Source organism: Eptatretus burgeri, chromosome 12 (assembly GCF_056783735.1).
Source record: "Eptatretus burgeri isolate ZD-2024b chromosome 12, Ebu_testis_v1, whole genome shotgun sequence".
Classification (NCBI taxonomy): domain Eukaryota; kingdom Metazoa; phylum Chordata; class Myxini; order Myxiniformes; family Myxinidae; genus Eptatretus; species Eptatretus burgeri.
Genome location: NC_140972.1, coordinates 67,198,377 through 67,342,555, shown reverse-complemented (window position 1 = coordinate 67,342,555; position 144,179 = coordinate 67,198,377). Strand labels below are relative to the sequence as shown.

General features: G+C 44.2%; 3 protein-coding genes and 1 pseudogene across 38 annotated transcripts in view; 2 read left to right on the top strand and 2 right to left on the bottom strand.

Annotated features, from left to right (window-relative positions):
* The window catches only part of ATP13A3 (ATPase 13A3), a 245,618-nt gene extending 189,309 nt beyond the window's left edge, over window positions 1-56,309 (bottom strand). For 6 of the 13 annotated variants that reach the window (XR_015049868.1, XM_085848386.1, XM_085848380.1 and 3 more), the window contains exons 1-6: window positions 55,923-56,307; window positions 33,968-34,053; window positions 31,082-31,255; window positions 25,413-25,574; window positions 25,231-25,301; window positions 20,167-20,247 (exon numbers count right to left, since the gene is read on the bottom strand). Coding sequence is in view for 10 of the 13 variants with exons in the window: in XM_085848386.1 (XP_085704512.1) it covers window positions 20,167-20,247; window positions 25,231-25,301; window positions 25,413-25,574; window positions 31,082-31,255; window positions 33,968-34,027 (548 nt within the window). In the remaining 3 variants the exon portion in view is untranslated. Of the gene's footprint in view, window positions 1-20,166; window positions 20,248-25,230; window positions 25,302-25,412; window positions 25,575-31,081; window positions 31,256-33,967; window positions 34,054-41,767; window positions 41,976-55,922 lie in introns of all 13 variants that reach the window. The other 7 variants (XR_015049870.1, XM_085848389.1, XM_085848390.1 and 4 more) reach the window with 4 other exon arrangements.
* Window positions 54,963-56,219, top strand: LOC147015828 (uncharacterized; annotated as a pseudogene).
* Window positions 56,310-82,112: 25,803 nt separating the features above from the next.
* CDK8 (cyclin dependent kinase 8) lies at window positions 82,113-132,828 on the top strand. Of its 3 annotated transcripts, XM_085848376.1 has the most exons (14): window positions 82,113-82,193; window positions 82,327-82,481; window positions 88,598-88,673; window positions 95,493-95,603; window positions 96,933-97,073; window positions 97,559-97,616; window positions 100,113-100,244; window positions 104,371-104,514; window positions 104,609-104,678; window positions 104,944-105,016; window positions 121,558-121,655; window positions 124,191-124,269; window positions 131,454-131,573; window positions 131,781-132,828. In XM_085848376.1, exons 2-14 carry the CDS (start codon window positions 82,354-82,356, stop codon window positions 131,895-131,897), a joined length of 1,347 nt encoding a protein of 448 aa, XP_085704502.1. In that variant the 5' UTR covers window positions 82,113-82,193; window positions 82,327-82,353; the 3' UTR covers window positions 131,898-132,828. The 3 variants fall into 3 exon arrangements, with proteins under 3 accessions (XP_085704502.1, XP_085704501.1, XP_085704503.1); XM_085848375.1 differs by lacking the exon at window positions 82,113-82,193 and having other exon boundaries at window positions 82,231-82,481; XM_085848377.1 differs by lacking the exons at window positions 82,113-82,193; window positions 100,113-100,244.
* A 3,656-nt stretch (window positions 132,829-136,484) lies between these two features.
* LOC147015825 (zinc finger MYM-type protein 2-like) overlaps window positions 136,485-144,179 on the bottom strand; it is an 88,968-nt gene continuing 81,273 nt past the window's right edge. For 19 of the 22 annotated variants that reach the window (XM_085848358.1, XM_085848373.1, XM_085848362.1 and 16 more), the window contains one exon: window positions 136,485-138,780. In XM_085848358.1, coding sequence (XP_085704484.1) covers window positions 138,615-138,780 — 166 coding nt within the window. In that variant the 3' untranslated portion in view covers window positions 136,485-138,614. Of the gene's footprint in view, window positions 138,781-143,912 lie in introns of all 22 variants that reach the window. The other 3 variants (XR_015049866.1, XR_015049865.1, XR_015049867.1) reach the window with 3 other exon arrangements.

The following is a 144,179-nucleotide window of genomic DNA, read 5'->3' as shown; positions in this document are numbered from 1 at the left end:
GTGTCCTTGACATGAAACAGGCCGCAACAGTTTCTTAACGATAAAGTGCTCAAAAATGTTTTTCAACTCTCATTACTCGTATCATCGAATTCCTCATCTTCATACCCACATACGCTTATAAACACCAGGAGACATGGGTGTTTGTGGAATTATTTAATTTCCACACATGTGATAAGCTCTAGATAGAATCTCTCAACATGAAATGAATTTCAAAATTTCAACGGTGGAATCAACCTCAGCAGCAGTTCCAACTGCCAAAAAAAGTGTGTGTTCATTTGTCCAATTCGGACATTGATGGACATTCCAAGCGTCTCAGAGTGGTGTGTTATACCCTATCGCTAATCGCTTGCCAAGCCAGCCATTCCTTAGCAACAGTTTTGGTGGCATGCTTGCTTGAGTATTTAAGCCACTTGGCGAGTGCTCGACAAGCTGCTTGGTTGCTCATTTCAAAGCCATGGCGATACACGGAAAAAGTACCCGAACTGTCAATCTGAATATGTCGACCGATGGTGTTGGGCCCCGTGGAACCATGCAGTGCCTTCGGTGGTACCTTATCCACTGAAAATGTGCAATTATATTTTTAGATGACATCGCTTTGTTTAACCTTTTTGTGCGATCTGCTTTCATCATCTACCCATCACTGACATGGATACAAAAAAAAAACATTAAAAAATGGTCCATCGACCTTGTGTTCAGACTTCCACCATGTAATGTTGGTTGAACCTGTGAAAAGTAAAGACTGATGTTTGGTATTCTCTGTGGCTTTGTATATTTTTGAATTGACCATCACAAATTTCCCACTTGCAGAGTCCTCTTTCAAAGAACTCTGTTAAAAAGTGTATGCGTGTGTGTACGCGTCATACTTTTAGCCGATTAATTACGTACATCTTTAACTACGCACCATTGGGATGTACCTTTTGACCCTTTAAGAAGGACCCAAAAAGTCCCAAAAAGTCCTCAAGGACATAAAAGTCCAGAAAAGTTCACAAGGACCCAAAAGTTCCAAAACGTCCCAAAGGACCCAAAGCGTCCCCAAGGACCCAAAAGCCCAAAAGTCTGTAGATCCTGTAGACCCTTTTAAAACTCAACGATACGACAAAAAAAATACATTAGAATTCCCATGTTAAGGTACATAAAGCAGCTTCATATATCGTTACCCTCATAACAAAAGTGCCTAAATTTCATCAACGAATAAAATGCCTTAGGCACTTTAGTTATGAGGGTGACTATATGCCTTTCCACCACGGCATGACATTCAAATTACAAAATGGGGCATTCCATGTCAAGTGTACACACCCTCCCGACACTAATACCTCATTTTCTCCCCATATGTTGGTCATTTATTCACTTGGGTGACATAACTCAAAATACCAACTTTTAGACCTGTGGGCCCATCGGGGTCCATTTTAGGGGCCCCCCAAATTTGGGCGCCCCTGGCTGGCGCACAATCTTCCAGAGGTCATATCACAGGTTGTAGTGGTCCGATTTGGCTGATCTTGGTATCAAAATGCTTGTAAAGGCGAGATCTTTCGAATTGCGTAAAGTAAAATCACTCTGAAACAGTAATTCAAAAAGTTATAGTTTGGGGTGCCTTTTGACCTTGGGCCCCAGCGCCCCAGCCAAACCGATGGTCCCGATTTTTTAGTGTGAGAATACCCCTTCATGTACTCCAACACCTCAGCATAAATGAAAATGGGATCTCAATGGGTTCAAGTGTGACGATGGTTTTATTGTTCAGGGACTCGGGTGCTGGACACACAATACGCCACAATACATAGCACAATATTTGAACACAAGATTTCCAATACACTATATCAGTATATTGTGCATAAATTTTCCACATGCACATGCAGGAACTGGAAGCGATACTAGTGTGAGTAACAGTTTTTCGTAGCATATCATAGTCAAGATTTTTTGCCAACCAATGTTTTATTTGACAGCTGTGTTTCCTTTTTACTGATTGTGTAGGTTCTACCTGTCGCAGTTTTTGCTTCTACAGAAAGAAGTATATCAGAAATGTCTAAAATGCAGTGATCTTCAATGTCAGGAAAAAAGAAACTATTTGTGGGACCTTTTGGATGAAGAAAATTCACTTTCACTTCATGAGTGTCCTGAAAGGCTTCCATGATGCAGGCAAGCCACCATTTTCCATCATAGTGCACTGTGACATAACCTGAGAGTTTCCCGTTAAAAGTTGGTGTAGATTTTGAAATAGCTGACTCGATACGGTGTTCCTCGCTCAGGCTGAATTCGTGTACTTGAAGAGCAGTTTCAGAAATAGGAATGAAAGCATGAAGTTTTTGAGTTCCAGATATGGTTTTGGCCGTTTTTAACCTTTCTTCCAGATTTCATTCTTCCTCATCATATGCCTCTTGGATCCTGTAACCGAACTTTATTTCATTCAAACCATTTTCAGCAAAGGCGAAAAGATCTTTTGGAGAAATAATTTGACTGTCGTATGGTCTACACAGGCTCTCACGTGTTGCTTCTCATTTGACTGTACCTCCCACGCCATCTGAAGGGCCCTTGCCATGATTTGTGGCAAAAAAATTCCATTCTGCGTCAATACCATACTTTGATTTTTGACGACATAGGTTTATGAAGGCTTTGCAATTCATATATTGGCCAGCGCAACCGTCTGAGAAATAGTAAAGTTTCTTTACATTTCCAAAGCAAGATTTCAAGTGTTCAATGAGCATTCTTTGGAAGAGTTAGACTGAGACGACGTCGTGAGTATTGCATTCTGATATAATTATGAACGAATCGTGGTTTAATTTGCCATCGTCCGATTTGAAATAGTAAACCCAGGGGTGAATTGTCGCTTGAGAGCAGTTCCAATGGAATCCTTAGGCCTCATCCTGTACGCCAAACGAATAGTTCTCTGAGACGTCTCCAATAATGACAAATTCTCCTTCACCGATTTAGTCTTTCTTATTTTTCAAAAACCGAGATTGGGCCTTGGCAATGAAGTCGTGTCTCACCAATTTCACTGCGCATTCACAGAATTGATTAATGAATTCTTCTAAAGGCAGGACCATGGAGCTCAGTTCAGATCTGTCGGTGGATGTCCACCGTTTAAACTGAATTTCATCAATATCCTCCAGTTCATAAGCACTCAGCAGCTCGGTTTTGAAGTCTTCAATTGATGAGCAACTTTCACAAGTTCTGAAATCACATGCCGGTTGTGCTGGGTTAAAACTATTTGTGCTATCACATGATAACAGCGAGGAAGTTCGGCTATCTGTGGAATTTTGGAACCAAACATCACGAGTTTCACATTTTGATGTATCGTACATACACATACACTGTGTGTACCGCCTGAACCGGCCAGGACACACTCCGAGGGATGGAGCATGGCGAACTTCGTGAATCCAACTTTCAAGCCAGGGCTCTTCTCTTTCAATTTCTGAAACAGTTCCTTGAGATTGTTTAGTACCAGGCGCTTTTGAATTTGTCTTTTCCATGTTCATTCCTGACCACCACACAGTCCTTTTTCCCCGGCATTATCCGGCTGACTTCATCACTTCGGTAAAATTCGGTCACGACAGATTTCACTTCGTCAGGCAATATTTTACCCTGTTTGGGATTTGGAGGCGATAGCATACCATTTTCTTTCTCTAAATTTTTGGATTGCACAGCCATTCTTTGGGACAAACTGAAATCACTCATCATCCCTCTGATGCTCATATTCCCAGCAAATATTGTCAGCATACGTATTTGCTCTGAACGGCTCGAAACAACGTATTTTTCTTTCAGGCTTTTGATCACCTCTGGCATGCAGTTTTCATCACATTTTGACGCTGTATTTTGTGTTTTCTCCGCAGTGCTTGGTCCAGCAACTAGTTCTAATTTCTTTCGCACAGAATCTTCCACTTTACTTCGCTTTTCAGGAACGTACCCTGGGTTTCTCTCCACTTTTCGTTTGTCGAATGGGCTTTCGCCTATCATCGATAACGACTGGTTTAATAGATCAACTTCTGCTTCTCGCTCATAAACCTCCTCATCCTCATCTGTCGAAATAGATTCTTCAATGCCTTCGATAGCAGCTTCTGATGATAATTTCAAACTGGTCGAAGATGATTCTTCAATACGCTCTGGTGACAACTGAGAAAGTTTTTTTTCTGCACGAAGTACAAAGTCTGTCATCTTTTTTTCACCTTTGAAGAAAATTTCATCAACATATCATTTGACACATTGCGAAGATCTTTTCGTTGTTTCGTTTTATAGCAGCTGAACGGATCGCAACAGTATTTTCGGAACTCCTTTCGATCTTCAGTCGCCACGCTTACTGCAAAATATGCAAAAACTGAGTTTAGCCCATTTATAATTAAATTCGATGATGGTTATATAAAAAATGTACACTTAAAAAAATCAATAGACACAAAATGCAGAAATTTTTTTTGCAAATGATGCAATACATACATACATACATACATATATATATATATATATATATATATATATATATATATATATATATATATATATATATATATATAGAAATATATATATATATATACATATATATATACATATATATATACATATATATATACATATATATACATATACACATACACGAGCCTGGTGTTGGCGCAGTGGTTAGGGCAGCGGCTTGGGATCCAAAAGGTCCTGAGTTCAAGCCCCGTTGGGCCACTGAATTAATACACCAGGGGGTTGACTCAGCCTGTCATCCTTCCGAGGTCGGCGAAATGAGTACCAGTGTCCTGGGCCGGTGTATACCCCGGTTAAAATAGGTGTACCATATCCCTGTGTCGTAAAGAGGCGAACAGGGTTGCGTCAGGAAGGGCATCCGGCATAAAACATGTGCCAAATCACGATGCGGATGATACGGATGATCCGCTGTGGCGACCCCGAAAGGGATCAGCCGAAAGAAGAAGAAGACATACACATATAAATATCTATATATATATATATATATACATATATATATATACATATATACATATATATGTACATATATATATATATATATATATATATAAATAAATATTTCGGCACGCCCCTTTCTTTGTTCCACCATCAGATTTTTGTTACTGCATGAAATGAAACAAGATTTGGCACATATACTAATGATATTGTTGCGAATTCGTGCCCGCCGGCATGCGAGCGGCCACGTAACTCGAATCGCGGCACGTCGCCCACCGGACGGACAATTCCGTCGTGACCCTCTCGGACTAATGCCGGGAACTAGTCACAGGTGGGCCTTTCGGCCTCACCACGATCGTACCAATCGGCCCCCTGCGTGGGATAGGGTTGTTCGCCAAATTCGACCTACCTAAGTACCCACACGGAGGGTAGACCGGGCGATCGCACCTCGCCGCAGGTCGACTTCGGACACGGGCCACTTTAAGCGACCCGTTCCGTACTATCGGGATAACCGAGCGGTGTTATCGTCAACCTCGACGGTTCCGATTAATTGTCGGGCGTTTTTTAGCCCACAACCAACCCTTTACGTGAAGTAAGATGGAGATTCAATTAAAGAAAAGACGAAGCGAAACGGGAAAAACAGTTCAACATGAGGCACATTTATTCTGCGGCACACGGAAAGCACACATATACAATTACAACAATTATGCACCAAAAGCAAATGTAACAAAAACACAACAATTATGCACCAAAAGAAATTGCAACAAAAGAAACACAATGCAGATCTACTACCGACTACGCGAGCACACGGCAACACTTACACAGTTTTACTTTATAGACGGCGCCGACAACACATATACTCCAAAACAAAAGAAAAAGGGCCACCCTCTACGACCAGGGGGCAGACGGGCCTGGGGCCGAGACCGCGTGGAGCCTACCCGTCTTGTGATGAGCCGCAAAATGGCGGCGGTGCCCCGACTCCGCGCTCCTCCGCGGGCCTCGCTGGCACTGCCTGGAATGGGGTGGGAACGGGGCCCCCCTTTTCGCACTATCTCAGCGCAGGGGGGAAAAAGGGGGGGTTGTTGATGCTCTGGGGAAAGAGGATAGCTGGCATGCTTGGGTCCCGCGACGAGCGACTCCACTGCGCCCTTGAACGCGTTCCCGGTTTCTCCTCTCTGCAGCTCCCCGACAGACTCCGAACCCCGACAGACCGACTCTCCTCCAGACCCGTCTTGACTGCTGCTGCCACACTTCGCCGCCGCCACAACTCGCCCGAGCCCGAAACAGAAACTCTCTCCAACTCGAGCCCGAAACAGAAACTCTTTCCAACTCGAGCCCGAAACAGAAACTCTTACTAACCCTGAATTCGCCCCGCGCTCGGCGCTTTATAGTGCAGCAGGAGAAACCATATGCAAATTTCCGGATCAGGATCGGCTCGGGGGCGGAGCCACGCTCACCCATTGGACGGAGGAAAAGTGGGCGTGAATCATTCCTGATCCTCGAATTTGCATATACCGATTCTACTCCGACGAGCCTGGAGGCGGGGCCAAATCGCCCCGCGCTTAATGATTGGACGGATCAGAAGTGGGTGTGAATCATTCCTGATCCAACTTCCCCTCGGAAAGGCCGCTCTTTGTACCCGCGGCTCAGCGCGCGCCCTGTACGAGGCCAGGACAGCCCGACACTCGGCGTTCACAAGCGGCGCGGGAATGGCCGCAGAAGGAGAGGTGAAGGCGGTGGAGGGTCTAAAGTGGCGGTCCCTGGCCACGGTGATGCTTGGAATGGTGGTGATGCGATGATTGCGAGAGTGAGTTGTGAAGGTAAAGGTCGTGGCTGTTGGCGTTGTTGTTGTTGTTGTGAAGCGGCGTTGCGGTTGGTGGTTGTTGTGCGATGGCGGTTGAGACGTGGTTGGTTCAAAATAAAGATAGAACAGAAAAACAGCTATCTTAAAGGGTCGCAGCCCGAATGAATCACATTTATTCCCTCTAAACAACGGGTTTGGGCTAACTACACATGTACTTACAGAGATACCTCACCTACGGGACCTGAATGGTGGTTTGCGAATTTCCTCAACCACAACAATATTATTGTCTTCCTTAAGAGGCCCCTCAAAATTCGTTTTGATGCATTTTCACAAACACAGATTCCATTCAAATTCGGTACGATTATGGCTTTTGGTCCAACTTAGGTCATTGGCTATAAATTTTTTCCATAACACTTCTGATATTCGAAAAAAAAAAAAAATCGATAAATCGATATCCCTTATGCGATTTTCCATTCAAATCCACTCAAGTTTAAGGCCTACGGGGGACGCAAATTTCCACTTTGCCCTGGGCGCTGTTTACCTCCGCTACGCCAAGCTGTTAGGGTTAGGGTTTGGGTTAGTGTTAGGGTTAGGGTTAGCTACCCTAACACTAACCCTAACCCTAACAGCTAACCCTAACGTTAACAGCTAACCCTAACCCTAACCGCAAACCCCTAACCGCTATTCAGGAAATTTGCAAGAAAGCCCGGGCAACACCGGGCTTTATTGCTCGCCCGAGCAATGCCGGGCATTACTACTAGTATATAATAGTCCAGAGATGATGATCGTCAATTTCAGGCATAAATTCGCTTGCCAGCAGGTGACGTCGTTGGAACGATGACGGGAAACGTTGCCCAATGTCGAATCAAGAATTTGTGAAATGTGGACCCCGAACAATAAAACCATCATCACACTTGAACCCATTGAGATCCCATTTTCATTTATGCTGATGCGTTCGAGTATATTGTTACGAATTTTGGCCAGCCCGGCGTGCAATCGGCCACGTAACTTGAATCGCGACGCGTCGCCCACCGGAATGGACAATTCGGTCGTGACCCTCCTGGAACTACCGCCAAGGAGCTAGCCACGGGTGGGGGTTTAACCTCACCACAACCCAGTCCGCATTCTACCCACACGAAATAGGGTGAATCGCCGAATGTCGTTACACCTAAGTACCCGCGCGGGTAGCGTACCGAGGAGTTGTACCACGCCGCAGGTCGACTCCGGACACGAACCGCTTAAGCGGCTCGTTCCGTGCCTCAGGGATAACCGAGCGGAGTTATCGTCGACCTCGACGTTTCGTGATTATTTATTGGGTGTCGACACTCACTATCAATCCCTTACATGATGCAAGATGGAACTTTCAAACAAAGGAAAGGACGCAACGAAACGGGAAAAAGTTCAACAAGCAAGCACTTTTAATTCACACACACACAAGGCAAGCACGTATTTACAGCCATACAAAAATGCACGTACACAGTCAAATGAAGAACAATACGCAGAGGTAAAACCGAATAACGCAATGTACAAGCACTTATACGGGTTTACTTAATAGACTGGCGCCACACACACACATTTACACCAAAAGCAAAGAAAATACAAGCCACCCTCACAGGCAAGGAGGCAGACAGGTCCGTGGACCAAATGAACGTGGGACCTGGGTGATCGGCCGGGTCCACGAGACCGAAGGGGTCTTACCAGCACCCTCGTGGCGCGATGGCGGGCGAGCCGCAATGTCCACGTAACGCGCCTGACTCCGTGCCCCTGGTATGGTCGGTGAGCTCCTCCAGGCGTGCGTTGCGCAGGCACGTGTTGGTCGGTCGACACCACGGTTGGGGTGGGGAGCGGACAGGGTTACCGGCGCTAACTCAGCGCGGATGGGGGAAATTGTTGATGCTCGGGGTGGGAAGAGGGGAATGGCGGACACTCTGTCCCGCTAGCCGGGTCTCGGGACCGCACCGACTCCGGCAAACTCTCGCAGAGTTCTCTTCTGCGTCCCTGATCCACTCTGTGACTCGTCCCTCGACCTCCACTCCGAGCTCCGGCCCCTTCGCCGTCCGATCTCCACAAACACACGACACAGACTCCACCACTTCCGACTAGCGCCACTTTCTGCACCCCTTTCTGCACACACGAGAGGCATTGTGCTCACGTCTTTATAGACCGGGGTAGGAGTTTGTATGCAGATTCGCGGTTCAAAACGCGCTTGGAGGCAGGGCCATGCCGCCCGACGCTCACCCATTGGATGGAGAAAAAGGGCCGTGAGCCTCCCCTGATCCGATTTCCCCTCCTAAAAGGAACGCATTCACAGCGGGTTCAGAGGCGGGGCCATGCCACCCGATGCTCAGTCATTGGATGGAAGAAAAGGGGCGTGAAGCCTTCCTGATCCGCTTCTCCTCTTGCAAAGGCATCCATTTGCACTCGTGGCTTGACGCGTTCGGCAAGAATCACCGAACGGGCCCTGGACAGCACGACATTCGGTGTTGACAGGTGGTGTGGTTGTTGGTTGTGGAAGGAGAAAGGCGCAGGTGGTGGGGTTTTGCTGTGGTGGTTTGGTTGTTGGCGGGCGTCGTTTGGGAATGGCGGTGAAGCGACGTTTTAGGGATGGAGTTGTGGAGGCAGAGGCGAAGGTGGTGGTGTTTGAGTTGTTGGCAGCTCAATGGTCCAAAATAACGATAGAGAAAGAAAAATGGCTAACTCAAAGCGTCGCAACCCGGATGAATCACACACATTCCCTCTAAACAACAGGTGTGGACTAACTACACATGAACTTATCGATATATCGAACCTGAGGACCTTTCCGGTGTATTGCAAATTTCCACAGCCGTAACAATATGAAGGGGTATTCTCACACGAAAAAAATCGGGATCATCGGTTTGGCTGGGGGAGGGGGCCCAAGGTCAAAGGGTGCCTCAAACAATACCTTTTTGAATTTCTTTTTCGGAGTGATTTTACTTTTCGCGATTCGAAGGCTCTCGCTTTTACGAGCATTTTGATACCAAGATCATCCAAATCAGACCACTACAACCTGTGATATGGCCACTGGAACATTGTGGGTCAACCGGGGGTGCCAAAATTTGGGGGGGCCCTAAAATGGGCCCCAAGGTCTGAAAATTGACACAATGTTTTACCGTGGATACAAACACTTGCACAAAAAAAAAAAGAGTGAAATCTGAGACGATGTGTCAAAATTTCGCTGAAAAATGTGTACACTTGACATGGAACGCCCCAAATATAGAACAAAAAACAATGATAACATTGCAACAAAGCATATATTAATTATCACTGACAATATTTTCAACAAGAATAGCCGCATCATATGGAAATAATAATAACAAACATATAATCCCCACGTTAGCCCCAAGCACATCTGGGCGAGGTGAAAGGCAAGATAATGCTCAAGCAGTACAGCAGGTGGGTATACAACAAGGCTGTGAAGAGCAATGAAAAGAAAGAAAGAAAAAAAAAGTTAATGTAATTTAATTCCAGGCCGGCAATAAGGATGATGCCTTGCTCAAGGGTAATTACATCAGGTCATTAATAATCTTCAAAAGGGGTGTTTTAATTAACCCAAAACCAATTTTCACTCTTGCACTACCTTGGAGTTCCCTCAGTATGCATGCAGCGTTTTAGACGACTAGGTTTCATGGTTTTGGAGTTATGGAGAGGAGGAGGAGATTGGGACCATGCTCTGTGCAATGTTGATGCTGCTTAAGCAGTCTCCTTGGCTATTGGACACAATCCTGGACGGGTCGCCACTCCGACACAGGATACCAGAATGCTGGCACTCATTTTGCCAACCTCAGAAGGATGACAGGCCGAGTTAACCCCACCTGGTATTAATTCAACAGCTGAGCAGGATTTGAACTCAGGACTCTCGGATCCAAAGCCTGCCACCCTCATCATTAAGCCAACACCAGGCATAGTTATGGAGGAGACACACAAGTATATATATATATATATATATATATATATATATATATATATATATATATATATATATATATATATGTTATATACACAGTAGACTAGGCGCAAGTCGGCAGCGTGTAACTCGTCGCTTCGCCTAAGTCGGCAGCGTCAAAAAGTCCCAAATTTATCTAATGTTAAATCGCTTTGAATAAAGTCTGTAAGTCGTCATCTCTCAGTCGTGATTTCGTCTAAGTCGTCAGATGTTGTCTGTTCCCGCGTAATGGAAACTCAAGTATATTACCACGCCTAACTCGTCACACGGAACTTCTACCTCGTGAGAAGCCCGATTTCATGGAATGGTGATGCGCGCTCATTGGTTTACACCGCCAGTGATAGGCTATTTATAACTGCGCTGCATTCAGCTCAGTGAGCACGCCGTCCCACATGCATCTGAAGAGGTATACAGGCTGCGCAATGCAGTCTCTGGCGAAGGAGTAAAGGATTGATCGAGCTTAGTGTTGTAGTCCGATCATGGTTTTATATTGGCTTGTTTGGTACATCACCACACTCACTTTCACGTAGCTATTGAGTGGTAGTCATCACGATGACTGTGTGTCATGTAATTTGTCGATGGTATACGAGTTTTCATTCCATATGAAAACTCATTCTACATTCATTCCAATGAATGAATTCTAACAGCCATTCATTCCACATTTGTCGATGGTCGTATACCATCACCGATGGTATACGAGTTGTCTTACAGTTGTTCATTATCTTTACTTTTGATAAAGTGATTCATGAATTCCATCTTTGCTTGATCACTTTCCCACTCACCAACTCACCCCTACCTATGTCCCGAGGATTGTATTTCCCTTTTGGTACAATAGCCAGCTTCGAGATTGTTGCGCCCTCTCACACGTCCGTGTCCAGACCACGCGCGACTTCATCCTTCACCCCACAGTCATCAAGAATGTTCGCATACGCGCAAGTCGTCACATGTCAAAGTCGTCACTTTTTCCTCGGTCCCGACTTATGCCTAGTCTAATATATATATATATATATATATATATATATATATATATATATATATATATATATATATATATATATATATATATATATATATATATATATATATATAAATATAATCGGGTGGTCGCTAGACTACCCTTAGTCTCAGGTTTTCCATCTGTCTGTTTGTTTGTATGTAATGGACAGCTCTGGAGGGCAGAAGAGTCAACCGATTATGATGAAACTTGACTGGTAGGTTCATACCAGGATATAGTTGTATGCTTTTGAGCACCGTTGCTATGGGCGCTACCGTTGCCTAGCAATGGGACTTTGAAAAAAAATCCGAAAAATATTTTTATATATTTTTTGTTTCTGAAAATGAAAAATCGACTTCCGTGCATTTATGCGCACTATAATCAACCACTGTCAAAAATTATCAGCCCGATCCATCAAAAACTGTATGACGAGTATGCAATTATATTATTACCTTCGGATTCTGCGAAAGGTTACGTTTTGGTCGCTGTGTATTTATTTATTTGTGAATATGTGTGTTTGTTTGTTATTCGCATAACTCAGGAAGTATTAAACCGAATTGCATGAAGTTTGGTGGGATGATTCGTGAGTATCCAAGGACGATTTGATTAGATTTTGGGAGCGATCGGATCAAAGCTCAAGGTCAAGGTCATGAAAAGGTCAAAAACACTCTTTTGAGCATAACTTCCTTCATAATACAGGTATCGACATGCAACCACCGCTATATTGTTCCATGACGAGATACCTTTCGGATATGTAGTGTCGGATTTGACGTAACGTCATCAGAAGTGCGTCTAAATGATGCCACAAGATGACGTAAATTTTCAATTTTCGATCTCATCAGTTTTGATCATACCATTTTGTAGGACTTACCTTAAGGACGTCACACACCAAATTTGACTTCGATCGGACTGACCGTTATGACGTCATTGACGTTTGAACATGATGTTTTTCAATTGTGGCTAAAATGTCCTGATATTTTACATTCAAATATCTCTATAATTTATAAAGCAAAGTCTCCCAAATCCAGGCATTAGGATCGGTACCAAAATATCTGTTTATTGATGTACAGGTTTTGCCAATTAACTCTGTAGTCAAGGACAAGGTCACACTCAAGGTCAAATATATACTTGTAGGCATAGCTTCAGATCTAATAGAGCTATTGACATGAAACCAACGTTAAAAAGTTCAGTGAACTATGAGCTTTCAGAATGGTAGTCCCCGATTGGACGTGACGTCCCCGGAAGTGCATCAAAATGACGTCAAAAGATGATGTCATTTTTCAACTTTTTAATTTTTCAGTGTTTATCATTCCATTTTGTTGGACTGCCTTCAAGGAGGTTACACACGAAATTTGACGTCAATCGGACTGACGGTTGTGACGTCATGGACGTTTTTCAAATGTGCCCGGAAAAAAGTTGCGGCGGCGAAGGTATGCGCTCTACCGAGCGCCCGTTCTAGTTACTATATGCTTTCACCCCAACGTTCGCGTTGGGATTCCCGAGCGTAGGATTAGGGAATCGAACACAAATGATGAATGGACAGTTGCTAGTCATGTTCCTATATGGCACAACGAATGGCAAAAATGCCATCTGATGTGTTCTCTTAAGCCCAAAATTATTCATACCTTTACCAAATTTGGAGTATTTTGAATCGTGATATTTGAGGAATGAGTGTCTTTTGGCTTAAGTTACATAAGAATGTGACAAACAGCTGAAAGAATCACTGCAAGAGACATTTCAAGAAATACATTGTTTCGGGGGTATTTTATTGACAGATTTACAAAAAAAAGTCATGTCAAGAATTATTCATACCCTTGCTTTGATCAGTTCAGTCACATTCAGTAATCAATGGAAAAGCCTCCGTTTGTGATTACAGCCTCCAAACGGTTTTTATACTTGCTCACAAGGTTTTTGCACGTCTCTGCAGGGATTTTGGCCCACTCCTCCTTCACGAAGGTCTCCAGGTCTTTGAGGTTGGAAGGCTTCCTTGCCATCACTCCAGTCTTGAGCTCCCTCCACAGATTCTCGATTGGGTTGAGGTCCGGACTGTGGCTTGGCCACTCTAGAACGTCTACATCATTATCCCGGAACCATTTCTTGACTGACTTGGCGGTGTGTTTTGGATCGTTGTCCTGCTGATATGTCCAATGCTCCCCGAGGTGAAGTTTCTCTGTGGACCGTTTGATGTTTTCCTCAAGGATCTTTATGTACTGCTCCTTTTTCATGCCACCATCCACTTTGACGAGATTGCCGGGCCCACTGGCTGAGAAACATCCCCAAAGCATTATGCTCCTGCCTTCATGTTTGACGGTCGGGACTGTGTTCTTTGGGTTGTATGCTTCACCTTTCTTTCACCAAACGAAAGCAACATCTCTGTGCCCGAAAAGCTCCATTTTCATCTGATCCGACCACAGAACTGAGGACCAAAAGCTTGTATCTTTGTCCAGGTGAGCTTTTGCAAAGGCAAGACGAGCCTTTCTGTGCCTGGGATGGAGGAGTGGAGTCTTTCTTGGTCGGCGTCCATGGAGACCCGCCTTGTGCAACGTCCGCTGGAGTGTCTGCCTTGATATCTTGTTCCCAGACTCGCCAAGGTTGTTCAGGAGAGCCTTCATAGTGATCCGTGGATTGTTGTTGGACTCTTGCCATACTTTTCTTGCCAGACGAGGCGACACCTTTGGCTTCCGACCACGTCCTTCAATGTTTTACACAGTGTAGAACTCCTTGTACTTCCCAATTATGCTTTGTATGGTGGCGACTGGCACTCGGAACTGCTTTGAAATAGCTTTGTAGCCTTTCCCCTCCTTGTGAACATTCACAATGCACAACCAAAGGTCCTCACTGACTTCTTTCTTCTTTGCCATGCTGACAATGATGTGAGAATGATTGCATCAGCTCCCCTTAATTTATAGTCGAAAAGCAGTGTTATTCTATAACATTCCTCCCTGTACATTCAATGGACCACATTTGTAATGTATTCAGATTGTATGCACACATCTTGGAATAATTGCATAACATTATAAAGAATCTTAGGAATATCAAAAGCATATAAATTATCACAAACATTGGCCTCAATTCTGAGACTGAGAATAATTCTGAATTATTCATGGGGTATGAATAATTTTTTTGACAGGCATTAAAAACAGAAATCTTAACATTTCTATTGTTATGCTAATAATGTTGAGCCAAAATATATGTGGATTTGTACATGCCAACTAAATGTCCTTGGGTGAAGTGAAAGTTCCACCACTCCAGCTTGTAGGTTTGAGATAAATGCAAAACTCAGATTTTGCATTGCAAATTAATGATTTTGGGCTTAACTGTACATATATATTGTTGTGGTTGACGAAATTCACAAACCACCATTCAGGTCCCTTAGGTGAGATATCTCTGTAAGTATATGTGTAGTTAGGCCCAAACCCGTTGTTTCGAGGGAATAAATGTCATTCAGTCGGGCTGCGACTCTTCAGGATAGCCGTTTTTCTTTTACTATCTTTATTTTGGACCAGCCGCCATTACTACCACCACCAACCACGTCTCAACAGCCATCACACAACAGCCACAACCACAACGCCGCTTCACAACAGCCACCAACCACAACGCCGCTTCACAACAACAGCCACGACCTTTACCGTCACAACTCGCCACCGTCGCACCCCCACCATTCTCGCGCCACTCGTGGGCACCGATACTGGACTCGTGCAGGGCGCGCACCGAGCAGCGTATTCAAAAACATCACGGACTTTCCGCAGAAAACGGATCAAAAACGACTCACGCCCACTTTTGTTCCGTCCAATCAGAGAGCGTGGGCGATTTGGCCCCGCCTCCAGGGCGTTGAAGTGAGGTCGCTATATGCAAATTCATGGATCAAAAAGCATTCACGCCCACTTTTCCTCGGTCCAATGGGGAGCCAGTTAGAGGTGAAGGGTCGGAGGCAAAGGGTCAAGGGTGAAAGAGCGAAGCCACGGGGCTTATATAAACGGCTGCGTTCGTCAGTAAAGGCAGTTGTGCGGAGTTCAAGAGAGTCGTCGGTGGAGCTGGAAAGAAGTGGGAGAAGTCAAGAGTGAAGAGTTGGGACGAGCCAAGAGAGGAGACGGAGAGGGCGAGTAGACGGAGCTGTGGAGAGGTGACGGCGGCGAAGGCGGACGAGGGGGTGCTCGCGTCGGTGCCGGGAGCTGCACAGGGAGAGGCCAGCAACGCGACCGAGGTCGAGGAGGAGACGCTCGCCGCGGGACCCGAGACAGGGTGATATCCTCCTTCCCCCGAGCATCAGCAACCCCCTCCTGTTTCCCCCCGCGCTGAGATAGTGCGACAAAGGGGGCCCCTTTTCCACCCCCTACCAGACACTGTCCGTGAGGCCCGCGGAGTGAGGCACCACCGCCACTTCGCGTCTCATCATCAGACGGGTAGGCCCGACCCGTTCTCGGCCCCAGGCCCGCCTACCCCCCTCATCCTGGAGGGTGGTTCTCTTTTCTTTTGCTTTGGGAATATGTGTTGTCGGCGCCGTCTGTGAAGTAAAATTGTATAAGTGTTGCCGTGTGCCCGGTAGTCGGTTAGATCTGCATTGTTGCATTTGCTTTTTGTGTAATATTGCATTGTCTTCTTCTTTTACATGTGCTTTTGGTGGAATTGTATATGTGTGCTTTCCGTTCATCGCGAAATAAATGTGCTTCATGTTGAACTGTTTTCCCGCTTCGCTTCGTCTTTTCTTTCATTGAATCTCCATCTTGCTTCACGTAAAGGGTTGGTCGTGGGCTAAAACGCCCGATAATTAATCGAACCGTCGAGGCCGACGAATAACACCGCTCGGTTATCCCGATAGTATGGAACGGGTCGCTTAAAGTGGCCCGTGTCCGAAGTCGACCTGCGGCGAGGTGCGATCGCCCGGTCTACCCTCCGCGTGGGTACTTAGGTAGGTCGAATTTGGCGAGCAACCCTATCCCACGCGGGGGCCGATTGGCACGATCGTGGTGAGACCGAAAGGTCCATCCGTGACTAGTTCCCGGCGTTAGTCCGAGAGGGTCACGACTGGATTGTCCGTCCGGTGGGCGACGTGCCGCGATTCGAGTTACGTGGCCGTTCGCACACCGGCGGGCGCGAATCCGCAACAATATATATATATATATATATATATATATATATATATATATATATATATATATATATATATATATATTTCAGTGGACAAAGTATATGTCCACTGGAAAATCCTCCTCATCTCTTTGCTGATGACTCCACCCTCTGTCGTACCATCTGTCATCCCTCAGATCGGAAAGCAGCAGCTTCTTCGCTCTCTGCGGATCTGGATAAATCACAAACTGGTCCAACACCTGGAGCATGTCTTTGGACTGTTTAGAACCCCCCCCCCCATCTACTTTCTCAACAATTCTCTTGAAGTCCTTTCTTTCAAGCTTCTGGGTCTCACTATCTGCCATGATCTTTCCTGGGAAAGCCACATTTCCAACCTGGCCTCCAAAGCCAGTCGGACTGGTAATCCTCAGTCGTGCAAAGTAAGTATGTATGTATGTATGTATGTATGTATGTATGCATGTATATATATATATACACACATATAAAAAAATCACAAGAAGAATTTTATTGAGCAATTGTGAAGCAAAAAATTTTTTTTTTAATTATTTATTTGCCCAAGTTTGGGACATTTGCAACTGAATATTTATTGCTTCTTTAATAAAACAATTGGCTGCCAGGATGGCCAAGAATGTATGCACACTCTCCTCTGAGCTGTCAAACATGGGTCTGAATCTTGGCCAAGTTACAAACTGTCATCCTGGTGTTTCACAGGCAGGGCGATTGGTCATCGCGTGTGCCGCCCCTCCGATGGATGCAAATCTGGGCATCCTGTCTGCTGACATCAGTTGGTGGACGTTTAAGATCCCAGTGTCCTTCAGAAGAGTTGGCGAGCAATCGTCGGCACTATAGAAAACAATTTGCAAATTCCTACCTGAACCTTGCATTTCCCACACCAAGGGAATGAAGTGCAAAAGGGTCAACCCTCAAAGGAAGTTGCTATGCCCTTCAGCTTTGCATGCGGATTAGTTGTATTTTGTACTAATAAAACAATACTTTCCACAAGGCTTCAAACATTTTTTTTCTTTTCAAAACCGAGTCAATATTAACAATATGACATGGAAATGGTTTGTTTCTTCACGAAAGCCTAAATTGCCAGAGTAGACTATGACCTAAGAAAAAAATTTTAAAAAGAATATCATTTAAAGGTGGAGTCCCTTTTGTTCTATGTCTGCAATGGCAGCCATTTTCCAAGATGGACTCCATGAGATGAGGCTTGTCTGGTGTGTTTCAGTTATCAGTTTCCTTTGTAGAAAGCTCCAAAGTAATCGTTTCTCAAAATGAGTTAATAATGTTTGAAAAGTATAAAATAGATTCAAAAGGATACTTGCACTGTACTAAAATATAAAAACCTACCATGTTAAATGGCGATACAACTGCATGCATAATCTGTGGTATATTATAAATATTATCATCAAAATTGAAGCATACACTTGTATTGATAATGCAATTGCTTTTAAGCTTGGAGCAAAAGCTCCGAGAGTAAAATGTTAAAATGATTTGTCCACTGGAAAATCCTCGTTATCTCTTTGCTGATGACTCCACCCTCTGTCGTACCATCTGTCATCCCTCAGATCGGAAAGCAGCAGCTTCTTCGCTCTCTGCGGATCTGGATAAATCACAAACTGGTCCAACACGTGGAGCATGTCTTTGGACTGTTTAGAACCCCCCCCCCCCATCTACTTTCTCAACAATTCCCTTGAAGTCCTTTCTTTCAAGCTTCTGGGTCTCACTATCTGCCATGATCTTTCCTGGGAAAGCCACATTTCCAACCTGGCCTCCAAAGCCAGTCGGACTGGGAATGCTCCGTCGTGCAAAGTCCTTCCTCGGCCGCCCTGAGCTCCTGACCACATACAAAGCTTTTGTCCACAGCCTGATGGAGTACTGCTCTCCCCTCTGGGTTGGTGCTCCTGCCTCTCACCTTTCTCGGCTTCACGCTGTGGAAACCAAGGCATCTCCCGCGATGAGGCTGAGTCTTTGGGCCTCTCACCGCAGGCAGGTTGGTGGTCTTTCTGTATTCTACCATCTCCTCCCAAGCCTGCCCCCCCACTCTGTCTGCAATATGTCCCCCCCCCACCACTCTGTCTGCGATATGCCTCCCCCCCACTCTGCCTGCGATATGTCCCCCCCCACTCTGTCTGCGATATGCCTCCCCCCACTCTGTCTGCGATATGCCTCCCCCCCACTCTGTCTGCGATATGCCTCCCCCCCACTCTGTCTGCGATATGCCTCCCCCCCACTCTGTCTGCGATATGCCTCCCCCCCACTCTGTCTGCGATATGCCTCCCCCCCCACTCTGTCTGCGATATGCCTCCCCCCCCACTCTGTCTGCGATATGCCTCCCCCCCACTCTGTCTGCGATATGCCTCCCCCCCACTCTGTCTGCGATATGCCTCCCCCCACTCTGTCTGCGATATGCCTCCCCCCCACTCTGTCTGCGATATGCCTCCCCCCCACTCTGTCTGCGATATGCCTCCCCCCCACTCTGTCTGCGATATGCCTTACCCCTCCACTCTGTCTGCGATATGCCTCCGCCCCCCACTCTGTCTGCGATATGCCTCCCCCCCGACTCTGTCTGCGATATGCCTCCCCCCCTACTCTGTCTGCGATATGCCTCCCCCCACTCTCTCTGCGATATGTGCCCCCCCCCGCCCATATTTTGGTGGGGTGTTAAAGGTCCGGCAGCAACCGCCTTCTGGGAAAACTGCCAAAATGAAGAATCACTGCTCACCTTCACTCTTTCATTCCTCCATTTCCCCCACCTTTGGAACAAACTCCCACACTCTCTTCAATCCCACTCTTCCCTCCAGGTCTTCAAAACAGTTGTTCACCACCATCTCTTATCTTCCTCCATTCAAAACCACGATCTTTTCTACTCCCGTTAATCCACCCCAAACCCACCTTCAAATTTCCTGCTTTCCTTCCTGAAAGTGCCTGTAGTGCCCATCTTGGTTACCCCATGTACCCCACCCCATCCCTCACCCTAACACAGATCTCCTAATATCTCTGATCCCCACTGTTTTGTGCTTTCCTCTCCCACACCTCTTGTTGTACATTTGGATAAAAGTGGCGATTCGCTCTTCAACATTGGATACAAAAAAAAAAAAAAATGTTTGAGGCAAATACTTTTCCATTGGTCTTTACCTGTCAGGCCAATACATCCAAATGTTTCCAAACATTCCTCAAAGGATTGACAGTTTTATGATAAATTACAAATTAAAAAGATTCTTTCTGAAAATTTTATGCTTTTATGATTATTATCTCTTTTCTTTTCTTTTCAAATTGTTTTGCCTAATCTCATGCATGGTTGAACACTTAATACGACTGTGAAAATGCCGGGTTTGAGAGAAACGGTTGGGATATTAGGCATTGTTAAATACTTACTCCCCACTGAGGGCATGAGGATTTGACAGTTGCAACCACACTTACCGGTACTGCTGGGTCTGAGCTGTGATTCCAGTGCCAAAATGCTGGTGAAACACCCAGCAAGGCACTCCTTCCTCCAAGCCCCTATGATGAATGGAAAAACATCATTTTCATGAGGTCAGCACTAACCTGCTCACGATAGTCATCTATTCTACGACACCTTTTGACATTTAAAGAGTAACAGAACAAATTTTTAAAAAGCACAATATTTGAGTAACACAAGAAGTTGATAAAATAGGTCCCCCTGCCTTTGGGGTGATATAAGGAATACATGTGCAACACAAGAAGGACACTCGGTGGAGCGCATACCTCCACCACCCAATGCCTGATCCACAAGAACATATCTGGCCCATAGTCAGGTGGCATTTGTTCATACAATGGCACTACTTCGTTTTTTTTGGCAACTCCAGTTTCTTTACATATTGATAAGGTTTAGGTGTAAATAAATGGAATTCAACTTGTTGTCAAGTTTCTATGTAATTTTTTCTCGAAATGCCAATGCTTTAAACTTTCGCATAATATCGGGTGCAATAATATGGGAAACTACATGTGTTAAATACATTGCAAACTATATTTCTGCCAGAATATTTTTTTTTTTTTTTTTACACGAAAATTTTATTTAATAAACCAACTTTAATGCCACTGTGTCCATTTCATTATTTTAAAAGCTAAAAAAAAATGCATAACTATTTAAATTGTATGCATCATAATACTACCAAAATCTTATCTCTCTTTCCAGATTCAAGACAACTGGTGAGCTGTAGGTACCATCTGTTGACAGCTTGATCATATCAACTTTGAAAAAAATGGATGAATGCATCATTTTCAAACAGTCAGGTGGTGGTCCCTATTCAGTTGCAAGTCAAAAGTCCTTAGAGACCATACAATCCTTTTGTGAAGACTGGACTAAAATCGGACACAATTTTGATATTCTAAACCGAGTGAGAGATCTGATATTTTCTGATGACACCAAACACATCTACCATAGAAAGTGTTACCAGTCTCTGTGCCATAAAGGTAATCTGGTACGAGCTCAAAAGAAATACGAGGATGACATAGCATCAGCTGCGGAAAGTAAGAAACGCGGGAGAACAAGCATTGAGCCTTCTTCATCTAAAACGAGAAAAACATTTGATCAGGAGCTTTGCATATTTTGCCAAAGCAATGAAAATAGTGCAGTGCATCGTGTTTCCTCCAGTTACATGGGGAAATTTTTTTGGGCAATCAAGGAGTCCACTAAAGGTGAGGAAGTTGCTGCTAGACTTGCTTATCTTTACAATGAAAAAGATGCTTTTGCTCAAAATATGAAATATCATTAATTGCTTGAGAAATGAAACAAGAGCTATGGGATCATCCACATCTACTACTGACAGCTGCCAATATTTATCAAGGCAGTGGGTGATATAGAAATAACACAAATTGTAGAGTTTATGATTAAAGATGATAGTGAATCAGAATTTCCTAGCTTTGACATGAATTCTGTAGAGGACACATATAAACTCCTTGAAGAACAAGGTGTGACAACACACCCTAAAACATCTTACAAGAAACATATCAAAAATATCTTGCTGAAAAAAGTACCAGGAATAGACTTTCCAAAGCGTGGACCGAAGCCAGAAAATTTTTTCTCAACACTGACCAAGGAAAAGTTAATGATGCAAATGCATGAAAACGTCAGAGGAGATGAGATGGAAACAAGCCGGTAGGCAACGAGGGATTCGCTTGGATCGAAGCGCTGGATACTATGCTTTTCATTCTGACCGATCCACCGACGAAGATTCATTGCCAAGACGTATTGGTTCCAATACAATTGTTCCTCTGCCTGGCAAGATTTTATCCTATTGCATATTTTGCCAACTGGCACTCCTCATAAAAAATGACTGTAAATAGACAACCTATTTTTGAAGGACTACCATTTTAAATATAATCGGTTTGCTGGTTTGTGCTGTGGAGCCTCGCGTTGCGCGCGCACGCACGCAAAACCCGATAAACTTCTCTCAATGATCTTGTTTGACCACACCTCCTGAGCCACACAATATTTTTCATAAGCCACGCCCAATTTCCTACGCCACTCCCACTTTAAATAATAAATAATTGGAGGTGGTGTGTGGGTCGTGGAATCGTTTTCGGTAAATAAATAAATAATTGGAGGTGGTGTGTGGGTCGTGGAATCGTTTTCGGTAAATAAATAAATAATTGGAGGTGGTGTGTGGGTCGTGGAATCGTTTTCAGTAAATAAAAAATAATTGAAGGTGGTGTGTGGATCGTGGAATCATTTTCGGTAAATAAATAAACATATTATTAGAAATCCACAAAGACAGAAATACTGGTGATTCCATTTATTTTGGATCCTTTTCACTTTGGTCAATAACGTTTGGATCGAGGAGAGATCGAAGGTGGAACGACGGTGTCGTTCCTTACAAACACTGTATACACACCTTAAATGACGGTAAATAGACACCCGATTTTTGAAGGACTACCATTTGAAAAATAAAACCTCAATCAAAAATCGGTTCGAATAAAATTTTCTAAATATCTCGAAGCGTTTAATTCCGAAGTCTCGTTTCTCTACATTCAAAACTGAAGGACAAGTATTGAAAATACTGTACGTGGTTTTTCGGCCACTGCACAGCAACGGGTGTTTGCTAGGCAACGGAATTCAAACGCGCACATTCCCAGTATATATTCCACCTGTTGGCAGTTTCATCGAAATCGGTTCGCTGGTTCGTGCTGTGGAGCCTCGTGTTGCAGACACACATACACGCACGCACAGACGGAAAACCCGACAATAAGGGATATCGAGCATATATAGCGAATCCAATAGTGTTCAAGGCATCTCAGATTATTCGCAGGGAAATCACAGAAATGGATGACTGGCATTTTACTGGATCATTTCTTGACTTCAATATGCCGATAAAGCTACAACAATTTCTGAAATGGGTGATCAGTGGGCCTCAAACGAATCTCAATGTAACTCGAGAGATTGAAATAGAAAAATCCTCGAGAAATCTTGCTCAACGTATCATATCGTCATTTAGGTCGAAGCGACAAGTGAAATATAAAGCAAAAGCCGATGGCAAATTTCAAAAAGCGAAGACAACCCCACTTTCAGTTGGTCTTGCTCTGACTTCATATCAGGCTAATAGGTCCACATCTGATGTAGAGACACTGAGTTACCTGCAAGTTGCTGTTACCTACGATGAGGTTGAGCGGACAACGAGAATGGCAGCAGCCATCGTGGATGACATTAACACCAACACTCAAGGTGTACATATTCCTCCATTTGTAAAGGCCCTGTCACACCTTGACGATTTAGCCAGCGTATGCCTGACGTATGCAAAATTTGGCTAAAACGCTAGCACACGTCGAATACGTTATGGGTAAGTTTGTATACGTTAAGAGCACGCTGGCATACGTCGTAGTACGCTGGCTTTTTTCGTAGTAAGCTGGCATACGTCATAGTATGCCGAGGTGTTAGACAAATTTTCCATGCTTGAAATTTTGACGTATGCCATCGTATGACTCACATGTTCCGCATAATGCTGGCCATAAGTTGTACGCACGTTATGCGATCGTTGACACACGTTACTTGTAAGTGACTCATAAGTCGAAACACGTCGAGGTAATGTTTAGCATACCCGAAACTTATTTCTAACCTATGAGTAACGTGTTGTATGCACGTTACGCGATCGTTGACACACGTCGACAAACGTTACTCATAAGTCGAAACACATCAATGTCATGGTTTGCGTCAGTGTTCCAGACTACCTGGTTTTTTGGGTTTTTTTGTTCAGTATGAAGGTGATGTTAACACTTCGATTTCTGGTGCGGCTATAATATAATATAATTAATAGGCTGCCGCTCAACGATTTAAATCATAACCGCACTAGAAATCGAAGTGCCAACATCGCCGTCATACCGAAGGAAAAAAAACAAAAACCAGGGAGTCTGGAACACTGACGCTAACCATTACCTTGACGTGTTTCGACTTATGAGTAACGTACAAGTAACGTGTGTCGACGTGTGTCAACGATCGCGTAACGTGCCTACAACTTATGGCCAGCGTATGCAGAACCTGTGTCATACGCCGAGTACGTCGAGAAATTTTCAACATGCTGAAAATTTTGACGTATGACGACGTATGCCAGTGTACGACGTATGCCAGTGTGCTCTTCACGTATACAAAACTTACCCATAACGTATTCGACGTGTGCCAGCTTGGGTCAGCAAATTTTTCATACATCGGCAAACGCTGGCTAAAACGTCAAGGTGTGACAGCGGCTTCACACTTTGATGTCGAGTCGCAGCCTATTAATAGCCTACGCCACGTGATTGTCGGCGATACGCTGCCGCGCTATGCATAAGTTAGACTATCGTTGGGCATAGGTTGTGAACGCCAGCAACACGCTCAGCATTTGTTGGTACAAGTTATCTATATGTGATTGAAACGTTCTGTGTACGTTACTAATACGTTATGCATACGTTACTAATAGGTTATGTGGTTGGAGTGTCAATGGAAGATATGGAGGATAGAGCGAAATGGAGATGGTTTATCCGCTGTGTCGACCCCTAACGGGAGCAGCCGAAAGAAGAATAAGAAGAAGATTTAACGGTTTTTGAAACATCATGTGGACAAGCTAAGTTACCAAGATGGTTGCCATGGCAACATAATTCAGTCAATCACAGCCACGATATAATCAAGCTGATATAATGTCATGAGGAACAGATATCTGCAAGATGAAAGCTAAATTTTCAACAGTTTTTGACACATTCCATCCAAAAAAGTACAAAGACTGATGATCGTTCGGTCGGACAGAGCTCATTTTAATGTCCCCCGTCTCGACCTTGTTGGAGGGGCAGGACACAAAAAGCAGACAAAAGGTCAGTCCAGGTATTCCTGGCTGCCTCAGCTAATTCCAACGAGCATTATTATTTGATGAATCCTGATACACAGAAGAATGAAGTCCTTTCTTGCAGAAGCTGATATGAGGCAATACTGTCAAGAAAAAGGAAAGTATTACTTTGCTCTCAAAAGAGTCTACAAGCCTCAACACACAGGTTACTCACCGAAGCTGAACAAAATTGTGTGTAGCTGGATCCCAAAGATACTTCACATACTGGTGCTCAAAATACTTTCCCTGAAAATATATAATAAAATCGAGCTATAACTACCTTGGTTAAGCAAAGATGCTTCAAAACGTCATGAGATCATGCTCCATTTACAAAACAACAAAATACCATTAAAGCACCTGTTCTTGCTGATTGTGAGAACGTTGCAGCAATTTAATTTCCTCATTCCTAACATCAGACACCTGCTCATCAGGCTTCACACCCGACACATTTTCATCAGCAAGAGACAGCGCGTGCCCCAGCATCTTGACTTGGACACGAAACCAGTTTCCAAATTCATCCTGAAATAAAGAGGGGCCAACATCAAAACAAATTAAACACCGGTGACGGAATGTATATTACACAGAAAATTAATGGAAAACTATTCAATGCAAAGTGTGGAAAATGTGGCTGCAGATGCGAGAACGGTACTTTGGTTTTAGAGATGGGAAATGCAAAATATTTTGCATCGCAGTAAACTGGACTGCGATATAGAAGCCTTTGTGACAATATGTTTTACAATACATTTCAAACATCAATTCTGACTAAAGGTGTTGTTCGAACTCGTTTGCAAATAGGTTAAAGGGGTTAATTAACCGATTTGTTTTTTTATTTTTTTATTTTTTGCATCCCATGTCGAGGCTCGTGTAAGAGCCAACAACAACCAAATTGGTTGTTTCCTAAATCGGATGCTTGGAGTCGATGGAATGTAAACCCCAATTTAGGTTTAGCAAGACCTTGTCTCCTCTCCATCCCTTTGCATTTCCACTGCATTAAAAGGTTTCATTTCCCTCATTTTTTTTCTGATGAATCCTGTTTTTTGTTGTTGTTTTTTTTCCCCACCTCACCGGCCTCACGACGACCTACTATTGAGCTATAAGCAACTCATTCTCTTTTGTTGTACTATACTTGAGCCAGGCAATCAATGAGCATACCTGATGACATCACACGAGGGATGGTTTTGGAGAAAAGTCAGTTGAGAGCTGGAAACCTCTCGGTTGATATCCGTGTCAGGAGTTACTGCAGAAAATTTGGAGAGTGAGTAGTGCATGATGCTTTCTCTCAGCCTCGCCATAGAAGTCCTCAGTACGACACCCTATCCGTCACATGGGCAGGGTTATTTAGACCCCCCTCCTAACCCCACAGGAGGAACCGGTCCAGTCGTCCTGAGTACGCAAACTTAAAATTCATCTAGAATGGCTGAACACCCACCTCACAGCACGTCATGTGTGGGGAAAGTGTTGCCCATTTGCTCCATCAAATCTAGGTGAGGACGCCGCACTGAGCTCAACCAGACTTCAACCAATTGATTATTCATTTTCGTCTCCCTGCATCTTCTCACCATTTTTTCCTTCTGTGTCTCTGACTTTATTGATAGATTGTGTCAATCAAGATGGGTCAAGTGAGATTAAAAAGATATTTAAAAGAATTCACTGGCTGAAGTACCCAGCGTTGCCCGGGGGGAACTTGTGTTGCGACAAGTCACGACAACCTCAATATATGATCTTCACAAAACTTATTACTTGATTGCTCCCAGGAAAAACCCAGGCAGTGTAGAAGCACAAGACCCAATTGAGGCCCGAGGCCAATTATCTGGAGTCAATTTTTTTTATCCAAACATAGCACTCGACCTTCCTCTCGTCAAAAGAGGAGATCATGCAAAGTTTGTTTGCACTGATTCCTGCAGGGACTACATGGACAAATGGACAAACTAGTTGGGGATCCAGAGCCAGGTTTAGGGAATGGACTGGACATAGTGTGGAAAGCAGACCTCATTTTTTAATTTTTGTTTGATTAGTGCATCAAGATGAACAATCACAGGGCCTGCTCTGCCATATTTCTTGTGAAGTCTCTCAAAATTACATTTTAAGAATGGCAATCTAAATTGCCGATTTTCACGACTTGCATTAGGGAATGTATCGTCTATTGCACAAATTACTCCATGGAAATCTCTGTATATAATATATTTTGACAAATGGACAACCAAATGAAAGCGAAACATCCACTGCAACTGTTGGCGTGTGGTTTGCAACTATATCTTGAGTACTTCTGAAATAAGAGCTCTTTCATGACAATGACCCTGTTGTTATACTGAGACTCCAAAAAATGAGTGACAAATCATAACGGAATTTTACACAAGCTGCTGGAAAATATTTTGGTGGGAGTATTACAATTATATAGTATTCATAGAACACACACCTCACAGTCTTGAGGACTTGGTGCAAGCCAACGCTTTTGTCACGAACCAACTCAAATCCTCCTCACTTTGTCATAACTCGTCCACAACTTTTTGAGACATCATGATAGATATATATATATATATAAATATTTTTTTTTTTTTTTGAAACCCAATTTCAAAATTTTAGAAATTAGGTATATGTTGCCATTTTGAACTCAAAAATAGTTTGTGAAATTCAATGACTTGATTTGCAAATCCTCTTCAAATTTCTTGTCAATCAGATGATAATTGAGGATTTTAAAAAATTGGCCTATGTTGACCTCAAAAGAATGACCGCTGTATCACATGGTCATGTAACATGTGATAAAGTTTCAATTTCCTCTGCTGAACGGTTTTTGATGAACGCTCTTAAAATGCAGACACTACGATGCACGTACAACATACATGCGCTACCGATCACTTAACACCACTTTTTGCTTCTTGAACGCAGGGTAATTATTACGTGTTATGATGTGAAACAGATGTTTATTAGCTTTCGCTACAGTTTGATACCAAATAAGTATGGTTGGTCATTTGCATGATTAAATAGACATGTGAAAACACCTTCTCTAAAATACAATTTGATCCTATATTTTGGACCCAAATAAGCAGCTATATATTTTTAAACTTACTCGACTCGTCATCATCACTTTCGGAATCAAGGACATGAACACATTTTTCTGGTTTAGCTGAAAACTTGCAGGCAAGCGCACAGTTCAGCAGCAGCACGTGAACATCCCTTTGTGCATTTGGTATTGACACGTACAGTATTGCTTCTCAGTTGTTGCTGGAGGTCTGGATGGCTCGACCTGCCATGAATGAGATATCTCTCTGTCCTGAAAACTGATACAGTTGCCAAATCTATTGAATGTTGTTTCTACTTCCTTGCTTTGTGTATATTTAAGTACATGTATCGCTGTAACAATGTGTTTTGGCAGAGGAATATCTGCAATCACAGCACATATCTTGGACAACATTCAGTACTTTCTTATCATCACTGTCATGCAATTCCACTTCGCCCGATTCATTCAAATCCGGAGTAGCTTCCGTTATCATCCAAGTGACATAATTGCAGAGGGAAACTGGAATGCAATCATAAGCAGCTTCATATCCATCCATCCATTGGGAACAGACTCTATGCAGAGCGTTGGTGCTGCCTAAGCAGTCTCCTTGGCTATTGGACACAATCCTGGATGGGTCACCACTCTGACACAGAATACCAGCATGCTGGCACTCATTTTGCTGACCTCAGAAGGACGACAGGTCGAGTCAACCCCACCTGGTATAAATTCAACAGCAGAGTGGAATTTGAACTCAGGATCCCAGGATCACAAGCCCACCACCCAAACCATTAATCCAACACCAGGCATTCAGCTTCATATGATGTGGCAATTGTATGATCTTCTGCCTTTCTCAGCTGCTTCATCTCCAGGGCCTTGTCTTTGACATCTCTCTATCATGTTCTTTTCACTGCCTATGTTTGCAGCATCAGAGCAAGGAGTTTCATTGTCACCATTTGCTGCACTGCATTCATCTTCATCACTCCTTTTCATCTGTGTAACCTTTGACATGAGATAACCAACGAACATGCTAAATGAACATAAGATTGACTGTCCTTTTTGTGGAACTATCATGACCTATTTTTTTTTTCCACCATGGCTGATGAAGTGTTCATTCAGTCATTTCTGCAGGAGAGAAGATCTACAGCTGGTGTTCAGCATATCATTTTCCAACAACCAATCTCTGTATTTAGAATGGAGCACATTTAGGAAAATAATAGTGTCTGTCACGAGACAGTTTGTCATCGATGTAGGTTATCAGCCATTTCAAGCCATCAATCAGAATACTTGTCACTTTGTTGCTGTGTACCCGACTGTTTCAAGTACGTTTTCATGCATAACTCATGGTACCTGAAGTCGTGTGCTACCACGTCAATACATTGTTCACCATGGCCCTGAATGTGATGTCGCATCACACTGTCCTTCAGTTGTCACGCTTTCTCCCAAATTCGACATTGTCTGTCAGAAGTTTCAATGAAACTGAACTTATGACTTCCTTTTCTTTCTCTTTGTTTTTCACAAATAAGGCGTGTGCTCTTAAAATCAACGGAATCTGTTGATCAGCACAAAATTCTCAATGGTGGAACACCGTCACTACGAGAACTGGCTTCATCAACATTAAGTTCAGTTTATGACTTTGCCTTCTGTGCGAAAGTTTTTTTGTTTTTTTATTGATGAAAGTTGGTGAAAATTGGTGGTGAAATGCCCTGATTGTTGGTGAAAATTTTATTGGTATTTATTTAATATACACACATATATATATATTGACAAACAAAAGTACCTGGCATTGCCCCTGTGCCCACCCATTCCCCTGCCACCTCCCACCCTGCCCCTTCCACTGCTTTTAATCATGACTTTTTGTTGTAATGAAAACCTGCCGTGTTCAGTTTTCAACACGTTTTAGTTTTGAAAACGTACAGAAACTCAAAAGTGATGAGTGTCCGAAAGTCGACGTGGACATATCATACAATGTTAAAGTGTACTTGTGCACAACTTCATTAAATTGTAAGTGTACATAATAACTTCTAAAAGAAGTAAAAATATATCTCGGTAATTTCCCTGGTCTCCAGACTAATTAATTACGCATGCAGGCATTTCACGACCAAATCGATTTTCATCGCCTCTCATGTCTATTTACTTCACATAATATGTGAATTACACGTCCATCAGTTTGTAAATAAACCGAGAAAAACGAAGAAAACACAGATGAAGACCGCTGTGAGGTGAACGTGGGCTGACCAAGGGTAATTCTGTTTTTGGTCTTAAATAATCTTCAAAAGGGATGTTTTAATGAGCCCAAACACCCATGCACTCCCGTGGAGTTCCCTTCGATTGCATGCAGAGTTTCGGATCACTAGGTTTCGGAATTATGGAGGAGATACACACACTGACACATCGACATTTATTATTAGAAATAATCAGGGCATCCTCTACTTCTTCGCATTTACCACTAACTGTTGTTGTTTTATGTGCTTCCTGCACTCCCAGGCAAAAATAGCATTCCTTTCCTGTGGTAATTCTCTGCAGACTACTGTAGTAAGTCCTGTTACCAACTACAGTATATGAGAGTAGTACTCTCATATACTATAGTTGTAACTGCAGCATTTTTGCCTGGGCTGGTTTCTTTTGCACATTATATTTAACTAAATATATTATTGCTGTGGTTTCTGTAATCGATCACTCATCTATAAGCGAGTAAATTGTCGCTGGGCACACACAAGTGACATTAACAGCGTGTGTAACTAAATTGAGATTCTTAAAGTTTCCCCAAGCTGCCATTTGGCATATGAAGGATTAAATTTAAGCCTTCAGCTCCAGCTCAGGCCATCTTGCGAGTGGTAACTGGCATCACCAGGTTAGTCTAGTAGGGCTGAAACGGGTGACTGTTGCAATACATAAAGAATTTGGGAGCGGTTAAAATAACCCACTGTTAACGAATGACCAAAGAAAAGGACTTCGTTCAGGTTGTCTCCATGGATAGGTGAACAAGCAAAGTGGTTAAACATCACAGGAAAGGAAATGGCTAACAAACCTTGGTGTGAAGCAGCAGCAGTTGGGCCTGTCGCAGAGGACATCGACTGGCTGTGACACGGACGTTTGCTGCTGGCAGCCAATAGAGGACAAGAGGGAACAGACCACCGGTACACACGGTAGCTACTGCAACCAACAACAGCTTCCATAGGGACCAGCGGTAACCATACACCTCCTTAAAAAAGCATCCATCAAGCAAGATTTTCAAATTACAGGTATCAATGGGATCTATCCAATGTGACAGTAGAGCAATTTTACAAACAAAATTAACCCAAATTGTTCATTCACAAACACAAGGTATTTTTAATCTCCATGCTTTTTGAAAGAAAAAAAATTGGGGGATATTGTAATCAGCTCCGTCTGTTACGCCATCTCCTAAAAAGTTGAGCAGAAATTCACCAAACTTGATAGTTATGATCAACACATGGCAAGAATATGCAAGAACAGTATCATTTTTGCCCCGCTCCCCATGGTGGGCTTCTCCCACAAAAATGCCATTACATTGATATTTTAGCAATACTATCTGCAATCAACATTGTGGGATGCATGAAATATGTAACAATCTTTTTTGACCCCCGGTTCATGCCCCAGTGGGTGGAGACTCAGGGGCTAAGGATAAAAATGGGGGGGAATTTTTTTTTATTTTTACTCAACTTCTTATTAGGTAATTCCTGGTGGAACCTTTTGCCATCTTTCAACGTTGCTTTACGTGGGAAACAGGGATTTGTGAAGGCATGCCATAGACTTCACTCCAGTTTGTTTTTGTTTTCATTTGAATATGGCAAAGAAGCCTAACCTTTTTCAAGAATTCAGTCTCAGCCCTAAAATTCTGCTTATTGTATGTAGAATGACACCAACTTTGGTTGCAATAAAACAGGGTGACATTCCATATTCACAGTCAGCAGAGAATATGGGGAAGCAAACTATAATGCACAACACGTTTATTGTGTGGATAATGGCACATGGGAGCTTACAGTGCTTCAACCACAACTCCAGATAAGGGCAGAAAAGTGATGAAAATGAACTGTCGTTTGCTTTACTTAAGAATGCAGTGAACGAACAGCCCCGATACAGTGTGGCATCAGCATTACTCTGCTATTTATCAGTTATACAATAGTGTGTGTTCTTCCTAAATAGAACACCTGAAGCCTTCCTCATGTCTCAATTCACAAAAATAACATTTCAAACCTCTGTCTCCAGTAATGCAGTCCTGAAGAATGCTATACTCGTCCTGGAAATTTGGAGTATGTACACAAGTTTTTCCAACATCGTGCCATGCCAAAGCATGCTTTCATGTCTTGCAGTAAACATTTTTATCAGGTCAGGCCAGATCAGATCTGTAGCTTGCTCGAGGTACCATGTAAACCTGTACTAATGTTTTATGGTCAGGTTGTAGGTGACTAAACAGTCTCCCCCACCAGGTTTCCTGGTGAGGAGGGTATGTGGATATGGACAACCAGCAGTATTAAAAACAAAACCTGTCAAAGGGTGGAGGAGCTCCTGGTGAGCCAACAGCCATCCATATCTAGTACCCAACTGTGACTGCGGATGTCCTCCTGCAGTTGAGTTACTTTTTATATTATTTTTATGAGGTTGGTGGCAGGATTTGCACTCCAGTCACCATAAAACCTTTCACTCTGCAAAATACAAAAACGCAAAGAAAACTGAAAACCCACTCCATGGGAGTACCTCCTGTGCAGCTTCCCTTCGCAGGGCAGCTCACCGGATGATGAGATTGGGGCAAAGCCTTCGAGACCCCCAATCTTTGATGATAGGAGAGAAACCATGGGGTAACATTCTCGTGTCAGATTGTGGGAGAGTGCGTCGGAGTGGTGCTGAGGTGTCGTCCACCAAACGGCGGTCTCCTTGGGTTAACCTGATGCCGTCCCTTCGGGTGGGTGCTTGGAATGTCCTATCCCTAAGAGAGGATGATCACCTGTCTCTGTTATCATCTGAGCTCAAGCCTTTGGACATCGGTATTGCAGCACTCTGTGAGGCTCGGAGATCAGATAGTGGCGAGATCATGGCGGGTGGTTACAACTACTTTGTGTCTGGTTGCTCTGATGGATACCATGGCCAAGGAGTTGCTGAAGCTGTGTCCAATAAGCTGACTCCAATGATAATTGAGGTAATACCAGTCAACAAGCGTATGATGAGACTAAGGACTTGTCACTCATTGGATGTCATTTCCCTGGTCTCTGTGTATGGTCCGAATGAGGCGAGCAATTTCACCGTGAAGGATGCATTCTATGCCAAGCTCAAGTCGGTCGTTGATCAGTGCCTCAGGCGAGATACTCTTTACTTCCAGTGTCCCAAGCGAGATGTCCTTTGCTGAAGAGTTAGATACCATTACTTAGCAATGGCACACAGCATTATCTTTCCAATTGTGGACATCCATGAAATAAAATCACCAAGCCTGCCATGTTCACAGGGGGCACTCACAAAAAGTTCAAAATCCACTGACTGGTCATGATCTGTCGAGGGTTTGATCAGCACAAATCCGTCAACTCAGGCCTTGCAGGACCCACATGGTTGGGAGTTAACAGGACGAGCAGCTGCCTGATGGTGAGCTGATAAAGTTCTCCAAATCTTTTTTTGTGCAGAGGCACAGAGCCCTTTCTCTTAGGTACTTTTCCAAGTATTTTTGGCTTCTTTTAGAAGCTTTGTGAGCAAATTTAGGTAACAATCCCTACCTTGCAGGCAATATACTTTATGATGCCCTGAACACCACCATTTTGAGTGGTTTCTGTGCATGCACATTGAGCATTCTGGGGCGGATAAAGATATTTCAAAAGTCGCCGACTGATTAAGTTTTAAAACAAGTACACCCTCCCACCCACAATATCTACAACAAGGTGTTAACTTTGTCTTCAGTATCAAGCCTCACCATTTCATCTTCCCTGCCCTGGTTCAGGAGGGCGACCTCGACCTCCCCTGTAGCTCCCATCTTGTCTTGTTTTCCAAAAACTCAACCTTGAGTGAGGAGAAAAAAAGAAAAGAAAAAAAAAAGAAAAACAAAGTAAACATCTGTCAGGACCCCAATTAATAACCATAAACAGGACCAATATGGTGGTTAGGTAGGAGCACACTTATGAAGCAATATAATCTGGGTTTCTTGCATACGTACTTACTTTTGGAGTTGTCCAGTCTGGGTTTGAACTCAACCCAACTAAAAACTGCCACTCTGGTACATTGCAGGGAGGTCAGTGCAAGAAGGTGGTGCACTGTACATCAGATTGATGTTAAAAATCAATGCAATGGAGTTTCATATTTGGTTTAAATAATGAATAAATTTGGTTTCTACAGTCATGGCCAAAAACATTGGCACCCTTGCACATTTTCAAAAAACTCACAATTTTCTCCAAAAATAAGTTGAAATAAACGAAAAAACAGTTTATAACCTGGTGTTGGCTTGGCAGTTAGGGTGGTGGCTTGGCATCCGAGGGTCCTAAATTCAAGCCCGGTTGGCTGCTGAATTAACACAAGGGGGTTGACTCAGCCTGTCATCCTTCCGAGATCGGTGAAATGAGTACCAGTGTAGCAGCCAAAAGGCTGCACATGAAAGGAAGGGGTATTGATGGATTGATTAAATGTGGTGTTGGTGTGGCCGCAGGCATGATGGGCCGCAGGCATGATGGGACGAATGGCCTCATCCTGTGCCTCAATTCCTTGCAAACAAAAGTATTTGGTCTCCACAATTCTTTATTTCACTGTTAATATTACAGAACCTTTGTTTTTGATTCAGAACTTAATACAGTCATGCGCCACTTAACGACGTTCCGGGCAACAACGGATCGCATATACGACGAATCTAACAGCTCTGAAAAAAAAAAAAAAAAAAAAAAAGCTGAAACATTCCTATCGCCGAGTGATTTAGCCGACATAGCGCTGCCAGTCGTATAAAAATAGCACTTACAATTATGTACACTGTACAGTACATAATACTTCATAATGATAGTAAACAACGATGTTACTGGTTTATGTATTTATAATACTGTACTTTTTATTGTTATTTTAGAGTGTATTCTTTCTACTTATAAAAAAAGTTTACTGTAAAACAGCATGCCGTGTCACGCAGCATTGTTCTACTGTACATCTCGTATTTACCGCGTCTCTTGATTGCATCATTTTTCCGTGTGCTTGATTTAATCTCGTGTTGTTTTGTTCATCATGGACCTTAAGTGTACAAAATCCACTGCTGATACTGCCAGTAAGAGGCCACGTCGAGTGATTGACCTGGAAACCATATAGTGACACCATATAGCCTCGGTGTCTAGGTTTGTGTAAGTACGATGTTCGAAAACGAAAATAGGCTATACCATATAGCCTAGGTGTCTAGGTTTGTTTAAGTACGATGTTCGAAAACAAAAATAGGCTATACCATATAGCCTAGGTGTCTAGGTTTGTTTAAGTACGATGTTCGAAAACAAAAATAGGCTATACCATATAGCCTAGGTGTCTAGGTTTGTGTAAGTACAATGTTCCAAAACGAAAAAAAAAAATGATGTTCGCACAACGACAACGTCGCTTAACGACGCGTTTCTCAGAACGTAACCCCGTTGTTAAGTGGCGCATGACTCTATCCTTTTAAATCAGAAAATAAAAAGAAATGGCATTGACAAAATTATTGACACCCGAGACTTAATATTTGGTATCGCAGCCTTTGAACAAAATACCTGTATTCAAGCACTTCCTTTAGCCGTGGATGAGCTTCCCCAAACCTCCCTACTGGCAGTTTGTCCCACTCTTGTTGTGCAAACTGCTCGTTCTCCCAGATTTGAAGGGTGCCTTCTCCTAACTGCTGTTTTCAGATCTCCCCACAGGTGTTCAATGGGAACTAGGTCTGGACTCATTGTTGGCCACTTCAGAACAGTCCAGTGGTTTGTATTGAATCATTCTTGGGTGCTTTTTGAATTGTGATTGGGGTCATTGTCATGCTGCAAGACCCATGACCTTTGACGGCGACCCAGCTTTCTGACACTGGGTTGAATTGTGCTCCAAAATACCTTGGTAATCTGATTTCATGCACACACTCATGGCACCCAGTGCCAGAGGCAGCACAGCAACCCAAAACAATCACTGAACGTCCTCCATGTTTGATTGTAGGGAAGGTGTTCTTTTCTTTGAAGGCTTCATTTTGTTTTCTGAAAAAGAGATGATGTGCTTTACAAAAAAGCTCTAATTTGGTTTCATCTGTCCACAGGACATTCTCCCAGAAGGATTTTTTGCTCGTTCAGGTATGCTTTGGCAAAACTCTGTCTCTGGCTCTCTCTCTCTCTCTCTCTCTCTCTCACAGCAGTGGGGGTCCTCCTGGGTCTCCTACCATAGAACCCTCTTCAATGAGTTGGCAACAGATTGTGCGAGTTGAAACTGTCATACCTTATGTCTGAAGGTCAGCTTGAATCTGTTTGGCAGTTCATCGAGGTGCTTTCTCCACCATTCGAACAATCCTTCGCTGCAATCTTCGAACAAGTTTTCTCTTGCAGCCACGTCCAGGGAGGTTGGTTACAGTGTCTTGGGCCTTAAACTTCCTGAAAACATTGCGTACGGTGGACACAAGCACATCAAGGTCTTGTAGCCTTGAGATTGTCCATGCTTGGCTACAATCTTGTGTCTGTTTGGTTTGGAATAGAATCATCGTAGAACTTCTGGTTTGCGTCGCTACCTTCTCTAGAGACAGCTTTTATTAGACAAGGTCAGAGGTCAAGTTGACGATTTCGTAAGTACCAGTCTATGACTGCTTGTTTGTTTGTTTGTTTGTTTGTAGGCACGATAACTTGAGAACGGAAGAAGCTACCATTGTCAAATTACACCACGTGATTCAGGAGGGTGATGGCTCGTGCTGATTAGATTTTGGTCAAAATCGGTCAAAGGTCAAGGTCACAATGAGGTCAAATATTCGATTTTTGATGGTTTGGTACAGATAACTCGAGAACGGAAGAAGCTACCAATGTCAAATTACACCACGCAATTCAGGAGGGTGATGGCTAGCGCTGATTAGATTTTGGTCAAAATCAAAGGTCAAGGTCACAGTGAGGTCAAACATAATTCCATAAATTAATGTGGAGAAATGGAGTATTTTGCTTCGCTTGACGTTACAAGTTCGTTTTAACTTCGATTTTAATTTTGTCTTCGGTTTTTGCGATCGCTTTGGACGCTTAAAACTCGGTTGTCGAAATTCTGGTAAAAATCGGATGTTTTGGAGACGTTTTAAGATTGTATAAAAATATTTCACTCGACGCGTCACAGGTCGTCATGTGATACAGTGCGCTCGAGCAGACGCATCGTTGACCCACGTAAAGGTTTTCCGTGTGCGCGCTGACGGTATTTTCGATAAAGATGGTGTTTAAAAGTCATTTTTTATCCCAATAAAGGTTATCGTCGCATGCCTGACTCGGTGAGCCATCGAATTATGTAAAGATTGTTGGTGGATGGCCGAATATTACGGTTTTGTGACTTTGATAAAATAATATAAAATAATTGCGTGGAGAAATGGAGATTTTTGCTTCGGTCGACGTTACGATTTTTGATGGTTTGGTACAGAATCATCGTAGAAACTTCTGGTTTGTGTCGCTGCCTTCTCTAGAGACAGCTTTTATTAGACAAGGTCAGAGGTCAAGTTGACGATTTCATAAGTACCAGTCTATGACTGCTTGTTTGTTTGTTTGTTTGTTTTTTTCCACTGCAAAACAAAGAAATATATTTGTGGACTACAAAAGATATTTTAATTTCAACAATTTTCTCGAAAAAAAAAATGGTGCATTATTTGAAAAAACGTGCAAGGGTGTCAATACTTATGGCCATGACTGTATAAACATGTATCAATCAGGTTTCTTCAATAGAAACTTTTGAAATATATTCGAGTATTTGGGATGCGTTTTGTACCCATATTTCCTTGCACCACAAATCCGTCGCTGGTGCAATGGAAAACATCACGTGATCCTTTTAAGTCATCCTGGAACACTCTTACATGCGGAACTGTATTGCGGTAGAACTGCATATAGCATCTTTGCACACTCTACAATAGCGATCGTCTTCGACTATAGACAATAAATGAAATGCCGAATTCACTCTTGAACAATTTACTTTGTAATATCAAATATTTGCTAATGCCCTGGATGATTCACATGTGAACGATTTACTACTTTACACGATGCATTTATGACTGTTTTGACAGCTACAATTTTACCAAGGCTAAATCGGACTCTCATCTTGCGAAAGGAAATTACAAAATTGAATGAGGTGCGACATATTGTATGCTTTCAGCTTATTAACAATGTCGCAAGTTGAAAATTGCTCATTAAAACTAGAAGGGCACTCTTCGATGTTGCGACGTCGCCAGATATGCCTCAACCCACATTATTAGATCTTATACATATTTGCACAAAGTTTGTTTTAAATCCCTGAATGCAGATTCAAAATGTAAATGATTCTGGCTGCCAGACCATGCATCCGATCAGGTTGAAATTTAAAACATATATTCCCCATGACGACGAGATCATAGTTGTGACATTTCACATCAATTGATGAAGCAGTTCAAAATAATTAAAAAAAAAAATTCAAGATTTTCGTTCAATCCAATGTATCTGCCAGAACATTTGACCGATTAATTATTCGTGAACACCCTGGTATTCCCAAGGCTTGGGAACAAGTGGGTGAAGTTTCCCCACGATCTGTCAAGTCGTTCGAGAGGATTTTTAAAGGTATATGCTTCAAAAAATGATAGCTGCCAAACCATGTGACCCATGACATCACAGGTGGAGAACTTTTTGTTCCTTATGGATAGGTGATCATACCTGCAAAGTTTTGTCTCGATCTGTTTCACCGTTTGAGAAGATTTTTGAATGTTTTTAATGTTAAAAAAAAACACATATGGCTGCTCAACCACATGACTGATTACATCATCAATTCGGCTCCCCACCCCTGTACAATTTAGCCCTAAGTGACCCTCAAAAAATTTCATACTGATCGGATAAAGCACTTGACGTATGCAATGATGATGTCATAACAAACATCATAACTATGATGTCATAAAAAAAACTTGTTTCCCATGGGGAATACTTGACATGTGCCAAGTCTCAATTTTTTCTCCACGAAGCAGTTTTGGAGATAGAGCTCCAAAGTTTTTCCTTTTTTCAAACATTACTGCCACACCACGTGACCCACAAGTTCATAATTATCATTGAAACATTCTACACGAGTCGGCGCACCGATGGTGAAAATTGTGTCAGCCAGATAAGCGGTTGCGGAGAATAGAAGAAAAATTAGCGTTATGGCCAACAGACGTACGTATGGACAACATGAAATACAATGCCTCCGATGACTTCATCAGCAGAGGCATAAAAATACAAATGTATTTAATACGAGTTTAAAATATGTTTAACATTGAGATGTACAGCATATTTAATCACAAACATGAAAACGCAACATTAACCAGGATTTGTGTCAACCTGGAAGTGACGCATTTATAATAACCAGTATTTCTGCTTGATATAAATATATTGTTACGGCTGTGGAAATTCGCAAACCACCATTCAGGTCCCGTAGGTGAGATATCTCTTAAGTACAGGTGTAGTTAGCCCCAAACCCGTTGTTTAGAGGGAATTAATGCGATTCATTCGGGCTGCGACGCTTTGAGATAGCCGTTTTTCTGTTCTATCTTTATTTTGAACCAACTACGCTCCAACCATCAGACAACAACAACGCCAACAGCCACGACCTTTACCTTCACAACTTGCTCCCGCAAACATCGCATCAGCACCATTCCAAGCGGCACCATGGAAACGGCCACCGCCGGAATCCTTCCACCACCTTCACCTCCTTCCTTCTACGGCCATTCCCGCACCACCTGTGAGCACCGAGCGTCGGGCTGTCCTGGGCTCGTACAAGATACGCGCCGAGCCGCGAGTGCAAATAGCGGCCTTTCCGAGGAGAATTCGGATCAGGAATGCTACACGCCCACTTCTGATCCGTCCAATTAGGAAGCGCGGGGCGGCTTGGCCCCGCCTCCAGGCGCGTCTGTCTGGAATCGAGATATGCAAATTCTAGGATCAGGGGAGATTCACGCCCCTTTTCCTCCGTCCAATCGGCGAGCGTGGCTCCAACCTCGAGTAGATCTTGATCTGGAAATTTGCATATTGTTTTCTCCTGCCGGCCTATAAAACGGCGAGCGTGAGGCGAATGAGAAGAGTTGTTGCGAGGCAGTCAAGTCGGGTTGGAGAGCGGAGTGGAGTCGGGAGGCGAAGGCGTCAAGGTGGTTTTCTGCAGTTGGCTGAGGAGAATTGGGGGAAGAGTCCAAGGAGCTCGGGTCCGAGGCAGGGAAGACGGCGGTCGGCGACGAGGTCGTGGTGGGATCGCTCGTCGCGGGACCCAAGCCAGCCAACCATTCTCCTTCCCCCAGGGCATCAACAATGCCCACCCTTTCCCCCGCGCTGAGATAGTGCAAAAAGGGGGCCCCGTTCCCACCCCACTCCAAGCGGTGCCAACGAAACCCGCGAAGGAGCAAGAAGTCGGGGCACCGCCGCGCAGCCACATTTGCGGCTCGTCACGAGGACGCGGGTAGAACCCCCCCAGTCTCGCGGACCTGACCGCTCCTTCAGGTCCCGCACACACATTGGCCTATGGGCCCGTCTGCCCCCTTGCCTATGAGGGTGGCTTCTTTCCTTTGCTTTTGAGTAAATGTGTGTCGGCGCCGTCTGTGAAGTAAAACCATACAAGTGCTGCCGTGTGTACGCGTATTCGGTAGCATCTCTGCGTCATTGTTTCTTTTGTTGCATTTGATATATGTGCATTCTGTTTGGCTATATATGTGTGCTCTCCGTGTGCCGTGGAATAAATGTGCATTATGTTGAACTGTTTTCCCGTTTCGCTTCGTCTTTGCTTTAATTGAATCTTCATCTTGCTTCACGTAAAGGGTTCGTTCGTAGTGGGCTTAAAACGCCCGATAATTAATCGGAACCGTCGAGGCCGACGATAACACCGCTCGGTTATCCCGATAGCACGGAACGGACCGCTTAAGCGGTTCGTGTCCGGAGTCGGCCTGCGGCGAGGTACGATCGCCCGGTCTACCATCCGCGTGGGTACTTAGGTAGGTCGAGTTTGGCGAACAACCCTATCCTACGCGGGTGGCCGATTGGCACGATTGTGGTAAGGTCGAAAGGCCCACCCGTGACTGGCTGCGGGCGATAGTTCCCAGAGGGTCAAGACAGAATTGTCCGTCCGGTGGGCGACGTGCCGCGATTCGAGTCACGTGGCCGTTCACACGCCGGCGGGCGCGAATTCGCAACAATATCCTGCCGGCACGGTCGAGATGTTGCATACATGACAAACCTGTAAAAATAAGTGACATTTACCTCGTGTAATATGGCCTCAAAATATTACCACAAATTTTGACTTCCTTGGCAATTTCTTAGCATGCAGGCAAAGTGTCAGGCTGCCAGGTTTCATGGTTTTGGAGTTATGGATTAGACGCACCGACACACACACATGTATCGATTTATCGTATAATTATGCAGGCATCATTCCTAACTTGTTGACTTTTGTTATTACGAGTCAAGAATGATATGCATTTCAGTTTTACTTTTTATTTCATTGTAGGATTAAATATTTTAGCTATTTTATAAAATAGCTATTTTAGCTATAAACGACTCGTCAAGGAAGGAAATATATGAGCACGTAATCCACTCACTGCACTTTGGTACACCATCAAATCAACAGGATACTCCCTGGCATGGGGTTCTTGTGCCTCCCTTGCCTGTCCATCCAAGTTGGGAATCTTTTGATCTCCACCCAACACCAAGAATGGTGGCAAACCTAAGTTTGAGATTGCTTCATGAGGCATCAAGTTCTGGAGCTCTCCTGCAACACTTCACAAACTTTCCTGATCGATGTTGCTTCTGTGGGGAAACAGAAACCATTTTTCACGTACACCTGCAGTACCTGCATCAAGCAGTTGTTTTTTTTTTGCAAGTGAAAATCCTGTTCTTACGCTTCTGGTTTCATTTTTCTCCAACACTTTTTACTTTTGGTCATCCTGTAAAGGAGAGTAAATCACAGTATCTCATTATTAACCTCCGCCATCGAAGATCGGAGGTTACTGTTTTCACCCCTTTCTGTTTGTTTGTTTGTGAACAGTATTACGGAAAAACTCTGATGGATTTCGACGAAACTTGGTGGAGGGATTAGGTATGGTCCAAGGATCATGCAATTCGATTTTGGACTTGTTCCAAAATCCAATATGGCCACTGTGGTGGCCATTTTGAAAAAATATCTGAATTTTTTTTTTTTTTTGCATTTCTACATGTTTTAAGTGATTTCCAACCCCCCCACCCCCAAAAAAAATTGTAAAGAAAAATAATTTTTGCAACTTTTTTTCAACAAAATTTCGATTTTTTTTTTTTGCATTTCTACATGTTATAAGTGGTTTCCAACAAAAAAAACATGCCAAAATTATAATTGCGCCTGATTTTGGAACTTCAGGTGGATATACCCACGTAAAATCAATTTCTGTCTCAAGGAATCAAGTAATGACGAATGAATTGAGTATGTAAAAGTTAAAAGTAAAAGGGAAAGTTGCAAACTATAACTCTGTGAGCACTGTTGACGTCAAATTGAATGAATAGGATATCAGGTTCACTTGAGTGACCGAGCAGTATTGGCGGCGGAGGTTTTGCACTCTACCGAGTGCTACCCCTCAAGTTAACTTTATTTTGGCCAAGCTGCAAAACTTCCAATATACAGTTAGTTCACCAGAAAGCAAACATTGAAAGCGGTGATGCAGCATTGGTTTACATGCCTGAAAACGTTATGTTCACTAATCACTTCAGAGTTCAAGGTGGTTCAACATTCCCAAACGATTAAGAGGTTTCAAGAAATTTGGAGCACAAATGATGCACTGTGCAGTATTTCCCCATAAGGAACTTTGCCTTTACTTGTCCGATTGTTAGTTTTTGTACATACTTCATTCTTGTTTCAGCATCTCTCCCTCTTTATCTGTCTTGGTCGTGGTTCTCTTTAAAATGCTCAACCTTGTCCAATGAAGTTTGAACAATGGACTTGCAGAGATGAGGAAGTTGAGTGACATTAAAAAACAATAGATGTCTGACTGAGCTTTCCCGTGTTATGAGCACAAACCTCTCGCCATTCTTACAAAGTACTACTACTACACCCATCCTCCACATATAACTACTTGTTCTTCTCCTCCTCATATTCTTCTTACTCCCCTTATCCTCAACAACCTATTCCTCCTCCTCTACTTACTACCCCCCTGCCAACTCGTATTCCTATTCCACCTATTCTTCTTCCTCAGCCAATGTCAAGCAAAACAGTTTGTGTTCTACAATGTTCAAGTACATTATTCAATCAAAATTAAAAGTTTTTAAAGGGTGTGTGTGTGTGTGTGTGTGTGTGTGTGTGTGTGTGTGTGTGTGTGTGTGTGTGTGTGTGTGTGTGTGTGTGTGTGTGTGTGTGTGTGTGTGTGTGTGTGTGTGTGTGTGTGTGTGTGTGTGTGTGTGTGTGTGTGTGTGTGTGTGTGTGTGTGTGTGTGTGCGGGGGGGAGGGGGTGGGGAAAGAAAACAAGAGAAAACTAGAGGGGGAGCACTCGGGAGAGTGCAAAACCTCCGCTGTCAATACTGCTGGGTCACTCAAGTGAACCTTATATCTTATTTTTTTTTTTTTTTTTTTTTTTTTTTTTTGTATACCTTGGTCGAGGCTCGTATGAGAGCTAACACACAACTCACAGCAAGGAGGCATGAGACAAGAGGGGCGGGAGTGGAAGGGACAAAACAGTGGGGAACAGACACATTAGGTGAACTGTGGAAGGGAGAGGGATGGGGATGGGACGGGGAACATGGCGAAGAGAAGATGGACATTACAGGGACTTTCAGGAAGGAAAGCAGGAGAATTGAAGGAAGTGGGCTTGGGTGGATTATCGGGGGTAGAAAAGATCGAGGATTTGGATGGGGGAAGATAAGAGGTGGTGGTGAACAGCTGTTTTGAAAGCCTGGAGGGAAGAATGGGAAAGAATAGAGTGAGGAAGTTTATTCCAAAGGCGGGAAAAAGAGGAATGAAAGAGTGAAGATGAGCAGTGATTCGTGATTTTGGTAGTTTTACCAGAAGGGGGTTGTTGGCGGACCTTGAGCGCCCTGTGGAAATGTGGTTGGGACAAATCGCAGAGAGAGCAGGGGGGCAAGGCTGGAGAGGAGTCGGTAGAAGACAGAAAGACCACCGACCAACCTGCGGTGATTGAGTGAGAGGCCCAAAGACTCAGCTTCATTGCGGGAGATGCCAATGATCTTAAAAGCCCTGGTTTCGACAGCGTGAAGCCGAGAAAGGTGGGAGGCAGGAGCACCAGCCCAGAGGGGAGAGCAGTACTCCATCAGGCTACGGACAAAAGCTTTGTAAGTAGTCAGGAGCTCAAGAGGGCCGAGGAAGGACTTTGCACGACGGAGGATTCCCAGTCGGCGACTGGCTTTTGAGGCAAGGTTGGAAATGTGACTTTCCCAGGAAAGGTCATGGCAGATAGTGAGACCTAGAAGCTTGAAAGAAAAGACTTCTTCCAGAGGATTGTTGAGAAAGTGGATGGGGGGGTTTTCTAAACGGTCCTTTCGAAGAGACATAGTGAGAGTGTGAGATTTGTGTGGATTGAAAGACATGTTCCACGTGTTGGACTAGTTTGTGATTTTATCCAGATCTGCAGTGAGCGAAGAAGCTGCTGCTTGCCGGTCTGAGGGATGACAGATGGTACGGCAGAGGGTGGAGTCATCGGCAAAGAGAAATAGAGGATTTTCCAGAGAGTCCGAGAGATCATTGATGAAAACCAGAAAAAGAACAGGGCCCAGAACGCTACCTTGAGGAACTCCAGCCTGCACAGGAAGAGGGGATGAAAGAACTCCATTTAGGGCCACACGTTGACTGCGACAGGAGAGGAAGTCTGCGAGCCATGAGTGGAGATGGCCTTGAATACCATGGGAAGAGAGTTTGGTGAGTAGGGCAGGGTGCCAGACTGTGTCAAAAGCACGTGATATGTCCAGGGATACGGCTCGGATTTCCTGTCTGGCATTGAGGACCTCCATCCATTGATGGGAGAGCAGTAGCAGCATATCCAGGGTAGAGTGACCTGGTCTGAAACCAAATTGATGATTGGAAATCAAGCCATTGGAGAAGAGGAAGGATTTCATGTCTGAAGCGATGATGGATTCCATAACCTTGCTGATGATTGGGAGAAGGCTGATTGGTCTGTAGTTACAGGGATCTGTTTTTGCACCTTTTTATGCAGGGCAGTGATGTTAGCAGATTTCCAAGCAGATGGCAGATGACCTTGGGAAAATGAGAGGGTGAATAGAACAGAGAGAGGGTGAGCAAGAGCAGAAGAGCAGGCTTTGAGGACACGTGGGCTGATGCCGTCTGGACCGGTTGCAGAATCTGACTCGAGGTTTGAAAGCAAGCTCTCCACCTTGCCAGGAGAAAAGGATACAGAGTCCAGGGACAGTTGGGTGCGACTGGGTAAAGTGGGTAGAGATAGTGATGGGTTTGGGACACAAGATTTAGCTGCAAACACCGAGTTTAGACATTCAGCTTTATCACGTGTGGAATCAGCAGTGCGGCCATTTGAAGTAAGGGAGGGGATGGAGGGGGAACATACACCAGAAACAGATTTGATTAAACGCCACCAGGATTTTGAGGAGGGAGAGAGGTTTGAGAGTTCAGACTTGAGATGAGAAAGATGTTGTTTTCTGGCTCTCCTGAGGGTAGATACACACTTGTTCCGAGCTTTGTGGAAAGAACTGAGATTGCCCTCAGTTGGGTTTGCTTTCCATGAGGCAAAGGCAAGTTGTTTCAGGACAACTGCCTCGCCACAAGCTTCAGTAAACCAAGGGCGGGAGGAAGGGTAAGACAACTGAACACGAGAGGGGATAAATCTGTGCATGAGGGAGAGCAAGTTTCTTTGAAAGAATTCCCAGGATGAGTTGATGTTTGAGAAAGTAGTGATAGGAGACCAGTCTGTAAGTTTGATGGCTGCTCGGAGACCCTGCCAGTCGGCTTGAGTGAAATGCCAGACTCGACGGCGGTGAGGTGGTTCTCTGATAACAGCCAGAGAGATGTCCACTTTAACAAGGACGTGGTCAGAAGAACCAATTGGAGCGAAGGAAGAGCAGCAGATATTGTCAGGATATTATTCATTAAATATGATGTCAACAGTGCTGACAGAGTTATAGTTCTTTTCTCCAACATTTTTTTTTTGGGGGGGGGGGGGGGTTGGAAATCACTTAAAACATGTAAAAATGCAAAAAAAAGAAAAATCGAAATTTTGTTGAAAAAAAAGTTGCAAAATTTTTTTCTCTAACAATTTTTTTGGGGAGGGGTTGGAAATCACTTAAAACATGTAGAAATGCAAAAAACAAAAATCTTTTTTTTTGGGGGGGGGAGGTAATTTTTTGGGGAGGGTTGGAAATCACTTAAAACATGTAAAAATGCAAAAAAAAAAAAAATTTACTCAAACAATTTTTGGGGGGTTGGAAATCACTTAAAATATGTAGAAATGCAAAAAAAGATTTTCTCAATTTTTTTGGGGGTAACAATTTTTTTTGGGGGGGAGTTGGAAATCACTTAAAACATGTAGAAATGCAAAAAAATTATCTTACAAATTTTTTTGGGGGGGGGTAACAATTTTTTTGGGGGGGGGTTGGAAATCACTTAAAACATGTAGAAATGCAAAAAAAAAAAAAATTCTCTAAGTATTTTTTTTGGGGGGGGGGACCAAGTCTAAAATTTAATGGCATGATCCTTGGACCATACCTAAACCCCCCCTCACCAAGTTTCGTCGAAATCCGTCGAGGTAACATTTTTTGAGGGGGGTTGGAAATCACTTAAAACATGTAGAAATGCAAAAAAAAGGTTCTCTATTTTTTGGTGGGGGTAACAATTCTTCTGGGGGGAGTTGGAAATCACTTAAAACATGTAGAAATGCAAAAAAAAAATTCTCTTACAAATTTTTTTGGGGGGGGGTAACAATTTTTTTGGGGGGGGGTTGGAAATCACTTAAAACATGTAGAAATGCAAAAAAAAAAAAATTCTCTAAGTATTTTTTTTTGGGGGGGGGGACCAAGTCTAAAATTTAATGGCATGATCCTTGGACCATACCTAAACCCCCCCTCACCAAGTTTCGTCGAAATCCGTCGAGGAGTTTTTCCGTAATACTGTTCACAAACAAACAAACAAACAGAAAGGGGTGAAAACAGTAACTTCCATCCATCTTCAAAGATAGCGGAGGTTAAAAACCCCCAACTGAATCGAAGTTTACACCAATTATGGTCTTTGTCCACCACCTTCTTTGAGCACAAAATTAGTTATTTGTGCCTGTTTGTGTCCTTCATGACATTCCTAAAGCATTGTTTCCTGTTTGGAAGATTTCCAATGTTGTTTCACTGCCAGGCAGACAAAAGAGATTGCTTTACTGTGAGTATGCCTACACCCAGGACAAGATTCCATACAATTTGCCAAATTCAGAGCCAAAGTACTGGTTCCCATCGTATTGTTACGTTTGAGGGGGGGGTATGCATTCAAAGGGTAATTAGGATGTTTAATTAGGTATGCCATGCTGTTCGAGTTTACCAGGATCTCGATGTAATAAGTAGCAATTCAGTGGTGATAAGTTGTCTAGTAAATGTTCATTTCTTCAAGGGGGAAATGATAATTGTCACGTAATTAGATAGGGACACGGGATGGGGTAAGTGTGTCTGCGTAAACCCCTTTTGGTATTCTCTGGAGACTGGCCGTGACGTCACAGGACAGTGCTGCGGATGGCTCTGCCCCGTGATCACGATTGGCGGAAGGCGACGGCGGTGGGCCAATAAAACGGCTCGATTGGAAGTGACGAGGACGGGAGGATAAAAAGGTTCTGTTCGGGGTCGAAAAGGAAGAGGAAGAAGATCGGGACAAAAAGATCGTGTTTTTTTGGTGTGGGGGCTGTTGCGCGGGAAGCGTACTTGTTGTTGTGCTGATTCGATCGTGTTCTTCATCGTGTCTTGGAGCCTTGCTGAGCCTCGTGCCTCACCTTGGTTGGCTCTGGGGTTCTGCTGGCTCGGAGTACGGGGTCGAACGGCGGGCGGACCTGCCTCCCTCTCCTGCTCGCAATTTGGCGCCAGAACTGGTTCCCTGGTGGCTGTGAGCGGACTTGGGCCAAGACCAGGAGGTCGAGAGCACCACGGTTTCTCCTGCCCCCCTGACGAGAGCAAGGCCAGCTCGTCAGACGCTGATCCAGGGACAGTTACGTCCACACCACGGTCCAGCCTGACCACCAGAAATAGCTACTGTGTGTGTATGTATATGTGTATGTGTATGTGTATGTGTTTGTGTATGTGTATGTGTATGTGTATGTGTATGTGTATGTGTATGTGTATGTGTATGTGTATGTGTATGTGTATGTGTATGTGTATGTGTATGTATGTGTATGTATGTGTATGTGTGTGTGTGTGTGTGTGTGTGTGTGTGTGTGTATGTGTGTATGTGTGTGTGTGTGTGTGTGTGTGTGTGTGTGTGTGTGTGTGTGTGTGTGTGTGTGTGTACTTGGCTCCTTAGAGGGTTTGAGATCTGTATATTCATCGTAATTGTCTGTGTTTTCCCCACGCCTGATCCCACACCATCCAGTCGAATCGCCCCGGATCCCTCTTCTTTCCGAGTCTTGTTATTTCTGGTTAATAATAAAAACAAATAAACATCATCAACCGCCATGTTTAGGTTATAAATAAATAAACCGCCTCCATCGTTTTGGCTCATTCTACGTTGGCGGGACTGTTCAAGTCCCGTGGACGTCACAGTATGCTGCCTTTTTGGCTGCTGGTTGCATCATTGGTTAGGGGCGCAGCTATGCCGCTGATGCAGTGCCCCTATTATCAGTATACTGGTGCTCATTTCGCCGAACTTTGAAGAATGACAGGCTGAGTCAACCCCCTGGTGTTAGTTCAGTGGCCAACAGGGCTCAAACTCAGGACCCGAGGATCCCAAACCACCACCCTAACCGCTAAGCCAACACCAGGCTAAAGTACTGGTAAACTGAAGGTTCATGTTCCGATTAGTATTCAAAATATAAAATTTAATTGAAATTCTGTAATTCCTCAATCATAGACATGTCCGTCAGACAGAGTGAACCAATTGTTTAAGGCCACCTTGGGTTCGCATGCGGAGTAATACAAATGAGGATGAGACATAGTCTTCCTTTGTCTCTATTAAACCAAGTAACATCATCAATATGCCTGGTGTTGGTTTCATAGTTAGGGTGGTGGGCTTGGGATCCTATGATCCCAAGTTCAAATCTTTCTCTGCTGTTGAATTAATACCAGGTGGGGTTGACTTTGCCTGTCATCCTTCCGAGGTCGGCAAAATGAGTGTCAGCTTGCTGGTATCGTGTGTCAGAGCGGCGACCTGTCTGGGATTGTGCCCAATAGCCAAGGAGACTGCTTAGGCAGCACCAACAGTCAACACTCTGCACAGAGTATAGTCCTAATGGATGGATGGACATCATCAATTAGCATGCAGGTAGTGGAACACTGTAAACAGGGTAAACACAATCTAATAAAGGAGTCTTAAGCATGCTTCAAATGTGAAAACGAGTCTTTTCTTTTAGATGTTGTGTTAACTTTCCTCCACAACCCCCCCCCCCCACCACCACCCCACTTTTTTATGCTCCCAGATTCCAGAACAAAACTTAAAGACAAGCCTGAAAAAAGAGAATAGGATATTTTGGGGGTCTTCAGGCACTCGTTACCCAGCCATAGTGAACTTGCCTTCACTTGCCAAGATGCCAAAGGGAACATAACGAGGTGAGGAGGAGATTGGGACCATGCTCTGTGCAGAGCGTTGGTGCTGCCTAGGCAATCTCCTTGGCTATTGGGCATAATACTGGATGGGACACCACTCCAACACAGGACACCAGCATGCTGGTACTCATTTTGAAGACTCATTTTGCCCTTTGACCTTGGGCCCCGCCCCCCCCCCCCAGCCAAACCGATGATCCTGATTTTTTCGTGTGAGAATACCCCTTCATATACTCCAACACCTCAGCATAAATGAAAATGGGATCTCAATGAGTTCAAGTGTGATGATGGTTTTATTGTTCGGGGTCCACATATCACTAATTCTTGATTCGACATTGGGCAACGTTTGCCGTCATCGTTCGAATGACGTCACCTGCTGGCAGGTGACTTTATGTCTGAAATTGACAATGATCATCTCTGGACATATATATATATATATATATATATATATATATATATATATATATATATATATATATATATATATATATATATATATATATATATATATATATATATATATATATATATATATATATATATATATATATATATATATATATATATACATACATACATACATACATACATACATACATACATACATACACACACACACACACACACACACACACACACACACACACACACACACACACACACACACACACACACACACACACACACACACACACACACACACACACACACACACACACACACACACACACACACACACACACACACACACACACACACACACACACACACACACACACACACACACACACACACACACACACATATATATATATATATAAAAATAATTTGCAAAAATTATTCTGAATATTGTGTCTATTGATTTTTAAGTGTACATTTTTTGTATAACCATCATCAAATTTAGTTATAAATGGGCTAATATCAGGTTTTGCATATTTTGCAGTTAGCATGGCGACTGAAGATCGAAAGAAGTTCTGAAAATACTGTTGTGATCCGATCAGCTGCCATAAAATGAAACAACGAAAAGATCTTTGCAATGTGTCAAATGATATGTTGTTGAAATTTCCTTCAAAGGTGAAAAAAAGATGACAGACTTTGTACTTCGAGCAGAAAAAAAACTCAGTTGTCAACAGAATGTATGAAGAATCATCTTCGACCAGTTCAAAATTATAATCAGAAGGTACGATCGAAGGCATTGCAGAATCTATTTCGACAGATGAGGACGAGAAGGTTTTTGAGCGAGAAGCAGAAGTTGACCTATTAAACTAGTCGTTATCGATGATAGGCGAAAGCCCATTCGACAAACGAAAGGCGGAAAGGAACCCAGGGTACGTTCCTGAAAAGCAAAGTAAAGTGGAAGATTCTGTGCGAAAGAAATTAGAACTCGTTGCTGGACCAAGCACTGCGGAGAAAACACAAAATACAGCGTCAAAATGTAATGAAAACTGCATGCCAGAGGTGATCAAAAGCCTGAAAGAAAAATACGTTGTTTCGAGCCGTTCAGAGAAAATACGTATGCTGACAATATTTGCTTGGAATACGAGCATCAGAGGGATGATGAGTGAATTCAGTTGCTCCCAAATGGCTGTGCATGCCAAAAATTTAGAGAAAGAAAATGGTATGCTATCGTCTCCAAATCCCAAACAGGGTAAAATATTGCCTGACGACGTGAAATCCGCCGTGACTGAATTTCACCGGTGATGAAGTCAGCCAAATAATGCCAGGAAAAAAGGACTGTGTGGTGGTCAGGAATGAACATGGAAAAGACAAAATTCAAAAGCATCTGGTACTAAACAATCTCAAGGAACTGTTTCAGAAATTGAAAGAGAAGAGCCCTGGCTTGAAAGTTGGATTCACGAAGTTCGCCATGCCCCGTCCCTCGGAGTGTGTCCTGGCCGGTTCAGGCGGTACACACAGTGTACGTGTATGTACGATACATCAAAATGTGAAACTCATGATGTTTGGTTCCAAAATGCCACAGATAGCCGAACTTCCGAGCCATCATCATGTGATAGCACGCAGAGTTTGTAACCCAGCACAACCGGCATGTTATTTTAGAACTTGTGAAAGTTGCTCATCAATTGAAGACTTCAAAACCGAGCTACTGAGTGCTTATGAACTGGAGGATGTTGATGAAATTCAGTTTAAACGGTGGACATCCACCGACAGATCTGAACTGAGCTCCATGGCCCTGCCTTTGGAAGAATTCGTTAATCAATTCTGTGAATGCGCAGTGAAATTAGTGAGACACTACTTCGTTGCCAAGGCCCAATCTCAGTTTCTGAAAAATAAGAAAGACGAAATCGGTGAAGGAGAATTTGTCATTATTGGAGACTTCTCAGAGAACTATTCGTTTGTCATACAGGATGCGGCCCAAGGATTCCATTGGAACTGCTCTCAAGCGACGATTCACCCCTGGGTTTACTATTTCAAATCGGACGATGGCAAATTAAACCACGATTCGTTCACGATTATATCAGAATGCAATACTTACGACGTTGTCTCAGTCTACCTCTTCCAAAGTATGCTCATTCAACACTTGAAATCTAGCTTTGGAAATGTAAAGAAACTTTACTATTTCTCAGACGGTTGCGCTGGCCAATATAAGAATTGCAAAGCCTTCATAAACCTATGTCGTCACAAATCAGAGTATGGTATTGATGCAGAATGGCATTTTTTTTTTTTACCACAAGTCATGGCAAGGGCCCTTCAGATGGCGTGGGAGGTACAGTCAAACGAGAAGCAACACGTGAGAGCCTGTGTAGACCTTACGACAGTCAAATTATTTCTCCAAAAGATCTTTTCGCCTTTGCTGAAAATGGTTTGAATGACATGAAGTTCGGTTACGGGATCCAAGAAGCATATGACGAGGAAGAACGAAATCTGGAAGAAAGGTTAAAAACGGCCAAAACCATAGCTGGAACTCAAAAACTTCATGCTTTCATTCCTATTTCTGAAACTGCTCTTCAAGTACGCGAATTCAACCTGAGCAAGGAACACCGTATCGAGTCAGCTATTTCAAAATCTACACCAACTTTTAACGGGAAACTCTCAGGTTATGTCACAGTGCACTATGATGGAAAATGGTGGCTTGCCTGCATCATGGAAGCCTTTCAGGACACTCATGAAGTGAAAGTGAATTTTCTTCATCCAAACGGGCCCACAAATAGTTTATTTTTTTCCTGACATTGAAGATCACTGCATTTTAGACATTTCTGATATACTTCTTTCCATAGAACCAAAAACTGCTACAGGTAGAACCTCCACAATCAGTAAAAAAGAAACACAGCTGTCAAATAAAACATTGGTTGGCAAAAAATCTTGACTATAATATGCTAGGAAAAACTCTTACTCGTACTAGTATCGCTTCCAGTTCCTGCATGTGCATGTGGAGAATTTATGTACAATATACTGATATAGTGTATTGGAAATCTTGTGTTCAAATATTGTGCTATGTATTGTGGCGTATTGTGTGTCCAGCACCCGAGTCCCTGAACAATAAAACCATCGTCACACTTGAACCCATTGAGATCCCATTTTCATTTATGCTGAGGTGTTGGAGTACATGAAGGGGTATTCTCACACAAAAAAAAAAAAAACGGGACCAGCGGTTTGGCTGGGGAGCGGGGGCCCAAGGTCAAAGGGTGCCCCAAACTATAACTTTTTGAATTACTGTTTCGGAGTGATTTTACTTTACGCGATTCGAAAGATCTCGCTTTTACGAGCATTTTGATACCAAGATCAGCCAAATGGGACCACTACAACCTGCGATATGGCCTCTGGAAGATTGTGGGGCAGCCGGGGGTGCCCTAAAATGGGCCCACAGGTCTAAAAGTTGGTATTTTGAGTTTGTTCACCCAAGTGAATGAATGACCAACATATGGGGAGAAAATGAGGTATTAGTGTCGGGAAGGTGTGTGTACACTTTACATGGAATGTCCCTGATCTTAACCAAGTGGATGACGTTTCATACAAGAGGAGAGGAGATTGGAACCATACTCTGTGCAGAGCGTTGGTGCTGCTTAAGCAGTCTCCTTGGCTATTGGGCACAATCCTGGACAGGTCGCCACTCCAACACAGGATACCAGCATGCTGGCACTCATTTTGCCGACCTCAGAAGGATGACAGGCTGAGTAAACCCCACCTGGTATTAATTCAACAGCTGAGCAGGATTTCAACTCAGGACCCAAGGATCCAAAGCCACCACCCTAACCATGAAGGAAACACCAGGCATGATTTTTCATCCAAGCAATTGCACAATTTCGATCAAATATTTATTAGATATTGGAAAATATTAACAACAATGGATAACGCATGTGCACTGAACTTTAGCACAACTTCAATAATTAATAATAACGATTTCGGGAGTGCCAGAAGGACCGCTGGTGACACCTCGACTTGTAAATTCAGCAAAGTCATCGAGAATGTTTGTGTTGTTGGTGAGGACGAGGGACAAGCGTGACGTCATGTGGCAAGTGGTTCTGAGATCTCAAGGGTCGATCCACCAATAGAATGGACTCGATTTGTGGCAGGTGCAAAATCGACTCAATCAACCACATCGTTTTATCATACATTGTCTTTAAGTAAGTCTTGTAGGAAAACACGGGCGGTTGTCAAAGTTCTGTCATAAATCAATGTAATGACTGAACTTACATGGTTAAATAATCAGTTATAAAGCAATGACAATGCCTCCAGTACAATTACAACGGCGTGTCGTCACACGCACACATATACACACACACACGTACACGCACGGAATGCGCGCGCACACACACGTACACACACACACACACACACACACACACACACACGTACACACACACACACACACACACACACACGTACACACACACACACACACGTACACACACACACACGCGCGGAATGCGCACACACACACACACACACACACGCAACACACACACACACGGAAAGCGCACATGCATGCGTGCTCACACGCACGCACGCACGCACGCACGCACGAACACACACACACACACGGAATGCGCACACACACACACACACACACACACACACACACACACACACACACACACACACACACACGGAATGCGCACACACACGCACACACCTACACACGCACACACCTACACACGCACACACCTACACACGCACACAACACACACGCACGGAACACACACGCACGGAACACACACGCACGGAACACACACGCACGGAACACACACGCACGGAACACACACGCACGGAACACACACGCACGGAACACACACGCACGGAACACACACGCACGGAACACACACGCACGGAACACACACGCACGGAACACACACGCACGGAACACACACGCACGGAACACACACGCACGGAACACACACGCACGGAACACACACGCACGGAACACACACGCACGGAACACACACGCACGGAACACACACGCACGGAACACACGCAGGGAACACACTCGCACGGAACACACACGCACGGAACACACACGCACGGAACACACACGCACGGAACCCACACGCACGGAACACACACGCACGGAACACACACGCACGGAACACACGCACGGAACACACACGCACGGAACACACACGCACGGAACACACACGCACGGAACACACACGCACGGAACACACACGGACGGAAAACACACGCACGGAACACACACGCACGGAACACACACGCACGGAACACACACGCACGGAACACACGCACGGAACACACACGCACGGAACACACACGCACGGAACACACACGCACGGAACACACACGCACGGAACACACACACACACACGCACGGAACACACACACACACACGCACGGAACACACACGCACACACACACACGCGCACAAACACACACACACACACACACACACGCGCACAAACACACACACACACACACACACACACGAAGGATACGTCCAACCTTCTGAAATCCGAACTTGGAGATAACAACCAACGAGACGCACACGTGGCCAGAGACTTTTTATTTTTTTTTTAAATGGAGGCCTTTTTTTCTCCACGAGTCCACACCATGACTCACCTAAGCCCAATCGATGTCAGCTGTATGGCATGGCGGGGACTTGGGATCGCTGAGTCTTGTTCGGGCTGCAGTCCGAGCTCACAAGCTCTCATACACGAGTCGGATCCCCGGCTTCGCTCGGCACCACGCCGGCTCTATCAGCAACAAGAATCCGCCCAACACAACCTTCCTCCAACCTTATTACTCAATCAATCTCGTCACTCACTTCGAGCACGTTTCATTCTCGTTCTTCAATCGCATCCCTCCGTGAACTTAATCTTTCCTTTCCGGACAAAAACTGTCTCATCGATTCGTTGAATCGTCTCACGAGCAAAAAAAAACTCTTCATTCGAAATGATTTTTTGCTGTGAATGTAATTCCGAAATAAATGAGAATAAAAACGATCGCTTCAACGAATCTTATCAGGGATACGCCCACTCTTCTCAGTGACGACATCTCTCTTGTCAGTGGCTACACCGCCCTTTTCGATGTCAACATTTCTCTTGTCAGTGGCTACACCGCCCTTTTCGGTGTTTGCATTTCTCTTGTCAGTGGCAGCACCACCCTTTTCGGTGTCTGCATCTCTCTTGTCAGTGGCTACACCGCCCTTTTCGGTGTCTGCATTTCTCTTGTCAGTGGCAGCACCACCCTTTTCGGTGTCTGCATCTCTCTTGTCAGTGGCTACACCGCCCTTTTCGGTGTCTGCATTTCTCTTGTCAATGGCTACACCACCCTTTTCGGTGTCTGCATTTCTGTTGTCAGTGGCTACACCACCCTTTTCGGTGTTTGCATCTCTCTTGTCAGTGGCTACACCACCCTTTTCGGTGTCTACATTTCTCTTGTCAGTGGCTACACCGCCCTTTTCGGTGTCTGCATTTCTCTTGTCAGTGGCTACACCACCCTTTTCGGTGTCTGCATCTCTCTTGTCAGTGGCTACACCGCCCTTTTCGGTGTCTACATTTCTCTTGTCAGTGGCTACACCGCCCTTTTCGGTGTCTGCATTTCTCTTGTCAGTGGCTACACCACCCTTTTCGGTGTCTGCATTTCTCTTGTCAGTGGCTACACCACCCTTTTCGGTGTTTGCATCTCTCTTGTCAGTGGCTACACCACCCTTTTCGGTGTCTACATTTCTCTTGTCAGTGGCTACACCGCCCTTTTCGGTGTCTACATTTCTCTTGTCAGTGGCTACACCGCCCTTTTCGGTGTCTACATTTCTCTTGTCAGTGGCTACACCGCCCTTTTCGGTGTCTACATTTCTCTCGTCAGTGGCTACACCGCCCTTTTCGATGTCTACATTTCTCTTGTCAGTGGCTACACCGCCCTTTTCGGTGTCTGCATTTCTCTTGTCAGTGGCTACACCACCCTTTTCGGTGTCTGCATTTCTCTTGTTAGTGGCTACACCACCCTTTTCGGTGTTTGCATCTCTCTTGTCAGTGGCTACACCACCCTTTTCGGTGTCTACATTTCTCTTGTCAGTGGCTACACCGCCCTTTTCGGTGTCTACATTTCTCTTGTCAGTGGCTACACCGCCCTTTTCGGTGTCTGCATCTCTCGTCAGTGGCTACACCGCCCTTTTCGATGTCTACATTTCTCTTGTCAGTGGCTACACCGCCCTTTTCGATGTCTACATTTCTCTTGTCAGTGGCTACACCGCCCTTTTCGATGTCTACATTTCTCTTGTCAGTGGCTACACCGCCCTTTTCGGTGTCTGCATCTCTCTTGTCAGTGGCTACACCGCCCTTTTCGGTGTTTGCATTTCTCTTGTCAGTGGCTACACCGCCCTTTTCGGTGTTTGCATTTCTCTTGTCAGTGGCTACACTGCCCTTTTCGGTGTCTGCATCTCTCTTGTCAGTGGCTACACCGCCCTTTTCGGTGTTTGCATTTCTCTTGTCAGTGGCTACACTGCCCTTTTCGGTGTCTGCATCTCTCTTGTCAGTGGCTACACCGCCCTTTTCGGTGTTTGCATTTCTCGTCAGTGGCTACACTGCCCTTTTCGGTGTCTGCATTTCTCTTGTCAGTGGCTACACCGCCCTTTTCGGTGTCTACATTTCTCTTGTCAGTGGCTACACCGCCCTTTTCGGTGTCTGCATTTCTCTTGTCAGTGGCTACACCACCCTTTTCGGTGTCTGCATTTCTCTTGTCAGTGGCTACACCGCCCTTTTCGGTGTTTGCATCTCTCTTGTCAGTGGCTACACCACCCTTTTCGGTGTCTACATTTCTCTTGTCAGTGGCTACACCGCCCTTTTTAAATAAGAACAGAGTTCAATTTGTTCGACCACTTTATTAGCGTGGAACGACAATAATCAAACAAGTATTGAACAGGTTGAAACACCCACAACATCCCTGGCAGGGGACCTGGCCCAGGGGACCGTCGATATGTAGAATTACCGTAAAGTACAATGTTCTCTATCTCCCTCCGAGTCTTTATTATGTTAATAGATAAAGGCTGAGAAAATATTAAGTTTAATGAATGAACAAAAGTTTATATCGCCCATCGTGTGACTATTCCATGGAGTAGTCCTTGTGCCAGGCAGGCACGCTGGTCGCTCTGGTGGATCGGCGTTGACCTATCGCTGGTGCTGGTGGTGTCACATCGGGCCCCAGTGGGGATGGGGCTCTCGGGGTTTCAGGGGCCGATGGTGGCGTCTGAAGGATCGCGCGCCTCGGTGTGCCTCGTCCTGGTGCTGCTGGCGTGTCTAAAACGGGTGTCGTCTTGCGCCGGGGTGTGCATACTGACGTGAGTGCCGGCGTGGGCCCCGTTGGCGTCGCAGATGTCACGGGTTCGCTGTCGAGGTCAGGCAGTTGCGGTGTTACAACGGGTGCAGGTACAGTGATTCGGGTTGCTAGATCATCATAGATAGACCGGGGTGGCAGCTGGTCATTGCGAACTGGGCTAAACTTGCGCAGGAATTTCCTGTTCCGAAGTGTGACTCTGCCCGAGCCATCGATCTTGATCACGTATTGGTCGTGTTGGCGTACCTCCACGATACTGCCTGTCTTGTCCCATTTTTTTGGGTGGAATCCTGTCTGGTTCTGTACGCGGACTTGGTCCCCTACAGCAAGTGGCGGAAGGCGTTTGGTGTGTTCTGCCCAGGTGTCGGCTGTGCGGATATGACGTTTGCGGAGGGCCTCCTCCCTCGCTTTCAGGGTCTCATGCCAAGTGTCGTGCGGTCTGTACTTCCCGGGGATAATTGGGATGAAATCGCGTATCGGGCGGCCGAAGACACACATTGCCGGGGAGATCTTCGTGTCAGGGTCAGGCGTGTTACGATATTGTAGTATCGCTCTCTGCACAGCGTCAGTGTCAAGTTCTCCCTGCGGGCTGGTGTTGTTCATGATAAGTCGTTTCATTGTCTTAACTCCAATCTCCGCGCGACAGTTGCTGTGAGGGAAGGCCACCGATGACAAGCGGTGGTGTACGCCCCATCTGTGCAGGAATGACCTGGTCTCGGTGGAGGTGAACTCCGGTCCCCCATCCGACGCGAGCTCTTCTGGTGTCCCGTACGTCACGAAGGCGCGACGTAAGTGGTTTATGAGTCCGGCGGCGCCACCCGTCGACTTTGAGATGATCGGCCAGTTCGAGTATCTGTCCACTGTCACAAGGTAGTGTGCACCCCTGTGTACAAAGAAGTCCGAGCACACTGCCTGAAAGGGGTAAACGACCGGAATAGGTGGAGTTGGTGGCGCTCCAGGCTGTGATGGTGCCATCCGGTGGCAGTGTTCGCAGTTTTTCCGAGTGGCGCTGATGTCGGCCGACATGCTTGGCCAGAATACAGAGGATTCTGCGCGGGCGGTCATCATTGATACGCCCTGGTGGGCAGCGTGCAGGGCGCTCAGCACATCGCCGCGGAGTGAGGGTGGTATGACTACTCGGTCCTTGTATAGGATCACTCCATCTGTCGATGTAATGTTCTCGCGGTACTGGTGATAGTCGCGAATTGTCTCTGGCATCTCGATTTTTGAGTCGGGGATGCCGTTCATTGTCATTCCCTCCAATATGTGCATATCGCCATCGCTGCTGGTGGCTTCCCTGACGCGATCCCATGTTACTGATCGCAATGATTCGAGGCCCGCGGCACACCATGCCAGGTTGTCCTCGACGTCGTCGTCATACTCCGGCTCAGTTTGGCGTAGGAGGGACAGGACGTCGGTGTGCGTGCTTGGTTGGAGGTGGGTCGCTATGGTGGCATTGTCATCTGGAAGGTTCATGAGTGGAGGTCGCGTGGTGCCAACTGGCCTGCGCGACATGGCATCTGCCGCCTTGTTCTTCATTCCCGGGATATGTATGATGCGGAAGCGATAACGCAGGGTCTTCTCCTTGAGGTTCCTGAGGCGGGGGTTGGGTATGTCGTCAAGTGCTCTGTCCGAAAGGAGTTTCAGCAGTGGTTTGTGGTCTACCGCAACGATCAGGTTCTCGCAGCCCAGTACGAAGTAGCGCGCTTTGTCCAAGGCGTCCGCGACTGCGAGAGCCTCGCCCTCTATGGGCGCGTATCTGGATTCTGCCGCGTGTGTAAATCTGCTGCCGACCAGGGTTATTTTCCATCCATCAGTGCAGCAGAATGGTCTAACTGGCACGCATCGGCAGTGCTTTTGAAGCAACCAGAATCCGATTCCCTCCTTCAACCAGTCCGTGGCGATGCATGTTGGCTTAGTTTTGTCAAATATGCGGACACCGTGTTCGATTTCTTGTACGATCACGTCTTTCGACTCGCGGAATATGTCCTCTAACTCCATGGACCACTGGAAGCGTTCTCCACTTTTCAGGAGCTTCCGGAATGGCTGCATTCGTTCGGCCATACTAAAGGCGTATGCCACCTGGTTGACAAGCCCGAACCACGATCTGACGTCGGTGATGTTACGCGGTTGTGGGAAATCGTGGATTGCTTCCAGGTAGCGGCTGCACGGTCGCACGTCGGTCATGGTGATGGTGAAGCCCGCGAAGTCCACCGTGGGTGCGCTGAAGACAAACTTCTCCGGGTTGAGGATGATTCCATTCCGGCCGCATATATCCAGCCATTGGACCGCCTGGAAGTAGCTCCCCTCAATCGTGTCTGACCATAGGAGCGTGTCATCTACGCACTTGGTCTTGTTACCAATGTCCGCGACGATCTCATCGTATCGTCGTGAGTAACCGTCCCCCGATGCCATATACCCTTGTGGGGCAGATAGGTACCGGTAGCGCCCCCATGGAGTGATGAAGGTCGTCTTGTGGCGGTCGTCCTCGTGTAGGCGGACGCTATGGTAACCGTTCCATGCGTCGAATACTGTCTTGCGCTTCCCGTTAGGTACGCGTCTCGCCTGGTGGAACGGGGATTGGGTGTGGTGGGTCTCGCGGAACGCATGCTTGTTCAAGGCCTGAAAGTCGACGGTGCGTCGCGGCTTGCCATTCTTTTTCGCGCAAATTACCATGCGGTGACACCATGTCACCGGCGTGCCGACGGGTACTTCCTCCAACACGCCGAGCCGAACGTCCTGGTCGAGGCCTGCTTTTACCTCATCTTGCCAATGTATGGCCACGGAGATGGGAGTGTGATGGGCAACCGGTGTCGCGTTCTCACTGAGCATAAGACGTAGTGGCGGGCCGGTCATTCTCGGTAGTGGCTGGTGTGGGCACGTGTTGAATGTGCTCTGAGCATACATCCTGAGTAAATGTGACTGTAGTGCCTCTCTGTTGGCCTCGGTCGCTGGCATGGGGAGTGCGGTCGGCTTGGTCGGCGGCTCCGCGCGTCGCGGGCAGTCGCACAATTCCGAGGTCGTCAGATTCACCTCTCCGAGTGTCGGGAATCTGTCCGAGATCATTCCCAGGTCCATGCAGGCCGCGCGGGAGAGGAATATGCGGTCTGAAGAGTCCGTCACATACGCGATTTGGCGCGTCTCCAATCTCCGAGCGTCGTCACCGTTACCGGCGAATCTGACTACCACGGCTCCGAGGATACGAATTCCTCTGTTGTTTGCGGCCTTCATGGTCATGGATACAGGTATGAGGTCCTCGGTACTCGGGCCCATTTGTTGGACGACTTTAATGCCGATCAGGCAGCTCTGGCACCCCGTGTCTGCCATAGCGGGTAGGGTTACCGCGCGGGTGTGTTTCAGGAGGTTAAAACCCAGCGCTTTGTAATCCTCGCGCTTGTTGGTGAGAGTGAGGTTGACGTATGGCTGCGGGTCGGATATGCGTTTCATCCACTTATCGCACATATCATCGTACAGGTGGTGAGCGAGGGGAAGCGTGCGCATTTCGTCCTCTGTGCTGGCCATGGTGACCGTGCATAGCTCGACGAAGGCTGCCGTCTGCTCGTCGTACATCCCGTCGGTCTCCTTAGATGGAGGTCTTGCCGATCGGCCGCCCAGGCACGCCTTGTCGAGGTGATTCTGGCGGTCACACTTCCGGCACTTTTTACCGTATCCGGGGCACTCGGCGCGTCTGGCGCGCCATTGAGGCGTTTTGCCGTGGCCCACCTCGCCGCAGTAGATGCATACTCCTTCGGGCTTGGCCTTCCGTTTTTCCGGCCTGGCTCCTACTTTGGCGCGGACGTCCTGTCGCTTTCCCCGCCGATACGAACTACTGATCGCGTCCGTGCTCTGAGTGTCAAGCAGGCGCGATGCCGAGCGTTTTCCAGACTCTTTGGCCTCGATATACTCCATCATGTCCTTTAATGGCATGTCCTGGTTCTTCTCACCGAGTAGGTCAAGTTGTATTGCTTGGTCCGCGATGCCACGGGCAACCACGTTGCGCAATATCTCTTTGGTGAAGTCGTTGACCTGATCGCACCCCGCCTTGGTGCACTTCATTTCATACTTGCACGTGTCCGCCTGCCCCTTGATGCGGGCGTGGAACGACCGGACGGGCTCCTCGTGTCCCTGCCGCATGTTAGACAGGGCCACTCGAGCTACCATCGTGTTCTCCGTCCGGACGGCGAGCGCCTTCATGGCGGCGAGGACGTCTTCTTCATCGCTGCCCACGAGGCTCCGACCCGCCGCGCGAGTGAGGTCCTTTCTCAGCTCCTCCTCACAGCACTCCAGTAGCTGCGCGACTATGTCAGGTCCGACAAGCTTAGTACCTGTTTTGTATTCGCCCCAGCGGGTTATGAAGTATGACCAGGCCTCGCCCGTTCCGGCCAGTGCTATGGAGGGACGCTTGAGTTTCTCCATCTTGGCATTCGAGCTCGCCGCCCTGGGGGCGGCGACGTGCACAGTGGCGTGTATACTCAACATGGCGGCCACCACTGCCGCCTCTGCGTGTGTAGCCATATAGTCACAACCCTCGATCGGGCACTCTGCTTCCACCGGCGCCATAGGAACAGTTATTCTGGAGTAAACGTTCTATTTTCGGTGATGCACACGTGTGTACAGTGTCCTGGGGGCGAAGATTGGGTACAGAACCCGAGAAATCCAAACTCACTGTCGACGTTCTCGTGGTCCGTTTTCACCCAGTCGTGTCCTCCTCAGCACCGACGATCTTTACTCGACTGCATCAAGTTGTTTGATTATAAATAAGAACAGAGTTCAATTTGTTCGACCACTTTATTAGCGTGGAACGACAATAATCAAACAAGTATTGAACAGGTTGAAACACCCACAACATCCCTGGCTCCGGCTCAGGCTGCGCATGCGCACTGGCACAGGGGGACCGTCGATATGTAGAATTACCGTAAAGTACAATGTTCTCTACTTTTCGGTGTCTGCATCTCTCGTCAGTGGCTACACCGCCCTTTTCGATGTCTACATTTCTCTTGTCAGTGGCTACACCGCCCTTTTCGATGTCTACATTTCTCTTGTCAGTGTCTACACCGCCCTTTTTGGTGTCTACATTTCTCTTGTCAGTGGCTACACCGCCCTTTTCGGTGTCTGCATCTCTCTTGATAGTGGCTACACCGCCCTTTTCGGTGTTTGCATTTCTCTTGTCAGTGGCTACACCGCCCTTTTCGGTGTCTGCATCTCTCTTGTCAGTGGCTACACCGCCCTTTTCGGTGTCTGCATCTCTCTTGTCAGTGGCTACACCGCCCTTTTCGATGTCAACATCTCTCTTGTCAGTGGCTACACCGCCCTTTTCGGTGTCTGCATTTATCTTGTCAGTGGCTAGAGTGTACCAGGTGCGGTGGGACGCAAGAAGCACGCGGGCCAGCATCTACTCCGCTTTATTGCGCGAAAAGAAGCACACTCTTCCCACCCCTAGCGGGCGAGGCATGATATACGAAAACCCAATCACGTGACACAGCACACTCCTCCCCTCGTAAAATGACCCGTCACATAATGAACGGATAATCACAACATGACCATCGGAAACCCATCAACACTCATAATCCTCCAAGTACCGCGGCCGCACCCTGACCCGCCTCGGACGGGCCGCGCCACCAGACAGCCCAGGCTCAGACGCCTCCCGGCTCGGTCGAGGTGACACCCTCGCCGGACTCGCACTTTCCGCAATACCAGCTACTCCCGACTGCCCAGCCTGCTCGACGTCCCCGGGTAGGACGGCATCAGGCGAAGCCCCCCTTGGCGCCGGCCCAACCAGCCCCGGCGATACAACGTCAGGTGCCGGAGATACTACCGGTGGGGGTCCCGCATCGTTCGGCTCGGGGAGGTGTGGGGGGGGTGACGCTGAACAGCGATCATGCATCTGGTCCACGTGCCGCTTCCACACATCCCCACCATCAGTCCGCACCATGCAATTCGCCGGCCCCAGCACCCCAGAGACCACCGCCGGCACCCATTTGGAACCGTGGAAATAATCGCGCACCATTACCCGCTGCCCCACCTCGAAGCTGCGCAGCCGCGTCGGACGCGACATCGCCCCACTCCCCGACCCTCCAGGTCGTAGCAAATCCAGCCTGGACCGCAAAGCCCGTCCATAGAGACGAATGGCAGGCGAATCACCCGTGACAGGATGAACTGCGTTCCTGTAATGGAGCAAAAAGACATCGACCACCGTCTGCACAGGTGCAACACCCCCCCTGCGCAAAGCCCGCTTCAACATCTTGACAAACGACTCAGTTTGGCCATTCGTCTCAGGGTGATACGGTGCGGACCTTAGATGTCGAATACCATTCTGGCGCATAAACTCATCAAATACACCCGCGATGAAATGCGGACCATTATCAGAGACCAGGATCTCCGGCAACCCTTTATTAGCAAAGATCGTCCGCAGCTTCTCTAGTGTAATGTTTGCTGAAGTATGCTGCATTACTACAACCTCCGGCCATTTAGAGAATGCATCAATCACAATCAAAAACATCTTGCCATTAACCGGTCCCGCAAAATCTACATGGACCCTCTGCCAAGCTCGGCCTGGCACAGGCCAGAGACCCGAAGCTCGACGCGGGTTATCAGCATCTGTCTGGCACGTGGCGCAACGCTTAACCAACTGCTCAATGTCTTTGTCCAACCCCGGCCAACACAACAGGCTACGAGCAAGACTCTTGGTCTTCACGATGCCAAGGTGACTGACATGCAGTTCTTCCAAACACCGCTGCCTGAACCTCGGTGGAATCACGGTCCTCATTCCCCACATTACGCACCGTTGGACCAACGACAGCTCCGCTGCGCGTGACGTGAAAGGTTGAAATGCCGGTGTCGAAGGCAGATCGCTCCAATTCCCCGTAGAAATCGCCTGGCCGACACGGGCAAGCACCGGATCACGAGCCGATTCCACCGCGACCTGCCTGGCCGTGACCGGCCCGCTTTGGACCTGGTCCAGCGCGAACACATCGACCCGGTCGCCCAACTCAGACGCAGCTGGACCCTCCGCACACGGCAAGCGTGAGAGCCCGTCGCAGTTAGCATGCTTCTCGGTGCTTCGGAACTGAATATCATAATCGTAAGCACCCAGAAACAGACACCACCTCTGTATTCGCGCGGCTGCTACCACTGGCACCCCGCGTTCGGGTCTCAGGATGAATTGAAGCGGTTTGTGATCCGTCTGCAAAGTGAAATGCCGCCCCAGCAGATATTGATGAAACCTCCGCACACCCCAGACGAGGCTGAGAGCCTCACGCTCAATCTGGGCATATCCGCGCTCTGCTGTGGACAGGGTCCGGGATGCAAAACAAACAGGCCGCTCGGAACCATCGTCCATCCTGTGGGAGAGCACTGCCCCGATGCCATATGCAGAGCTGTCGCATGCCAATAGGAGCGGACGCGCAGGCTCGTAGTGCACGAGGACCGTATCCTCTGTGAGCAGCCGCTTGACGCGGTCGAACGACGCCTGGTGTGCAGGCCCCCAAGCCCAGCGCTCGTCCTTCTTGAGCAAATGCGTTAACAGTGCAAGTTGTGAGCTGAGCCCGCGCACGAACCCTTGGTAATACTGGGCCATGCCAATGAACGAGCGCAGCTGCGTCTTGTCGCGAGGCGGTGGCATGCGCTGAATCGCCTCCACCTTCCGAGGACCTTTCAACAGCCCCTCCGGCGTGATGATGTGCCCGAGGTATTCCAAGCGCTGCTTGAATAACGCGCACTTGTCCCTGTTTAAGCGCAGGCCGCACGCTTCTAGCTTTGTCAGCACTCGGGCAATGTTTGCAAGATGCTCGTCCGCCGTTTTCCCCGCAATGAGCACATCGTCCAGGTAGGTCTGAGCAGGCAGGCCAATGCAAACCTGATCCATGGCTTTCTGCCACAAAGCTGGGGCCGAAGCAATCCCAAAACAGAGTCGGGTATATCGATAGAGTCCTTGACACGTGTTGATTGTTAAAAGCTCGCTACTCCCGGGATCCATCGGCAGGTGAAAATATGCATCACGCAGGTCTAGCTTCGTGAAGTATCGACTCCCCGCCAATCGCGCATATATCTCATCGATTGACGGCAATGGATATTGCTCCACGCTGAGCCCCAGGTTAACCGTGGATTTGAAGTCCCCGCACAATCGGACGTCTCCATTCCGTTTCAGCACCGTGACAACCGGGGTGGCCCAATCCGAGCACGACACCCGTTCGATCACTCCACAGGCCTCCAGCCTATCCAGTTCACCCTTGACCTTGTCCCGCAGGGCATACGGCACCGGACGTGGTTTACAAAACCGAGGAACCACCCCCTCCTTCAAGAAGAGTTTCGCCTCCATGCCCTTGAGTTTTCCAAGGTCGTCGCTAAACAACCCTTGATGTCTTTGAAGAATCTCCTCCAACTGATCCTCCCACTGGCTCGGCACGGGTTGCACAAGGTGAATTGCGGCCCAGTCTAGCCTGATGCGGGTCATCCAATCTCGGCCGAGGAGAGACGGCCCCCTCCCCCATACGACGTACACCCGAAGCGTGGCGACCTGGCCTTGGTACCACACAGACACGTCTGCCATCCCGACTGGCGTTATCTTCTCGCGGGTGTACGTGAACAGCGTGAGGTTTGACCTGATAAGCTTCAAGCCGTTGAGTCTACGCGCGGTCTGTTCGCCGATGAGCGACACCACTGCTCCCGTATCGACCTGGAACGTGATCGGCGTTTCGTTCACTTCGACTTCCACCGTCATCGGGCGCGCTGTCGCCGGGCCAATTGAAAACAGGCTCAACAACGGCCGCTGGTTCCGCCCCGAGTCGCCTCGCACATCGCCGTCCATGACTTTAACGGTGGCCGATGCCCCACGGCACACACGCGCCAAATGACCCACCTTGTGACAATTCAAACACACGTTGCCTTTATACGGGCATGCACGGCGCAGGTGTCGACCTCCACATCCCAAGCATGTCCGCGGGGTCACCCCGCCGCACGCGCGGCCGCGTGGCGACGTCCGACCCGCATCGAAGGTCGTGCGCGCGTCCCGGGGTGCTCGCGACCCCGCGTGGCCGGTGATGGCTCGAACATCCCCGCGAGTCTGCTCGACCGCTGTAGCCGTGGTGACCGCCGAGTCAAATGTAATGGCTTCATCCTTCAGCCGTAAAACCGCTGAAACCATTTTCGCATCTTGTAAACCAGCAATAAAACGATCTCTGAGCCGAGCTGGCCGCTCCCCTGCCGTGAACGTGCAGGCCACGGAAGCACGCTTAATCCGCGCCAAGAACTCAGCGACGCATTCCTCTGCCCCTTTCGAGAGGCGATCGAACTGGAATCGAGTGAGCTGCAATGACTTCTCCGGCGTCATGTGTGCTTTCATTTTCTCCACAATGTCCCGAAACACCAGCCCGTCATCCCGGGGCCTGTTCGGTGCCACTAAATCACCCAGCAGCCGATAATGCTCCGGCGAAAGCGAAGCGAGCAAGATCGACTTCTGCTTGCTCTCGTCGACCACATCGTTCGCGTGGAAATAGCATTCCAATTGCTCCGAAAACAATTCGAAGTCGTCCCCGTCGAAAACGGGCATAAGTCCGTATTCAACCATCCTCGTCAGCCAACTAGGGTGTACCAGGTGCGGTGGGACGCAAGAAGCACGCGGGCCAGCATCTACTCCGCTTTATTGCGCGACCAGAAGCACACTCTTCCCACCCCTAGCGGGCGAGGCATGATATACGAAAACCCAATCACGTGACACAGCAGAGTGGCTACACCGCCCTTTTCGGTGTCTGCATTTCTCTTGTCAGTGGCTATACCGCCCTTTTCGGTGTCTGCATCTCTCGTCAGTGGCTACACCACCCTTTTCAGTGTCTGCATCTCTCTTGTCAGTGGCTACACCGCCCTTTTCGGTGTCTGCATTTATCTTGTCAGTGGCTACACCGCCCTTTTCAGTGTCTGCATTTCTCTTGTCAGTGGCTACACCGCCCTTTTCGGTGTCTGCATCTCTCTTGTCAGTGGTAGAGTCCCTTTATCGAGAGAGTAGCGAAAACTAACGATTTGACGCCATTTAGTGCGGTGCGCGTGCGGAGCCGCCGTATGGCGCTCATGCATTGAACCGTGTAGTCCATTATGTTCTCTATATATGAGAGATGGGAATGGTCTTTTCCATGTTGATAATGAACAAATTATGTGAAGATGACAAAATAGAAGATTTATGACAACCAAGAGCCAGATGATAAAGAAGAAATTCACAGAGCTGTTTGTGATTTAACAGTCACAGACATTTAGAACCATGACAAAGAAGGAATGAACTGGACAAGTACACGTGCTGCTTATTTCAGCCTCATTTTAATTTCAGGGAGGCGAGAGCGAGACTCGAACTCTCACCTCCCTGCTTCTACATGTACATGCACAATACAATGTTAAGAGTTATCTTTGTATTTCTGCAGTTGTTTGACCTTGTTTATCGTGTGTGGGTATATATTTGTGTTTGTTTAATTTTCATATTTAAATTATTAATCTAAACTTTGCTGCATGTTGCCGATCATATATTAATCCCACCAAAAATAGATTAGCCCACCCCACCCTGCCCCTCATTCCCTGTTTCCCTAATTTCCCTCATGTTTCTCTCATGTATGCCTCATTCCCTGAAGGTAAAAGCCAGTCCCGACCATTCTACACTCAGAAGTTAGATGGGTTCCCTTCTATGCTTCTATGGGGTGTCGACCTGTTTAGTATCCTGAGATCTGGCAGTCTCCACCCACACCAATAGATTTTAATTCTTTGGTATAACATACTCTTAAAAGCTAGGGTTAGGGTTAGATTTAGGTTTAGGGTCAGGTTTTGGGTTAGGGTTAGGGTCAGAATTAGGGTTGCTGTTGACCCTAACCCTGCCTTTGAAGAGTGGGCCGTGTTAGCCCGGATCCGTTCTCCGTTCATTAGTCTTTGTATTGACTTTAGTTTGACTTTGAGTCTGAGTCTGACTTTGGAGACATGATCTAGACCCTATATTAATTTATCTATCTCGAAGACTCTAACTCAAACTTAATTTTAAATAAAGATGCCTTCACCTTCAAGTGCTAATTAATCCACGAGCAATGGATAACAAGCCTGGAAAGCCAAAGCAAAGGCCAGTCTCACTCGCAGCACACAAATATACACATATGGGACCATTACCACCATCACACTGACCTGGCAGAGAACTGACAAAGAAGTTGCTTTCCATCCAACACGACTGACTCTGTTCTCCCAGATTTTCCGTCTTTTAGCATCTGATGGAAATCTATACATCTTGAATCCCTTCTCCGTTCTATCTGTGCACCTAAAGGCGCAACAACCTGTCATTTTGTCATAAAATCGATGTAAAACACGAATGAGAATGCTGCGTACAGCGGGAACGTTAAAACGCTGACCGATATGCGTCCGATCCTGTCCGCGATGGACTCAAAATGGCTCCACGCAATCATGTGAGTAGATTTTTCCAGACCCTCTATGTCGCTACTCTCTCTATAAAGGGACTCCAGTCAGTGGCGACACCACCCTTTTCGGTGACTCGGTCACTGGAAAATTTCAAAAAATATTTCAAACTCTCATTTTCTAATAATTTCTTTGCAATATCTCCAAGTTTAATGAAACGTTTCTCTTCTTTTAAAACCTCATCACAACATTAAAAAAATACATATATATATATATATATATATATATATCTTCTTCTTCTACTTTCGGCTGCTCCCGTTAAGGGTCGCCACAGCGGATCATCCGTATGATCCGCATAGTGATTTGGCACATGTTTTACACCGGATGCCCTTCCTGACGCAACCCTGGTCGCCTCTTATGACACAGGGATATGGTACACCTATTTTAACCGGGGTATACACCGGCCCAGTATACTGGTACTCATTTCGCCGACCTCAGAAGGATGACAGGCTGAGTCAACCCCCTGGTGTATTAATTCAGTGGCCCATCGGGGCTTGAACTCAGGATCATTTGGATCCCAAGCCGCTGCCCGAACCACTGCGCCAACACCAGGCTATATATATATATATATATATATATATATATATATATATATATATATATATATATATATATATATATATATATATATATATATATATATATATATATATATATATATATATATATATATATATATATATATATATATATATATATATATATATATATATATATATATATATATATATATATATATATATATATATATATATATATATATATACACACATGTCTGATCAATTAAACAGACATGTCTGAAGCGATGATGGATTCCATAACCTTGCTGATGATTGGGAGAAGGCTCATTGGTCTGTAGTTGCAGGGATCTGTTTTTGCACCTTTTTGTGCAGGGCAGTGATGTTTGCTGATTTCCAAGCAGATGGCAGATGGCCTTGAGCAAATGAGAGGGTGAATAGAACAGAGAGAGGGTGAGCAAGAGCAGAAGAGCAGGCTTTGAGGACATGTGGGCTGATGCTGTCTGGACCGGTTGCAGTCCCGAAGCCAACTGGCTCCTCCCTTCAGTTTCATTTCCTTCTCTCGGCCACTCCCCCTCAGCCGACTGGGCGGGGCCTCGTTCGGAGAGGGGAAGGAAGAGGAAGAAGCTCTCGGTACACCACCACCGCATGAACAATAAACAGCCTCTTACACACATGTAACGTCCATTTACAGAACAACCAAGCTAAACATGCATTTAATGGGGGATCTGGGCTAATCCTATATTTAATAACATACTTAGGGCCTTTTCCGCAACAATATATATATATATATATATATATATATATATATATATATATATATATATATATATATATATATATATATATATATATATATATATATATATATATATATATATATCTGATTAAAGCTTCAAGCTTTACACCATAAAAATTCTAGTATGGTCCAGCAAGGCCAAATATGATTACAGTATGTCCCAAACATAATTTTCAGGTGTACAGTGTGTTGCAGAAGAAAGTACCAATTTTTGAAAATATCGCCACTTTAAATTACCCACCCAACGTGGGCTGGTTACTCCGATGCTAGTTCTCTTATAAAGGTTTGTTGAAAATTGTATGACAAGAACTCAAATAGTAAATAACGAAATTGAGAAACTATATTAAAGAAGTGAGTTCAAAGAACACCTTACCCGACACAATCTTGAGAAAAAGGACATGGGAAGGGTCTTTTGAACTCTTGGATGATCTGTATTTCCTACGAGCTGTGATTTTATGTGAATAGATATGATCCCCAAGGTTGAGAGTACGAGCAGCACATTTGATTGGTCGAGATGGCGTAAAATGGCTTAATATTTTTTTGTTCAAGTATTGCTAAACTAAAGATTTTTGGAAGTGGCAACAATGAGATTTGTGTTCTCCAGTGTTCGAGAATATAATTCAATTTAAATTACATAAAGGTTTTAAAGGCTATAAGAAAAAAACCAATTCAAAAGTTTACGCTATTGATGCACCGTCTTTTACACTACCTTATTTAACACATTAAATTAGTTCTTCATGCCTGTTGTTTGTGCCCTTTATGATGTCCCTAAAAACAGTACATTTCCTATTTGGAATGATTTTAAATTTTGTTTGACTGCCGGGCAGGCAGACAAAGTAACAAAAAAGTACCTTACTCCTCTCTGTGCATGCGCATTTGGGATGAGATTCCATATAATTTGCCAAATTCAGAGCCAAAGTATTGTTGTGGGCTGGGGGTCAGGTGAGAAGACCACCAGGGGGAAAGCTATCTCAGGTTCCCACCAGACTCCCTGGAATCGCAGGCCATCGCACACGGATAATTCCATAACGCAGCGGGTCGCTAACCGACCGTGAACGCCAATAACTCAACCACATGACCTTGTGTCCTCTGTCTATGGGTTAACCGGGTTACCTAATTAATCACATGACCTAATTACCAGGGGACACGCCCTCCCGGGGCGTGTCCCTAATTACTGGGGGACCTTGTCCGAACCGGATCACCTTACCAGATCAGATGCAGCCGAGCGACACTGCCAAGGACGTACCGGATAAAAGGAACGGATCGTTGGGAATAAAGTCCCGGTGAGGCAAGGATACGGACCATGCTGGATCAATGAAAGAAAAGACAACAACGAGCTGGGAACATTTCTCCTCAGGATTTATTAACAGGCAGGCGAGGAAAGATATGTGGCACAGTGAATATAGTTTTTGTTGTTGTATGTAAGGAGACATAGAAATAAAAGTGTGGTGCGATAATAAACAAGCAACTTACAAAAGCAAACACAGACAAAGCAGACAAAACAGACTGCATGTAACATACAAAACTAGAAGAGCACTCGGTAGAGCGCATACCTCCGCCACGTAATGCCTGATCCATGAGAACATATCAAGCCCAATACATTTTTGAAATATCATGCTATACGGTACTATATCATTTTTGGCCCTGTCTCTCAATGGTGAAGAATCACTTTGAAAATTAAATAAATCCCGTATTCGGATTCGGATCTTCACCAAAATTGAATTGACCTTATTAACACGGCTAACTGGAGGGGCATGGTCGTTGACCTGTGCTGGATCCCTGTACACGTGGGCATTGGAGGCAACGAGGCCTGCGATCAAGCAGCAATACATGCACTCAGTTCAGATTTTAAAACTCCAATCCCTCTGGGCCTGTCAGAACTTTCTAACCTAATTAGTAGTCACATTAACAAACCAGAGAGTTGGTGTCAAAGCCACCCAATGCTTGCCTGTTTATACATTTATCGTTTTTAAAAGACAAGTCCAATACTATTTTTTATAAAGCATTGCAGTGAAGTCTGATCCAAATAATTTTAAAGCAATATATGTATTTGTATATTGTAATCAGTAAAAAATAGTGTGGTACAAAAAAACATTATATATATATATATATATATATTTTTTTTTTTTTTTTTTAAATAGTTACAGAAAGGAAAAAACTTTAACGTTGATGTGCTACAAAAAAGTTAAGTTCAAAACAGGTCAAAAATTAAAAAAAAAAAATTGAAATTATTGTTTAATTTCAACTTCACATCAATAATTATAATATACCCCAAAGGAACCTCCATGCCAAATATCAGCATTCTAGTACACATAGTAAATGAATGGCAAGCTTCTAAATAACTTACACCAAAAACTTTAACGTTGATGTGCTACAAAAAAGTTAAGTTCAAAACAGGTCAAAATTTTAAAACATTTGAAATTCTTTTTTAATTTCAACTTCACTACATCAATAATATACCCCAAAGAAACCTCAATGCCAAATATCAGCATCCTAGTACACATGTGAAATGAATGGCAAGCTTCTAAATAACTTGCACCAAAAACATTAACATTTTCACGCTGACGCTCATGCCGGGGGTATTGCTATAGCTCTCTGTTCTTCGAACAGGCGAGCTAAAAATGGCAATTTCAGTGGGACAACTCCACTAGGGGGAGATGGTGCAGGAAGGTGCACCCTTTGGTTGAATCCTCTGTCTCGTTTCCCCGATTCTCCCGGGGAGACTCGGCAATGCGCTGCATGCTCAGACTCCGACATTGTGCTCTGAACTCCTACTTACATATGATGGGGTGCCACCCTAACTAAGCGGTTCACACAAAACCGCATCTTCCTTATCCACTCTGCCAGCGAGATGGGCATCAGCTGATCAGGTATACCGGATACACGATGCCAATTGAGCAAAAAACACCCTCGACTCTGCAAATCAGTTTTAATATTCATAAAAGGAATGGATAAAACAATATAAAGTACCCCGTACTTGTTTGTTCCAGCCGAAGTGTTTAGGTGCATGGCGGATGTAGAGCCTCGAGGCTCTAAAAACATCATTAAAACAAGAAAAAGATGAAGAAGAAGAAGACGAAGAAGAGGGGGACGAGGGGGGACGAGGGGGGACGAGGGGGGACGAAGACGAAGAGTACGATGTAGAAGATGATTACGAAGAAGAAAACGAGGCGGCGGTGGAATAAGAAGAAGAAGAAGAAGAATAATGGGTAGAGGAAGAAGAAGAAGAGGAAGAGTAAATACATGTGTGTCACATGTGCATTGCAGGTTTTATGCGAGCTTCAAGATGGCGTCCAATGACTTCATCTCACGCACTCGACCCGATATAGAGTCAGTATAATATAAATCAGTGAATAGCATTTGTAGCTGTACTTTGGGTGTCGACGTGTGGCCCTGTGATCGCAACGCACAGAACAATCACAAAAATACATATACACAATTTGAACATGAATAAACATTCAGCATTTCTACACTAAATTATAATGCAGCATGTTTTTCATGCTATTGCAGCCCCAACACTGAACATTTAGGTATTCATATTTAGTCATATTGATCCACTATATGATGGCCATAATAGAATAGTAAGTGGCAGCATGCAGTATTCGGTTAAAGCCAGATTTCAATTAATTTATTTATGTTTATTATTTCTCTGCACATTATAGATGTGTTAAGCCTGGTGTTGGCTAAGTGGTTAGGGTGGCGGCTTGGGATCCCAGGGTCCTGAGTTCAAGCCCTGTTGGCTGCTGAATTAACACCAGGGGGTTGACTCAGCCTGTCATCCTCCCGAGGTCGGCGAAATGAGTGCCAGTGTACTGGTCCCGGTGTATGCCCCGGTTAGAATAGGTGTACCATATCCCTGTGTGTCGTAAGAGGCGACCAGGGTTGGCGTCAGGAAGGGCATCCGGCCATAAAACATTGCCTCAAGAAAAAGCCAAACCCCTGCACAGCAGGGAAAAATGGCTGTAAAAACGGTCATTATATATTTTACATTATAGATGTGTGACCTTTTAAGGTTGTATAAAGATTAACGTTTGTAGTATCTGGGTTACTGAGGTGATTAAAATGTCTTTACCTTTCCATACTGTATCTTTGGTGTGCACTTCATCGATCTATAATTCTAGCAGTGTGCGTGTGTGTGCGTGTGTGTGCGTGTGTGACCGCTGTTTCTTGACAACCACTGGTCCGATCGAATTGAAACTTGCCAGGTATATTGCTGGGGCCCGGAGTATGTGCCTGTTCAAGGTTTGATATTAATCGGAAAAGTGGTTCCCAAGTTATGGCCGTTAATTTACCAAACCAATGACAGGACACGTTGCTGCATAGGTGTGGCTGTTGGGGAAGAGATCCTCAGTTACCAATGACAGGACACGTTGCTTGGCATTTTGCATCCACAGTATCTATAATTCCAGCAATCTCTGTTTGTTTGCCTTTTCAAGGTTTGAAATTAATCGGACAAGTGGTTCCCAAGTTATGGCCAAGTTAGAGCGCGTTCCCCATTACGGGTTACAACGTACGGACTTCCGGATAGTGATGACTTACTGTATTCTAATAATTTCTCGATTTCTTATGCGCATTTATAGATCAACACAATGCCCCAATCCAGTCGTCGTTTACGAGAGTGAAGGAACGGCCTGTGAAGTTGTTTGAAAGTTTTTTTTTTTTGTTTGTTTGTTTTTTCACGTACGGCTACGCATGTACAGGCACGCGAGAGTGAAGCAACGGCCTGTGTCGTTGTTGTTTCTGGCACACGGTTTGAAAGTTTTTTTTGCACGTACGGCCACGCACTCGTGTCTTAAATTTTCATACCCTTTAATTGCTTTTTAGGGCGAGAGAAAAATCTCGAAGCCTTTCGCAACTACAGTATATATAATAAACACACGCACACACGTATTTAGGTTCATATTGATTCGCTATATGATAGGGCCGTTGGCCATGACAGAATCGTGATGGCCTCGGCGCCGGCTACAGGCTATAATCAACAGGGGGGAATTCATTTTTCCAAAGGGGGCACTTTATTTTTCAACACCCCTATATATATATATATATATATATATATATATATATATATATATATATATATATATATATATATATATATATATATATATATATATATATATATATATATATAGCAAGCAAATGCTCACCTATACAATAAACAACACAGTGAAAGTGCTTTGAATAAAATTACCCCCATGTGGGGGTGACGGTCATCTCTATAATACCACAAGTTCTCAATGTTCAGTTATGACTGAAGACTACTGCGCAGTTCTACTGCTCACTCAGTTCTACTGCGCAGCTCGAACTGCGCAGTTTGGTAAAAGATGACTCGGCATTTTGGCGCGCGCGCGCACGAAATTATATTTTGAAAATAAATGCCGACGTTTACATTTTGGGTTTTGAAAATTTTGCACCTTCAGCGGAAAAATGCATAAATATACAAGGTCAGCTGCTATGCAATGACACCATTCACTAACTTTTACCATGCCCAGTAGAGAATATATAGCCTCCTGAAGGTAGGACAGTTTTTGCAAACTTTGAAGTCACGTGACACAACAACAAAAGCGAAATTCGAAAATCCGTCCTGACCAAATTTAGATATTGTCCCATACATTCATATGCCACAATCAAATTCAAGATCGCTTGAGAAATGTAGGAGGATATAGATTTTGAAAATCGTCATTTTCGCATTTTTTGCCAACTTTGAAGTCACGTGACACGAAAACGAAAGCGAATATCGAAAATCCGGCCTGACAAAATTTAGATATTGTCCCATAGATTCATATGCCACAATCAAATTCAAGATCGCTTGAGAAATGGCAGAGGAGATAGAATACATGTCAGGTCAGGTTCGATCTGTGACCTGCTACAGGTACCATGTAAACCTGTACTAACCTGTTCCATGGTCGGGTTGTCGGCGACTAAACCGTCTCACCCACCAGGTTTTTTGGTGAGGGGGGTGTTTGGATATGCACACCCAGCAGGATTAAAAACAAAACCTGTCAATGGGCGGAGGAGCTCCTTGTGAGCCAACGGCCATCCATATCTAGTGCCCAACTGTGTCTGCGGACGTCCTCCTGCAGTTGGGTTACTTCTTTTTAGGAGGTTGGTGGCAGGATTTGCACTCCGGCCACCGTAAAACCCTTCATTCCGCAAAACGCAAAAACGCAAAAAAATCTGAAAACCCACTCCGTGGGAGTACCTCCTGTGCAGCTTCCCTTCGCAGGGCAGCTCACCGGATGACGGGATTGGGGCAAAGCCTTAGGGACCCCCAATCTTTGATAGGAGGGAAACCACGGGGTAACATCCCTGGGTCAGATTGCGAGAGAGTGTGTCGGAGTGGTGCTGAGGTGTCGTCCACCAGACGGCGGTCTCCTTGGGTTAACCTGAGGCGGTCCCTTCGGGTGGGTGCCTGGAATGTCCTATCCCTAAGAGAGGATGATCACCTGTCTCTGTTATCATCTGAGATCAAGCGTTTGGACATCGGGATTGCAGCTCTCTCTGAGGTTCGGAGACTGGATTGCGGCGAGATAATGGTGGGTGGTTACACCTACCATTGGTCTGGTCACTCTGATGGTTACCATACCCAAGGAGTTGCTGTAGCTGTGTCCAATAAGCTGACCCCAATGATAATTGAGGTAACACCGGTCAACGAGCATATTATGAGATTAAGGATTCGTCACTCCTTAGGTGTCATTTCCCTGGTCTCTGTTTATGCTCCGACTGAGGCGAGTGATCTCACCGTGAAGGACACATTCTACGCCACACTCGAGTCTGTGGTTGATCAGTGCCCCAGACGAGATACACTTCTAGTAGTGGGGGATTTCAATGCATCGACTGGAACTGATAGGGATGGTTATGAGGTGTGTGTTGGTCCCCATGGGTCAGGAACTATGAACCAGAATAGCACTAAGTTCCTTGACTTTGCAAGAAGTCATGGACTAAGGGTGGCTGGTTCATGGTTTCAGCGCCCACAAGCTCATCGCTGGACTTGGTATTCCAACGCTGGCGGTGTGGCAAAGGAGATTGACCATGTCCTCATTGACGGTTGTTGGAGGATGATCCAAAACTGCAGGGTCTACCGGAGTGCTCAGTTCCTCAATACTGACCACAGGCTTGTTGTAGCAACTCTAAAGCTGCACCTTAAATCCTGGAGAATGGTACCATCCCAGCCTAGGCTGGATGTTGCCAAGCTCAGGGATGAGAGAGTAGCTGAGGAGTTTGTGAACAAGCTGAGTGGACACTTGGGGGGGGGCTGGGTGCTTTGGGGGGTCCTGAAGAGTTGTGGAGCGCCTTCAAGACCACCGTCCTTGATGTTGCCGGTGGATGTCTTGGAACTCACCGCAGGGCAAAGAAGAATTTTGTCTCTCAAGGGACACTGGATACCATTGACCAGAGTCGCAGGGCCAGGCTGAATGGCAGAGCTGAGCTGTTCAGGGAGCTGAGGCGTAAAACTGTACGTGCACTGAGGGTGGACAAGGAGGCCTATGTGCGAGGAATCTGTGAGGGGGTAGAGCATCACCTGTGGACGGGTGATTCTCGTCCCGCTTACAGGGGAATTCGCGCATTACGTTCATCCAAGCCCATCCCTCGGAGCACTGCAGTTCGAGCAGAGAGTGGTAGGCTCTTGACAGAGGAGTCTGAATTGAAGGCCCGCTGGGCCGGTTACTTTGAGCGGTTGTACCAGGCTGATCCCCCAGCTGTCGAGTTGGACGTCAAGGGGGTTACAATCCCTGTTGCTGACCCTCGAATCAACTGTGGTCCACCTTCGCTTGTGGAAACACGGGCTGCGGTGAACCAGTTGAAACGGGGCAAAGCTCCAGGGATCTGTGGCATCCATGCCGAACTTCTCAAGGCTGGTGGAAATGCTGCACTCGTGTCGTTGCATGCAGTTTTGTGCTCTGCCTGGAACACAGGCATCATCCCAACTGACTGGAAGAGGGGCCTTGTTGTCCCTCTTTGGAAAGGGAAGGGTGATCGCCAAGACTGCAACAACTACCGAGGGGTGACGCTGCTCTCAGTGCCGGGCAAGGTCTTTGCTCGGATAATTCTTGATAGTGTTCGCCACCATCTGCTTGAGCACCAGCGTCCAGAGCAGTCAGGCTTTACACCAAAGAGGTCAACGATTGACCGTATCCTTGCCCTTCGTGTCCTCACCGAATGCAGATGAGAGTTTCGGCAGGGGCTGCTTGCAGCCTATGTTGATCTCTGTAAAGCGTTCGATTCAGTGAATCGGGATGTCCTCTGGAGGATTCTTGGTCTTCCTGGGGTACCACCAAAATTGATCGATCTGATGTCTGAACTCTACTCTGGTACTGAGAGTGCTGTAAAGTGTGGTGGTACCACCTCTGACTTATTTCCAGTTGTTACTGGAGTTCGTCAGGGATGTGTACTTGCCCCCACACTTTTCAGCACTTGTATGGACTGGATTTTAGGGAGGATGTTCGGAGAGATCAAGTTGTGGTGCATTGTTTGGGAATGTCAAGATCTCGGACCTTGATTTTGCAGACGATGCAGTCATCTTTGCGGAGACTTTAGACATCCTCTTGGGGGCCCTCGAGTTGCTGAATGAGGAGTCGGAGCCGCTGGGATTACGGGTTTCTTGGGTCAAAACTAAGATCCAGGCTTTCGGTGACATCTTGGATGCTGCTGTCCTGTCTGTGTCTGTTTGTGGTGAGGATGTTGAGGTCATGGAGAGATTCACTTACCTTGGCAGTGATATTCATGTCTCTGCTGGCTGCGAGTCAGAGGTCAATAGATGTCTGGGTCGGGCCTGGGGAGTCATGGATTCACTGGATCATGGGGTGTGGCGCTGCCAGTACCTGTGCGGGAGGACGAAAGTCCGAGTCTTCAGGTCCTTGGTACTTCCAGTCTTGCTCTATGGGTGCGAGACTTGGACTTTGACCAAGGATCTGAGACGGAGACTTAATTCCTTTGGTACCAGGTATCTTCGGAGAATCCTTGGCTATCGCTGGTCGGATTTTGTGTCCAACGAGCGGTTGCTGAGAGAGACTCGGATGAGATTTGTTACCTGCATAGTCCGTGAGCGTCAGTTGCGGCTGTATGGACATGTGGCTCGTTTTCCTGACGCTGATCCTGCTCACCAGATTCTCTCAGCGAGGAGGTCTCATGAGTGGAGGAAGCCAGTGGGCCGACCACGTGCCTCATGGTTGCAGCAGGTTGACCACCATCTCAAGGAGATGGGGATGGGCCTGGCATCTGCCTGGGGGAAGGCCAGACAGAGGCCCCTGGAGTACCGGCGGAAAGTGGACGCAGCGATGCGCTGTTCTGGCACATGCTCCCATACCTGACCTGACCATTTTCGCAACTTCAAAGGCCTCGTGACCTTGACCTTGACCTTCGGTGACCTTGAAAGTCATACCATCGTGTACGTCTCATCGACCTCTCTCAGGATCACTAATGACCAGATCTCCCGCTTCAACTTCGTTGTGAACGGACGGACGGACGGATCGAAGGACATCGACACCCATATTATTAGGTCATGCTCGAAGAGATGACCTAAAAAGGCTACAAGTATAGGCTACTACAATTTTGCACCAACAACAAAAAAAATTAGAGCATTATAATGTCTTTAATGCAATGTCACCATCTGTCCATCAGTCCATCTCCACGGCGGGAGAGAAAAATAAAAGAAAGGTTCTGCGCACATAACAGGCCTTCACTTATAATGACATCACATAATAGATAGACCTACTGTAGTTCACTTCACTACGAGATCTTCTGGTGGAGAAGGATGTGGTGGAGGGGGCTCTGCTCCAAATGTTGAGTTGCTGTGACTGGCTGTGGAAGTTGCAGCGGGAGCCGGTGTGTTTGAACTCCCCGCAATAACCGGCATAGTTTCACAATCTTCATCTTCGTCAATCGGAATTATCAGACATTCGGACGGTGGTGGGTCTGATTTAGATGATGAAATTGACAAGATGGTGCCGATTTTTGCGGCGTTTTGAGCCACTTCCTAATGTCCATTTTACTGGTTTTCTCTCTCAGATGTGAATTTCCCATGCTGCTGCATGCACAACACACAGAGGTAATGACGTCGTGAATAACCGGCATAGTTTCACAATCTTCATCTTCGTCAATCGGAATTATCAGACATTCGGACGGTGGTGGGTCTGATTTAGATGATGAAATTGACAAGATGGTGCCGATTTTTGCGGCGTTTTGAGCCACTTCCTAATGTCCATTTTACTGGTTTTCTCTCTCAGATGTGAATTTCCCATGCTGCTGCATGCACAACACACAGAGGTAATGACGTCGTGCGTCAGATGTGCTACATCAAAACAAATCCGACTAGGTGCAGTACCAATGTACCTTTTATTATTGCATTTTGATTAAACTATTAATTAATTTGAAAATGTATATATTTATAATAATCACAAAGAACATAAAAAGAACATATATATTTAACACCTGTAAAACATATTAAAATAATTGTGGGGTAGGGTACTGCTGGCCAATCTGGACTGGGGGGGCACAAAGTCTAATCTGGGTGGGCATTGCCCCCCAATGCCCCCCTGTGGGGCCGACACTGGATGGCCTTCGGCCATTAGAAATGTACACGTATTGTTTCCAATTACTGCATTACCACGGTGAGTTGTGGTATTTCATTCACCGATACCTCGCTTCGTGGTGTATTGGATTGGTTTGATCAACAATGCTGGCACCTTCGATTTTAAAAGTTCAGTTTTCTTTTGTAATTCACCTCAAGTGACGTTTCAAAGGAAATCTCAACACGTGTCCCGACTAAAAGTCACTAGTTAACCTAAAATGTGTCATTAAACCGAAGAGGTAATTTATGACGTTATTTGTTTTGTTTTTTTTTGTTTGGTTTTTTTTTCCACCTTTGCGAGTGTTGACGTCAAAATTAAACTTCATTTTCAGTCAGCTTGATTTTTACAGTGTGTACCGTGCATCACCTCAGCTTTGTCTTACAAGCCGCTCCATCTACATGGATTATGATTTTTCCACGCGCCTAGCATCGGAAAGGGAGAAGGTCGAGTCTCTTTTCGAATACGAGGGCTGCAAAGTCGGTCGCGGAACCTACGGCCATGTGTACAAGGCACGAAGGAAAGACAGGTGAGAGAGTGCAAATGGGAGCATGTAAGTCGTCTTTTTAGGGACACGGAGTATTTATACAAAAAAGATTATCATATGGTACCTCAAACCTGAGTGTTGAATCACATTTTCACCTCAGAAACGTATTCAACATTTTTTATTTATTTTTTTTTTTTACCTCAGAACCCTCCCGTCCTCACGTTGAAGGATGTGCTTTGGGAAGCTTTGATGAGATGAGATTTTATAATATTATATCCAAAGAGAGAGAGAGAGAGAGATAGAGATATCAACTGCAGGAAGTAACAAAAAAGACTAGCCGAAGCCCCGTCACAGACGGATTCCGTTCATTCAACCACCCTCACCAGTTCACCCACACTCGAGGGACATGGACTGGACAGGGCATGCTTGCCCCCGCCTACTCATCCCCCGCCCCTGCCCCATTCCCCCCCCCACCTTCAATTTGCTTACCCCCGCCCAAAAATTTAATTACCCCGGCCCCGCCTCTTCACTCCCCGACCCCCGTCTCTTGATTCCCCGCCCCACTTGCCCCCGGACCCCGCCCCCTGTCCACCCCCTCACACTCAACCCCGCCTAATTCACCCCAGCCCCCGCCCCATTTCCCCGTTTCCCGCTTTCAATTTGCTTACCCCTGCCCAAATATTTGCTTACCTTGCCCCCCCCCCGTCTCTTCATCCCCCGCCCCCGCCTCTTCACTTCTCACGCCCGCCTCTTCACTTCTCGGCTCCACCTCTTCATTTCTCGCCCCCATCTCAACGGAAAGTGTTTATTCTGCTTCAGAGTTGAAAGTTGACTTTTGCCACTATGTGCGATGCACTCTCACAGGTACGAAGTTTCTTTCAGTCCAGGTCACAGTACCGTGAAAAACGTGACTCGACCGCGAGGAGGAGCACAAAATTGGTCCTTCAGTATTAATATATAGATAGATAGAAGATACAATGTTTCTTGTTACATTATTTTGTGTCAAATTCACATTCTGAGGGAGTCGGCATGTGCAGAAGAGGGTTTTACATTGCAGACGCTATTTTCGAGGAGTGGAATTACACCTCTCGGCAGTAACTGTCTGTCACCGGCAGTAACTGTCTGTCACCGAATGACCGATGATGTCATGACGTCCTGACGCCTCTCAGCGGTGACGTCACACGTCACCATGCAAACGAATGTGAAACGAAAAGTGTTTATTCTGCTTCAGATTTGAAGGTTGACTATTGCCACTATGTGCGATGCACTCTCACAGGAACGAAGTCTCTTTCAGTCCAGGTCACAGTACCGAGAAAAATGTGACGCGACCGCGAGGAGGAGCACAAAATTGGTCCTTCAGTATTAATATATCGATTATCATATGGTACCTCAAACCCGGGTATTGAATCGCATTTTCACCTCAGAAATGCATTAAACATTTTTATTTTTTAATTATTTTTTTTTACCTCAGAACCCTCCCATCCTCACGTTGAAGGATGTGCTTTGGAAAGCTTTGTTGAGATGAGATTTTATAATATCCAAAGAGGGAGAGAGAGAGAGAGAGATATCAACTGTAGGAAGTAATAAAAGAGATTATCATATGGTACCTAAAGGCGCTGTCACACCTTGACGATTTCGCCAGCGTATGCCGACTTATGAAAAATGTCTAAAACGCTAGCACACGTCGAATACATTATGGGTAAGTTTGTATACGTTAAGAGCACGCTGAAAAACACTGCCATACGTCGTAGTACACTGGCTTTCATCGTTGTACTTTGCAGTTGTCCTCAAATTTTAGCATGCTTGAAATTTTACGACGTATGCCAGCGTATGACTCACAAGTTCCGCTGCGCTGGCCATAAGTTGTAGGCACATTATGCGACCGTTGACACGTGTCGACACACGTTACTTATAAGTTACTCATAAGTCAAAACACGTCGAGGTAATGATTAGCGTACCTGAAACTTGTGTATAACCTATGAGTAACGTGTTGTCGGCACGTTACACGATCGTTGACACACGTCTAGGCACGTTATGCGATCGTTGACACACGTCGAGGCACGTTACTTGTGAGTTACTCATAAGTCGAAACACGTCGAGGTAATGCTTGGCGTACCCAAAACTTATTTCTAACCTATGAGTAACGTGCTTTGAACCTATGTGTAACGTACCTCCAACGCATATTGACGTATGTAGACGTATTTGATTGACGTCTTCCGGACGACCACAGAACTTACTGAACGTGTTTCTAATTTACATCTACCGTATAATGGCGTATTGGCAGCGTTTAAAAAAAAACAAACAATAACTTCCGATATCTCGTCACGTGCCATTACGTCACGTCTGATTGCCTCTTCAGTTTGCTCATGTCTTATTCTTAGTTCCTCCTCTGTGAATATTTTCTGTTTGAGGATATTGTCACGTCGACGTCGAAACTTAAAAGCAAATGTCCGAATGTATTTTAAAATTCGTGATAGACCAAAAAATAATAATAATAATAAAAAAACAACAACAACAACCAGATATTTCATCACGTGCCTTCACGGAGCCAAGGAGAAAAAAAGAAAATGTGCCTTGACGGAGAAAATAAGTTTCGGGTATGCTAAACATTACCTCGACGTGTTTCGACTTATGAGTAACTTACAAGGAACTTGTGTCAACGATCGCATATCGTGCCTACAACTTATTCCTAGCGTAGCGGAATGTGTGAGCCATACGGCGAGTACGTCGTAAAATTTTCAGCATGCTTGAAATTTCACGATGTACGAGAGGTACCACGAAATATGACAGCATACTTCATAGTTTTTCAGCGTGCTCTTAACGTATACACAATTCACCCATAACGTATTCGACGTGTGCCAGCTTGGTTCGGCAAATTTTTCATCGGTCGGCATACACTGGCTAAATCGTCAAGGTGTGACTGCGTGGTTGACAATTCCAATTCTCAGGCGGTTATGATTTAAATCGGCGTGCGGCAGGTTTTTAACAGGCTACGCCATGAGTTCGTCGGCGATACGTGCAACGCGCTATGCCTAAGTTAAACTATCGTTGGGCATAGGTTGTGAATGCCGACAACAGGCTAAGCATTCGTTGGTATAAGTTATCTATAAGACAACGAAACGTTCTGTGCCTGTTACTAATATGTTATGCATACGACCAACACGTTATGAATACGACCAAAACTTAAATAAATAAAAAAACATCAATTTCAGCGTACCCCAATGTTTTACATACATTTTTAGACGTTGCCATTGCTGGCTGAATCGTCAAGGTGTGACAGCGCCTTCAAACCCGGGTGTTGAATCGCATTTTCACCTCAGAAACGTTATTAAACTTTTTTTCTTTTTTTTTTTTAATACCTCAGAACCCTCCCGTCCTCACGTTGAAGGATGTGCTTTCGAAAGCTTTGATGAGATGAGATTTTATAATATCCAAAGAGAGATAGAGATATCAACTGTAGGAAGTAACAAAAGAGATGCACGACCATAACTCTCCCCCAAAAGAGGAGCGGGTGAACCATAACTTTCAGATGTACCACACAGTATGAGGAAATATTTTTCTGAGGTGAAATGGAAAGGAGGCATTCGGGGGGGAGGGCGACAGGTACTCAACAGGTGCAGAAAAGTAATGGAGGTATAAATGGGTGTGGTGGTGACCAGCAGACTTTAAGGCCTGGAGAGAAGAGTATGAAGCAACAGATTATGAAAGAGGTTAGCACATGCAAGAGAAGAAGGAAGGAATGAATGAATGAATCGAGGTGAGTGTTCATCTGAGAATTGGGAAGGTAACAACATAATTTCTTGTAGAATGTGTGCAACTTGGAGAAGGAGGGTTGGAAAGAGGGATGAGTGGGGAAGATCGAGACCAGAAAGGAGGTGGTAAAAGACAGCAAGACCACCAACCTATGTTGAGCGAGAAGCAGAACCTGCGATAACCCTCTGCGAATTGATGCCAACGACACTTGTTTTGAGCTCCACCGTCGCAAAGAGGGGGAAGATGGTGAAGCACCAGCCCATAGTGGGAGTCGTACTCCATATAACTTTGAATGAATGTAAATAGATAGCACGAAAGGAAGGAAGAGAATCTAGACAGAGCAGAAGAAGGCGGAAAGGAAGTCTGGGTAAATAAGTGCACGATACAGCTACTGTCCGAACAAGTAAACAACAGAGAATGTGAAGATGTCTGGGACTTGCAGTTATTGTAATGGACACCTGTTTCGCAATATTCAATTAAATGCAGTTACGATAAAGAAGAGTGGTTGTGATAATAAATGATTAAAAAATGGAAATCGACTGTGTTGGCTTAGAAGTTAGGGTGTCTTGGGATCCTAGTGTCCTGAGTTTGAGACCCGTTGCCACTGAATTAACACCGGGTGGGGTTGACAGCCTATCATCCTTCCGAGGTCATCAAAATGAGCAGTGTACTGGTAATAGGGGCACTGCATCAGCGGCACAGCTGCAACCTTAGCCAATGATGCTGCCTGCAGCCATGTGCTGCATATGATGAAGGGGGAGGATGAGGAGGACAGACGGAGCCGATTACAATATCCCCTTTTTTGTCTTCCAAAAGCGTGGGGATAATATTTATGTGATTTGTATAAGTTTGCAGAACTTCTAAAATTCAACATATGAATTACAACCTGATATTAAACTGATCCAATGATTGCCTGTGATTTAGTTGAAAGAACTAGCTCAATGAAATGTCTTTTACATGTGGCAATGTTGCTTATATCACCTGAATGCTAATGGTTGTCTACATTTCATTGTGAACTAGAAGGGCACTCAGTAGAACACATACCTCCACCACATAATGCCTGATCCACAAGAACATATCGGGCCCATTACATTTTTGAAATATCATACTATACAGTACCGTCTCGTTTTTGGCCCTATCTCTCAATGGTGAAGAATCATTTTTAAAATTAAATAATTATCGGATCCATATCCGGATATTCACCAAAATCCAATCAATTCATCCTTGCCACACAAGCAAACTGTCCACCAAGTTTCGTCTGAATCCATCCACAACTTTTTGAGATATCGTGCTATATATCGGTTTAGCACTATCTCTCAATGGTGAAGAATCACTTAAAAATTCTTGTAGTCCGATCCGGATTTGGATTTTCACAAAAATTAAATCAATTTGTTGTGATCACACACCCAACATGTCCACCAAGTTTCATCCGAATCCGTCCACGACTTCTTGCGATATCTTGTACACAAACAGACAGAAAGAAAGGGGTGAAAATATAACCTCCTTTATCTTCGGTTGTGGTGGAGATAACTAGAATAGCACTCGGGAGAGCACATACTTCTGCCAGGCTGAACAGTTTACGTTTCGTAACCCACTGATTGGCCGGATCCGGACCTCAATCAAAATCTCTTTGGCTTGTACTTATCACCTTCCCAACGCATCCACATAGTTTTGTCATAACTCGTCCACAACTTTTTGAAATATCGTGCTATTTATCGTTTTTGGCCCCATCTCAATGGTGACGAATCACTTGAAAAAAAATTTTAATTCTCGTGTCCGAATCAGGATTCGGATCTTCACCAAAATCGAATCAATTCGTCCTTGTCTCACAACCAACATGTACACCAAATTTTGTCCGAATATGTCCACAACGTTTTGAGATATCCTTCTCAAAGTCAAAGACAAACAGACAGACAGGGGTGAAAACATAACCTCCATCCACCTTCGGTGGCGAAGGTAAATAGCAACAGCAATGTGCTTCATTCACTCATTTGACTCCTGGTTGCATCATTTCTGGAAGCCCTTGATGCAGTGCCCCTGTACATTAGGGCAGGAATTTGAAACTCAGCCAGGGTACTAGCTGTAGTTGCCGACTTCGCTAAAGATGACATGGGATCTTTAATGGCCACCAGTAACCAATGCTGGTAGACACACTCGCAGATTAATGTCTCATCAAACGGATGGCACACTAATTTATGGAACGTGCTGCCTGTGAAGCACCAGAATCAAACCCAGATGAAACCGCACAAAAGCGAGTGCATGACCTCTGAGCTATCCTGCCCAACCCAGCAACCCAGCAAAACCCTAACAGCTGCCAATTGCTGATAGATTGTTGGTACTTACTGATCAAAGTGTCACACTTAGTATTTCGTAACAATACTGGAGTTATTGTAATTTTTTTCTAGGAAAGATGACAGAGAATACGCTCTCAAACAGATCGAAGGAACAGGCATCTCAATGTCTGCTTGTCGAGAAATAGCAGTAAGTTATCTGAACCCTCTTGAATATCTCCATCTTTCATCTCACATGTTTCTTTCTAAGCTTCTTAAAGTTTTAATGTACATGTACTTGTCTTTTTTAAAATAAAATAAAACATTTTTGATGGTTCTGATGAATGCTTCACCCTTGTGAACAGTGCATGCAAAGGGTCATCTTGCCAAGTTGGCACATAAATGATGATACATATCTGCTGAACTGTTAAACAAAAACTGCTTCCAGTTCCATTGATTCGTTACAAGAATCAATATGGTGGCTGATGGTTTACAAAAATTGGTTGTAGTTGAGAAGATTTATCTTCAAAAATGAAGGCAACACCAATATAGTTTAGCTGCCCAGCAGACAGGAATCAGGTCTGACATTTTGACCACCACGTGGTCTTCATCCAGGACTATAATGCCTTGTACCATGTGACTAAAATATGCAGATGGTGAGACTTGATCGTTTTTGGAATTGTCTGCATTAGGTCTCACCAGTTTTGGGGCTGGCAGAATGGCCGAGAGCAGTGATTCTCAACCCTTCCTCTGTCATTTACCCCCTCAGCTTGATGGAATTTCACCATTTACCCCCTTACTCCCATGCAAAAAAATGCATAGCTGGCATCGAGGCACAGAAAAAAAGAAGATGGAACAACTTTATTATTAAGGTTTTGCACCATCCTATATGAAGGGGGGGATGCATCTCCCTATCCCCCCCCCAGGATCTACACCCATGCCAGCCATAATTTTTCTAAACAGGCTGACCAGGTATAGTGTATTCCAGAATTAATACTTAATTTTCAGGTATGATACATTTACCCCCTGCCATGTAAATATTTACCCCTGGTTGAAATCACTGGCCTAGAGGTATGCACACTCACCTCTAAGCTGTGTAGCCTGTGTTTGAATTCCGACCCAGCTATAAACTGTCATCCCGGTGTTTCACAGGGAGGGTGATTCATCAGTGTTTGTGCCGTCCTTCGAATCAACATTAAGCTGGGTGTTCCATCTGCGAGCATTAGTTGGTGGATGTTAAAGATTCCACGGTATCCTTTGCGAAGAGTAAGTGAACTATCGCCAGCACCTTAGCCAAATTCCAAGTTCCTGCCCTAACCTTAGTTGAACGTCAGGCCTGGCCAGCCAGTTGGTGAAAGAGTTGGGTCAAGTGTGGGAATAGTTGTGGCCATTAAAGAATAATAATAATAATAATAATAAGTCTCACCAGTTGCATATTACAGTTACGTGATTTCCCCTCTTTAGGAAAAGACAACACTTGGCACATAATGCTTGACTAATCACGGATGAAAACCATCCAGTGGTCAAAATATTGTACCTGAGTCTTAGCTAAAGACATAAGTGCCTGACGGTGACAGTGAAAAACTGCAGTATTTAATTACAGAAGGGGAATGTTCTAAAGCACATAAAAGACAGATTACAAAAGTAAGAACATGAAAAAGGGCTTTCTCGAGATGGTGGTTTTAGACAGAAACAATGGAAGCGGATAGAGGACATCTTTCTATACGTAAAACAACGCGTATCTCATATCACAATTAAATATCCTCACCCTTATTCCAAAACATGCAATATGGGAGATAACTTCCCTCTACGATGCAAAGTTAGCCCATACAAGTCATTTCCACAACAATATTCATAAATCCCCCAAATTCGACCAAATCTAACGTGCAAATGAGCCTCAATTTGACAACCAACTCAAAAATTTGCCTGTATATGGGAAGATAGTTAGTTGGAATGATGTGAACAACTTATCTTGGATACTTCTAACCTGTTATTGGCTAATATTCGCTTCATCAGAATGTGCCATGAGCACGTTGGGTGATATTGGCAAAATACGAAAAACGTCAACATGTTGAAATGGAAAAATGCAAGATAAATAGACTAAGCTGCTCTTCTGGAAAGATTATAATCTTGATTGTTATCAATTAATCAATTAATAATTGATAATTATCAAACATTAATTTTCTTGTATTGACCCTACCAATAACTTTATACCCATAAAGTTTTGCCTCCTCAGATGCAGGGGTTTCCTTAGAAGCCGGTTACCGGCGACCCGCAGCCGTCTACTAAGAGAAAAAATGTCAAAGGTCACCGCCTACTTCAGCGCCGAGTGTTCGATTTTATTTTTTTTGTCACCACGGAATCTCTACACCCCCTGTTTTGAAATCCGAGATGAAAACACATGAGTATTTCGATGAAAGCGGGCTTACTTTTACTGTTAGTACTCTCGCCAGGTCGAGCACAACACTGACCTAAAACGCACCTCCTGCAATAGAGTTCTCTGCTTTAGCCTCGTTTTGGACTGTTGGCCTGATACCCTGATACCATACAGCAATGACTTCAAGAAAATAAACTTTGTAGGCCTCGCAGTTTCGGTGCAAAAACGATGGCATCGAAACGAAAATCCCTGTTTGACTTTGGATTTTCGAAGACGTCCAAAGACATGGGAGGTAAGCTTCTGGCCATCAGTAACTGGTCTAAACTTGCACTCTCGCGAGTGCGACGTTGTTGTTTCACGAAACATGTGTTTCACCTCGTCCATTTTGAGCTTTTGTTAAGTGATGCGGCTCCAAAATACACGGTCACCCATTGTGCCTTTTTAATTTATAAAGTAATTAGCCTATAAGCTTAAAGCAGCTTTTGTACATGTTATTATTCGTGGTTATTTGCACTGAAAATCGTGGTTTATTCACTGAAGTGAAGGCCAAGTATGAGCAGCTGTGAACTGGCCAATTCAATACTGGTACTGCAGCAACATGCATGTACCATACACTTGAACTAACTATACAGTATAGCTGAATTTCGGTCAACAAGTCAGTCAGAATGTTAATGCAACTACATCCAGAATAGGCCTAACCACCTGTTTTTGTGGAGTTTTCCACCCCAACAGCATGATGATATGAGAACTATTTCATGTCAGAAATCATGCTGGAATGCATCTTCAGCCATCTAGGATCCTCCGGCTTCCAGGGCCCGATGCGGGCCCTGGACCCCGGCCATACAGCTGCACCGCTTCGCACGCGGTGATGGTAACCTGCTACTTTTTAATGGTAGCTTCCTACTCCAAAAAATAAGGAAACCTCTGCAGATGGTACTGATATCTGGTTTGTCCCATGGACTCTTGGTGTCACCATCAGCCATGACCTCTCCTGAACCAACCGTATTGCAAATAAGGCCTCCAAAACCAGCCATAGATCTGCCTTGCTTCTTGTGCTCTCTCAGTCCTCCGACTCTCTCCAGCTCCTCTAGGACACACACCTTCCGATAACCTCCTCGTTAAACTCCCAAAACATATTTTCTCCACCTGCCCCCACTCTTTTGTTCCTCTTTTCTCCCATTTGTAGAATTGTCTTCCTGAGACTGTCACATCACAAAGGGTATCATCCCTCGGTTGGACATCAATCTGGATCCCATCTGAAAGAATTCGTTTGTGGATATTGAAGGTCCTGGCGTCTTTCACAAAGAACATGCGAGTTATCGCCGGCATCCTTTTCAGCCCCTTTTAGTCAAACGTCAGGTGTGGCCAGCTGGTTCATGAATAGCATTGGCCGAAAACGTTCCCCAGTTGACCCCACAAGAAGGCAAGAATAATTGGGGGCTCTGAAGTTTCTTCTGTCAAGTTTTGGTTGAGATTGTACAAGTAACAACCAAAATGTAGCACGGTCAAAAATACACACAGACAGACACGCCAAATTGCATATTTCAGTATAACTAGAAGGGGTACCCAGCAAAAAATAACTTTTACCCTTTAAAAATCATGCAAATATATTATTGAACTAGAGGGGGAGCACTCAGGAGAGTGCAAAACCTCCGCCGCCAATACTGCTGGGTCACTCAAGTGAACCTTATATCTTATTCATTAAATATGTCAACAGTGCTGACAGAGTTATAGTTCTTTTCTCCAACATTTTTGGGGGGGGGGTTGGAAATCACTTAAAACATGTAAAAATGCAAAAAAAAATCGAAATTTTGTTGAAAAAAAGTTGCAAAAATTTTTTTTCTCTAAGAATTTTGGGGGGGGGTGGGGTTGGAAATCACTTAAAACATGTAGAAATGCAAAAAAAACAAAAAAATTCTTTTTGTGGGGGATAGCAATTTTTTTTGGGGGGATTGGAAATCACTTAAAATATGTACCAATGAAAAAAAAAAATTTGGGGAGGGGGTAACAATTTTTTGGGGGGGTTGGAAATCACTTAAAACATGTAGAAATGCAAAAAAAAAAATTCTCTAAATTTTTTTGGGGGGGGGGGTAAAAAAAATTTGGGGGGGTGGAAATCACTTAAAACATGTAGAAATGCAAAAAAAAAAATTCTCTAACAATTTTTTTTTGGGGGTGGGGGGACCAAGTCCAAAATTTAATGGCATGATCCTTGGACCATACCTAACCCCCCACCAAGTTTCGTCGAAATCCGTCGAGGAGTTTTTCCGTAATACTGTTCACAAATAAACAAACAGAAAGGGGTGAAAACAGTAATCTCCATCCATCTTCGAAGATGGCGGAGGTTAAATATCAGCTGCTTTTTTCGTATCCTTTTCTCACCTGTGTTGCAAGGAGAGCGAGCGAAAGGCAGTACAGTATATAATCAGACATACTGTTTGATATGGCGATATATTAGTTATCTAACTAATAAATGAGGGTGTGTGTGCGTGCGTGCGTGCGTGCGTGCGTGCGTGCGTGCGTGCGCGCGCGTTCGTGTGTGTTATTCACTTTTCTCGACAATAATTCATCCGATCTACTTCAAACTTGGCGGGTGTATTACTGGGGACCCGAGGAAGTGCAGTGTCAAAATATATATATATATATATATATATATATATATATATATATATATATATATATATATATATATATATATATATATATATATATATATATATATATATATTTTTAGCTATAAACTATTTTGAAAATCTTAACGCTCACATTTGAATACCATAGGTATGAAAATTTTACTTATTCCAAAAATACAGTTTTCTTCTTTATTCTGTATTTTTACCTTCGCAAACTTTGTTGCGAAGGTTATGTTTTGATGATCGCTGTGTATTTGTTTATTTCTTTATTTATTTATTTATTTGTGAATATGTGTGTTTGTTTGTTATTCACATAACTCCAAAGGTATTGAACTGAATCGCAGCAAATTTGGTGGGATGATTGGTTATTATCCGAGGACCATTTGATTAGATTTTGGGAGCGATCGGGTCAAAGGTCAAGGTCATGAAAAGGTCAAAATCGTCTTTTTACCATAGCGCGGTCAATTTGTATCCAATTTGCATGCAACTAATGCCAAAATATTCATAATTCAATGCCCTATCTTGTGATATATGACATGACACAATGACGTAATAACCCTTATTCGCAGTTGGGAGTCAAATGTCAGGGAGGGTCACGACATTGCAAAATGTGCGGTTTTAGTCATAACACGGTCAATTCTTATCCAATTTGCATGAAACCAACACCAAAATGTTGACTGTTCTGTTCCCCACACTCTAATACCAATTACAAAATTAAGAGTACAAAGGTTAAGGTCGAGGTCATGAAAGGGTCAAAATCGTCATTTTGCCATAGTGCGGTCGATTTTTATCCAATTTGCATGCAACCAATGCCAAAATGTTGTGAATTCAATGCCCAATCTTGTGATATACGATATGACACAGGAAATTTAATGTTTTTAAGCCATCGTAACACATATGAGATGGCAGATGTGGTATGGGATTAAATACCCTCACAATCAACGTTTTCTGGGGGGGGGGAATGTAGTGTTGGTGAAGGTATGTGCTCTACCGAGTGCCCGTTCTAGTTTCTACTGCAATGATGGATGGGAACGTTTCGAACGGGCACTGCACTAGTTTGAAAAAAAAAAGTATTGAATACAGCAAGCGTTTTTGAATCTAATCAATATGAGAAACGAGAATGAATGAGACTCACCATTATTATATGTGAAGAAGAAGACTGAGGAAGAGTTTTTGTTTGAATATAAATTGAAAACGGTCCATTTATCCTCACCTTACTCAACGATATCATACTGATTGGGATTGATTTGTGGTATCCCCTACAGGACAGTTGCTGCCAGCCAGACGCAGGCATGCATGGACGGACAGACAGATAGATGCAGACACACTGAGACTGGGCTCCTTTTATATTATAAACTTTGTCATAATTAGTCATTGTCTCAGTTCACATTTTTAAATACCACAGTTGGAAAGCGAAAATATCACATTTTTAGTGTTTTTAGACTGTCAATAAACATATTTTGATGACCTTTAATAATTAAATTGTGTTGCAATCAGAGGGTGCAGGTGTTCCCCCTCCCCCCCCCAACATTCCTATCGTCACTGATTTGCCACCAAAATGTCCCATAGTCACTCTTTCCTCTCCTATCTCCTCCCAAGCTTTTACTTTCTTTTCACTTCTTCCATGGATACTGCTGTGCCCTCTTCTCTTTCTCCCCCAACCCCCCTCCTCATCCTTTTCTCAACTTTTAATTTTCTCCATTTAACCCCCTCCAACAATCGACCTCTCCCTTACCTTCACTTGTATGTTATAAACAGATGTTCCCTTGTGTAGTGCTTGTTTGTTTTAAAGTTCAATGTTTAGGTTTGCATTTGACTTGCTTTCGAGGATGTAAAGTATGAAATGACAATTCAACATTCGGTGTTCATGTAAACCTTTGCAAATTTATTATTTTTTAAGTAGTTTGTGACAATAACATGAAGAGAGTTTTGCTCTTATTTTACATCTGGTTAATTATAAAACAGTTTCCATTTCAATGCTGAATTAAACTTCACATCTTTGCTCTTCTCTCACCCCAAGCTCCTGAGGGAATTGAAACATCCAAATGTAATTGCTTTACAAAAGGTATTTCTCTCTCATGCTGAACGAAAGGTTTGGCTGTTGTTCGACTATGCGGAACACGATCTATGGGTGAGTTTCAACACTTGGAAGACACACATTAATCTTTTTTTATGCTTCCGTTGATGAAGTCGCCGGAGGCATTATGTTTTCAGATTGTCCATCCGTCCTTGCTAATTTTCTCTGTTTTCTCTGCAACCGCTTATCCGATTGAGACAAAAACTTTTACCACATATGCAACTACTCATGTAGAATGTTTTCATGATAATTATGATGTCATAGGTCATGTGGTATTGCAGCCATGTTGGAAAAAAGGAAAAGCTCTGGACCTCTGTAGCTCTGAAACTGCTCAATGGAAAAAAAATTAAACTTGGCACGTGTGTACTCCCCATGGGAAACTAGTGTGATTTTTTTTTTTCGATTATGTCATACGTGTCTTCGTGATGTCGTAATTGCATACATCGAACACTTTATCCAATTGGTCTGAAATTTTTTGAGGATCAGCTAGGGCTAAATTGTATGGGGGGAGGGTGGAATTGATGACGACATCGGTCATGTGGTTCGGCAGTTATATTGTTTTTAACATGAAAACCTTCAAAAATCTTTTCTGAAACAGCTGAAAAGATCGATGTAAAACTTTGCAGGTATGATTGCCAATCAATGAGGAACAAAATTTTCTCCACTTATGATGTCATAGGTCACATGGTTTGGCAGCTTTGTGTTTTGAAAAATAAACCTTTAAAAATCTTCTCCAGAACGGCTTGACAGATTGAAGGGAAACTTCACCCACATGTTCCCCAAGCCTTGGGAATACCAGGGTGTTCAGGACTAATTAATAGGTCACATGTTTTGGCAGCCACATTGAACGAAAATCATTTTTTTAAAATGTATATCTCTTGAACCGCTTCATCAATCGACATGAAACTTCACAATTATGATATAGTAGTCGTGGGGAATATATGTTTTAAATTTAAACCTGATCGGCCGCATGGTCTGGCAGCCATAATTATTAAATATTTTGAATCTTGGTTCAGGGATTTAAATCCAACTTGGTACAAGTATATATATAGTGATGTAATAGTGTGGGCGGAGGCAGATGTGGCAACGTCGTGACGTTGAAGAGTGCCCTTCTAGTTTAAACCGATTTTTGTTTTTGCTGTTGGATATCATTTGGATAATTTTGATGCAAAATGAGTTATTGTAGTTGGGAGGAGATATTAAAATATGACATTGAATTGTTGCTTTTGGAAGTAGAATTTAATGTTTCTATTCATCTACCAACCAGTATATTGTTTATCCTTCTCAATCCTTTGTTGTTGTTTTTTTGCCTCCTCATCAGAACAATTCCATTAATCCCTTCAATTACTGTTGCATGCCTGTCCTTTTTTGATTGATCCACAGCACATCATAAAGTTCCACCGAGCTTCTAAAGCAAACAAGAAACCAGTGCAGCTGCCACGTGGAATGGTCAAATCGCTGTTGTATCAAATTTTGGATGGAATCCATTATCTTCATGCAAACTGGGTTTTGCATAGAGATTTGGTAATGCATTTAAATGCCACCTTATCTTTACCTGCAACACCATACCCACAATGCACTTTGCTTTCATCAACATCCCACATAATATTTACACTGAGTTACAAGAACTTAATATACATGGAGTCACTAAAGTGAGGCATTTACTGGCTGGAATGCTAACAATAGCAGCACCTAGTATCAGAAAACTTTTTCATCCATCAACGACATGACCTGGAGCACCCCGAAAGTCATGACAACCTGCTACTAAAAATTTTCATTACTATTTGGCTTCAAATATGGAATTCCAAAAGCCAGCCAATTAAACTTCCAGCACCTAACAATGACAACCATCAGATGTTAACCAAAACAACAGATGTGTGCACTCACCCAACACTGGATGATTGACAGCCAGCATTCAACCGCTAATTGCTATTATTAAGCATCTGCTAACCAAAACGATTTTTTATCCTTTGGTAACGGCTCTCTCTATTTAATCTTGCTCTCCTCAGAAACCAGCAAATATCTTGGTGATGGGGGAAGGACCAGAGAGAGGCAGAGTAAAAATTGGTGAGTAAAAGTTTGTTTTTTAATAGCTGGGTATGATAGCATCAAACAGCAGTTTGCTTTATTGGATGTACGCATGCATGCACGGAGCTCATTTACATAGCAGCATAATTCCCAAAATAATGGAATCCATCATCACTGCTAATGTCATCTTTCTTATTTTCAAACAGCATGATCTCTGACTGTAAGTTTGGATTCCTTCCTCGTCACTCAAATGTTGACATGCTGCCGTTTGTCAGCAATGGTAGGAGACCCTAAATCCCTGACAAGACATCAGGAATGTCTCCCTGGATTATACAGTACTGTGTAAAAGTCTTTTGCCACCACTTTTTTCACGAATTTGTAGTTTTTCTCTTGCAATAGAAATAATTCCAAGCCTGGTGTTAGCTTTTTGGTTGAGGTAGCTGACTTAAGATCTTAAGGTCTTGAGTTTGAGCCTCTGTTGTGCTGTTAAATAACACCAGGTGGGTTGACTCAGCCTGTCATCTTTCCGAGGTTGTCAAAATGAGTACCAGCTTACTGGTAACGGGGGGCACTGCATCGGCGGCACAGCCGCACTCCCAACAATGATGCAACCAGCAGCCACTGGCTGGAAATGAAATAATATATACTCAATATAAACCCAAACCAGGCCTAAGATATCAAACTCGACAAGACTCAAAATAATAGTTTTACACCAAGAAAGCAATTCCCAGAGAGAAATATCCTGCAAAACGAGTGCTTCCAGATGTTGCATTCAAGCAACAATACAGAAGCATAATGAGATTGGAGAAGTGAAAGATAGAAAACAAATTGTAAGGTCAAATAAACTCAGCAAAACAAATGCATCGAACAACCTCCCGATGTAATTGCAGGAATGCATTCTAAAACTGATGTCTGCTGTTTTGCTTGAAAGAGATGGTCACACGAAACATTGAAATTTCATGCATTAGTGCAGTATTGTATAGTACAATCCAATTCATCTTTGTTTCTTTATTAATAAACAATAATAATGATAACCTTTTATTTATCATAATATGCCAATGTAACAATAAAGATGTTTATTTTCAAGGTAGCCTGAGAATTTTGCACAATACTGTATCTGGGGCATGCAACAGTTTTATGTCCTGCTCTGCTTCCAAGCTCATGGCCTGCTCCCAGAGTCTCTGCATTGCTACCAATGGAATCCTGTCTTCTCCTTCCCTCTCCCATTGGTGGTTGAAAGGTCCATTGCTATTTCTCATCGACAGAAATGACCTCTCTCATGCTCTGGAAAACTCTTCTTTTTTACTTGTGTAATATTTATTAGATGGTGGTCTGACAAATGGAACGTGTCTTTAAATCCTGGCAAATCTGTCTCACCTGGTTGCTCCAGAAAGATCATCAAATGAATCCACCTTTCTATTTCCAGGGTCAGCCACTGGAAGAAGTTGTCTTTTGCACAGCCTGTTGTTGGCTTTGTGGTTAGGGGAGCTGGCTTGGGATCTTAGGGTCCTAAGTTAGAGCCCTGTTGGCTGCTGAATTAACACCAGGTGAGGTTGACTCAGCCTGTCATCCTTCCAAGGTTGGCGAAATGAGTACTGGTGAACTGGTATAGGGGCACAGCATCAGCGGCATAGTCGCGCCCCAACAAAATGAGAGCTACCCGGCAGCCAAGCTGCCATATGCAAGAAGAAGAAGAAGAAGAAATCTTTTGAGCTTGTAGGCCTCTCCTTCAACCATGACCTGTGCTGAGCTGACCATATAGAAAAGTTAGTCACAAAATCGGCATCGTGTCATTCCTTAAAATCAGAACTACTCACAGTCTACAAGGCCTTTGTCCATCACTCAATGGAGTACTGCTCTCCCCTCTGGGATTGTCTCTACCTCCTGTGTTGCAGCCACAGCACAAATACTGTTGCTCTCACGTCGCAGACAGGTCGGTGGCTTTTTTACACCTCTAATCCATTCCCCTTCATTCTCAGCCATCCGATTCCCCATCTGCTCCTTCAGAACACACGCATTCTTCTAGTAACCCCATTCCTAGTTAAACTTCCAAATCCAGGCTGACTGCACACCTCCAATTTGTTATTTTCTCCAATTTGTGGAACTGCCTTTGAGAGATGGTTTAATCCTACTCTTCCTCCAGGGCTTCAATCAGGCAGTGCACCACCATCTGATGTCACACCCTTCCCCTTACCTACTTACGATATTTTTTGTTTTTTTTAAACCTACATTAGTGGGTTTTTAACCAACATTTGCCAACTCTCGGACTTGTAGGTTACTGTTTCTGCCACTCCCCCCTCTCTCTTTCTTTCAAGTGTGGCTACACTGTCCCACTAAATGTATTGCATTTTAATACATTACCTCACTGTTCCCTACTTAGATCTTGTATTGAAAAAAAAAATAGGAGAAACAAGACTTGAGTCTATATCTTAGTTAATTCTGCTAGCTATATCTTTATTACACTGCATTGTAATGGTGTCATCCAACACTAACTTAATCTTTGTAACTTTAGAGGTGTCCATTTATCTCTTGCAGCTGACATGGGCTTTGCACGCTTATTCAATGCACCTTTAAAGCCACTTGCCGACCTCGATCCTGTTGTCGTGACATTCTGGTATCGTGCTCCAGAACTGCTTCTGGGAGCTAGGCACTACACAAAAGCTATTGGTCAGTAATGTTTTTCTGTTTACCTTTCAACTGCGTTTTCATTCGGTCCACTCCTTTTCATGATTTTATTTTTCCCCTCAATCTGACAGCCTGTCTCTCTAATTCCAATATTGGGTCTTGGATTCATTTTACCATTTGTAAGGCCATTAAGTTCATCAAAACATTTGCACAGAAATTTGAGGCCAACTGCATGGAACTTCTGCATATTCGTAGACTGTGCAATAGGGACGCAATGTATTGCACACAAAAAAGAGCAGCTTATAATATCTATCTATATATTACTGAAACTCTGAAGTATGTCATATATATGTATGTATGTTCCCGAAATACAGCCAAATCGGTACACTATAGCGCAAAGATTTTATGGCCACCTTACTCACCATTCGCCTGTGGTGTGCAGTATCAAGTTTCGTTCAAATCGGGCAATGAAAAATATTATTAAAAAATCAATTCCCGATTCAGTCAAGTACTCTTCGGGAGAATTTGATCAATGCAAACAACCTCAGCGTTATAGTTCGCTGCAGCTATTTTTTTTTTTTCTTGAAATGATTTTTTTCATCAACCGCTGTCACAACGGGAACCCAACAGGTTCACGGGTCATCTAGTTTCTTATAAAAGGCTGATGTAAAATTATTTTCTTTTCCGATTATGAATTGCTCTTCTGAAAAGAAGACTCGTTTTGCACTCCAAGTTAGTTCAGAACTACATGCTTTTTATTCCAACACAGATACACGTCACAGTCTGACATGTTTGTGAGGATAAAGGAAATATCGCGAAGAGATGTTACATGATCAATTAAGTCAGCAAATGTTAAATTGATGATTCATGTAAAACTACCACCCAAACAGTCCCAGTTGCCATCGTTGTAGCATCAGCACAGAAAATAACACTTTTCATTCAATTATAATTGACTGATTTTGAGGCAAAAAACCCTAAAATCCACCAATTGGCAGAAATCTGGCACACCACCATCGAACAAGAAAACAACAGCTGCACCTTTATTTTCAAGGGCAAATACAAGAGTACCTGCTAAATTATCAGAACCTTTGTGCGCAAATCTGGAATATGCACAACACGATCAACCTCATTCATTCATTAGCCCGTCCAATGTGTGCGTGCGCACGTCCAGGGCATAACTTTCTTACCATTTCAGCTTTTTCATCAAATTTTCAAGAAACCCTTATTATGAGAATATGGAGAATAATACTCAATTATAATTTTAAAATTTTAAACTTTTTTTTCACCATTTAGTTTGAGTGATATGAAGATGGGCTTTTGCATTTTGAGGTACTTTCGCATTCATTCATTCATGTACCATGTAGAGCGTTGCTGCTGGCAACAAAGTTTCTTGGCTCGGGTTACGATCCTGAACTGGTCGCCACTCCCACACAGGAAAGCAGGGCAGGAATTTGTAATTTGTTCAGGGTGCGAGCGATAGCTCACCTACTCTTTACGAAGGACACAGTGGGATGTTTAACGTCCACAAACTAATGCTGGCAGACCCTGTCGTCCAAATTTTGCATCATATCATGATTTGGTGGACGTTAAAGCATTTTAATAATAAGTTTGGTATTGTGGACATCCAGTTTAACGTCCATCAGAGGGACACCACCACACACTGTTGAATCACCCTGCCTGTGAAACATCGGGATGACAGTTTATAGCTGGGTCAGGATTCCAACCCAGGCTGGACAGTTTAAAGGTGTGTGCTCACCTCAAGGCCATCCTGCCAGCCTATATCAACTTCCCAGCTGTTTATTCGCTTCCAGTTTTGATAAACGATGACATCATCATGAAATATCTTTATAGGACTTTGTTGTTTGTCAAATTTAAATAATAACAAAAATCTCAGCGAATTTTTGATGAAATGCTAAAAAATATAAAAAAGTCAAATGCTCATCTTGAATATTGTAAGAAGTTTTTGAAGATTTATACATAATGTAATCATTATCACAATCGTAAATACAGGAACATTGGTTTACAGAAACATGATCACAATGACAGATTTAAAGCAGAGTGGAGTTTAAAAAAACCAAAAACAGCAGTAAATGCAACAAGCTAGTGGTGATGACATCAGTGCTGGAGATGCAGATAAAAGGCATTTTAAACTTGTATCCATCTCTTTGTAAATAACATGCTCCTTTTCCCCAAATAGTTACTTTTATAATTCCAGAGATTTTTATGATAGTGTTATGGATTTCAGAATCCGGTCTGATGAATGCATCCACACATTCAGGTCCTTAGACAGTTATTTCCTAAAATGCATGTCCAGACTCGCCCCATCCCCATGTCTAATGGGAATTTAAATGTGATCCATTGAGAAGGGTAAAGAATACATCCCCTCTCATGGGAAGCTTTTTTTCATTACGACAGACACATTTATGCACATATTCCTTTTGCGAACGTCGAGGCCCGCCCTTTTTCGAGCACACGGGTTGTCATGGTAATGGTGCGCAAGTGGTGTGGGGTGAGCTTGAGCCCGCGGAGATGGGCCACATATATAAAAAGAATTGGAGTTCCGTTCAAAGGAAAAAGAAAGCAAGTGAGGAAGCGCGCGAGAAGAGAAGCTAGTAAGAAGCGGGCAAGCGAGCCAGAGAGGGTGCGAGCGAGGAAGCGAGCGAGTGAGCGTGTGGGTGTCTGACAGCGCCAACAACGAGACAATTTGTCCTCAGTGCTTGAGCAAATGTGCGTTTGGGTGTGAGTAGCGCTGACAACGAGTGAGGCACGGGTCGGTCACAACGAGTGAAGCGCGGGTCAGTCATCAATGGACAGTGTGGGTCACTGGACGTCACCAATTTCGTGAAGTGTGAGGAGTTGCCCGTGTCACAGCACCAGGGTCTAAACCAGCGACAGACTATATCGGTGCCCCCCAGACGTCGACTGGCGTTCAAGGCTGTTTGCAGTGGGTGCATGGCACGGCAAGGCTGGGTGCTGGCGACGGACAAGACAAGCACACACACATTTCAGGACGTTTTCACTTCAGAGACGACTCTTCTCCCCACCCCCCCTCCCCCGAATGATCTGCTGGGTACCCTTGTCTGTGTTTAGTTGTAAGTGAGTCAACCCCTGATAAGCATCTGCTCTCTGTCTCTTTCCTGTCATTTTGATTGATTTTACCTGATTAGCTGTTCCTTTTGATTGCTTTGCAAGTTATTCACTTATTTACCTCAGAAAATAAAAAGTTATTTTTATTTATTTTCTTATTAATAAATCAATTGTTGACTTCCAACCTGTCTGTGTTTGTCCTTTCCTTCCATTGGTCGAGCATTGTCCGAACCTAGATAGACTGGGAGGTAATTACCACACAAATTGACCTGTAATAGTTGGCACGCACCAGCGGTTAAAACGCTCTGCCGCCCTAATTAAACTCTAATCAAGATAAGATTGGTGCTTTGCCGAGGAAGCGCTCCCCGTTCAGGTAACTACGTGACCTCTCGTTAAACGGCATAATTAGACGGTGGACGCTGGAACTCGTGGTTAACTGGGTGGCGTTTGTGGTTCTAAAACAACCCACCGTACCACAACGTCAATTGTGAGCGGTGGCCCCAGGTCCGGCTCTTCTGAAGACAACCGGGGATTAATCCCCCTGAGTGACAAACTGGTGTCTCGGTATCCTGGCGGTAACAATATCAACAAGATAGCAAGTGCCTTTTAACAATATATTTGAGGAAACTAAATGAACAGACAAATTGGCTTGCATTTGAAAATTTAACCGAGTGTACCCTTTTCATTGTCCAGTTGTGGCCAAAGAAAGGACAAGGAACAAGTGATAACCCAGTGCAATAACCTGTCTGAGGTGGACAACTGTCATTTCCACACTGAATGAGCTAACCTTCTGCATTTGCTCTTCCACAATGATGACTCGACAGGTACAGTGACTGTGACTGTGACTCCCACTTCTAAAGTAGGCAAGTGAAACCGGTGCTTATCTCCACAAAGTAGACTGGATAGTGCTCAGTTTTTACAAGACGACCTCACTGCATATTCCTCATATTGCAAGGTTGGGCTGCCATGGGGGGGGGGAGGGGGGAGTAGGAGAAAGGCTTTTGGTGTTGATCTTCTTAATTTGCACAAGAAAAGGTTTGCTTTTCTGGTGTTACAATTTTATCGACCATTTTTGCTACAGATATTTGGGCGATTGGGTGCATATTTGCGGAACTTCTGACCTCGGAGCCAATATTTCATTGTCGACAGGAGGACATCAAGACCAGCAATCCCTACCATCATGATCAGCTGGATCGAATTTTCTCTGTCATGGGCTTTCCTGCTGGTAAAACGGGCAAATGTGAGGGTAGAATTGAGAAATAGATGTTTTGTGAAGAGTACAACAGGAATCTGAATTTCCTTCTTTTTTCACATTCCAGATAAAGATTGGGAAGATATTCGTAAAATGCCGGAGCATCCAACCCTTCTGAAAGACTTTCGCAGAACCAAGTAAGTGACAGCTGCTGGGTGATCGGTGTCATTTGGGACTAAAGTGTGTCAAGCTATTGTGAAAGGCAATGTGGAAATGTGCTAAAGGGATCATGTGTTGTTAGTCCATGTGCTTATGAGTAAAAGTGATTTCGAGGTGCAGGAGTTTGGAGCACTGTTCAAATGGCTTGGGTGGCCATAAACGAGCATTGTAAAGGTTAAAGTACAAGTAGAGGGATGTCTTTGATCAACTAATTGTTTTGCTTCTTCTGTTTTTTTGGTACAGTTATGCAAACTGTAATTTGATCAAGTATATGGAGAAGCACAAAGTGAAGCCAGACAGCAAAGCATTCCACCTGGTTTGTCTTTCCCTTCCTTATGTCTATCTCAGAGTTTAATCTGTCTAACTCGTACATGCATATTTTCAAGTGTTTCTGCATTTGTAAGTTATTCTTTCATGGCTGAACCATAGCACCGAGAACCCCCAAATCTTGGGTGTAGGTACTTCAGCATCTGGGTGAGGTGTGAGACAACTGCACATTGTCTTGACGTCCGTTTTGAGGCTACCAATGGTGGCTATAAAGTGTATATTGGGATGTAGTATCGGGGAGTGCTGCTGCTGGCCCACAGGCAAAAGGTAACCACCATGAGGCCAATACCTCCATGGCTTTTCAATGTCCAAGACATCCTGAAACTACCACCAGGAGAAGCTTAGCCAACCAGGCAACATCAGGTCTCCCCCCACCCCAGACAGCCCCTGCTCGTCACTCATGAGAGTAAGTAGGCTGAAAGGTACAATCTCAAAGGGCCCTGATGGATAAAAGTTTTAAGCATCTACACTACCGGTCAAAAGTTTTGGAACACCCCCATTTTCAGTTTTTACTGAAATTTAAGTAGTTCAAGTCCAGTGAATAACCTGAAATGGTACATAGCTAAGCGGTGAACTGCCAGAGGTTTAAAAAAAAACGGTTTAGGTTACCAAACACTGAAAAATAATGTATATTTCAGAGTTGTTAAAAAGTAATCCTTTTCAGGGAACAAGTAATGCTGGGGTTTCCTTATCTTTTGGAGTAGGAGGTTCTCATTAAAAAGTAGCAGGTTACCATCACTGTGAGCGAAGCGAGCACAGTTGTATGGCCGCGGTCCAGGGCCCGCCTCGGGCCCTTGAAGCCGGAGGATCCTAGATGGCTGGAGATGCATTCTAGCATGATTTCTGACATGAAATAGTTCTCATATTATCATGCTGTTGGGGTGGAAAACTCCACAAAAACAGGTGGTTAGGCCTATACTGGATGTCGTTGCATTAACATACTGACTGACTGGTTGACTGAAATTCAGCTAAACTGTATAGTTAGTTCAAGCAGCTTTTAAACAGGGTTCATTCATTTAAGGCCATGGTTTAGGGCACACCAAGGTGTCTGGAAGATGGAGTATCTAAGCACGTTAAAAGAGAGGCATTTGGGCCATACCTTAGTTCTTAATAGGGAGATGATGCTGTACATGGTGGAGTACAGTGAGCAATCTGAAGTAAGTGTGTTACATAATAATTGTGTAGATGAACTATCATTCATGAAGGAAACCATATTCCATTTCACTTCTGTGAGTGTTCAGGGTTTGCTGTATGAATGCTGTGAGCACGAAGGATTAGATTATTATAATAATGTTGGGTAAAATGTGCAAACCAAACTATGAACACTGCAAATTCTTTATACATCAAGATTTAAAGTTTGATTGAAGTTATAGACTTATAGTGATATTATTTAATTCCAGTAATCAAGGAAGTGTGATATTTTTGATATCTATACAAAACATTCGAGGAGTTGTACTCATCTTGCATTTCTGCTGTCAAACCAATGACAAACTCATATAAATATTTCAATCAATCTTTAGTATTAAAATCATGTCCTTTGGGAATCTAAGTCACTATATATGTTTTATAGAAAGAAAAATTAATTATACTGACAACTCTCTATTGCAGGAGGCATGTTTAAGTTGCTTGTATTATTTTTAGGTCAGTGTTGTGCTTGACCAGGAGAGAGTACTAACAATAAAAGTAAGCCCGCTTTTATCGAAATACGAATGTGTTTTCGTCTCGGATTTCAAAACGGGGTATTGAGATTTTGTGGTGACAAAAAACAAACGGAAAAAAAATCGAAAAATCGCCTTGAAGTAGGCGGCGACCTTTGACATTTTTTCTCTGAGTAGACGGCTGCGGGTCGCCGGTAACCGGCTTCTGAGGAAACCCCTGGTAATGGGTTAGCAACTACAGCTGTTTTGCAGCAATGGAAGTAAATTAAGCCTTGAAAGTTGATGCAAACAATTCCGACTGGTGTCCCAACTTTTGTTGATTAGTTATAAACCCTGTGTCTTTATAAAAGCAGTGTTGGAACAGACTGTGTTGCTGCACCATCTGAAGCATTTTTGGACAATATTGCACTGCAGGAGGTAGTGTATTGTTATCATAATGGTGAGAAAAAGACAATTAACAAAGGAAGACAGACAGACCATTATAACCCTTAAAAGTGTAGGTCTTTCTTTTAGAGAAATTGCAAAGTAAGCCAAGGTGTCAGTGAGTACAGTTTCCTACACCATCAAAAGGCACTTGGAAACTGGAGGAAACTCTGACAGGAAGAGGTCTGGCAGAACCAAAGCCACAACACAATTAGAAAACAAGTTTCTGAGAGTCAACAGCTTGCGTGATGGGCAGCTCACAGGACAGCAGCTTCAAGCACAGCTTAACACTGGTCGAAGTAAGGAAGTCTCAGTTTCAACTGTGAAGAGAAGACTTCGAGCTGTAGGTTTGACAGGTCGAGTGGCAGTGAGAAAGCCATTGCTAAGATGGCAAAATAAGAAAAAGAGGCTTGCCTGGGCCATGAAGCACCACCAGTGGACTACTGAAAACTGGAAGGTCTTATGGACCGATGAATCAAAATTTGAAATCTTCAGTTCATCACGCAGGGTTTTTGTACGCCGTCGAGAAGGCGAAAGGATGGTTCGTCAGTGTGTGACACCAACTGTCAAACATGGAGGAGGAAGCGTGATGATCTGCGGCTCTTTTGCTGGATCCAGAGTCGGTGACTTGCACAGAGTGACTGGCACCCTGAACCAAAAGGGCTACCACAGCATTTTGCAGCACCATGCAGTACCCTCTGGTCTACGCCGAGTTGGTCAGGGGTTCATCCTACCGCAAGATAACGACCCAAAACATACCTCCAGGCTATGTCAGAACTACCTTAGAAGAAAAGAACAAGACGGTAGGCTTCAAATCATGGAATGGCCAGCACAGTCTCCAGACTTAAACCCCATCGAGCTGGCTTGGGATGAACTGGACAGAAGGGTGAAAGCAAAGCAACCTGCAAGTGCAACACATTTGTGAGAACTTCTGCAACAGTGTTGGGAAGAACTTTCCGAACAATATTTGATTCCAATGCAGAAAGAATGGCACGAGTATGTTCCACTGTTATATCTGCAAAAGGTGGCTACTTTGATAAGTCAAAAATTTAGATTAAATTTTGTTCAACAAAACGATTCCATAATTTATTTGTGATCTGCAATTGTTTTTGTTCTATGCTTTAATTTCAGAGTACATTGAAACATTAAACTGCTTAAATTTCAGTAAAAACTGGAAAAATGGGGGTGTTCTAAAACTTTTGACTGGTAGAGTATATACATTCCCAATTAAAAATATCAGGAAAATTGATTCTGGGCTATGGTTAATGAGAATAAGAAAAATTAAAAGCTCCAAACTTTACCACCATGCATGAGCTCGGGTGTGACGTCAACACCTCAATCCTGAGAGATTGAAATGAAATGTGGATTTCTGCCCTTTTTTGCTTCTCATTAGTTGATTTTAAAAGTTTTTAACACAGCAAAGCTTTTTATTTTTTCCTGCTGTCCTTTGTTTCTTTATCTTGCTTTCCTTCTTTGTTGAAGACAGTAATGTGCTTTCCTTCATTAATGGTGTACTGTATATGTTCCTGAAATGGCCTTCATTGAGAGTATTGATAACTAAAAACATTCCATGGATTTTATTTGACACGAGACGACCCGTGAACCTGTTGGGTTCCTGTTGTGACAGTGGTTGAAGAAAAAAAAATAAAATAAACCACTGTCACCCGTAGGATGACCCGTATCTTGCCAAAAGGTGACCACGTGTGACTACTTTAAGGTCACACTGAGGTGAACAGAGCTGCTATCCACCAGGAGCGACTCCTTGAGGTATATCTGCCTACTAGAGATTCCGATGAGAATCGTTCTACAGAGTAACCATGAAAAATATGCGTTTGCCTCATAACGTCACCAAATGACGTCATAATGTCTCAAGCTTGACATATCTAGAAAGCACTCAGAGGTGTTCAATTCGAGGTACTACACGACATGGTTCCTAAAACTTGAAAATTTGACCTGGGGGTCAAATATGTTTGACCTCAGGCGCTAACCATGAAGGTCAAGGCCAATCGCCACCAAAAATTAATCAGCTGAGCGCCAGACCATGAACTATATTCCCATGAAGTTTGAAGACGATCTGATCAAAATTACTTAAAAATAAGGGTTTCGTCGACTCCCCTGATTTGCGACAAAGTGACCTTGACCTTTAACCTTGACCTTCAAAATTTTATGTGCTGAAAGGGACCTCTATAGGCATCTGATATGCGAAGTTACAAAAATTTCCAATAACTGTGCTCTGCAGAATTTTTATACATGATTACAGCCAAACAAAAAAAAAACATACAAGCTGACTAACATATTGTTACGTTTGAGGGGGGGGGGGTATGCATTGAAAGGGTAATTAGGATGTTTAATTAGGTATGCCATGCTGTTCGAGTTTACCAGGATCTCGATGTAATAAGTAGCAATTCAGTGGTGATAAGTTGTCTAGTAAATGTTCATTTCTTCAAGGGGGAAATGATAAATGTCACGTAATTAGATAGGGACACGGGATAGGGTAAGTGTGTCTGCGTAAACCCCTTTTGGTATTCTCTGAAGACTGGCCGTGACGTCACAGGACAGTGCAGCGGATGGCTCCGCCCCGTGATCACGATTGGCGGAAGGCGATGGCGGTGGGCCAATAAACGGCTCGATTGAAGTGACGAGGACCAAGGATAAAAAGGTTCTGTTCGGGGTCGAAAAGGAAGAGGAAGAAGATTACAACCAAAAGATCGTGTTTTTTTTTTGGTGGGGAGGCTGTTGCGCGGGGAGCATCCTTGTTGTTGTGCTGACACGATCGTGTTCTTGATCGTGTCTTGGAGCCTTGCTGAGTCTCGTGCCTCACCTTGGTTGGCTCTGGGGTTCTGCTGACTCGGAGTACGGGGTCGAACGGCGGGCGGACCTGCCTCCCTCTCCTGCTCGCAACTTGGCGCCAGAACTGGTTCCCTGGCGGCTGTGAGCAGACTTGGGCCAAGACCAGGAGGTCGACAGCACCACGGTTTCTCCTGCCCCCCTGACGAGAGCAAGGCCAGCTCGTCCGACGCCGATCCAGGGACAGTTGCGTCCACACCACGGTCCAGCCTGACCACCAGAAATAGCTACGTTGTGTGTGTGTGTGTGTGTGTGTGTGTGTGTGTGTGTGTGTGTGTGTGTGTGTGTGTGTGTGTGTGTGTGTGTGTGTGTGTGTGTGGCGCCTTAGAGGGATTGAGAACTGTATATTCATTGTAATTGTTTGTGTTTTTCCCCACGCCCGATCCCACACCATCCCGTCGAATCGCCCCGGATCCCTCTTCTTGCCGAGTCTTGTTATTTCTGGTAATAATAAAAACAAATAAACATCATCAACTCAGTGAAAAGTGACTCGTGCCACCTTCCTCGTCCCGTTTGCGGTAGAGCGATTAGAACCGCCATGTTTGGGTTATAAATAAATAAACCGCCTCCATCGTTTCGGCTCATTCTACGTTGGCGGGACTGTTCAGGTGTATACCCTGGTTAAAATAGGTGTACCATATCCCTGTGTCGTAAGAGGCGACCAGGGTTGTGTCAGGAAGGGCATCCGGCGTAAAACATGTGCCAAATCACTATGCGGATCATACGGATGATCCGCTATGGCGACCCCTAATGGGAGCAGCCGAAAGAAGAAGAAGAAGAAGAAGAAGTACTGATGAGGTCAAAGGCAATCACATAACCTGTGGAATACTGCACTGATTCCAATTAATTACAAAAAGTAGTAAAGTTTTTGCAATCAAATTCGAGGCTCATGGATGAGCTACAACACAAAGGAACAGAACAAAAATAATATTGTGGATAAGAGGGGTGGAGGGGGACATTAACAGCATGGTAGAGGGACACATAATAATGGGTGAGGGGAAGAATGAGAGCAAGTAGAGGGGGAAGAGGATATGAGAGGTGAACAAGCTGGATAAAAGCTCAAATACGCAAAAAGGGAAATCAGGAATGAAAACTGAAGAGAGAGAGGAGGGAAAACAATAAATGAGAAAGGTTTGAGTGACCTGAACTTCTTGAGGAAGTTCACTCACTCATACTCCTTGGTCTCACTTTCAGACATAATCTTTCTTGCGCAAACCACATTTCAATGTTAGCCTCCAAAGGCAGTTGCCAAATGGGCATCCTCTGTCATACAAAGTCCTTCCTTGGCACACCTGCATTCCTATCCACCGACAAGGCCTTCATCCACAGCTTGATGGAGTACTGCTGTCCACTCTGGGCTGGCAGCCCTGCCTCACAGCTTGCTCAGCTTGACATCTTGGAAACCAAGGCCTTTAAGATTATTGGAATCTCCCATGATGAAGATAGGTCTATGGGTCTATCACTTCACCATCACAGATAGGTCAGTAGTCTCTGTCTTCTTCCGCTTCCTCTCTGGTCTTGCCCCCTCTGCTCGTTCCATACTTTGTCCCCTCCCAGGTTTCTGTAGGCACATACAGTCCACCATCAACCCCCTTCTGGTGAAATTCTCTCGATCCAGGAGATCACATCTCACCTCCACTCATTTGTTCCTCTTTCTTCCTGCCTGTGGAACCAACTTCCATATTCTCTTCAATCTCATTTTTCCTTCCAGGTCTTCAAGACAGCTGTTCACCACCATCTCAGAATATCCCCAATTCAAAACCATGATCCCTTGTTACCTTGCTAACCCTCCCCTTCCCCAATCTCTCCTACTCCTACATTTCCATTTTTTCCCCTCCTGAGAGTTTCGTTTTGTATCCATCTTATCCACACCATGCGTCCTTTCCTGCCACCAATTTCTCCCCACCCCCACTGTTTGTCTGCCTCCCTCTATCTTGTCCTTCAACTTCACAGTTCGTGTTTCCCCCTCCCCCTCTCTCTACTATTCCTTTTGTTCTGTTATGTCCTGATCGGTTCGGTGTTCTCGCTCTTCCACTTTCCTCGACTCTGTATACAAAAAAGGAAGGGGTGGGCTTGCAGAGGGTTAATGAGCTAGAAAAGATCATGGGTTTGGATGGAATAAAAGTACATATGCTTCAGGATGAGTTTCAAAATAAGCTTCCACCAAAACAGAATGAAACTACATTTGAATGAATCCGAGATTATTTTATGAATCGGTTTATTATTCTTTTTGGTTGCTTATTACAGGGCGTGCGCTGGTATACAATTGCACAGAGTTTGAAATGTCCCCGGCGTCTACCATGTCTCCGGTGTCCGCCCCCCCCCTCCACGCGCCTCAAGTGACAGCCAATGACAGCCGTCCAGTATATGGCAGTGCGTAACCTAGACGGAAATGGCGACAACTGATGGAAACAATTGACGGAAATACCCGAGTATTCATGGGCCGTCAACTGACGGAAAAATCCGGAGACGGCCAATATAATAATAATAATAATTTGCCGGTTTCCGCATGAACTACACATTAGATTCACACAATACTGCCTTCTTAGGTCATATCTATCATCTCAGTAGAGATGACCAAATAATAACAGTCTCGAAGTCTGTCCGTCCGTCCACAATCAAACCGAGTGGTGACAAATAACCAATGGTGGAATGGATAGAGGTCGATGAGACATGCACAACGATATAACTTTTCAAGGTCGTCCAAGGTCGAGGTCAACGTCACGAGACTGTCAAAGTTGCGAAAATCGTCGATTTCAAATCGTATCTCCTCCCTCATTTATCAAGAGAGATCAAATGTTATGAGTGATTCAGATACTATGGACTATTATCGAGAACAACACGAGCCATTTTTTTGAAATTTGCTCTCGTTCTGATTTTATAGCCCTTCAAACTTCGCTCTGATTCCCCGTATGGGCCGTTCATAAAGTACATACAAAAATAAAAGTATTAAATTAAGAACCGGAAATCTCTGAGACAAATATTACATTTGAAGCTTTTGTCAGATTTAACTAAAACAATGGAACACAATTTTCTATGCACACTTATGTTCATTTATGACATTAACATTGTCTTGAATGTCAATTTGTACTTGTATTTTCAGAAATGACGTGCTGTGATATTAAAAGAAAAAGGTAAATTACACCGCTAGGGACTGCATTGTCATGACTTACAAACACCGGTTCATAAGGAACTGCTGGCTTTGCAAGCAATTAGCAATGTATGAGGGGGGTGGGTGGGTGGTCACTAGCCTGCATACAGAGGGGGGTGGGTGGTTTTGAAACCCGGAAGTAGAGCGTACGTACTTTATGAACTTCCCCTATTCCAGTCTGGCACAGTTACTTTCGACCTCTGGCAGAGATGACCGGCACTCCCGCTCGGGGGTATTTTTTCAATGGAAATTTGTGAAACGAATGTGTTATATATGTGAAAACCATTGAATTTATTGCTTGACGGAAAAAAAAACCCAAAAAACGCTCCCCTTTTATGTACGAACGAACGAAAGACATCATTTCCGCCCACCATGGCATTTCACGCCGAACGCTGAAAGCCAAGTTCTTCTTATTTTACATCATTCTTTTGCGGGCCCCCTGCCACGATGTATCGAACAATTTCATTCCTTCTGTTGTATATAAAGGTGCTTATCACAATAATAACAAGATTTTTACATTTCAAATATTAAGTACGCTTTTTAATTGTTTTTCAACTGAAAAAGCATAAATTGCATATTTTAACAGTGTACTCATTTGCTTCACCACACGTGCTGTATTGAAGGATTTCACTTGTTTAATTTGATACAAGCACGTGACCTTCATGAAGTGAGCACATCTGCATTGCTGATTCGTGGCTGACATAATCGGATATACAAGGAAATCTAACACAGGTGGAGGCTATTCAGCCCATCATGCCTGCGCGAACACCACCCCAACCAATCTACACAAGATCCAAGGAAGAAAATGCAAAATAAATTATAAATAAGTAATTAAGTAAATGTTTTTTTTTTGTTTTTTAAAAAAAAGTTTTTGCAGTTGTTTTTTTGTTTGTTTTTTTCTTTTTCTTTCTTCTTCCTCCTTGAGTTCTTTCTTCTCCATTTCTGGAAACTGGCATATGCATTTCAGAAATCGACTAGAATACTACACATGGTGAATTGTGATTGCATGTATATACATTTGAGGTATATATTTGATGAATGAGAAATTTGGTGGTAGTTTGAAAAATAGGATTGAAAATTTCTGGTTCAAGATTAACAGTCAAGTCGAGGTTGAATATATATATATGTATATATATATATATATATATATATATATATATATATATATATATATATATATATATATATATATATTGTTACGGCTGTGGAAATTCGCAGAACACCATAAAGGTCCTTAGTTCAGTTAGATCGATAAGTCTGTGTTCAGTTAGATTTCCCCACCGTTGTTGAATGGGAATTATTTGTGTCACAGTGCTGTGAATCTTCAGTTAGCCGTTTTTCTTTACTATCGTTATTTTGGACTAACCACCAACATCACTCTCATCAACCGCTTCACAACAACCACCAACCACAACCCCACCACCACCACCACCAACATCGCTCTCAAACAACCGCTTCAGACCCACCGTCCTCCCACCACCACAACCACACGCGCCTCTCAACAAACCACACCATCCTCATCACCTCAACCACAACGCCATCCACAATTACGCCAATCACCTAACCACCTTCCCCGCTACGCCAACTACCGATCACCTTCTCCATAAACCACACTACAACCCACTCCGCTTGTAAAACCGTCTCCACCAAGGAAAAGGAACAAGGGATTCCAGTGACGCCATGAAAAAGAAGAAGGTATTCCGATGGCGTGCGGATTTTCCCGCCTGTTTTTCCCACGCGCCGCAAGGGGGAGATCGTTCATCATTGGTCGGTTCATAGGGGCGAGGCGTTGGAAATGGGTAACGCCTCCTTTCTGGAAGCTTCCTGCAGGAGCTGGAAGGGGGGCGGAGCGATAAACGGGGAGGAGCGAGGCATTGGAACTGAGGAATACAAGGGCGTGCAGGATGCCAGGTCTGGGTCTTCGTGGTGGTTTTCGTCTGTGTGTGTGTCGTGAGTGTTGGTGGTTTCTTCTGGTGGTCTTCTTGGTTGGGATCTTCGGCTCGTGGTGGCCTGTCTGTGGAGAAGCGGTCCGTGGGACGACCTGTTCGTCGGATCTCGCAGTCGGTGGGGAGTCCGGGCGTGGCACCAGGGATGCGGACGGGAGGCGCCACTCTGCCAGCTCTGTCTCGCGAACCTGCGCGTTCATGTAAAGAGCGCCGGAGAAAGCTCGCCGGCCCCGCGGAAGGCCGAGCTCAGCCGCGGCTGTCCTCGCTGCCGTGGGGGACAGACGTCGCGACTCGCCCACCATCGCACCACGAGGGTGCAGGTAGCCTGCAACGGTCTCGTGGGGCCCGTTCGGTCATCCAGGCTCCACGCCATAAAGGTCTACTGACCCTGTCTGGTGCCCTCGTCTTTGAGGGTGGCCTTTGCCTTTCTTTTGAATGAATGTTGGTGGTGCCGTGTCCTTTAAGTAAAACTGTTTAAGTGCTTGTACATTCATAAATAATAGTCGGTCGTAGTGTCTTTGCCTTGCTCGTGTCTTTGGCCCTGTCCCATGCATGATTGCTTTGGCTGTACATACGTGCATACGTGTTAATTGAAATAATGTGCTTGGTTAAATGTACCCCATTCGTTGCGTCCTCCTTTCTCCCCATTGAAATGCCACCTTGCATTGCGGAATAATAGTTGGGTTGTTAAATAGCCGTTAAATAGAATCGGATCCGGCGAGGTCGGGTGATAATACTCGCTCAAGTTATCACTGCAGAACGGAACGGACCGCTTGAGCGGTTCGTGTCCAAGCCGACCTGCGCCGAGGTACGGTCTCCCGGTCAGCTACCTGCGCAGGTACTTAGGTATATCGATATTCGGCGATTGACCCTATTTTGCACGGGTAGAAAATTGGCGAGACCGTGGTGGGGTTGAAGACCCACCCGTGATAGGGTTCCGGCATTGTTCCGGAAGCTCACGACTGAATTGTCCGTCCAGTGGGTGAGGCGGCTGCTATTAGGGAAACGCGGTCGATCGCATGCCAGTGGGCGCCAATTCATAACTATATATAATATATATATATATATATATATATATATATATATATATATATATATATATATATGTATATGTGTTTCATTCCAGAACAGGGTGATTTTATTTTAATTTTTTTATTTATTGGAGAAACCTAAATAATTCTCCCACACTAAAAACTATCAGGTTGGAACCTAATATTTTGAATAAATGTAGCCTAATGTTACAGAAGCATGGTTTTATCTTTCTGGGAATGTAACTTCACAAAACACTCGTTTTTGGCTAAGTGAACAACCTTATGCAATGCATGAAAGGCCATTGCATTCTGCGAAAATTGGTGTTTGGTGTGTTTGGCAAAGAATTATTGGCCCAATTTTCTTCTCAGAAGCAGTAAACTCAGAACGTTACATAAACATAATCCATAAGTTTCTTGGGCACCTTACAGAGGACTAAATCAACGAAGGATGATTTCAGAAAGATGGTGCCACAGGTCATACTTCACGATACAGCGTGAATGAACTTAGGCGACATGTTGTTTACCGTGTAGTGTCCAAGTCATTATGGCCACCTCGATCCCCAGACGTTACGTCGCCAAGTTTCTTTTTGTGGGGATATTTGAAGGATATAGTGTACAATACAAATCTACGCACTCTTGGTGAATTAAATGCAATACAGTAAAACTTCCTCCAACCTGGGGGATACGTTCTGGGATAACCTCGTGTTGGAGGAATCATTAAACATATGGGGAAATTGGGGGATATGTTCTTTGCTCCCAAAAAACTCACCCTAAAACATCCTTTCTTGCTTTTTTTTTACATTGATTTTTTTTATGGAATGGTGCAGAATTATTAAATAAACATTAAACGAAGTGTTCGTGTCATAGTATTGTGTTATTGCAAAATAACTCACCTTATTGTGAGGTGGTTGTTGGAGGTTTGGGTGATGATTTGCTGGTGGATGGTGTTGAAGTGCTGCTGGTAGCTGCTGAATTAGGCCTAAAGAATTGTGTTATAGGCACTTGCTTTGCCTTCTGTTTTAACTCCCTGTGAAGCTCTGTTATGTGTAGGGATTTATCTTCAGCCTTCCGTACCGTTCTCATGGTCGATTCATTCACGCCATATTGCCTGGCCAAAGATGAAGCAGAAACTGATGATAATTTATTCAGGATATCAAGTTTCACCTCCATGGTCATTCTTTTCCTCCTCTTCTTGTCTGGTTGGTTCAAATTGGGTCTTTTGGGAGCCATGATTGACGTAAGTTCACTTGATGGAGGCAGGTTTATATACACGCGCATTAACACCGGCCGTTTTTATCGCAATTAATCCAGAATGTAAATTCGAACTGCGATGACGATGCGCGGAAGATGGTGACTCGTATCATCGTATTGTTACGAATTCGAGCCCGCCGGCGTGCGATCGGCCGCGTACCTCTAATCGCAACCGCGTCGTCCACCGGACGGACAATTCAGTCGTGACCCTCCTGGAGCTATCGCCAGAAACCAGTCACGGGTGGAGGTTTAACCTCACCACAGCCCAGTCCACATTCTACCCGCGCGAAATAGGGTGAATCGCCGAATGTCGATATCCCTAAATACCAGCGCGGGTAACCTACCGAGGGGCTGCACCGCGCCGCAGGTCGGCCTGGGACACGAACCGCTTAAGCGGTCCGTTCCATACTACAGTGATAACCGAGCGGTGTTATCGCCGACCTCGACGGATCCGATTCTCTTTACCGGGCGATCAAACCCCACTACTCATTCCACGTTGCAAGATGGCACTTTCAAAGGGGAAATAGGACACGACGAACGGGATACATTCAAACAAAGCACGTATGTACAGCCAAGGCAGTAATGCAATATACAGAAAAAGCATGGAAACAAAAGCAATATCACCAAATATGCTTATAGTGTACAGTTACTTAAACAGGTTCTACTTACGGACATGGTGCCACATCATTCACACAGAACAAAAGAAATGACCCCCTCATAGGCAAGGGGGTAGACGGGGTTCATAAACCTTTATGGCCGTGGGCCGTGGATGACCGAATGGGCCCACGAGACCGACGCTGGTTAACTGCACCCTCATGGTGCGACGGTCGGCGAGCTCTCTCCGGCACTCTTCTCGTGTGCGCAGGCTTGCACGCCCGAGCTGGCAAAGCGGTGCCTCCCGTCCGTGTCCCAAGAAAAGAAGAAGCCCGAGCTCACGAACGAGCTGCTCGAAGGAGAAGAACCACCACGAGCTGAACTGAACACGAGCTGCGAGCTCGACGAGCAGCCACCACGAACTGAACTGAACACGAGCTGCCCGAACCGCCAAGAGAAGAGAGCTCGACCCCGACCACCAAGAGAGAGAGCGGGTCCGCCTTGTATAGTGCGGGGCTCCGCCCCGTTTTCGGCTCTGCCTCCCTTCGAGAAGCTTCTTGAAAAGGGGCGTGTCCTCACTCCGACCGCCTTACGCCCCCCCCCCCGTGTCCACCAATCGCGAACGAGCTCCTCGCCGCTTCTCGTGCCAGCCTTGGCAGCGCAAAAACGGCGGGAAAACTCGCGCATCATCCCAGTTCTTTTCACTGGGCCTTCGCTCGACGTTTTCGGATGGTTTTTGCGGTGGAAAGGGTCGTAGCGTGCTCTGTCGGGCCAAAATAACGATAGCGAAAGAAAAATGGCTATCTCAAAGGGTCACAGCCCGGTGAACACGAAGAAAAATCCCTTTAAACAACGGTGGGGACCTATCTGCACATGAACTTAGTGTCATAACTGAGCTGGGGACCTTTATGGTGTACTGCGAATTTCCACAGCCATAACAGTATGTATAAATTAAATATTGATTAACCCTTATCCACACAAGGGGGGGGGGGGGCTTTTGGCCTTGTATTTAGCCTAAAAAGACCTCCCTTGTATGGACAAGGGTTAAGTGCAGTGCAGTAACAAGGAATAAGAATAATATATATGTATATATATGTATATATATATATATATATATATATATATATATATATATATATATATATATATATATATATATATATATATATATATGTATGTAATATATATTGTTGCGGATTCCGCGCCCGCCGGCGTGCGGACGGCCACGTAACTCGAATCGCGGCACGTCGCCCACCGGACGGACAATCCAGTCGTGACCCTCTCGGACTAACGCCGGGAACCAGTCACGGGTGGACCTTTCGGTCTCACCGCGATCGAGCCAATCAGCCCCCGCGTGGGATAGGGTTGCTCGCCAAATTCGACCTACCTAAGTACCCACGCGGAGGGTAGACCGGGCGATCGCACCTCGCCGCAGGTCGACTTCGGACACGGGCCACTTAAGCGACCCGTTCCGTACTATCAGAATAACCGAGCGGTGTTATCGTCGACCTCGACGGTTCGATTAATTATCGGGCGTATTCAGCCCACTACCAACCCTTTACGTGAAGCAAGATGAGGGTTCAATGGGGGAAAAGACGAAGCGAAGCGGGAGAACAGTTCAACAATAAAGCACATTTATTCGCGGCACACGGGAAGCACACAAATACAATTCCACCAAAAGCACACAAAAAAAAGAAAACACAATTCCATTTACACAAAAAGCAAATATAAAAGCGAAGACAATGCAGAGCTAATACTGACTACCGAGCACACGGCAACACTTATACAATTCTACTTCACAGACGGCGCCGACAACACATACCCAAAACCAAGGAAAAGAAACACCCTCAAGAATGAGGCGGGCCTGAGGCCGAGACCGGGTCGCGCCTACCCGTCTGGTGATGAGACGCGGAGCGGCGATGGCGCCTCACTCTGCGGGCCTCGCGGACAGTGCCTGGCAGGGGGTGGGAAAAGGGGCCCCCTTGGTCGCACTATCTCAGCGCGGGGGGAAACAGGAGGGGGTTGCTGATGCTCGGGGTATAGAGGATCTTTATTATCCCTGGTGTGCGTCTCCACCTCGGCCAGGTCGCGCTGCCGGCCTTCCTCGGGCGTGCAGCTCCCGGCACCGTCGCGAGCACCCCCTCGTCTGCCTTCGCCGCTGCCGCCTCTCCGCCTCTGGACTCTCCACCCTGGAGTCTTCTTTGGGCTCTCCTCGTTCGACTCTCTTCAGCTTCTCCAGCTACTGCAGGCTTCGGGCTCCAGACTTCCACTCTGCCTTCTCTCTCTGCTGACTGACGAACACCGTCCTTTTATCCCCCCGTAGCTTCGCCTTTGACCCCCTCCCTTTGACCTTTCACCTCGCTCCCCATTGGCCCGAGAAAAAGTGGGCGTGAAGGCTTTTTGATCCACAAATTTGCATATATCGATCGTTCTGGAGGCGGGGCCAAATCGCCCCTCGCTCACCGATTGGACGGCAAAAAGTGGGCGTGTGTCGTTTTTGATCCGTTTTTGAAGCACAAAATCCGTGATTTTGTACACGCTGTTCAACGTGCGCCCTGCACGAGTCCAACACCGGTACCCACAGCGGGGCCAGAACGGTGGCGATGCTACGGTTGCGAGGCGTGACGGGAAGGTCGTGGCGGTTGTGGTGAAGCGGCGTTGTGGTTGGTGGTTGATGTTGTGGTTGTGGTGGTAATCATGGCGGTTGGTCCAAAATAAAGATAGTAAAAGAAAAACGGCTATCCTGAAGAGTCGCAGCACGTATAAATGACATGTATTCCCACTGGACAACGGGTTTGGGCCTAACTACACATGCACTTACCGAGATACCTCACCTAAGGGACCTGAATGGTGGTTTGCGAATTTGGTAACCACAACAATATGTATATATGTATGTGTATATATATGTATATATGTATGTGTGTGTATATATATATATATATATATATATATATATATATATATATATATATATATATATATATATATATATATATATATATATATGGGAAAACACCATCCCCGATCACGTAAATTTGAAACACCCTCGCGTTGGGGAGTTTTTGATGCATTTATTTCAGTTAGTCAATTGGAAACCGTGCTTGAGGAAGCCACGTTGGAGGAAGTTTTACTGCAATTGGCAGTATTCCCCAAGAAATGGTACACTCTGTGGCTGAGAGCATTCTGCGGAGAATTAATTTGTGCCTGCAACATGGTGGTGGACACTTTCAGCACTTCATTTAAAGTAATCAAATGTGTGGATCATGTCACGTCTTTCTGTAACATTAGGCTACATTTACACAAAATATCGAATTCCTAACTGATATAGTTATTAATGTCTGGTAATTATTTAGGGTTCTCAATTTTTTTTTTTTTTTTTTTTTTACACCCTGTACTTTTATCATTGAAAAGAAAATTCGAGCATCATTTTATGTAATACCAAGGGTGGAATAGTTTGAAATGCATAAAGAATAAATGGGGCGACGCGTTTGTGAGCTTCACGTGCAGCATGTGCGTCAACATAAGACCAAAAGTTTTTTTTTCATTGAAACATTTGTGAGTTTTATTGTTAAACCAATTTTATTTTTGTAATTTACCCTTACACATTTTCCCCTTTCTCAATTTTCCAGCTGCAGAGGCTTCTTACAATGGACCCAACCCGTCGCCTTTCCTCTGAGCACGCCATGACTGATGGATACTTCCATGAAGAGCCTTTGCCTTCAACAGAGTAAAAAACTTTCAAACCCTGTTTTTTAATTATTTACACCCCTCGATTGTCTTATTGATCCTATCACTTCTTCCAGTGTTGCCACTGTCTGATGCATATGCTTTTTAGCTCCTTCGTTTGATATTGGCCTGAATAGGTTGACAACTACAAGCTTACTTAGTATAGTGATTCAGACATTGTTCCTTCCCTGCTTGTACTTTAGCTCAAGCCTGAATGCCTCTTCAGTATAATTCATGAATAATGTCCCCGCTGTTTATAAGGTACACAAGAGACCACACACAAATATTTGGAGGAATTTGCAATTTGTACACTGCTGCTGGTTTTTTGACCAATGAAATACCTAAGCAGCTAGCTTTTGTATTGTTTCAGTTAAATGTATAGTCGGAGGGCACTCAGGGGTGACATGTCCAGATGCTCACTCGGCGGTGACACATTTATACAAAAATCCCATCAACAGAAAGCTAATGCTTTCTGGATCGGTTGCAGAATCTCAGTCGAGGTTTGACAGCACCTTGTCAGGAGAGTCCAGGAACAGCTGCTTGCAACTCGGTAAGGTTGGTACAGAAAGCGATGGGTTTGCTACACAAGATTTAGACGCAAACACGGAGTTTAGGCATTCAGCCTTTTCTTGTGCAGTGTCAGTAGTGCGTCCATTTGAGGTAAGGGATAGGATGGAGGGAGCACATACACCAGAAACAGACTGACGCCACCAGGATCTGGAGGAAGGGAGAGAGGTTTGAGAGTTCAGACTTGAGATTAGAAAGATGTCGTTTCCTGGCTCTCCTAAGGGTAGACACACTTGCTCCGAGCTTTGTGGAAGGAACTGAGATTACCTTCAGTTGGATTTGCCTTCAATGAGGTGAAGGCAAGTTGTTTAGGACAACAGCCTCGCCACAAGCTTCAGTGTACCATGGGTGGGGGGAAGGGTAGGACAACTGAAGTCGAGGTGGGATAAATCTGTGCATGAGAGAGAGCAAGTTTCTTTGAAAGAATTCCCAGGATGAGTTGATGTCGGATAGAGCAGAGATGGGAGACCAGTCTAGAAGTTTGATGGCTGCTTGAAGACCCTGCCAGTCAGTCTGAGTAAAATGCCAGACTCGTCGGTGCTGAGGTGGTTCTCTGATATCTCGAGATAAAATGGTCCGCAGAAAAAAAAATTGAGGCGAAACTTTGCATGTATGACCGCCTATCCATGAGGAACAAAAGGTTCTCACATATGACATAGGTCGCATGGTTTGGCAGCCATATTGGATTTACCCTAAAATCTATTTTTAAAATCCTGTCCAGAACGGCTGAACAGATCGAGGGGAAACCTCACACAAATGTTCCCCAAGCCTTGGGTGTCCAAGTTTAAGGAATAATTAATAGGTCACATGGTTTGGTAGCCATATTGGATTGAAGAAAAATATTAAATAATGTTTTCTCTGGAATTGCTTAATCAATCAATGTGACACTTCACATTTATGATCTAGTCGTGATGGGGAATGCATGTTTTAAATTTCAACTTCGTCAGATGCATGGTCTGGCAACCAAAATTATTTTTGATCTGGGTTTTTGGTTTCTTTGAAGTTTTTTTGTTTGTTTTTTAATAAGTCTCACTTGGCTGTGCATGGATGGGTTTGAGGGTAGAGTAGTAGCAGCTGAAATGTGAATCCTATCCAGGTTCTTCCTGATGACTTCATCTTTGCTTTTTGCTTGTTTGGGTTATTTCTGATTACTCCAATGCAGGACTGTACCTATTTGGTCTTCCATTTGATTTGAATTTAATTTATTTTAATCCCATTCTGAATTCAATTGAATAATAGTAAATGTCATGGGTCAGGGTCAGGTGTCTGATCAAAGCGGGGTTGCATCAAAGTGGGATGTCTTGGTACCCGGTCATCACTGGCAGTAGTTATGAAGTGGTAGTTCAAATTATGTCTTATTAATTACGTTACATACCAGTACACAAGCGTCACACAAAACAAGTCCTGGCTAGGGTCTGCAATCTCTGATTGCTCTTTTTCTTGTTATTTGTGCATGGTGGAGGGTATTGAGAATGTTTCGGAGGTGAATAGTCACAAGGAAGTTGTTCGGGTTTGTCATGTTAACTTCACGTGCTTGTATCAAAATATGTATTCTCAGTTGGTTGCTGCAATAAAATAGTTATCTTTAAACTAATATCAGTTTCTCTTCGACTTCCAATATATATATATATATATATATATATATATATATATATATATATATATATATATATATATATATATATATATATATATATATATATATATATATATATATATATATATATATATATATATATATATATTTTTTTTTTTTCTTTTAAATTGTCAGTTTTCTTTCAATAGATCGAAACCTTGTGTGAATTTTCTTAAATGACATTGATTTGCTATCAGAGGATGCTTGTTTATTTTAGATTTCTTGTGATCCACATATGAACCTCATTGGTATAATCATTCAATATGAGATTATATATAAACAATGCAAAGCTTGACATTGCAGGGTTGGTGGTGATTGTGTCACCGCGTGCAGTGTATTTGCAGGTTGTCAAATCCCATATCCTAAAAGAGAATTTCTGAATGAAGAGGAGATGGAAGAAAAGGGTGATAAGGTAGATATTGACTGCATTCTGCCTCCACCATTGATCTTCCTATTTTCCTTCTGACATCATTTAATCGGCCTTAACATGGTCATCCACGATTGCCTCAAACAAGGGTTATCTTCAAGGAACATATTCCCACAGTTAAAGTTAGATAACCATTTTGTTACCGCCACCACCGAAGGTGAAGGAGGTTATGTTTTCACCCCTTTGTTTGTTTGTATGTTTGTGTACAGGATATCTCAAAAAGTTGTGGACAGGTTTGTTGCGTTACAAGGACGAACTGATTTGATTTTGGTGAAGATCCGGGTCTGGATCCAACCAGGAGAATTTTTTAAGTGATTCTTCACCATTGAGAGATGGGGCCAAAACCGATGTTATAGCACGATATCTCAAAAAGTTGTGGACGGATTCCGATGAAACTTGGATAGGTTGGGTGTGTGACAAGGACGAATTGATTCAATTTTGAAGATCTGAATCCGAATCTGGATACGAGAATTGTTTAATTTTTTAAAGCGATTCTTCACCATTGAGAGATCGGGCCAAAAACGATATAGTACTGTATAGCATGATATTTCAAAAATGTATTGGGCCCGATATGTTCTCGTGGATCAGGCATTACGTGGCGCAGGTACGCGCTCTACCGAGTGTCCTTCTAGTTAACTGGAGAATATGAGGGTGCACTTTTGCCTTACATGGTGACTATGCATTGGTGGATTTATTTGGAGCTGGTTGCATCTTTGCATAAATATCCAACGATAAAGTTTAGTAAGATCCCAAAATTGTGGGGCTGAGAAAACATCTCAATTGTACAAAACAACAAATAATGTCAACTAAATTATAATCACAAATAATAATAATAATAAGAAGAAGAATGCATTTAAACTTGGATGAGCAAACGAAAAATGCGGCTCTCCGGTGGCAACCAAATTTTTGCTCCCGAGTCAACACAAGCCTTTTTTTTTTTTTTTTTTTTTTTTTTTTTTTTTTTTTTTGTATACCTTGGTCGAGGCTCGTATGAGAGCTAACACACAACTCACAGCAAGGAGGCATGAGACAAGAGGGGTGGGAGTGGAAGGGACAAATCATTGGGGAACAGACACAGGTGAACTGTGGAAGGGAGAGGGATGGGGATGGGACGGGGAACATGGCGAGGAGAAGATGGACATTACAGGGACTTTCAGGAAGGAAAGCAGGAGAATTGAAGGAAGTGGGCTTGGGTGGATTATCGGGGGTAGAAAAGATCGAGGATTTGGATGGGGGAAGATAAGAGGTGGTGGTGAACAGCTGTTCTGAAAGCCTGGAGGGAAGAATGGGAAAGAATAGAGTGAGGAAGTTTATTCCAAAGGCGGGAAAAAAGAGGAATGAAAGAGTGAAGATGAGCAGTGATTCGTGATTTTGGTAGTTTTACCAGAAGGGGGTTGTTGGCGGACCTTGAGCGCCCTGTGGAAATGTGGTTGGGACAAATCGCAGAGAGAGCAGGGGGGCAAGGCTGGAGAGGAGTCGGTAGAAGACAGAAAGACCACCGACCAACCTGCGGTGATTGAGTGAGAGGCCCAAAGACTCAGCTTCATTGCGGGAGATGCCAATGATCTTAAAAGCCCTGGTTTCGACAGCGTGAAGTCGAGAAAGGTGGGAGGCAGGAGCACCAGCCCAGAGGGGAGAGCAGTACTCCATCAGGCTACGGACAAAAGCTTTGTAAGTGGTCAGGAGCTCAAGAGGGCCGAGGAAGGACTTTGCACGACGGAGGATTCCCAGTCGGCGACTGGCTTTTGAGGCAAGGTTGGAAATGTGACTTTCCCAGGAAAGGTCATGGCAGATAGTGAGACCCAGAAGCTTGAAAGAAAAGACTTCTTCCAGAGGATTGTTGAGAAAGTGGATGGGGGTTTTCTAAACGGTCCTTTCGAAGAGACATAGTGAGAGTGTGAGATTTGTCTGGATTGAAAGACATGTTCCACGTGTTGGACCAGTTTGTGATTTTATCCAGATCTGCAGTGAGCGAAGAAGCTGCTGCTTGCCGGTCTGAGGGATGACAGATGGTACGGCAGAGGGTGGAGTCATCGGCAAAGAGAAATAGAGGATTTTCCAGAGAGTCCGAGAGATCATTGATGAAAACCAGAAAAAGAACAGGGCCCAGAACGCTACCTTGAGGAACTCCAGCCTGCACAGGAAGAGGGGATGAAAGAACTCCATTTAGGGCCACACGTTGACTGCGACAGGAGAGGAAGTCTGCGAGCCATGAGTGGAGATGGCCTTGAATTCCTACACTCGACAATTCCCTTGGCTCTCATTCCTCCTTTATCCCAAATAGCATGCACCTCCAACATGAAAGGACTTTATTTTCTCATCACATCTCCCCCTATAGGTTGCTGCTGCTGCTGCTGCTTCAGACATGGTGCTTAATGAATGAGGATACATATTGTTACGAATTCTGGCCCGTCCGGCGTGCGGGCGACCGCGTAACTCTAATAGCAGCCGCCTCGCCCACCGGAACGGACAATTCAGTCGTGACCCTCTCGGAACAACGCCGGGAGCTAGTCACGGGTGGGGGTTTAACCTCACCACAACTCGGTCCGCATTCTACCCGCGCGAAATAGGGTCCGATCACCGAATGGTCGATTTACCTAAGTACCCGCGCGGGTAGCGTACCGAGGAGTTGTACCACGCCGCAGGTCAACTCCGGACACGAACCGCTTAAGCGGCTCGTTCCGTACTGCAGGGATCACCGAGTGGAGCTCTCGTCGACCTCGACGGTTCAGATTACTTATCGGGTGTTTCAACCCACTCCCAATCCCTTACGTGATGCAAGATGGAGCTTTCAAATAAGGGAAAAAGACGCAACGAAACGGGAAACAGTTCAACAAGCAAGCACTTTGTTACACACACAGACAAGCACGTATTCACAGTCATACAGTAATGCACATATAACAGTCAAGACAAAATGCAACAAAAGCAAAAGCACGACTACCGACTATAATTATTTACAACACTTAAACAATTATACTTGTCGGAACTCGGCGCGGGCCACTGAATTAATACACCAGGGGGTTGACTCAGCCTGTCATCCTTCCGAGGTCGGCGAAATGAGTACCAGTGTACTGGGCCGGTGTATACCCCCGGTTAAAATAGGTGTACCATATCCCTGTGTCGTAAGAGGCGACCAGGGTTGCGTCAGGAAGGGCATCTGGCGTAAAACCTGTGCCAAATCACTATGCGGATCATACGGATGATCCGCTGTGGCGACCCCTAACGGTAGCAGCCGAAAGAAGAAGAAGAAGAAGAAGAAGACTTGTCGGAACTCGGCGCCACATCACTCATTCAAAAAACAAAGGGAACTAAAGCCACCCTCACAGGCAAGGAAGCAGACATGTACGTGGACCCTGGAGGAGCGGCCAAGTCCACGAGACCGAGAAGGTCTTACCCGCATCCTCGTGACTCGATGGCGGGCAAGCCGCAATGTCCGCGTAGCTGCACCCCGACTCCGTGCCCCTGGCTACGTCGGTGAGCCCTCTCCGGCGTGCTCCGCGCAAGCACGGTTTTGTCGGCACCACAGTTAGGGTGGGGAAGGAACGGGGCCACCGGGCACTGTCTCAGTGCGGATGGGGGGGGGAGAATTGTCGATGCTCAGGGTCGAGTGAGGGGAATGGCTGGCTGTCTGGAATCCCGCGACGAGACGGCACCAATGACGAGACGAGCGACCCCCACACTGCAACCTTGATGATGACCTCCATCTTCATTCGACCAGCCGCGCGAGTCGCCTTGTGCTCGCGTCTTTATAGACCGGAGGAGGAGCCTGTATGCAGATTTTAGGATCAAAACTCGATTGGAGGCGGGGCCACGCCCCCTCTGTTCAGCCATTGGTGTGGCAAAAAGGGGCGTGAGCCTCTTTTGATCCTAATTCTCTCCCGTGAAGAATCCACATTCATCGCGCTTGGAGGCGGGGCCATACCGCCCGACGCTCGCCCATTGGACGGAGAAAAAGGGGCGTGAACCCTTGCTGATCCGAATTTCTCCCTGAGAGGAACGCATTCGTACCCGCGGCTCGACGCGTTCGGCATCAATTACCAAACGGGCCCTGGACAACACAATGTTTGGTGTTGACTGGTGGTGTGGTCGATGGTTGTTGAAGAAGATAGGCGAAGGTGGTGGGGGGTTTTCTGTGGTGGTTTGGTGGTTGGCGGGCGTCGTTTGGGAATGGCGGTGAAGCGATGTTTGCGAGATGGAGTTGTGAAGGTAAAGGTAGTGGCTGTTTGCGTTGTTGGTGGCTTAATGGTCCAAAATAACAATAGAGAAAGAAAAATGGCTAACTCAAAGTGGCGCAGCCCGGATGAATTGCACATATTCCTTCTATACAATGGGTTTGGGCTAACTACACATGAACTTACCGGTATATCTCACCTGAGGACCCTTTATGGTGTAATGCGAATTTCCACAGCCGTAACAATATTTTGAGTCAAACCAAAAGGAAAGATGCCATTTTTTGGCCTACGATAATTCTAATTTTCTTTGGTGTCTTTTTAAAGCAGTAAGCAGAAGAGAGAGGTTGCAAAAGAGCAAGATGAAATGAGTCTGGAGATGATAAAATTTGCTTTTTCTCTGGTTTACTGAAAAGAGAATTGTAAGTGTCCATGGACAACAGTGTTGCTTCATATTCTTTAACCCTCAACGGCACGCATACCAACACTCACACATTGGCACACCTGGGGTCAATTTGACCCCATTCAAAATGGTCATTGATTTGGTCGATACACAAGCCAAATGTTGCAACATTTGTCAAATATATCATACCTAGTTTGTAAAAAAGTGTAAAACATTGAGAAGTTGATGATACATATGATCATCTGGCTTTCATCTGGCTGTTCATCAACGTCAGAAACCTGATCTTCATCTGATGTATCACGGACTGCAGCCTGATCTGGGATGTAGGAATCATCATCGCTTGGATCAGATAAAGACTCACTGTCACTTTCATCTTCTAATATTTGTCTAAGATCATCAGCAACAGAATACCGTGCTCTCCGTTGGTTAGCCATGGTTTGAAGGAAAATGCAAATACACTAGCGTTATGAACTGCAGTTTCGATTTCTGGAATATCCCATTTCCAGGAATGAGCAATTCCCAGAACCATTCCAATCCCCTTTTAGTCACAGAATGATACAGATTATAACAGTATGAAAACAATTGGGAAACACCTTTATTGTTCTTTGAGAAATAATAACAATTCCAGAAAAGAAAATGGGATAAAGTGTTCAGAGTTATGAATGTAAATGTGTTTTGGGAGTTCTCCCAGCGTGGGTCATATAGACCCCACTATTTTCTCCTGCAAATATCTCCCAGATGTATTACCCTATATTCGCTAAATTTTACAGCGATAACATACATATATGGGGTGAGGATAAACAGAGACCATGGGCTGATATCGGCTAATATTATTTTTTTACACACAATAAACCTGCATTGTTGGGTCAAATTGACCCCAGGTATGCCGTTGAGGGTTAAAGAGATCAGGTTGTTAGAGAGTCTTCTTCTTCCTCTTTCGGCTGCTCCCGTTCGGGGTCGCCACAGCGGATCATCCGTATGATCCGCATAGTGATTTGGCACATGTTTTACGCCGGATGCCCTTCCTGACGCAACCCTGGTCGCCTCTTACGACACAGGGATATCAGGTTGTTAGAGAGTATGGTTATGAAACTTTCATTCTTCATTAAATTAAAGCTAAGGATCATGCTTCTCAATTATGAGATTAAAGGTATTTATATAGATTTTTAAACTATCATTTTCTTCTTTATTAAGTCATCTAAAATTGCTGATCCTTCATTAAAATTGGTTTTCTTCCATAGTCACTTAAATCAATAACTTGACTTTGTTTTGGGATTGCTTGAAAGGAAGACAACATAGATTTTCTTGCCTTCAGATCAAAAAGTTGCTCTCCAAAACCTACTGTATATTTATTTTTACATTGATCAAAGAGATGCGAATTGTGGTCAAGTGAGGGTTGTAAATCATTATATATTCCATGATTTTTCATAAGGATCTCTGCCTTACCATGGAAGCAAGGAATTTGTCGTTGCAGGGCAGCCTGGAAGTTGCTCATCATATGATTGGCTTCTTTGGGCCAGAATCAGCAACTTAATACTATGAGTGACTAATAAGGCAACATCTTTGACCCAGTCTTGCTCTCCATTTACATCAACGGTGTCTGATGCCCCATAAAGCCTTTTCCATTTTGCAGACAATTCCATATTTTGCCTTCTGGTACCCAATTCCAACAACAGAACAATAGTGGCTGATTCAAAGGATCAGCTGAGAATCTTTTTATTTTTATTTTATTAAGACAGGGCCTGTTCTCTCATTGCAAACAGATTTTTCTTTGTTTGCTACCACTTCTGGTCTTGCTCTTATAGGTTTGTATGCAGCCAGTAGCTGCTTGGCTGCATCATTTTCTGGGGGCATGGCTGTGCTGCTGATGCAATGCCCCCATTCCCAGCTAGCTGGTACTCAATTTGCCGACCCCGGAAGGATGACAGGCTGAGTCGACCCACCTGATATTCATTCAATGGCACGATGGGCTTGAACTCGAGACCCAAGGATCTTAAGCCAGCCACCTTAACCGTTAAGCCAACACCAGGCTTGATCTTGCTTTGATTGCTCTTTATGCCCTCCACCCCTTCTCATCCCATCAAGGATGCACTTGCTCTTTTAGTAACTCATTAACCTTCCAAAATCCAGGAATGCTGCTCATCTCCACTCATTTATTCCTTTCTCCCACTTGCGGAACAACCTTCAGTCTGTACAATACACCGATTCCCTCTTGGGCTTAAAGACAGCAAAACACCACCATGTCATCCCATCTTCTATCCTTACCTGTAATCCTCCAACACCCGTCCACACCCCTTTCCCCAAGGTTCCAATATATGTTTTTCAACGTCATCTCATTTTCTCTTTTCTCATTCATCCACCCATTTATGTCCATTTCCCTACTACTCTGTCAGTACGTTAATTCTCTCATTCATCATCTTGCTCTTCCGTGAGCCGAAATTTTGTGCACAAAAGTTTCTCGTAGTGTCTGAACCTGCTTTCAAAATCTGTTTCTTGATTTCTTACAAACCCATGTAAGCACTGCTATTTCAGATGGTCGAAGTGGCTGCACAAATGTTTTATTACAAGAGATATCTTTCTACCTTGCATTTTCACAGCAACAGCCTCAGCAGGGAAATCATGGAAACCAGGATTCCAGCCATGCACCTGGAGCACCAGCGAATAAAAAGCCCAGAACGCAGCCTCCTGCAACGACCTCAGCGACAACTGAATATCAGGTAAACACTATTTCCCCACACGACAGGTTTAACACCCTGAAAGACAGAAGAGTGGTGTAAGGATTTTAAAGGAGTTTTTCTTTGCACCACTGTCAAAAAAAAATCCATTGATTGATTGCATTTTCAAAAAGTTTAATTATGACGACCAAAGGTTAAAAGTGGGTCAGACATTCTTACTTTTTCTCACTCTCTCTCTCTTTCCACAAGCGAGCTCATCCTGGATTCCAAGGCCAACCTCAAGCTTCACAACCACAAACAAACGTCAGCTTTCCTTCAACTTCTCAAGCCAATCCTAACTTTGTGAATCACCCTCATCGCTACTAACCAATGGACATTACCTTACACAACCCGGTGAAATGGCACAGAGAAGTTAAATTTCCCCAATTAAATTTGGTCGTGTACCGTCACACCTGCTGTGAGACAATCACGTGTTTGACCCTTTTCCACTGTCCAAGCTGCATGGGGAGTCTGTTGTCATGCACGTATAAGAATACGATCACAGACCTTTGTGACATCATTCAGAAATGAAGGCAATTTGTTGAAATGGGATGTGGATATACAAGAGGAACCCCATATACATCTGGCCAATTTAAAAGCCTCAAAGTTATTTTCTTGATCGTCTGCTTGCTTGGAGTGTTTTTACCAAAAAAAAAAAAAAATCAGGACATATGGGCCAGGACAGTCCATATTCAAAGTGTATAGTTTGTAAAAATAAATGGCTACTTAGTAAATCTGTCAGAGTACCAGTTTCTCGCTGTAGTGATGAAAGTAAGGAAAAAAAAAGCCGTTTGGATAGCGATTGATTCTTCTGGTGGAACAATGAAGTACACCTGTTTGGAATAATTGACTCTGGCACAGTTCAGATTATCAAAAGCCAAAATTTTATTTTTTAGCTGCATTCACAACTGCAGTATCACTAAAGCTGATAACATTGAAAACAGGGAGGCTAAGGGAAGACACAGGGTGATTTGAAGATGATGAACAAGCTCTGATTATTTTGAATGAGAATAAAACAAGAAGTAAATGGTTGAAGAACTGAACAACAGAAAAGGGTTCAAACTTGTAAATGGATTGCAAATGAACAAGGAATGGTTGGTGTTGAGTTTATTCTGCAAGGATTGTGTACATTTCTACCTCAAGATCATACTTCCTGTTTGTGATTGTTGGCTTTGCTTTAGTAGCAAATCCTCCATGTTATTGCCATAATGGCCTTGATTGTGTTTTCTTCCTCCAAGTAAAGGTTCCTGAGGGATAATGGTTTTTGACCAACTGATGGAAAGGGATTTGGATGGTTTATGAATAGTCCATGATTCTGGTGGTTAATGTTTACATTCAAAATATTTTTGGATTGATCCATTTCAAGATCCATGAGCACACTGCTTCCAACTGGCAAAGGCCTTGAATTTCAGAATACTATGGTGAGGAAAATGTACCAACCACAGTGCTTTGTAAAAGTCGAAAAAAAATTTCCAGGTTATTTTGTGGAGTGGAGAAGTTGAGGAAATCAAGTTGTCAGGAAGTGACAACCTTGTAAAATAATAAGTGCATTGTTTCAGTTGCTTTTGTTTTGGGGTTGGACATTCCATTTAGTCATTGTTCTGAACTCGGGTTCAATACATCAGCATGAATGACTAAATAAGGAGTGGAATGAACGATTCCATTCAAAAGGAAGGAAATTAAAGGGTAAGAAGAAGACCGTTTGATGGGCTGTAGTGTCTCGCCTTCACGGGGGTTTGTGTCATTTGAGAACAAAACGCTTTCGTTCACGATGGACAGAATGTTCACAACAAATGTCAACACTTCTCAAATTAGACTGAAGATGATAGTTTCTTAAGTCTTACATGTGGGATGGGCCACGATTGGAAATTAAATATTTCCTTCCTTTACATAAACAATCAGTTTGTAGTGAAAGAGCAACCATCCATGTCATACCTTCTTTATAATGGACAGTTTCGACCATGCTCAAAAAGGTGTTTGTGAGGGTGACATTCACAAGTTCTGACATATTTAACAACTCCCACAAATGCTCTTTTTACATCTGATTATTAGATTTATTTGTTTATTTCCATCCTGCCTTGAGGTTTAAGTGTTGAAGAGAGGACGTTATGAAGAGGACCGTGTTTAGCTTGTCATGAACCCTCTAAACTATTTGCAAGACAGCTTGATGATCAGGACTGGATACAAAATGGAGTTTTTACAAAATAGAGTACAGGGTATGGTAAAATTGCAGCAACTCCTTGCTTTTGCAAGTTGAAATCGTATATTACAGCTTGCAACAGGAGAAATATTTCAAAACCAGGATAAAAAGCAATTTGGTGCTCGGTGTCCAGAGTTTTGGAGAAGGAATGAATCTTGCTGTGGGTGAAGGGAGGCTGATGTATCAGCAGGTAAGAAAATATCTTCAAAACTACTGAGTTGATGATTGCTGCCAACCATGCAGATCAAAGTAACAGCTTTTGGAAAAGCAGACGAGGAGCGTTCAGAGTACACACAGACAGAGAATGAAAGTACTGATGCCCATCACAGCTGGCCACAACAATGACACGGTAGCCAGGAATGAGTAAAGCGACATGCGGCATATCCGAAGATTAGATGGTGTACATACTGACCAATCAGACTGTACAATTGACCACAGTGATAAGCAGACACCCTTTTAAGAAGCACTGCACAGTGGAAATTCAAATTGCTGATTTCCAACTTCAACACTATCAAATGTGGAAACAGGGACAAAAGTAACCATCCAAAAATTATCTCGCTCCATCGCTAAATGTATAAGTTCATGAAGGTCTTGGCTTGCTCGTTGGTCCCGAGTCACATCTGCAGATCAATCCTAAACCATATTTCTCAAAAGAAAAATATCTGATAAATTCCTGAAACTCTAACAGTCAAAGCATTAAACGGTTCCATAATTGGAAGTCAAATTTGACCATTTCAACCACAATTAGGAAATGATGTCGAGTAAACCTAACTTTTGTGAAAGCTTTGGTGTTGGAATATAAAATTGGACTGAAGATGATCGTAATGACGTTGGGTATAGTGGAGCGCACACGGACAGTTATCTAAACAGATTGTTTTGCTCCGGTATGGTTTTGGGACAAGGAGTAAAAACGCTACGTAGAATAGTGCTGTGAGCACCGAGGTGATCTCCAAAAAGACGCAGGAAAGCTATGTACTCAACAAAAATGTTATTTCAGTTACAAACAAGAACATTCTTTCAAAAAAGGAAAACGAGTGTAAACCAGAGTTTAAAAATATACCGTGCCCAACACAAAAGTTCTGGTCACCGGAGTGAAAATGTACAGCTCATGGTATATGAAAATCAACTTTTGCTCCCAGATCTTTAAAGTCGGGCATCACAAAGCATACATGGTCTTATAGACACATTACCATCATTAAAAACCTGTCTCTGTGGAGTCTACTTTGAACCAGGCACTGTCTGAACTAAGAGGACAACAAACAGTCTTAATCCAAGGAAGAAGCATGTCTGCACGTTTCTCCCAAGAAACAAGATGTGAAGAGTGCTTGATCAAATGGAATGGGACTCACTCTCTCTCTCTCATTTCCCATCTCAGTCCGGCACAAGGACATGCAAGATGTGTCCAGAAGATGATGGTAAGCATTGGCGCACAATGTTGTTTTGCACAAAATGATCAATTTTACATGGAGAACCAATCCGGTCCTGATCCTTCCACTGCCAAAGCACACTACTTCACTTATGGGTATGCCTGTGTCAAATATGAGATCAGCATATGCAAAGAAGTTGGACCTGGTAATAATCACCACCTGCTGTTGCTTTGTGGACCACTTCCCATTATCTAATGTCAAGAGCCTCTACCTGTTGGCTGGCATTGCCATTCCAGATGTCAGAATCATCTCCAGCAGAGCAGAGAAAAGCAGACAGACTTTGGGATCCAACAACAAATCCCTGTCTAGAAAAAGACGAGATAAAGCTCTCGCTGCCGTACAGCCACTCAATATGACACCAGAGCACACCAGATTAAATTAATGATTTAAAACATGGTTAACTGGTCGATCTATAAAGCCAACATCACTAAAGCGGAGCACCTGTCACCAGGTAAAGACAAAATATGGCTGACAGTAGACGGCCTGAATTGCATCAAAACTGAAGTTGTGCATTCAAGAGTGATGAAGCACAAGTGGAGATACAACAGAGACTCTTGATGCCTGCAATTGGGGTGAACAGACTACAGACAATGAAACACCAACCGAATTTCCACCTGTTTGATGCAATACGTACAAAAAGAAGAAGAAGAAAAAAACACCTGACCAAATTCTCAACGCCGGCAAAATTGGGGCTGGTCAGTAAGCAGACATGAGGAGGAGGACAAGCATCAAGCCTCCATGTCCTTGTGGACATGGTTCCCTCTAGAGATATGATGTGACGCATTGATTGTGCTTAACTCATGATTACTTTGCCACTTGCTTCACAAACACAAATTGTACCTGGGACTCACACTAATGCATCCCTCCAACAGATGGATAAAGTTTCTGGGGAATATTTTTTAAACTCCAGACCAAGTATGAAGAAAAAGCAAAAAAAAAAAAAAAAATTGGGCTTGCAATGGACCTGACCACATGGAGTCAGCATAACGTAGTGACACTAAGATATGGGTGAACAAGGAATTAACACAGCAGCAAAATATTCCCCACAAGCATGAGCAATCCTTACAGCCTTTAATAAATTCGCATTTTTTAACATTAACTGCCACAGAGAAACCACACGAGCGTACATCATGCTCCATGAAATGTCAACACCTTTCAAAATGCCTTATTTCACCCACCGTTGTGTAACAACGTCGAAAAGTCCGTGAAACGAAACTACAAGAAAAGGCCGACGATCTGTGAAAACAGAACAAGCAAAATTTTCCAAAAACAACAACGTAGCTGATGTCAAGTGAATTGTAGAGATTTATTACAGATCAGGCAGTTTTGTTATTTCAATCTTTCTCAAATCTAACGTGGTAATAGTACAGTACTTCTTTCTGTCATGATCTAAAGAGCTTGCACACACAATCGAAGGACATGGACATCTCTGGACACAATGGACGGATGAACATAAGACGTGGGTTTTGAACCTGGGAATTTCTTTTTTTCTCTCAATTGGAAAAGTGCTCATTTTACTACACCAAACAAGTTAACTATTATTGTAGAAGTGGAAATTTTTGCGCCACATCAATTTTCGCACAATTCGCACTAAAACAGAGAAGTGCGAATTTAACAACACGTGAATATATTTGCCTTTTTTTTCGAGAGAGATTACAGTACCAGAACACACAGAAAGCGCATGCCATACGCATACAGTTACCAGTCGTGCCACAGTGAAGGAGCAAGCAACACGCTTGGCCAGCACGTGTAAGCATAGGTCTACGCGATTCGCAACTACAGTACTCTACTTCAGCGTCCATAATTCAATGTAAAATATGCTTTGTTATTTGAAGCCGATTTCCAAAGTGGACAGACTTCAGTATTTCCCGAAACCTGCAAGCTTGGTGAAAGCAGGGATTGATGCACCGTCTGTCTGTGCTACGAACAAGGAAATATTCAAAAACTGGAACGGGTGAAAGTCCTGTATTAGCTTGTGGAAACAGTGATGTCAAGGCCGGAGATTGGAATGAATAAAAATATCCCATGCTCCAGGAGTTCATGAATTTATTAACATCTGCATTCAATCAACTATTGATTTGATGTTTAACTTTACTTTCCCAAAGTATTTTGCAATCCTTATGTCATTGGTTCCATGTGACATTCCCTCGGTTTGTAACCCTTAGTTTATAATGTAGTATATTTTGATGCCTGGTTCTTTTCAGTTATGGTTCCACTGCAAGTTATTTTCTCCCCATGTAAATGTTCGCGTGGGTTTCACATAATTAACATCGTTGAGATTGTCATGTCTTGTAACCGCTCCACAAAATTAAGAACGAGCGAACACATTTTCAAGTCGCTCAGCGCAAAAATTTAATTGCGTGAAAAGTTCCACTTCTACAGTTACCAGTAAAAATGGAGGTTTTCTTTTTTATCTTCAAACCCTCATCAGATCCTCAGTGGTAGAGGCAACGATCCAGAGGAATTAAAAAAAAAATCCAAGGCGCTGAAAGATTCCAGGCACTGGGTCCGCTTACTTCACCTGCCATTTACAATCGCTATTGGGTTTATCACAAACAACTCGGTAGTAGTGGAGAAGGGGGGGGGGGTAAAAGTCCATTTTTAAACCCAAGTGATGGATCGAAACTTGGAATGTTTGAGCATCAAGCTGAGACAGCCTGACACACTCAATTGACAGCCTCATCAACAGTCCTACAGCTTGTCCTCTTATACCACCCATGACCCCATAAAACTCATTTTCAGACTAATCTGTTAACCTGAAACAACGAACAAATTCAGGTTTAAAACAATGGATTGAATCAAAAGAACTTTGAAATGAAGTACACTAACCTCCGTAGGAATCGAAGAGAAACTAACGTTTCGAGTGTTCGGAGCAAAATATCTCTAAAAACGTTTTTTCTGTTCAGTTTATCTTTTTTTTTATTTAACTTTTACATTTATTTTTTAATGACATTACAATTATACATTACAATTATTTCAGGATAAAATGACACCACGCAACTCTAAATGTAATCACGACTTTGCAATTTGTTTAAAGGGACCGCGAGTTTCCAGCCTCGAGGCATGAACCTCTGTCCCTTAACCCGCATGCCAGGTTTACGCTGACTAAGTCAGCACATAAGAGGTCAACACAATTACTTAAAGAAGGGCAGACTGTTCCAGCCAGCAATATGCAATGCTAAACATAAATGAGGTTTTATGTCTGAATGTCATCGGTAAATGTCACTAAATGACAACGTAGTAACGTACTGCCTGTATGTCATTAAAATGCATGAGAATTTGGCAGAGGCCCTAATCCAAGCATTCCTCGCAAGCCAATGTACATACAATACATAGGTGAGTGATTTCCCTGCAAATCTGCAGAAAAATGAAAAAGATGCAGAAAGGGGAGAAGGAATGAAAGTGACAAAGTAAACCTCACTTTTTCAGAGACAGATCTTGGAGGTGTGGGAGAGGGGCAAGGAGGGACAGGAGAGAACGGGGCGATAGTGCGGTATCAGAAAACCAAAGGTTGGAGTCTGGATCACATGGTACGAGAGGTTCCAGGTAAAGGGGGCCATCTCTTGCACGAACCTCGGCAGGGCTGAGGAAGGGAGGATGTTGAAAAGAAGAAAGGAGCAAAATAAAGAAATGAACTTCTGGAAACAAATCTATGAACGAACAAATGTGCTTAACAAGAGAGGCACATGAAACATTTTTAAGGCTTGGATGGACCTCAACCAATATTGCTGCAACAATCCCGCTTAACCACACTCACAGGAAACAATGTGTCTTCCTTAATCACAGATCTACTAATATCTGTGTAAACACAGGGTGGAAATAACATACTGGGGAACTTGGCCTTAATTCCTATCTCGTTAACACTGCACCACCCCCGTAACACTTAAGCTCATAGTTTCCCGACTTAATTACATCAAGATGTCTCCTACACGTCCACGGACCAAACAATTCTATTCAGTCCAAACTTCCTCAATCTACCCCCACAACCGTAATACACTATATTCAGCAAAAATAGGTGGAGCGTGACGAGCACTCCTCCAATCTCCATTTCTTGTAAGGTTTATACGGTATGCCATCCTGATGAGGGCAAATAAGCCTGATATCCGGATAGGCGGCTCTGTTTGATGTCTAATCAATGTTGACCATAAATCTTTTAACAAGTCTTTGACCAGTCACCTGGCCAAGGCCTCTGGATTTGAGGTGATGCTTTGGAGCAGGAAATGGAGATTGGAGGTTTGTCACACTCCACCTATTTTTGAATTACCCGCCAATCACATCATGTGCCTTCTGGTTGATTGGTTTACATTAGCGGGAGCAAACGTCTGGGTGGTAGACGGATGGTTTGTTCCTTGCAGATTATGTGGTTTACGGTGTGAGACATAATCCATGGCTGAGGTGGAAAAGTTTGTTTTAATGTAATTTAGTTCTTGGCTGTAAGGCAACAAAAGGTGAAAAATTTGAAATGGGATGTAGATTTTCTATAGGCACTGTGTATATGTGTGTGTATATGTATATGTATATATGTATGTATGTATGTATGTGTATATATATATATATATATATATATATATATATATATATATATATATATATATATATATATATATATATATATATATATATATATATATATATATATATATATATATATATATATATATATATATATATATATATTAGCCTGGTGTTGGCGCAGTGGTGAGGGCAGCGGCTTGGGATCCAAAAGGTCCTGAGTTCAAGCCCCGTTGGGCCACTGAATTAATATACCAGGGAGTTGACTCAGCCTGTCATCCTTCTGAGGTCGGCGAAATGAGTACCAGTATACTGGGCCGGTGTATACCCTGGTTAAAATAGGTGTACATATCCCTGTGTCGTAAGAGGCGACCAGGGTTGCGTCAGGAAGGGCATCCGGCGTAAAACATGTGCCAAATCACTATGCGGATCATACGGATGATCTGCTGTGGTGACCCCGAACGGGAGCAGCCGAAAGAAGAAGAAGAAGAAGATGTATATATATATATGTATATATATATATATATATATATATATATATATATATATATATATATATATATATATACATATATATATATATATATACATATATATATATATACATATATATGACTGGGCGTAGTGGCGTGCGCCTGTAATCCGGCTACTCGGAGGCTTGGGTTGGAGGATCGCTTGAGGACGGGTGCTCTGCACTGGGCTGCGCTATGAGAGGGTGTAGGGCAGCCCGGAATCATGACAAAACCCAATCCTTATCCCTGTATCGTAAGAGGCGACCAGGGTTGCGTCAGGAAGGGCATCCGGCGTAAAACCTGTGCCAAATCAGTATGCGGATCATAACGGATGATCCGCTGTGGCGACCCCTAACGGGAGCAGCCGAAGGAAGAACATATATATACATATATATATATATATATATATATATATATATATATATATATATATATGTATATATATAAAAAGTACAATCGCCGAGAGGTATGCATACTCACCTTTGAGATGTCCAGCATGGTTTAGATTCCTGTCCCAATGATAAACTGTCAGATTAGTGCTTATCAGGCAGGACATTATATCACAAGGTGTGTCGTCCCTTGTATGGATGATAAACTGGGTGCCCATCTGGACCACTGAACTGTATATTATACTGGAGCGAACCTCACTATAGTAACGAATGGACAGCAAATGACACCAGCGACCTTCCATCTTGGAATACCCTTGAAGCTGGTCAGCTGCACTGGTTTCAGTGCAAAGCATGGTGTTCTGCTGTGCTTTTGGCTGCAATAACAGGCATCCCCGCAAGTTAAAAGTGACCAAAAGCATCACTTTTCACAAGTAAGGAAACTATATTTTATATTAAGTAAGATTTTGAAATGTTTAATAATATGATTATTATGACTTGGCAAGAAAAAATTTGAAAGTTTTTTTTTGCCAAGTATGTTGGACTGTCCGTCTGTCTGTCCATCCGTCCATCCGTCCGTCTGTCTGTCTGTCTGTCTGTCTGTCTGTCTGTCACACGATTTTTGGCCACAGTTTTCAAGCAATCGTTTTGAATTTTTTTGTGTGTGTAAGTGACCGGCCAAGGATGGCAACGCTAAATTTTGGTGAAGATCCGAATCCAGATCTGGACCAGAAAATTTCTTAAATGATTCATCACCATTGAGAGATAGGGCCTAAAACGATATATCGCACAATATCTCAAAAGGTTATGGATGGATTTACACGAAACTTGGTGGACAGGTTGGGAGTGGCACTCGGAAGAATTGATTCAATTTTGGTGAAGATCCGAAACCAGATCTGGATACGAAAATTTTTTAATTTTTATCCGATTCTTCACCATTGAGAGATGGGGCTAAAACGCTATTGCATGATATCTCAAAAAGTTGGGGACAGATTTGGATGAAACTTGGTGAACAGGTTGGGTGTGTGAGAATGACCAATTGATTCGATTTTGATGAAGATCTGAATCCGGACTCAGATTCGAGAATTTTTCTGGCGATTCTTCTTCACCATTGAGAGATGGGGCCAAAATCTATGCATCGCATGTTATCTCGAAAAGTTGTGGATGACGTGTGACAAAACGAGGTGGAAGAGTTGGTTCGGTGGCAAGAACAAGCCGCTTCAATTTTGGTTAAGGTCCGGAATCAGATCCGACCTATCAGTGGCATACAAAATGTAAACTATTCAGCCTGGTGGAGCTATGTTCTCTATGGAATGCTGTTCCGTTTCACCAAGTTGTCACTCTCAGCGATTTTTGGTTCACAAAAAATATTTTCACGAAAAAAATAAGTTGGTTCACGAAAAAATATTTTCACGAAAAAAATAAGTGACCGCTATATTCGTTATTGTTGTGTGTGTCTGTCTGTCTGTCTGTCTCGAGCATAGCTCCATGGGTTTTGATCCGATCCTGACAAAATTTTGGTAGGAGGTTTATATCATGATCTGGTTGTGTTTTACTGAAAATGGGCGTGGTGCGCCCATTATGGGCGGAGCCACGCCCAAAAAACATGTGTTTTGAGGGGGTAGCCGATTTCAATTTGCATCTTCTCCTAGGGGGTTTGTCGAATCTGACAGGGGTTTCGGTATTTGGTTAGCCCAATGGCACCTGCATAGCCCCACGGAGCTCGATTTTTCATTTTCGTCACAAGGTCACGAACTTAGAAAATTGCGAATTTTGACTAAAAATTTTCTTCTCCGAGGGGTTTGTCGAATCTGGCAGGTGTTTCGGTATTTGGTTAGCCCAATGGCACCTGCATAGCCCCACAGAGCTCGATTTTTTTTCATTTTCGTCCCAAGGTCAAGGCCACAAGGTCACGAACTTAGAAAATTGTGAATTGTGTTTTTAGGGAGTAGCCGATTTCAATTTGCATCTTCTCCTAGGGGGTTTGTCGAATCTGGCAGAGGTTTCAGTGTTTGGTTCGCCCAATGGCACCTGCATAGCCCCACGGAGCTCGATTTTTCATTTTCGTCCCAAGGTTAAGGTCACAAACTTAGAAAATTGTGATTTTGACATAAAAATCCATCTTCTCCGAGGGGTTTGTCGAATCTGGCAGGGGTTTCGGTATTTGGTTCGCCCAATGGCACCTGCATAGCCCCACGGAGCTCGATTTTTCATTTTCGTCCCAAGGTCAAGGTCACGAACTTAGAAAATTGTGATTTTGACATAAAAATCCATCTTCTCCGAGGGGTTTGTCGAATCTGGCAGGGGTTTCGGTATTTGGTTAGCCCAATGGCACCTGCATAGCCCCACGGAGCTCGATTTTTTTTTCATTTTCGTCCCAAGGTCAAGGTCACAAGGTCATGAACTTAGAAAATTGTGAATTTTGACATAAAAATCATACGACCGCCCAAACATTGAGAGCAAGGATGACAATATTTTTTATGCATAATCTTGAGGTCATTCCCCACCTAAAGTCTTCAAACCATTTTGCTCCATCTCGAACACCTTGCCCGTGGCCGCCCCCTTCAAGTTTGTTTTTACGCTGATTTCATCAAAGTATGGATAATCCGATGAGTGCGAAATGCCATATAGCCTATATGACATTATATTGTTCCTGGAATGTTCCAGAGGAAGTTTTGCACCAAAGGTCATAATCCTTGACCTTTGACCTTTAAAGGTCACAAAAGTCAAATTTTCAAAGTTGTGGGAATCGAACTGGGTTTTCGACCTTCTTTGACGAACTAACTCCAATAAGCTCTAACACGTATCCTGTTTCCTTATTTTAATGTCCACAACATTGTTTTGTGACCTTTAAAGGTAATGCAAAGGTCAAATTTTTAAAGTTGTGGAACGATACCGGGTTTTCGACATTTTGCAGCTGATAACCTGTCACTCGTACCACATGTTGATCATTTTTATAACTTAGTCAAACATTATCACATTGTCTCATCCTTGACTTCTGAAACAATCTACATCATCAAATACCACTCGTGAACCATCGTCGTCTTCAGACTTGTTCATTTTATTATTGTTTGGCTCTCGGTGGTGAACTTACATTCAACTCTACAGTATTTTGCTTTATCAGAGTTGCTGATTCAGCTTCTGTAGTTCATTTATCATGTTAATGTATATATGTTATTCCAATCACCAGTAAAGGTGTGTGTGTGTGTGTGTGTGTGTGTGTGTGTGTGTGTGTGTGTGTGTGTGTGTGTGTGTGTGTGTGTGTGTGTCTCACTTATCATGTTAAAGCACGTTGTTATAATCACCTATAAAAGGTGTGTGCGCGTGTGTTCTTTCTTTTCGCTTTTTCTTCTTTCTTTCATTTTGCTTTGAAAAAACAGAAAGACAATCAAAGTGGTAATTGTTTCTGGATGATTATCACTTTGTAGTTGAAACCCCTTTACCCCCTCCCCATTATCATACTATCATTTTTTTTATTATTGAGGCAATGAATGAAATCCAATTATTCTCACATTGAAACCAACTCCAACTTGATACTTGTGACTTACTAAAATCAGACTCTCAGTTTGGTC

Bases quoted from the DNA above. Each gene is read 5' to 3' on its own strand.
- CDK8 (XM_085848376.1), top strand. From the start codon at position 82,354: ATGGATTATGATTTTTCCACGCGCCTAGCATCGGAAAGGGAGAAGGTC. The intron at 82,482-88,597 runs GTGAGAGAGTGC...ATTTTTTTCTAG, and splicing joins AAGGCACGAAGGAAAGACAG to GAAAGATGACAGAGAATACG. The intron at 100,245-104,370 runs GTCAGTAATGTT...TTTTTGCTACAG, and splicing joins GCACTACACAAAAGCTATTG to ATATTTGGGCGATTGGGTGC.